The sequence below is a fragment of the Equus quagga genome, chromosome 5, assembly GCF_021613505.1.
Source record: "Equus quagga isolate Etosha38 chromosome 5, UCLA_HA_Equagga_1.0, whole genome shotgun sequence".
NCBI lineage: Eukaryota > Metazoa > Chordata > Mammalia > Perissodactyla > Equidae > Equus > Equus quagga.
In genome coordinates, this window is record NC_060271.1 from 4381375 (window position 1) to 4525553 (window position 144179).

Genomic DNA, 144179 nt, shown 5'->3' on the forward strand with positions numbered 1-144179 from the left:
TGGCAAAAGAATTTCATCTCTGGGACCCAAGATGGAAATGGATTTTCCCCAGTGGGTAGAACCCAGAGGCGCTGACTGTCGCTACCCGACCGCCAGCGGATCTCTCACCACCCCGTCGTCCTCGCACCAGCCGAGCAGCTCGCGGGTTCCTGATTAACCATTTGACTCCCACTGTAGGATCTCCTCATACATTTTCTTGGGTGCACACAGGTTTCCTGTACTACACTGTGGACTTTTTCAGGGCAAGGATCGTGTCTGATGGACCTTTGGATCCCCAGCAACAGACTTAAATCCTGTCTCGTAAAAGGTGTTGCAACAACATAGCAAATTATATATTTGCTATGATATACATATAATATGTAATGATGAGTGGTCCATTTCTATTCTATTATCTCATTCGTATTTTTTTCACAACACTTGTCATTATCTAAAATTACCAAATTTATTTATTGATATATTCATTTATTGCCCCCACCCCGACACACATTAGAATGTAAACCTTCTGCAAGTGTTGTAAGCTGAATGGTGTGCCCCCAAAAGTCGTATGTTGAAGTCCTAACCCTCCATACTTCTGAATATGACTGTATTTGGAGACAAGAGTCAAAAGAGATCATTGAGTTAAAATGAGGCCATTGGGGGGCCCCTGATCAAATATGGCCGGCATCCTTACAAAGAGAGAAGACTAGGACACAGACACACACAGGGGCACGAGCGTGTGAGGACATGGAGTCAAGACGGCCATCTACGAGCCAAGAAGAGAGGACTCAGAAGAAACCAGTCCTGCCAGCACCTTCATCCAGGACTTCTCATCTCCAGCACCCTGAGAAAACAGTGCTCATTGTCCAGCCAGCCCGTCCTTGGCACTCTGTCACGGCAGCCCTGGGAAACTAACATGGCAAGAAAGAAGCATGTCTGCCCTGGTGACTCCCGTGTCCCCGGCACCTGGAACAGTTCCTGCCACTAGCAGGTGCTGAATAAGTAATTGCTGAATGAACACTCTGCAAATACAACTCCTTATAGTTGCTCCCAAATGTACATGCTGTTTCACACATCTCAGCCTTTGCATATGCTGTACCTCAGCCTAAAACCCCCTTCCCCATCCAGCCAAAGAAATCCCATTTTCCCTTCAAAACTCAGTTCAGATTCGTATTCTCGTGGGATGTCCTTGACCCCACTGGACAGAAATCAATCACTCTCTTCTCTGTGCTATCCTGAACTTTATACACACACTTCTACATCATTGTAACTGCTGGCTATGAGCTTGACTTCAAAAGCCATTTTCTTTTTTCTTCTTTTGCAGGGGAAGATTTGCCCTATGCTAGCATCTGTTGCCAATCTTCCTCCCTTTTTTTCTTTCGTTTTCTTCCTCCCCTCCCCCACCCCTAAAGCCCCACTACACAGTTGCATATAGCTGTAATTTCTTCTAGTTCTTCTATCTGAGCCACCACCACAGCATGGCTATTAACAGACAGGTGGTGTAGTTCTGTGCCTGGGAACCGAAACCGGGCTGCCAAAGTGGAGCATGCCACTAGGCCGTCAAGGCTGGCTCCAGAAGCCATTTTCAACTCAGATTCCTGCTGTCTGGCACGGGGCCTGGTGCAGCAGACGTGACCAGCCATTAAACCACCGAGTTCTATGAATATTTATTATCTAGTTGCAAAGCAGACAGTCCCTGTCTGCAGGCGACTTACTTCCTGAGGGGAACAGCTCCATAAACACAATGTCTGGTATATACTAATGAACAGCGCATAAAACATTCACCAGCTTACACTAATTTTGCTTCCTTTAAAACAGGTTGTTGATTAATCAAAGCTTGCTCAGTAACAAAGACAGCACTGCGCATGTGCCAGGCAGAAACCCACAGCCCCAGGATGACCCCGGAACCAAGAATCCCTAGAAATGTTGCCCTTTGAGCCCTTTATGAAGAAAGAAGTCCTCCAATAAGGAAAATCCGACTTCCAGCAGCCCAAGTGGCTTGATTACCAGATATTCCCACATACGGACTGATTCGAGACTAGCCAGTCAGCTTACACGGGCCCAGCTGTAGCTTAGGAGCTCCTCACTCCTTCAGTTTCACCCCACACTCTGGATTGGAGATCCAGATTTGAGAGCCTTGCCTCCTGTCTCCTTGCCAGTCAATCTTGCAGTAAAGCCTTTTCTTCTCTCAAAACCTGATGCTGTAAACATTGGCTTTTTATGCACATTGGGCATCAGGCCCTCTTGTTCAGTAACACTAGGCCCAAGATGGAGCCGCTCCTGCCCGCGGCACCACGTCAGCAAACCGAAACTCATTAACTTCCATGTCTCTGTAAATGCTCCCCTTGACCAGAAATGGAGCATATCCAGTCAGTCAATACCCAAACACCAGCCGACTCTGGGCTGTATGTTTATCTCCTTGTTCCTTCTCACACCTAACAAGGTTGCCTGTGTGGTCCCAGCCAATCAGATAGTTTCTGTTTTTCTCTTTGCTTGTCTTTATTCTTTATCCTCTAAAAGCTCCCTACCTTCTGCCCCATTTTGCAGTTCAAATGGAGACTGTCGGCTTCATGAAGTGTTAAAGTTTGTTTGTACCGCCTGAATTGTCTTCTGTAATCATTTTTTAACACTTCATACTAGACAAATATTTATTGGATTGAAATTAATTTACCAAATTGTTGCCACCATATTCACATTATTTTGCTTGCTTAAAATGCCCACCTCTGTCTTCTCTTTCCTAACAAACCTCCCCATTTTTCAAAGCAAAACTTAAGTCCTACCTCTTCTAGAATTCCCTACCTGGCTATTCCAGAATTCACTGAGCTCCTAGAGCTATTTCAGAATATGATTCACTGCAAGAAACGTGCGCTCGGCTCAGACCCGAGGCCGGGCGCACCTCTTCTGTCCTGGACCCTGGAGCCAGCAAGAGCCAGGTCTCTCCTGCCACGCACTGACCCAACCCCTGGGAGGGGTTGAGGCAAAGCGGGCCTGGTCTTCACTGCCTGCATTTTGCCCTAAGGAGCAAAATCTGCATGTAAAGAAACCCCTGACAGGAACCATCTGCACTCCCCCAAAGCTTGAAAGCAGCTGCCTATGGACTCCATAATCCCTCCCTTCTCCCCTCAGCCAGGGATGAATTTCATTTGGAGGGAAAATTAGGGGGCTGCGAGGGAGAGGGAGCAGAGAGAGGTAAGCCAGACACATCTGGACAGCTTTTCTTTGTAAATTCAGAACACTGCAGGGAATCACTTTCTCCCCTTGACAAAGGAAATGGCCCATGGTCAGGAATTGATGACTTGCAAATCTCATGCAGGCGAAGAGGTTATTGCGCCTCGAGGTCTCTTGGATTTAGAAAAAAATAAAGAGCAAGTAATTTAAATGGGGCAGCTGTTTATGGGACTAGAAACCCCACCACCAGCACCAGTCAGCAGAGAGAGCCGTCCTGGAAGCTTGGCGTCCAATACAGTCCAGGCTCCCGATGGTGCGTTCCCTCGTCCATTCTTTCGGTCATTCAGCAAAAATATCTTTAGCTGTGCTTAAGATTCTTTGCCAGGCAGTCTGCTTGGTGCAGGGGAAATATCCATGGGCTTAGATCCATCTTCATCTCTAACAGCCTCACAGAGAAACAGTCCCATAAACAAGAAAATGCAGACCAAGACTCATAAGCAATCTTCTGGAAACAAGGACAGATCGGGTGTTAAGTACTATTAATGAGGTTTTTGAAGAAACTATTCACTTGACCAGTACCTTGACTTTGCGGGAGAGGGTGGTACGAGACCAAAGCTTTAGGGAACAGGGCACAAAGCTGGATCCTGAGGATGGTCCATTCTGCCTAAAAAACAACCTTCTAAGAGAAAGTGCAAAAGCCAAGCAGTGTGAGAAGCAGTGGCACATTTGGGCAAGGGAGCAGGTCGGCGGTTGGGCGTGACCTAAGCTTAGGAAACATGGCAAGCAGGAGGACAGACGCCTCTAGCAGAAGGCGAGGGCCAAATCTTAGAAGAGCGGGCACGCGTCAGGGCCGCAGGTAACACTGCAATCTTTTCCACAAAAGTGTTCCAAACTTACAGATAGGCTGCGGGGAAACCAAAGGAAGAGCTGGAGTCCAAAGCAGCCTCTTATAAACATAAAATTGATCTGGAATTTCATCTTGTCTCCTTTTAAAAAAATCACGTGTATTTTGCATTCTGCTTCATAACATAATTTTGGCTTTACTATTAAAAGAAATGTTACTTTTCCCAACTCGTCAAGTAGAATGAATCCCTAGCAGATGGCCTTATGTCTCCCAACATATGGCCATGTAGCCTGAGCAGTATATAACCCAGTCTGAAGAGCAGAGCTTGCCGCAGGTGGAGATCCAATCGAAGTTTCAATCAGAAGAAGATGAAGGAACCAAATGATGAAGCCCCCACTCCCAGCTCCACCCTACACAGCCCCAGGCCCCCCTCCCCCAACAAGCAAGAAAATGCAGGAAAAGGACACAGTTCTCTCTTCTGCAAGTGGACACAGATCCAGAGCTAACATGATGAGGTCACCCATCCATCATGCAATACACATTTCCCCTGTCTTCTGCCTGTACCACAACTTACCAGGGGTCTTCTCCAGTGAGGTGACCCAGCACTTCACTCTCACAGCATCTCAGTCCTTGGTGGTCCTGTTCTTGTAAAGGTCTAACAGTCTTTTGTAACCTTCACACTGGGACTTAGTAACATGACGAGACCAGGAGAAACAGTTCCATATTCCTCTCTTTCTCCATTCTGTAGCCCAAACACTGTTTCTCCTCAAGGTCAAGGTCAGCCACACAAGCCAAAGGTTTTTCCTTTGTTTATTTCATGGCTCTAGGAGTCCAAAATGACCAGGGAGCCCCCATAACTTCCAATTTAGTAGAAGAATGTCTGCTTCCCCAGTGAGAGCATTCCTTCCTTCAGTACTTTCCAGGGTTCAGTAAATCACAGAACCACATGTCAAGAAACAACAGTCTGAACATGGATCATTTAGGTTCAATCATAAGAGGCACTACCCCACCTCCACCTCTGGGTTCCTAAATCTGAGGTTGCCAATTCAGGATACATATCACATCCTGGAAAACCACACCTCAAATTTGCCATCGGTTACCTCCCTCCTGTTGCCTTGTCGAAATCTTCAATACAACATTTCACTCCCTTTTCAGGTCAGCTGGAGAATGGAGATCACGATAAAACCAATAATTGTCGTAACAAACAGTCCACTGCCTTATCTCTTTCACTGTACATATCAGGGACTCAGGATTTGGTGGTGGGGCTGGACAAGCAGGCATTAGCAGTAACAAAAACCTTGGAGTGGCGAAGTCCATGAACCACGCACAGTGTATCCATCACCTCCTCTGCTTGCCTCACGTCTTCTCAGTTCATCTTCAATTCCACCTGTTGCTGCAGCAATGAGCCGGAAGGTTTACCTGACAGCTGATTGCCTCGGCTGCACCATCTGTCTTGGGCTTTTTGCCCTGGGATTTCTCTGATACTGTGATGTGAGATACCTACAGGAGCCCATTCAGTTGTCAGTCATAGGCAAACCTAGAAATAAGAGGGAAGCAGCACTCCATGGAGCAACGCATGGAGGCAAGAGAAATGCTTCCCTTTTCCTTCACTTGGGTGGATAATTCTGAAGTTCTCGGAGGCTCCCAGTGGGAGAGCCCCAACGACCCACAGCGGTAATCAGCTCAATAATGCAACCTTATATTGGCTTTCCCTCCTTCTTTATTTGCCTCTTCTCAGACCCCCACCCATCTTCCCTGGAATCACATCCCAAAATCAACAACCCAACCACAAGCTCTTGTCTCTGGATCTACCTTTTGGGGTAACCTAGTCTAAGAGAGTTGCTGTAAGAAGTGTTCTGGAAAGCAAATCTTCCAAAAAGGATTCTGGAACTGTAATACTCACAGGTCATATGGTGATAAGGAACCCATTGCTGGTGGTGAGTGGGGTGGTGCCAACCCCTAGAAGTACCAAGTACTAAGACTGAGGTGGATTGGAAGCAGGTGAAGCATGGGGACATTGAACAATATGAGGGTGATGGTAATTACAAGGATTATAGGCTTGGCTAGCTGTGGTTAACAGTTTTAGGAGCCATGACAGAAAGAAAATGACAGCTCAGTTAGCCAACAATCTACTCAAGATTTGCTGTGAAAGTCGAGAGGCCTCCATGGCAGTCAGAATGGCCCTTTGAAGCTTGGACACAAATTTGGCCTATAGTAAATGAGAAAGAGGCACCAAAACCACCGAGGCGGAGTCCGGAGGAAAGGGTCAGAAGTCTCAGGAAGGAGAGACTATTCAGACACTGTTCTCGTGTGAGACCATAAGCATCTTAGTTTACTGCGGACACATCAAGCCCTGTTGTGTCTGGAGGTCAAGAGGCGAGTGAAGAGGCCCCCAGACTGCATTCCGGAAGAGCTAGAGAGGCTTCTTTTAATCCAGGCCTCTCTTAAAGCTGCCAGTTTTTCAGGTCACCTGGCAAATGGGTGAGAGCGGTGCACCCAAACACCACATCAACTGACTTCAAATTTCTAAGAGACCCACTTAGCATCACACCTCCTTCATAGTGGACGGAGAAGAGGAGAGACCATTTTGTCCTTGGAGAAGATTTCTGACATGCTCCAGATCAGAGGTCTGCACACTGAGGCCTGCAGGCCAAGGGGAGCAGTCCATTACTGCTGTCCCTACCAGATGAGAGCCGATTGCCTCCGACGTTCCCTGGGATGCAGAATGGAGAAGATGCATGTGCCTGCTCAATGCTGCAGATCCAGTGTCAGGGGCTGTAGTGGTTGTTCCAGAAGGAGAACACATCTGAAATAGCAGCTGCAATTGCAGTCTCCATCTAATTACATCTACAATAAGCCATTATCATCTCAAGGATCCTTGTAACCTGGCAAATGAGAAAATCACGTGACCCTCAGCTAGGTAGCCCTGACTTTATTGGCCACATCTTTGATAATTGTGATAGTGTCTTCAGCTCTGCACAGAAATGTAATACTGTTTTTGATTTTTTTCTTTTTGTGTAACTGGTGAATGTTGATGGCTTCCATGTGATCCTTTCTCCATAGAAGGCCTTACCAAGGATCAGGAAGCTGTGTGGGAACTCAGTTGCTGAAGATATCCATTCCAGCCACACATCCAGACTGGGGTAGCAATGACAAGGAGATTTAGTACCGTGTTGTCCTTCTATGAAGAGGACTAAGTGAGATCTCCATTGATCTCCTGGCCTATGAAAGTCCTCCCCCACCGCCCACTGTAAGTGGTGAACCACAGGGCTTCAGTTTGGAGCCAGTATCAAACAGAATTCCAAAATGTTAGCCACTCCTCTTTCCTTGGGGTACAATCACTGGGTTTAAGTGGCAGCAGGTTCCTTTGGGGAAGACTGAGAAGATATTGACAGGGATACTGAGGTGCATATGGAGCAAGGTCCATTGCCAAGGGCTCCAGGCCTCCCCTGCACCCCAGGGGCTCACAGACTGTGGGCTGAGTCAGGCGCAGGATTGGAGGGAAGTGATGGGTAGCGTTGTGGCTCAGGTCAGTTACTCTTCCATCTTTACCCAAGTTACAGTCCACCAGGAGAGACAAAAATTATATGAGGAAATGTTTAACGTCTAATTGCATTACGATATATCATGGTACAAATCCAGGCTTCTGTGAGGGCATGTAGCAGGGGAATCTGCCCTGGTCCAGTCAAGAAAGCTTCCAAGGAAATAACACTTAAGATAAAATCTGAAGGATAAACAGCTGAAGAATCAGGGTACAAAGAGCATGACATTATACTTCCAATTTTACTTTAAAAATTAGATGTTTATATGTATAATTGGAATATCCCTCTACACAGTTCGGGGCACATCACTTATTCTGGAAACTGACCAGGGTACCATGTGATTGTTTATATGCAATATGTACGTACACATACATAGGGAAAACATCTAGAAGGACATCTATTAAAGTGTTACTGTTTTTGTAATAAGAAAAAAAATTGACTCCTTTGTGTTCTTAAAGAGAGAGAAGGCTGTGCATCCAGTTTTGAGCCTTTTGACCTCTGACTCTCACCTCCAGGAGGGTCTAGCTGCACAGCGGTCTCTGCACACACCTGTCGTCATGGACTTCCAGAACTGAAATGGGAAGCCCTAGGAGCGATGAGTGATGTCAGACTGGCCCAGCACTGCAGCACTTAGGACCCCAGTCCTGAGCCAAGGGCGGCAGCTCTGACACTAGGCAGACTCTCAGTGCTCTTTCTGGAAGATCTGGGACTGGCTGCTGCCCGAGCAGTGTGAGTCCTGGGGCAAGTATCCCCGGGAGAGACCGGCCATCAGAGTCCCCGTCTGCATCTCCCATCTTCACCTGGAAGACCGATGCAGGCTGCCACTTCCCACACTTCACTGGCCTCAGAGAGAACAAATGGTCGGGCCAGCAACTTAATCACCTTTGTGCTGAGGATCATGGAAACATCTTGAACTCTTTCCCCGATATTTTGTGTTTGTCAAAACTCTGTCATGCTTCGCTGATTAATTCTAAATGCACATGGCTTAAAGAGAAGCAGAGGGGAAGCAAATGGGATCCGCATGTTTTTCATTCATTCACACCTAATTCTGCCAGATGTGGGGAAAGGGTGGGGGAGGGGGACCAGATGCTGTGCATTTGATCAGGGGGTATTCCATCAAGGCTGGAGGCTGACAGGGACCTGGGTGCCAGCAGGGAGCCAGAAAACCTGGATTGGATTCTTGTCCAGTCTTCACTAAGCGCCTGCCCTCTCTGTGCCAGGCCCTGTCTAGGGACTGCACACAAGATGGGCCACACAGGCTCCCTGGCCTCGCAGGGTTCAAAGTGCAATATCAGAGATGAATGGACAAGCAAATCATCCCCCAGCGAGTGTCAGGGATGCATAGCGAGCAGTGGGACACCCAGGAGGAGGGGCGGTTGTGCCCGGAGTGGAAGGAAGGGCTCCAGAGATGATGACAATGCTAATGCTGGCCATTTATTGAGTACTCGCCACGTATATTAGTTTCCTAGGGCTGTCTTAACAAATTGACACAAACTGGCTTAAAACAACAGAAATGTGTTCTCTCACAGTCCGGGATGTCAGAAATCAAGGCGTCAGCAGCTTGGTTCCACCTGAAGGCCTGGTTCCTTCTCACGGAGAATCTGTTCCATGCCTCTCTCCCAGCTTCTGTGGCTCCCAGCACCTTTGGCATTCCTGGACTTGTAGCTGCGACCCTCCAGTCTCTGTCTCCTTCATCACAGGAGCACTTTCTCTGCCTCTGTACGTCTCTTCTTCCTATAAGGATACCAGTCATTGGACACAGCCCACATCCAGTATGATTTCACTTCAAGGTCCTATTTCCAAATACGTTTACATTTACAGTACAGGGAGGTTAGGACTTGAACGTATCTTCTTGGAGGACACAATTAACACAGTATGCCATATTTCAGCCCCTGACATACATTATATGATTTAATTCTCACAACAACCTTATAAGGCAGGTACTATCATCAGCCCTATTTTACAAATGAGAAAACAGAGACTTAAAAAGGTAAACAGCTTACCAGAGGTCACACAGCCAGTAAGGTGAAAAGTATGGTTTGGACCCTGGTCAGACAGGCGCCCTGTTCTTAGCCGGCGTGTCGCTCCCATGGGCTGAGTCTTAAATGGCAGGTAGTTGTTTGCCAGGCAGAGGACAAAGCACCAGGGAGTTACTCACTTCAAGAAGGAGCTGCAAGGACAAAGCCTTGGAGGAGAGAGTTCTTGGCTTAAAATGTGGCAAATGAGACTTGGGGAAAGCCACTTCTCCTCTCTGACTGACACACTCTGCCTGCTCCCCATCCTGTCACACGCTGCTGGAGCCACATGACTCACCTTTGAAGATTCAGCTGCATCCCAAACTAGAACCTGTCTTGTCCCTCCCAGAGGACCTTACCCAGGACACTGCACGTGAAATCGGCCTGCCTCCTAATCTCCCCAGCACGTGCCCTGCGTGGTGCGCCTCCTCCTCACAACGACGGAACTAAACATAATGAGACGTTCTATGCACCAGGGCTATGCTCAGTGCTCCACAGGCACTGTCTTATTTAACACTCACAACGACATTAGGAGGAAAGGACTGTTACTATCCCCAGTCCACAGATGGAGAATGTGAGGCTTGGAGAATCTGCCACTTGCCCATGGTCAATGGGCTATGAAGTGACGGAACTGAAATTCAAGCTCATGAGATCCGACCCCCTAATGTACGCTCTTGTTTACTAAACAACGTCGCCTAATGCACTTGTCTAATTCATCTCTTCCCCCAGCACTCTCTCAGCACAGGCCCTGGCGCGCAGCCCGTAAAACATGGCCAGACCTCCCTGCCCTAGGGTCAATCGTTCTACATCACTAATCACTAATCGCCCGTCACCATGCTCTCCAGAGACCACTCCTCCTGCGGGCGACGACTGCATGCATCCCTGCATTTGAACCCACTTCTGAAAGCTTGCGACTCCCACGTTTGTTCTGTCTCCAATTCCAGACCCTACTTCTCAGGCCCTTTCTTCTACAGACCCAAGAACAGTGCCTCATTCCAAAATGCAGCCTCGGATTCTTCACCTGGGAAAAGAGAGTGTTGAATCAGGTGGACTTACAGTTTAAATTCTATTCAAAGCTGTGGTTTATCCATGCCAATCAAAGGGGACCCCTTCTCCAGTCAGTTGGATGAATTTCATAGATGTCTTTGAACTAAAAGATTTTCCTTGTGTCTGAGTTACACGGGGCAGGGATGGGGCGGCATTATCGCATGCTGTCTTGCTTGTGTGTTTAATGCTCAGTGGAGCCTGAAGTGGTAAAAACCAGAGCGGTGAATTTGGAATCAGGCCCATTTGGGTGCAAATGAAGGTGCAGTCACTCAGCTGTGAGACTTTAGGCAAGTCATTTCTCCTCAGTGGTTTTTAATCTTCTCACATAGGAAATGAAGACACAAATACCTGGTGAGGGGTGCTGAGCAGACAGCAGATACCCCACCTAGAGCACTGGAGGCCAGAGTGAAAAGAAGAGGAACACCACCACGCACCTATTAGAATGGCTGATATTCAAACACTGACAATGCCAAATGCCGCCGAGGACGTGGAGCAACAGGCACCCTCTGCCATTGCTGGGAGAATGCAGACTGGAACAGCAAGTTTGGAAGACGGTTTGGCTGTTTCTTAGAAAGTTAAACACAGTCTTACCATACGATCTAGCCATCGTGCTCCTAGGTATTTACCCAAATGAGTTAAAAACTGATGAACACCCAAAAACCTGCACAAGAACGTTTGTAGCAGTTCTATTCATAATTGCTAAAACATGGAAGCAATCAAGATATCCTTCAATAGGTGAACGGGTAAGCAAACTGTGGTACATCCATATAATGGAATATTATTCAGCAATGAAAAGAAATAAGCTATTAAGCCGCGAAAAGACACGGGGGAATCCTAACTGCATACTGCTAAATGAAAGAGGCCAGTCTGAAAAGGATACATACTGTCTGATCCCAACTGTAAGACACTCTAGAAAAGGCAACAAAAAGATCAGTGGTTGCCAAAGGTTCAGGGGGAGGGCGGGAGGGGTGAGCTGGAGGAGCACGGGAGATTTTTAAGTCAGTGAAACTATTCTGTATGATATCGTAATGCTGAATACATGACACTTGTCCAAAGTTATGAAAGTCACGGAGCTGTACAGCATGAAGTGTGAACCCTAGTGTAAGCTAGGGTATCAGTTAAGTCTGACGTATCACTGTTGGTGTCTCAGTGGTAACAAACGTACTCACCAATGCAAGATGTGAACAATGGGGGAAAGTGTATGTGTGGTGAGGGGCGTATATGGAAACTCTCTGTACCCCTTGCTCGAGTGTTCTGCAAACCTAAAACTGCTCGAACAAAGTCTATAGTAAGTAAATAAGTAAATTGAGTGCTACCCAATTTGAATCAATTTTTGCTTAAATCAACTTAAAAAGTTAAATATGCCTTATGCCTCAGTTTACCCTTTAATAGGAGAGAATCAGCAGTGACAGTGACTCTTGTCACCCTGAAGGCAAAGCAGACCAAGGGCCTCTTTTTCTGAACCCAAAGAGACCCTTTCTCCACATTTCCAAAGGTCAGAAAAGTCCTGTGTGATCCTCTCCCCGACACCACCTCATGTCCCCAGGAGGTGCTTGAAGGGAGCAGTACTGCACAGCTGTGCTAGGCCTGATGCCGTGACACGGAGGCCGCCTGGTTCAGGCAGGGCTGCTGCAGACCCGCACACCCCTGCCCTGACCAGAGCAGAAAGCAGAGCAGGGGTCGCGGCCAACGGCCTGGTGCAGACTCATCATTTCGAATCCTCATTCTTGACATATGTTTTCGATCTCACACAAAACATGGCTTTCTGGTTCCCATTACCTTTGTTTCATTTTAGAATATAATGTTTTTTATAGCCTGGGGAAGGGAGGGGATGCAGGCAAACCAGTGAGAGTGCGAGCTGGTGTGCTTTTTATGTTCCTATCAGAAGAAAGAGGAATGAAAAAGCCAAGCCACCAGCGACAGCAGGCTTGCCTCGGACTGCTTCAGGCCCATCACCGGTTCCCGTGAGCGCCTCCTCTGCGCCTGCAGACGGACAGGGTGAAAAGACGGCCCGCACGTGGTCCCCGCAGTGGAGTAATCTGCAACTGAACGAAGCAGATACACTGGCTCACAGCATTATAACACAAGACAGATTTTCCTTCTGGAAGGGAAGAGGAGGAAGCAGGAAGGGACTAAAGGGAAGGGAAAGAAGAAAGAAAAGGCTAAAGAAAGAAGGAAGGGAAGGAAGAAGGAAGCCATGGTAGGAACAAGGGAAGGAAGCTAACACTCCTGGGACCTCCTGTGCGCCAGGCCCCGTGCCGAGTCCCTAACCCCTTGTGTTTTATTTAAGCCTCATGACAGCCCTTTAAGGAAAGCCCACTTGCCATTCCACAGGTGAGACGACAGGGCCTCAGGTGACACCTCAGGTCTCACAGCTGGTAGAGCAATCTGGAGGTTTTGCACAGGCCCCCGAGCTGGTGGTGCCAGCTTGGCACTGCTGTTCAGACAGGACCCTCCTTCTCATCCCCAGGAGGGGCCCAGAGCCCAGTTATCCTCGGTCTCCTTGAAGGCCTCCCAGAACCACAGCAGGTTAAAACCCATGCACCTTAGAGATCGTTAATCCAACCCACACGAGGAGAAACTGAGATCCAGAAACAGGTGCAGACTCGCCTGGGGTCCCATGGAGGGTTCCCAAGAGAGCTGGGGGCCAGCTCTTCCCACCCTGGCCCTCGGAGAAGTCAGCAATGCCACCAGCCGTGGCATTTAATTGTTTCCAGACCCTGAAATGCTGCAGTCGCCCCTCCTCACTCGGTCCCATGCTGGCTGAAGCCTTCCCAGGTCGACGGAGCAGAAAGGTTTGTTTTGGCAGAAAGCTGGGTGCTGTCCAGCTCGATAATCGCCCGTGTTAACACACCATTATGTGTGTCGTTAACAGACTTGGCAACTGGGACTTTGCCTTTTTTTCTTTACATTTTCTTTTTATTTTCAAAAAATAGAAAAATAAAATGCAACCCCTATGTGTGAATCAGAAAGAGCAGCCACACAGGTGCATGCTGACTCTGCCTGAAAAGGGGTCTCCGCAAGAAGCACGTTGTTCCCACCCAGGACGGACCTCCCGACTGCCTGTCATCTCGGGTGAGGCTTACCGCTCACGACCAGGGCACGCCCAGCCTTTCCTTCCATGGCTCCCTGAACCCCCTCTACACCCGCCCAGCTTTTGGAGCGGAAAAGCTAAGGGCTATGGGGTCGAACAGACTTGAGATTAGAGACTGGCTTCATCACTCTGCGGCTGGTGAGAATTGATCAAGAGATTTAATCTCTTGGAACCTCAGTTTCGTCATCTGGAAAATGGGGTAACAATGAGATACCATCTATCATCCTTCCCTCCACATATGTCATTCTCAAAACTCATCTATTTAACAAAAAGAAAGAAAAAGATTAAAAAATAATATTGCACTTCTGTTATTTAGCAGGCCCTGTTCTAAGCATTCAGAATATAAAGATAAATCTTACCTTCTAAGATATATGCTAGATATAAAGCAATGTAATCCAGTCATCATTCCACAGACACACTGAGCCAATGTTACCCCAATTCCAATGTTAACTCCCAGGTCCAAGCCACGCGTCCTCGTGCCTGATGACTGCAGCTACCCCCTGATGGGTCTCCTGCTTCCCTCCCTGGCGTCTCTATAGTCTGTTCTCAACAGAGTAGCCAGTATGAGCCTCACAAAACACCAGCCTGATCATGTCACCCTCCTGTTCGAAACCTCCCAACAGCTTCCCTACACGTAGCGGGAACAATCTCAAGTTCCTCCATGGCCCAGAAGGTCCTATGATCTGGGACTCATCTGTCCACACCCCTCCACGCTCACTGCTCCAGCCGCACCGGTCAGCTCGCTCTTCCTTCAGCACACCTAGAAAGCCCCACTTCAGACTCCTTGTTCGCTCTCCCAGGGGGTGTTCCCTGGATGTCTGCCTAGCCCCTTCTCTCGCTTCACTCAGGTCTCTGCTCACACATCACCTCCTCAGAGAGACACTCTATCCAAAATAGTGTTCCCATTGCTTGCTTCGCCCTTACTTTGCTTTATTTTTCCCCACAGACTTATCACTTCCTAAATTCTACTATCTATCTGTTTGTTTTCAGCCTTTCCCACCAGAATACAAGCTCCCAAAGGGCAGAGATTTTGGAACAGTGCCCTACATATACTGTGTACTAAATAAACATTTACTGGGTAGATAAATGAATGCACAGACTAGCACACACTCTGTGCCAGGTGCTACGCTGAGCATTGGCGAGACCAAATGGACAGAGTCCTACTCTCCTAGTCTGTGAGGAGGTCAACAGAAGGGAGCCCAGGAGGAGCCCTGAGGAGGCCGCTGATTCAGCTAGGGAAGGTCAGGCCAGGGAACCCTTTCAGAAGGAAAATATTTCTAAACCCAATCTTAAAGAATGAGTTCGAACAGCCAGATAAAAATGGGAAAGTTGGGGATGAGGGGAGGGTATTCCAGATAGAGGAAACAGCATGAGAAAAGGGATGGAAGAAAGAAACATCTTGGGGTGTTTTGAGACCCACAAAGATTCCAGTCTCGCAGGAGCTACACATTTGTGTGTGTTGGGGTGGGCGCAGAAGAACAAGAGATGAAGCTGGAGACAGAAAGGAACAGTTCGTGGAAGGCTCCTATGTCAGTTGAGGATATGGGATCATACCTTACATGCTAGGGAAAGCCATTAAAGAAGAGTGATATGGTCAGATGGGTGTTTTAGAAAGACCCTCGGACACATGAGCAGAGTATAGACTCAAGGGAGGTCAGGGCGAGCGGTCCAGAGATGAATTAGCTAATAATACAGTGACAACAATAAACATTAAACAGAAAAAATTCGTTTTGCTTTCTACAACTATGACCATCTTCTAAAGAGGGCAGATCCTGTTAAATGGAAGAGGGGCCTTTTTTTTGCTAAGAATTTCTATGACTTTGGCTATATAGTTTTGAGGATAGGAAGTATGGAGTACTCATTCTCTACACGTAGAAGGAAAGAATTGGAGGTTCCCAGAGAATATCACTGAAAAAAAAAAAGAGCAAAGGAAAGAGGGACCAGCAAGACAGTGTGATGCTAGCTACTGAGCAAAATGAATTTCCAACGAGAGAAACCCAGCAGCAAAGGAGCTCCTAAAAAACAGAAGTATGTAATTTAGGATTTAAGTTGTTTGCTAATTAATGAGGGTTCCACTTCAGACTATGATGGAATCACTGGTATGAACTAGTTCTCCCCCAATTAAAACACAGCAAACATAGAGCCAGCCCTGATGGCCTAGTGGTTAAAGTTCCGCAGGCTTTGCTTGGGCAGCCTGGGTTCAATTGCTGGGTGTGGAACCACACCACTTGTCTGTCAGTAGCCATGCTGTGGTGGCAGCTCACACAGAAGAACTAGAAGGACTTAAAACTAAAATATACAACTATGTACCAGGGCTGGGGCTTTGGGGAGGAAAAAGAGGAGAGGAAGATTGGCAACAGATGTTGGCTCAGGGCAAATCTTTCCCAGCAAAAAAAACCAAAACCCAACAAATATAAAACTGGACAAAATACAGAAGGTAACAGTTTTCTGGCATTGGACAACAGGAAGCACAAAGTGTGGATCCCTGAGAAGGTGAGTTCACAAGGTGAGCCCAAAAATTGCCCCAGCTCTGTCTGGGAATAATTGCCACCACTGCAGAGCAGAGAGCTAGGGTCTGTGCAGAGCATGGCAGTTCTGATGAGCTCAGGAGGTAGAAGTCAGAGTTCAGAGCAGCTGAAATGGCTGGAATTGTGAAGCAGAGCACCAGAGAGGGGTGAACTGCACAGACAGGGGTCCCCAGCAGCTTGTGTAGGGGTGCCCTATAGAGTCCTTGGCTGCAAGCTAGTCTATGCATGCTCAGGGAGAGAACACACAGGCTTGCCAGAGAGCAGCTACAACGGGGTAGAGAAAAGAACAGAAATACTAGAAGTTAAGCAGTGCTAGAGTACAGAAGAGATACAGCTCAGCCACAGAGGAGAAATCTTGTTCAAATCCCAGGCCTCCAGCTGAGACACCAAAATAATGTCAACATAACAGTAGGGACCATGCCCTAGAGTAAGGCATGCTCTTAATAACCACTGACCACTAGGACTTTCTGAAATAATGCTAATGTTACTGCCCAAATGTAATGTTAATGAGCTGCCCAAAATGATAACCACTAGCTACATACAGGTATCAAGCACTCAAAATATGACTTGTACATGCAAGGAAATTATTTTTTAGTGTATTTCATTTTATTTAATATAAAGTTAAATTTGAATAGCTACACGTGGCTACCATATTGTACAGCACAGCTTTAGTTCCACTGTAAGAAAGCCCAGAGCCGAGCCCTCACAAGAGCCACAAGGGACACAGATCTGGAGGCTGGGACCATCAAGTTACAGTTGCTTGAGAAAGACACCGACCTTTCCACAGCTCCTCCATATCAAAGCAGAAAAATAAGCCTACAAAAATTCAAGCTGATAAGCCAGTAATTGGACTCATTACCGTGTGCTAAAACAAAAATCACACTTTTTCAGAGGCAGATAATAGAATCCAAGTTCTCATCAACAACGTCCAGTACACAATCAAAAACTGCCGGGTATGCAAAGAACAGAAAAATGTGACCCCTAGTCAAGAAACCAACCCCAAGATAACTCAGATGTTGGATTTAGCAATTGCTTTAAAGTAACAATTTTAAATATTTTCAAAGAAGTAAAGGAAGATGTTCTCAATGAGTGAACAAATAGGAAGTCTCAGCAGAGATACTGAAAATATTTTAAAAAGCTAGAACTGAAATGTACAATAGCTAAAATAAAAAAGTTGACTGGATCCATAGAGTTAACAGATTGTGGAAGCAGAAGTGTAGTTAATTTGAACAGAAATCAATAGAAATTATCCAATCTGAAGGAAAGAAAAAGATTGAAGAAAAACAAACAAAATCTCAGGCATCTTCAGAACAATATCAAATGGTCAAATACATGTAGTAGGAGTCCCAGAAGGAGAAGACAGTGAAAAGGAGGAAGAAAAATATTTGAATAATGGCTGAAACTTTTCCATATTCACTAAAGGCATAAATTTATAGATTCAAAAACTTAGTGAACACCAAGTAGGATGAACACAAAGAAAGCCACACCTGGAAATGCTAGTATGAAACTACAAAAAAAACAGAAAAGGGGAAAAATCTCAAAAGCAATCAGAAAACGAAGACACCTTGTAGACAGGCGTACCTCATGTTATTGCACTTTGCTTTATTGCACTTTGCAGATACTGCTTCTTTTACAAGACTTTCCACCAGCAAAAAGATTACAACTTGCTGAAGGCTCAGATGATGGTTAGCATTTTTTAGCAATAAAGTATTTTTTAATTAAGGTATGTACATTGTTTTTTTAGACCTAATGCTATCACACACTTAATAGACTACAGGATAGTGTAAACATAACTTTTATATGCACTGGGAAACCAAAAAATTTGCGTGACTCATCTTATTGTGATATTCACTTTACTGCAGTGGTCTGGAACTGAACCTGCAATATCCCTGAGGTGCGCCTGTGTAGGAAAAGGACGGTAACCGTTATTGCTGACTTCTTATCAGAAACAGCGGAGGTGAGAAGACAATGGAATAACATCTAAAAGTATTGAAAGAAAAAACTTATCAACTCATAGTTCTATATTCATCAACAATATTCTTCAAAAATGAGGATAAAATAAAGACAGTTTTGATAAGTGCAAGCTGAGTGCATCTGATTTCAGCAGACCTGTACTACAAAAACACTGAAGGATGTTCTTTAGGCTGAAAGGCCTTCATAGCAGGTAGAAACTCAGATCTACAAACAGGAAAAAACAGCACCCAAAAAAAGTTTTTAAAAATGTTAAATATAAAAGATTATTTTTTTCTTATAATTTCCTTAAAAGACAACTGACCAGTTAAAGCAAAAATAGTAACATTGTATAAGGCAGAGTTTGTAACTTATTTAGAAATAAAAGATATGACAACAAAGCACAAAGCACAAGACGTGGGTAAACTGCTATTCCGTCTGCGAAGCGGGAAATAAGTGGCAGGTGTGAAGTGAGAAATGCAAAGGAGGAGTGTGAAGAGTCAGGCGTGCAGTGAGAAGTAGTATAATATTGAGTCTAGATAGACTTCTTTTGATATGTTAAGGATACATATTCTTTGCTCTAGAGTAACCAATAAAAAGTAATTAATGAGAAACCAAAATAGAGGGAACAAAACGGAACTCCAAAAACATATATAATTAGGAAAGGAAAGAATCATTAAAGGAACAACAAAAAAGAGCAAGAAAGTGGACTTAAACCCAAATGCATTGGTAATCTTATTAAACGTAGAGGGGTTAAAACTCCCCCACTAAAAAAACAGAGACAGACAGACTGGATAGAAAAGCAGGATTCAAGAATATTCTCTCTACAAGAGATGCACTTTAAATTTCAAAACACACATATGTTCAAAGGATAAGGACGGAAAAAGACATATTATGTGTTATGGACTGAATTGTGCCCCTCTCCCCTACACATGTGTTGAAGCCCTGATGCCCAGTGTGACTCTACTTGGAGACAGGGCCTTTAGAGAGGTAATTAAGGTTAAATGAGGTCATAAGGGTGGGGCCCTAATCCAACAGGACTAGTGTCCTTATAAGAAGAGGGAGGGACACCAGAAGTCTCTCTCTCTCTCCCCACGTGTGCACAGAGAAGAGGCCCTGTGAGGACACAGCAAGAAGACAGCTGTCTACAAGCCACGAAGACAGGCCCCATCAGCAACCAACCTTGATGGCACCTTGATCTTACACTTCCAGCCTCCAGACAGGGAGATAATACATTATGTTGTCCCAGACGCTCAGTCTGTGGTGTCTTGTTACAGCAGCCCAAGCAGGCTAATACACTATGCAAAGAATAACCATAAGAAAGGTGGCGTGGTTATATTAATATAAAGTTGTTTGCTCTTTAAGCTGTGCGATCCTACTGAGTGATAACCAAGTCTTTAGCGAAATCTATATTCATGAAAGGTTTGTGCAAGTGGGTTTCTTTTATGGACATCAAGCAAGAGCTTGAGGGGCCGATCCCGTGGCCGAGTGGTTACGTTCACACACTGTGCTTCGGCGGCCCAGGGTTTCACTGGTTCAGATCCTGGGCGCGGACATGGCACCGCTCATCAGGCCACGCTGAGGCAGCATCCCACATGCCACAACTAGAAGGACCCACAACTGAAAATACACAACTCTGTGCTGGGGGGGATTTGGGGAGAAAAAAGGAGAAAAAAAAACGAAGAAGATTGGCAACAGTTGTTAGCTCAGGTGCCTATCTTAAAAAAAAAAAAAAAAAAACAGCTTGAGTTTCCTGCCCAGGTCCAGACTTTGCAGACTAGAGAGAGCAGTGCTAACATAGAAACCTAAAGCGGAGATGCTCATGACAGCCTCAGGCCCCTTGAACGTTACAGAACCTTAAGGAGGATATTAGATGTCCACAGGCCATGAAATAATGGTTTGATCTATCTTAGGATGTTGGAGCCCAGTTATATCTGGGTTTAATGATTTTTAAAAGCATCATAATAATATTGATGATGATGATGATAGAAATTTAAAAAGCCTAGTTCTCTTATTTCCGAGTCCAGGACACTTTCCACTTATTCACAGCACTTTCCCTTTACTACTAGCAAACTGCATAATGGATATTCAGATGAAACAACGCTAGAGTTCAGGCTACCAGAGGGGTCAGGAAAGGCTTCTCACACGACGGAACTTTTACACTGGAGCTTAAAGGAAGGGCACAGCGGGGAAATCTGGGGGCGCACTGGCGTGTCTCTGAAGAGCTGTCACGGACAGTAATGACCGATGTCTTGTGTGGCCCAAAGGACAGAGCTATTCCATGAACGAGCAGCACGGCACATACTGGGCCTCCTGGCCTGGGAAAAACTGCCAGCTCTATTTTTACCTTTTTTATCCTTTTCTTTTATAGAAAGAAAAAAATCACTTAATCAGGGATTATAACCCCCCACTTCATAGAGTGGTTGGGAAGGTTGAATGACATAATAGAGTGATTCTTTTAAAACGTAAGAATGGAAAGCTGAACAGGGAGACCAAGGGAGGAGGAGAGAGTGTTGGGGCGAGGGGTGGAGTCAAGGGCAAGGTTTCAGTCAGTGCCTAGGAGGGAACAGGAATGCTTCTGGAGCAAGGGAAAGATAAAATTTTTGTGAAATAATAATCTCATTAATGCATAAAATGAACAAAACAAAAAATCCACTTCACCAGCATATTCCCATCTCACAGAAAAAGCCCACATTCTTGAATTGGCCAACCAGGCGCCCAAGATGCGAGCCTGCGCTCCAATTCCGTCCGGCCCTCCTCCCCTCTGCTCACCTGCCGCACATGCGCACACACACACACGCGCACACACGCACACACACACACACGCGCGCGCACACACGCACACACACGCACACACACGCATGTACACACGCACACACACACACGCACACACACACGCACACACACGCACACGCACACGCACGCACGCACACACACACGCACGCACGCACACACACGCGCACACACGCACGCACACACGCACGCACACACGCACGCACACACACGCACACACACACATATGCACGCACACACACGCTCACACGCGTGCGGACTCCAGTTGGGCCTTGCCGCCCTCAGGCTTGTTCCCACGTCGGGCCTTTGCACTCACTCTTCTCCCACCTGCCACGCTGCTCCCCACACAAGTCACTTGGTCCCTGCCCCTTCACACCTGTGCCCAGTGTCCCCCTCTCCTGGGGCCTGACCAGACCCCCTGTGGAAAATCGCACACGCAGGCCCTATCCACTTCCACCCTTTGTTTTTATCCATGGAACTTAACATCTTCTAACGTACTCTGCAAATTACTTATTTACTTTGTTTATTTCCTGGCTCCGCTGCTAGAATGTGAGTTCAGGGGCATCGGACTTTGTCCATTCTGTTCCCTGCCACACCTGTGCCTGGAACAGTGCCTAGCACGTGGTGGGTGCCTGGTAAATATTTGTTGGAAGGAAGGGAGAATTGGAGGGAGAAATGGAGGTAGGGAGGGAGACAGAAAGCGTTTTTCACAGTTCCTGGCACATAGTACGCCTTCTGTAAATGGTCATTTTTATTACAAGATGTGAGAAATAAAGCCTAGAAAGAAAAAATGACTTATCAAGAGACACAGGAAGTTTTTGATGGCATCAGTGCTAGGCCTCAGGTCCCCAGACTGGTAGTATATTGTTAGAGAAATTTTTTAATTTTAAAAAAGCTTTGACTTACTATTATGTGCCTGGCACTTTCACATTTGATCTGCATATGTTACTAGAGGTGAGGGTGTTACTTTAATTGTACTCCTGAGAATGTCAATGCTCAGAGAGGTCAAGTGACTTCCCAAGGTCACACAGCTGGTAAGTGGTTGAATCAGGATCCATACCTAGACCAGTGATTTCAAGTCCAGTGGACTTTACCTAACAACGAAGGAGAGGGGTGGCAAAAGGGGCCAACAGCTTGGAATGAAATCCATCACACACACAGGCCCAAATTCAAACCTTGCCTCATTTAGCCCCGGGCGAGTTTTCATCTCTGCCCTGACCTTCAGAGAAACCTGCTGACACTTCGGCGTCTGCCTTTGAAAGTCGGCTGCCTGGTGTTCAGACTCATAAATTGCTTGTAAGAAGTGTTTCATTATTCTATCCAGGCGACATCAAATATCTGGGCCGTATTTCATGAAAGTTCCCCATTTGGGCCCAGGCCACAGGGCAGGTAACGTTTCTGTCTCCAGGAAACCCCTGAAATTCACCTTCTGGATTATTCCACTGGAGACAAATTAGAAGTGAAAGCGCAGCCCGCACTCTTTCATGTTCCCAGGGAGTCGGGTGCTGTGGGCTGCCAGGCACCAAAGAATTCTTGACTCTTCCGCCACAGGGATACTGAGGAGAGAAGTGAGCATGGCGCCTCCCACCCACACATCAGTCACAGGCTCTGAGGGACAGAGCCCAAAAGGGGCACGCTGCAGGCAGAAAGCCACCCAAAGGGCTGGGACTCGCACCCCGAGCCTGGTCAGAAATACCCACGTGAGAGATAAGTGGTGCCCTGCAGTGATCTGAGCGTTGGGAGGCCTCGTTCAAAATCCAACCTGGCAAATCAAATACGACAATACATTAAAAAGATCATACATCAAGATCAAGTGGGTTTCATTCCTGGGATGCAGGAATGGCTCAACATCCGCAAATCTATCAACATGATACACCACGTTAACAAAATGAAGAATAAAAATCACACGATCATCTCAATAGATGCAGAGACAGCATTTGACAAGATACGGCATCCATTTATGATAAAACCTCTAAATGAGATGGGTGTAGAAGAAAAATACCTCAACATAATAAAGGCCACATATGACAAACCCACAGCTAATATTCTCAATGGAGAAAAACTGAAAGCTATCCCTCTAAGAACAGGAACCAGACAAGGATGCTCACTCTCACCTCTCTTACCATAGTATTGGGAGTCCTAGCCAGAGCAATCAGGCAAGAAAAAGAAATAAAAGGGATCCAAATTGGAAGGGAAGAAGTGAAACTGTCACTATTTGCAGACAACATGACTTTATATATAGAAAACCCTAAAGACTCCACTAAAAAACTTTTAGAAATAATAAGTGAATACAGTCGAGTTGCAGGATACCAAATCAATATACAAAAATCAGCTGCATTCCCATACACTAACAATGAAGTAGCAGAAAGAGAAATTAAGAATACAATCCCATTTACAATTGCAACAAAAAGAATAAAATACCTAGGAATAAACTTAACCAAAGAGGTGAAAGATCTGTACACTGAAGACTATAAGACATTGTTGAAAGAAATTGAAGAAGACACAAGGAAATGAAAAGATATTCCATGCTCTTGGATTGGAAGAATTAACATAGTTAAAATGTCCATACTTCCTAAAGTGATCCACAGATTCAATGCAATCCCTATCAAAGTGCCAAGAACATTTCTCACAGAAATAGAACAAAGAATCCTAAAATTTATATGGCACAACAAAAGACCCCAAATAGCCAAAAGGATGCTGAGGAAAAAGAACAGAGCTGGAGGTATCACACTCCCTGATTTCAAACTATACTACAAAGCTATAGTAACCAAAACAGCATGGTACTCGCACAAAAACAGACGCAAAGATCGATGGAACAGAATCAAGAGCCCAGAAACAAACCCACACATATATGGACAGCTAATTTTTGACAAGGGAGCCAAGAGCATACAATAGAGAAAGGAGAGTCTCTTCAATAAAGCTGTTGGGAAAACTGGACAGCCACATGCAAAAGATTGAAAGTAGACCATTATCGTACACCATGCACAAAAATTTACTCAAAATGGATTAAAGACTTGAATGTAAGACCTGAAACCAAGAAACTTCTAGAAGAAAACATAGGCAGTACGTTCTTTGACATTGGTCTTAGCAGCATATTTTCAAGTACCATGTCTGACCGGGCAAGGGAAACAAAAGAAAAAATGAACAAATGGGACTACATCAAACTAAAAAGCTTCTGCACAGCAAAGGAAACCATCAACAAAATGAAAAGACAACCTAACAATTGGGAGAAGATATTTGCAAACCACATATCGGATAAGGGGTTAATATCCAAAATATACATGGAACTCATATGTCTCAACAACAACAAAAAAACAACAACCCAATTAAAAAATGGGCAAAAGATCTGAACAGACATTTCTCCAAAGAAGATATACGGATGACCAACAGGCACGTGAAAACATCTTCAACATCATTAACTATCAGGGAAGTGCAAATAAAAACTACAATAAGATATCACCTCACTCAGGGCAGAATGGCTATAATTAACAAGACAGAAAACAAGTGTTGGAGAGGATGTGGAGAGAAGGGAACCCTCGTACACTGCTGGTGGGAGTGCAAACTGGTGCAGCCACTATAGAAAGCAGTATGGAGCATCCTCAGAAACTGCCATATGATCCATCTATTCCACAGCTGGGTGTTTATCCAAGGAACTTGAAAACAGAGATGCGTAACGATACATGCACCCCTATGTTCATTGCAGCATTATTCACAATAGCCAAGACTTGGAAGCAACCTAGGTGCCCATCAGGGATGAATGGATGAAGAAGATGTGGTATATACACACAATGGAATACTACTCAGCCATAAGAAATGATGAAATCCAGCCACTTGTGACAACATGGATGGACCTTGAGGAGATTATGCTAAGTGAAATAAGTCAGAGGGAGAAAGTCAAATACCGTATGATCTCATTGATAAGTAGAGGATAAAAACAATGACAAACAAACACATAGAGACAGAGATCGGATTGGTGGTTATCATGGGGGGGAGCGGGGAGGGCGAAAGGGGTGATTAGGCACAAATGTGTGGTGATGGGTTGTAATTACTCTTTGGGTGGTGAACACGATGTAATCTACCCAGAATTTGAAATGTATTACGAGGTACACCTGAAAGTTATATAATATTATAATCCAATGTTACTGCAGTAAAAAAATAATATAAATAAATAAATAAAATGAGAAGAAAGAAGTCCAACCAGATCTTCACACAGCGATGTCCTTAAACAAGTCACTAGCCTTCTCTGCACAGCGACAAGGTGATCTGAGAATCTTACTAGTTCCCTCACTGTGATGTTTGTGTTGACAACACAGCCAAGTCACCGGAACCAGTAACGCGTTCACTATATAATGAAAGTGAATGAATACAAGCAAGTTTATCAAATCTATCTGCTGATTTTTCATCATGGCACCGAATCTTTCTTGATCCCGACTTTGTGTCCAGCGTACACCATCTCCCCAGGGTTTCTATGCTCACGTCCCCTTCCCTGAGGAGGTGCTGAGGCCGACGCAGCCAGAGGAGATGGAGAGGACCTGGGCGCTACCCTCACGGAGCTGGCAACAGCAAGGCGGGAGAGAAACGTCCACTGAGGGCCTTCTCTCTGCAGGGCACGCGTGTTACTCCATGACGCCCCGGGGATAGCCTAGCAGGTGCACACTGCTGTTCCTATCCTAAAGTGAGGAAGCCGGGCTCAGCAGGCAAGTACGCTGCCTGAGATCATCAGCTCTTCCATAAGGATGCTGAGGCTCAAATTCAGTTCTGTTTCTCCAGTCTGTGCTTGTTTCACACTTTGTAAGGCCTCCTAGAGTACTGGGTGGAAAGCCATAAGAACCCAAAGAGTGTCATTATTTCCAGCTGAGGGGCTCTGGGAAGGCTTCCTGGAGGAGGAGGTATTTTTTGACTTGGGCCTGAGGCCAGTTGGGGTTTGGGCATTTCATCCCATCTCACATACACACACACACACTTCTGCATGGACCTAGGCCAGCCCTCAGCCATTGACCAGGCTGGAAGAATGCGTGTGTGAACACACTCAAAAGTGAGCTGTTGATTGAGTGTTGGCGGCCCTCCAGCTATGGAAGTGGGGGGTCCCAGCACAGTTATTATTTTGTTTTCCACCGGCAGAAAACATCTGCTGTGTGAAAATTATATTCGCTAAGAGAGCACGGCGTACCTGCCAGAGCCCCACAGCTCTAGCCTCCAGGCCTTCCTGTCAGCAGAGGCCACGGCTTGTGCTCTGTCAGGACTGACCGTGGAGCCCCAAAGGCTCTCGGCACCTGAGCTGACCGGAAGGTGAGAGAATGACAGGAACCGTTAAACCAGAACTCGGGACTCTCATGAACAGAACTTCCGCGCCACCTAAACTGCCTCTGGATGGCACTTCACTGGCACTCATGAGTCACTAAACAGAATCCACTTCACAGATTCCAAAACGTGTAGGAGGAAAGAGGGCAAAGAGGGAGACATTTTGAGAGACCCTAATGAGTCCCAGCATGTGCAAGGTTTCCCCCACTCCCCTCAACAGACCCAGCCCTCCCCCTCATGCCTCTACCCCTGGGGCTCCAGGAGGTCAGAGAGGCAGCATGCCGTCCTGCAAACAGCTTAGGTTTGGAGTGAGGCAGCCGAGGTCACCCAGGTACGCAGGTAAGACTGACACGCTATGCAGGTGCGGGCCTGCCAGCTCTGTGTCCCTTATACGTCATCCTTCTGCTTCCTCCAGCAAGTGCTCCCCGGTGACTGTGACGTCACGGATATTTATGGGTGCAGCACAACATAAGCAGTGCCCAGATTGGGAAAGGTCTTGAAAGCCGTGAGTGATGAGGAGCTTGAGCTTAATTCAGGAGGCTCTAGCGAGCCACCGAAGGTTCCTGAGAGGGAGGGAGCTGCACTTTGGAGACTCAGGTATGCCCCATCAGACAGGATACACACATGGAGTCCATGGGGCAGAAATCACTTTCGACTCTGGGGACCTCAGGGTGCTGACTTAGAGAGAGCTCCCCACAGACTGACCTGATCAGCGGCACTGTCGCTCACCTTTGTGAGGACTGTGAAGAGGCAGCATCCAGCCGACGGGTGCCACCAATGAAAGGACTGAGTGCGCACAAATTTGGGGAACTGCCAATCTCATGCCCCTGTCCCAGAAGCAGGGTCCACTCCTAGCCCTGGGACAGATTCCTCTGAGACAAGAATGGTCACCTGCACCCAGCATGAGCATGCTGCGTGCCCTGCAGCAACTCATTCCCCTCTGCTGCGCTCCTGCGTGCACCAGGCGGTGGAGACCCAGTCGTGTCTGCTCCTTTGTTCTTCCTGAGAGCGAGGTGGCGCCCACGCAGCAGGCAGCGGGCTGTGGTTGTGATGACCTCGCGGTGTCCCCGTCACATCGCAGGGGCCCAGGCAGGACAGGCACGGCCCCTGTGAGCACCCTCCACTAAAGTCGGGCTCCACTGATCCCTAGCCATGTGGCCCAGCAAGCTACTCACATCGCAGCCCTCCCTTTCTCTATCCACAAAGCAAGCAGGGGTGGTTGTGAGCCGCTGGGTGAAGACTTAAGCCCCGGCACAGGGCGGAGCTGGCCCATGGCTACCAAGGGTGGCATGTCCACTGTTTAATTGTTTTATTGAGGTCACACTGACTTATGACACTGTGTAATTTCAGGTGTACCTTATTATATATCAGTTTCTGTATAGACTGCATGGTGCTCACCACCAACAGTTTACTTTCATCCATCACCATATATATGTGCCTCGTTACCCCTTAGCCACCCCCTTCCCCGCTGATAACCACTAATCTGTTCTCTTTATCCATGTGTTTATCTTCCACATATGAGTGAAATCATGCAGTGTTTGTCTTTCTCTGTCTAGATTATTTCACTTAACATAATACCCTCAAGGTCCATCCATGTTGTTGCAAATGGGACAATTTTGTCTTTTTTATGGCTGAGTAGTATTCCATTGTATATATATACACCACATCTTCTCTATCCATTCATCTCTTGACGGCCATTTGGGTTGCTTCCACGTCCTGGCTGCTGTGAAGAACACTGCAATGAACACAGGGCTGCATTAGGTCTCTTTGAATTATTGATTTCTGGTTCTTTGGATAGATGCCCAGTAGTAGGATAGCTGGGTCATATGGTATTTCTGTTTTTAGTTTTTTGAGGAATCTCCACACTGTTTTCCTCGGTGGCTGCACCAGTTTGCACTCCCACCAGCAGTGGATGAGGGTTCTCTTTTCTCCACATCCTCTCCAACACTCGTTGTTTCCTGTCTTGTTGGTTATAGCCATTCTGACGGATGTGAGGTGATACCTCATTGTGGGTTTGATTTGCATTTCCCTGATGCAAATGATGTTAAACACCTTTTCATGTGCCTGTTGGCCATCTGTGTGTCTTCTTTGGAGAAACATCTGTTCAGACCCTCACGTGTCAGCTTTTAGTGACAGGAGGTAGAGCCACGTGTCCACAGAGCTTCTCTAGAGGCCTGCTGAGAGGGCCATGCGGTGCTGGAGCAGGGGACGGGGACGGTCAAGGACGGTCTTACAGGAGAGGTGGCATTTGATCCAGCCCACGTGAAGCTGTGACAGGGCGGAGCCCAGGGAGGAGTGGTGGGACAGTGGAGGGAGGTGAGTGACCGGTGGTGGGGAAAGGCTCATGGGTCCCAGACTACAGATGGCATCACAGAATGGACATCGGATTTAGACTTCGTCCAGAGGCAATGGGGGTCCATCAAGGGGTAGGGCCTTCAAAGCAAGGACTGGTCTGCTCAGGCTTAGAGAGGACTCTGGCAGCAGAAAGAGAATGGACTAGAGGGACCATTACAGCTGCTGAGAGGCCAGACCCACCAGGAGAGAGTGGACAAGGCTGGAGGGGGCAACAGTGGAGAGAAAGGGAAGGAGAGGCCAATGGAGGGCTTCACAAGGGTTCTCACAGCTCCCTTCTGCTCTGACATTCCAGGATTATGGGATTCCTCCAAGACCCTCCACGTGGCCACTGCTGGGCAGTACACACATTTCAGGGATCTTGTTCCAGTTCCTTGGCGCTCAAAGGCAAGAAGCTCTGCTGGGGGGAGACGGGAGGCTCTGCATTGGCTGTGCCGTCTCCTCCCATCCTTCTCCTGAGAATCAGGGGAATTACAGAGCCAGAGTCAGGCCTGGCCAGGATCGCAGAGGGGTGGGGGCCGTCCTCTAAATCCAACGGGATCTGCACACCCACGGGGACAGTTTCCATCAGTTCCCATCTCTCAGTTTCCATCAATCACCCCAGTGGCCTTCATCCCAGCTTCGTGCAGTTCTCTCTGCTGTAAACACTCTGTTAGCTGTTCCAAGAGGTTTGTCATACTTGGAGAGGCTCTGCCACGAAGCACGCTGGGACCTTGATGAGGGTGGACCAAGGGAAAGCTGAGGGAGGGGGCTGTGCAGGCTGGGGACTGGGCAATAAAATGAGTTGGAGATGCTGTCCCTTAAGTCCTGCCAAAGGACTTAAGCAGAGGGGCGCTAATGTTCACTGAGAGCTTTCTCCCAGCTGGGTCCTCTCAATTCATCACCCAACAAAGCAGGCAGTGAGCTTTGTCACTGGCCTTTTAACTCGATAAAACTGAGACTTAGAACTAAATGGTCTGCCTAAGTTTACACGCTACCCAAAAGCAGACATGGATTCAAACCCAAATTCATTGGCCTCTGAAATCTATTATTCACTTATTCATCCATTCATTTATTAATCCAACAAAAATGTATTGAGGGCCTACTAAGTGCCAGGCACTGCGCCAGACGCCAGAGATGTGAGTCAGGCACACCTCCCACCCTCTAGTGGGAGGGACCAACAACATCAAGTTCATAAACACAAGGATAATTCCAGATGGTGATAAAATGTGAAGCAAATGAATCAGGATGATGCTCTGGAGCAGAGGTTATGAAAATACAGCCCAGAGTCCAAACCCCGCCACCGTCTGTCTTTGCATACAACTGCAAGCTAAGAATGATTTTTACATTCGTAAAGGGTTATAAAGAACAGAGATGGCATGTGTCCCACAGAATCTAAGATGTTCACTATCCAGCTCTGTGCAGACACAGTTGCCACCTCTGGTGGAGAGAGAGCCTGGAGGGGCATCCTTGGCAGTGGACAGGGAAGGCCTCCCTGGGATGGTGACTTTGAACCCTATAGTGGAAAAGAACCACCAAGGGAAGGGACCCAGGGAGACGGAAGAGCAAGGGAAGGCAAAGGCCCTGGGGTAGAAACAAGCTTAGCAGATTAAAGAAACCAAAAGAAGACCGGTATGGCTCAAGCGTAGACGATCGAGGAAAGGTGGTACTGGGTGAGCTCAGGGAGGCAAGCAGGGAGAGACCACAAGGGCTTTCTGGGCCGAGGCTAGGAGAGTCCTTTCCACTAGACCCTACCTATAGCATGGCAAAACCAAATGAGAATCCAGCAGGTCAGGATGGGCAGGGTCCAATTCCATGGTCCAAACACAGTACTGACGATCCCATACAAGGGACACTTGAGTCAGACACCCAACATCATCAACTCCCAGGCGATGTGGTTATTTATCTCAGGACTGTACTCATGGTCAGAGGGTACTAGGAAGATGATCTGGGAGGGACAGGGCTGCAAGAGCTTGGCAGGCTGTCCGGACCCTTGCCAAAAAACCTGGGACCCCAAGAAGGCCTTGAGCTCCAACAAGAAGTGGAGGGACAAATGCGAAGAGCCTAGATGAGTGCTGATGGGCTGAGGCACTGGTAAAAACAGTGACTTCTCAAGCATTTGGCTACGCAGGCCTCACCACAGCACATCAAACATTGGGACCATGACCACGTGACTTACATTGGCCCCCATCCACCCTTGTACTCCCAATTCTGGTGGGCAAGGTTCAGGAAACAGGCAGGCCAACCCAGGAGAGGAGAGGCACAGTGCCTCCTGGGAGGAGCTAGTGAGGTGGCTGCTGGCAGGGCTGTGCAGAAAGTGGGTGTATGCAGTGAGCGGCTGCTGCATCCACGCAGGCACGCTGTGGGGGACTTAGCACCCCTGGGAAATCCTCCTGGCCATGGGCGTGGAGGAGGGAAGCATGAGCGAGGATCGCTGTAACAGTCTCTACATTGGCCACCGTTTCGTGTAAAATGGCTGTGCTCCCAGTGTGTCCCCAAGCAATGTGTGTTCTGTAATTTGATTTTTTTTAAACAACTTTTATTGGGGCTTTTTTTCTTACTACAAGAGTAACACATGTTCCTTTCAGGAAAATCAGAAAAGACAGAGATACCAAAAAGAAGAAAAGGGGTCGGCCCGGTGGTGTGGTGGTGAAGTTCACGGGCTGCGCTTCAGCAGCCTGGGTTCACAGGTTTGGATCCCGGGCGTGGACAAAAATGAAAAACACTCATCCATCCACCCAGAGACAACTGTTGTTAATATCCTGATGTCTATTTTCCAGGCTTTTCTTTGTGAGTATGTAATTTACGAAGCAAATGTAACGCCCATATCCTGCAGGGCTCCCCAGATGGCGGGCTCCCCTGTGGTGTGATGAATTGTCACACCTTGACTTGATGGCTTCTCCCTGCCTGTCATCAGGCCCCAGACCCTTTTCCAAGGTTCCTCCTCTGATATCCCTGGACATCTTTAGAGGGGTCCCACCTATGCTCCAAAGCCAGTCCAAGTCTTTGCCCCTGTGTCTGTCACCTCTCGCCCCCAAATCACTGTGTTGCTGCCATGTGGCTCCTCTCAGGCCACTGCCCCATGTGGCCCCATCCCAGCACCATTGGCTTCCAGCTCATCTGCGTGGACTGCCCGGGCCCCCTGGGGCAGTTCTGCTTTGTCGCTCCTGACTTCCAACACTGCCACTTCCCTGGGCCACATGGACAGTCCTGCCTCCTTGTAGGAGAAATGCCTTCCTCTTTGCTGCTCTTCCCATGGGCCTCCCAGGGTTTAAATACACAGGTCTTCCCATCCCTGGGGTGAGGGAATCCTCCAGCGGCAGATCAGGTGCCAACAGGAGACCTATCCTATACCTGGAACCATTACTCTGCTCCCAACCTTCTGAGAATGCCCCTAAAGTCCCTTCCGCTATGGCAGGGCATCTCCCAGGAACTTCGCGGCCTCCTCTGTCACCTCCCTTTCCTCCCACTCCCAGCCCTGCTCGGGGCTGTTACCTGAAGGGGAGGAAGGGACGGAGGCAGCTACGTTCCCCTGCCGCCAGACTCCCCCAACAGCGTGCCATGCGTTAAAAGGGATACAACACACATCTGATCTTACAACCTTCTCTTTTTACTTGTCAATATACTGAGGACATCTTCCGTTAGCAATAAGGGTGTTTCTACCTCATAGTTCATGGTTGTGTAGTATCCCATTATATATGCTTAGCTTAATTTATGCAAACAAATCCCTCTTACAGACATCTAGGTTGTGGCCAACATTTTCTATTACATATAAATAAAATCAAGTAATCTTACGTTTAAACGAAAAACCTCCCTCGGCAGAAATTCCTTATCAACCCCAGAACTCCCGAGGAAATTCTCCTAGTCACCTATTGAATTCGGCGGGGATGAAGCGTTTACTTGCCGCGTGCTCTGCGCTGCACTAAGTCTTAAGTCGATGCAGTCTGCATCCTGAAGGAGCTCCCAGTCCTTTGAGAGACGGGCACAGACAGAAATGACCCTGATGTGAGCAGAGCCTATGCTGGTTGTGATAGATGGTCACAGAGAGTGTGAGTGGGGAACACGCTGAGCTGACCAGGCAGTCACCCCGCCCAGGCTTCCAGGAGGACCCAGCGTTTCCCCAGGGCCTGGCGGAGGCTGGGGGTCAATTCAGGAGAGAGGAGAAAGACAAGTGAGCTGAGAGAGCGTCAGAGCCAAGGTGTGGCGCAGGAGGAGCAGGGCTTGGGGGCAACAGGGAGAGCCTGACTGTGTAAAACAGACAGCAGTGAGAGAAAGGAGTGGAACCAAGTCTAGAAAACGCACTGGGACCAGGTCACGAAGCGACACAGGGCCATTGGCGATGTCAAGGTCAGGAGGGGCAGAGTGGACAATTAAAGAGGAAAACAGTTTTGAGGGGGTGGTCCTTAAATAATTGTTCCTGAAAATAAGGTTTTTTCACTATCTCATTACCCTTATGCCAAATATTATCATCATATGAGAACGTAAAATTACACCAAATACATTTTTATCATCCTGAAGCTGACTGTGTTGACTTTGATGTACGATGAGTATCAGAAAGTAAAATCCTAGACCTTCAATCTACCCAATACTTCAGTGATTGTTTTTCCTCATAGATAGAAAAGTCATGAATATTCTATGTCTATGTACATTGACCTTCCTTGTTACTCTCAAACCTCGGGGCCTTTGCACCTGCTATTCTCAATGCCTGGAATTGTTTTTCCTCTTCCATTTCACCTACCTAACCCCCACACCTCTTTCAGATTTCATTTCAAACATCACTTTCTAACCCTCCAAACATATGGGTTAGGTCTCCCTATCCTGTATTCTTGGGGTGGTCAGTCCTACTTTTTAGCACTCATCATAATTAAACTCAAATAATTTAACCATGCATATGTGCTTAAATTCAAGCAGTCACAGCCTCTATCCCCCACTTCACCATAAGCTCGGCAAGGCCAGGAATTGTGTCAAAGTGTCCTTGCACATGGAAAGTAATCATTAGGTATTTCTCAAGTGAATGAATATCACTCACGATCCAACTGTGGTTCCAATTGAGAGTTGCAAGTTGAAAAAAATGTGTTTTCTCAGAACAGCTGTCAGATAATATTTTATAACAATCACCTCTTTTATTTGTATTGGCTTTCTCATAGCTCATCCACTTCTAGAGAAGATTTAAAGGAAATTTTCATGAAAGACGATAGACTTGGGAAGACGTTAAACTCAAGCGGGCCCAGGCTTGATTGACAAAACTATTTAAATCCACGATCTTATTATCATCTCAAAAACCACGTGAGGCATTTGTGTGGGGTGGGGATTACCGTCCCTAATTAGATAAAGAAACTAAGGCCCAGAGAAGCGAATGAACTCGCCCAAATCACAGAGCCAGGAAGTGGAATAAAAGTGGGCTTTTCTGGGGAATAAAGACTAGACATTCATTGCTGTCTGCTGCCTCCTGTTGGTGTGAAGAGGAAAGAGCAAGCCCCTCTGCGTTTCCTGAAGAAACCAGCCCTTCCTTCCTGCAGTGGGCCAGGGGCACGGAGCAGCATGGCCAACTCCCCTCCCGGTTCCCCTGGCCTTCCACCTCGCCTCCCTCCCACCCAGCCAGATCCTCTGGATGCCTAATTGCTCCAGTTTACAGACTAATAACCAGAATCCAAGAAATGGAGTGATGGCCTTCAGAGACGCAGTGGCTGGATGGTCTGTGTGGCCTCCTCATTTCGGGCCCGTGCCTCCTACCCTGCCCTCTGGGTTTTAGGGGCAGCCCTGGGCGATGGCCAGAGACCTGCCAGCTGTGTGTCTTCCCTCCCCTGGCCTCGGTTTCCTTTTCTTCAACAGAATCAGGATATTTGTGACTTTACTAGGACATCGTGAAACTGAAACAAGGTTCAGAGTCACGCACTCAGAAAATATCTGCTTCCCTCGCTTCCCTTTCTGGTTTTGCTGGCAGTGTCAGCAAAGACTGAAACATCAGTTGCTCTCCAGCCCGTGCTTCGGCCGGGGCCGAGGGCCGATTTCCCCGCAGTGAAGTCACTGTGCGCTGAGCCAGGATGAGTAACCGCCTTTCTCTCCAGTTGAACTTCATCTTATACAGGTGTCGGGGGCGGAGGCTGCTCAAGCAATGCTTCCTAATCCCGAATCAAGCCATTACGCCCGGCACACATGCTGTGAGCCAACAAAGCCTGAGCAGCCAATCTCGGCTCTGAATCCAGGGTGTTTATAAAGTCTTTGTGCGCCTCTAAACTCAAATAACCCCGTGTCCCCCAGGACTGAAGAAGACAAGCTGCAATTGTTGTGTGCTCATCCAAACCACGTTCTTCAGAGGAGTGAGGAGCCAGAACCCAGATGTCACCCAGGAAATCACACAGAGCAACTGGGGAATACCTGCAATGGGTGAAAAAGTCTGATCAAATAACGGGATGAAGAAGAGAGCAGGGCTTGGAACAAAGAAATCAGCCTGGACAGGGTTGGAGCCCAGAAGATTCCTTCTCCCTATGCTGTTTGCAAATGTGTTTCTTCGGGGTGGACATTCAGAGTGATTGACCTTAAAGTTTCATGGAGAGGGCCCCAGGGCTTCAACAGCTCCAGCTCGGCAGGTTATGAAAAGCACGTTCTCCCTTCAAAGCTGTGGGATAAACTGTTCTTTTGGTGAAGACAGAAAAACAAGGAAGACATCCCACTAATATGCAGGGCCAACACGGCAAAGACAGGAGCAGGCTGGGGTTTGGAGAGCTCCCCCAGACACCTGCTGGCCCAGGGCAGCAAGCGCGCCCAGCCTCAGAGGCAGCCTGCTGGGAACAGGCAGAGGGTGCTGAGTCCTGCAGCCCTGCCCAGGCTGCGCTCAGGGCCTGGGGGCAGGGGAGTGGAATTCCAGGGGGCTCTTGCTGGAAGGGATGGGGATGTCAGAGGGGAATGGCACTTTGAGAGGACATCTGGTTACAAGATCAACCCCTTCACTTTAGAAGAAAAGTAAACTAAGACCAAGAATGGAGAAGAACATTGGCCAGTCTTGCCGCTCATTTCATTGGTACCACTCATGCTGAAAGCACAAGGCAAACCTCTTGAATTCAGTGCAGAGCCACTTATTCTGAGCTATTTACTCATGAGAATAGAATTTAAGAGTTGTCAGGGCCTTACCTAATTCTGTGATGGAAAACGTGTGGCCTGTGTGACACAATCCGTCTCCCACACATATAGCTGGTGTTAGTACCCAGCTACAGCATTTCCCTGCCCAGTGGCTTTCCCAAACGCTTTCTGCCAAGAATGGATCCTGGGTTTTCTTTTAAAAGAAAGGATGCATCTCCCCATTCTGGGAGGTCTAGGTGGGGCTGTCAATCACAGTGCTCCACCCCACCAGCCACAGGGAATGTGACCCAGATCTAGCAATCAAAAGACTCTCTCTCCTGGCCACCTGATTGGTTTGGATATGAACAAATTACCCAAACCTAGCCAATCAGAAATCACCCCAGGACAGTCCATCCAAGTTAACTGGAAAGATTGTCTTTCCCTGGAGGTTACTAAGATGGAAGTCTATGATTGTCTAGGACTGCCAGCAGCCATACTGCCCACCCAATAAAAAGGCAGGACAGGAAATGCAGCCAACCAGTCAGACAGACCCAGGGACCGAGAGAGAAGAGCCCTTGCAACATCAGGTGCACCCTTGGCTCTGGCTGTGCCCGAAGGCAGCTCCTCCTGCAGTCACGCCTGTTAATGAGCCAGTCCATTTTCTCTTAGTTTATTGTAGTTCGGTTTGGATTTCTGTCCTTTGCCGTTCTGATGAGTATCCCTAATCACTCACAGAGCTCTTTATCATTGAGGCCAGACGTGGTCTCATACTTCTCAACACGATGCTTCATGTGGTTGACGTGCTTATGTGATGAAGCCAGTTGGCTTCCCAGATTCTAATCAAACGCTTTCCTTTGGCAGATGAGGAAACAGAGGTCCAGAGAAGGAAAAGACTCTGCTCAAGGTCAGGCCTAGCTCAAGGTCATGCCTAGCTAATAATGGAAACTGGCTCGTGCCCAGCGTCGTTCAATATTCTTCGATCAACCGTTTTCCAGCTGAAAGACCCGCTGCGAGATGCTGATGAGAGCTCATGGAAAGCTCTGCGTCTTGGTCGGGATGCAGACCCTCCCTACCACGTGTTTCCCACCCCCTCAGCTGTATCCCTCTGGAGCCTGGAAGTGTCCAGGATTTCAGTGTAAGATTTTATGTGCCCGCTCGGAGTATAGGTTTAAGGGGATTCTGGAGAAAGCTTCCAGTGTTGGCACGAAAGGGATAAAGAGAGGTCCACTTTCCTTCTACTTACCTTTGCCAACAGGAAAAGTTCTAAAGAAGCTCCTTTTTAATACACAATCATTCATCTGCTTCCCTCACACCTCATGGTTGCAGCTGAATCTTTGATTCCAGAGGCGCTGTGACCAGAAGAAAATTTTCCCCCTCTTTAATCCCGGCACTATACTTCTTTTAATGCAACCTGAAATATCTTTAGCAGTGGGGGCAACTACACAATTGACTGCAAAGAACCAAAAAGCAAGGGGAAAATAAGCAATTGAAAAAAGAATTTTTAGCCTGAAAATGAGAATATTCAGGGAATGCGCACTACTGTCACGTTTTTGAAGGATTGTCAGGGATCAGGAAAATTAGATTTCTGTAAGAATTCAAAGGGAAGTATAGAAGCAAAAGGGATCCAGAAACTGATGCTCAGAGAGGGTAAGTGACTCCCCTGCATCCACACAGCACATGGTTTACCAAATAAGAACGTCGACTAAGACCTGCTCAAGAGTCTAAGAGCCGGAGACAGTCCTGGTTCGAATCCAGTTGCCACCTCTTCCTCCCTTGGGGAGAAAGCCCCTTAACTTATCTGAACCTCCTCATCTACAAATAGGGGTTCAAACTGCCCAGGTTCTGAGATCAAAGGGATAATGTGTCTACACAGGGCTCAGCTCATCCCGGTGCTCACAAATCTGACTGCTCTCACTTTCCCCCGTTCGCCACATCACATCACCTCTTCTTTTCCTGTACTTTGAACAGCATAGGATCCACTGCACCCAGGGGCCAGAGTGGGATTTTCTTGCTTTAGTCAAAGGGCAGTTCCATCGGGCTCAGCCATTTCCTGGTCCCACGAGAGAACCGGCACACGTCCACGTCAGTGGGAGGGGAGGCGCCCAGAAGGTGTCTGGCAGAACTGAGGGGCGTGGGAAATGATGCTTCCGCAACACCCTGCACCTTGGCGGCCCCCTCCTGAGCACCTCATCCATCACCTCCCCAGCAGAAGCAACTGTCTGCTCTCTCTTCTCAACAAAGCTGGTGCCCCATTCTGCCTCAGCTGTGCCAGACTGAGTTCCCAGATCCACTTTACCAGGTCCAACTTCCAAACATTTGCCTAAGCTGTTCCCTCTGCCAGGAATGTTTTTATCTCTTTTTCTCATCTATTCTTCCAAATTTACGTGATTACACATCATCTTCTGCAGACAACTTTCCCTGGGGTCTTCAGGTCTGTTAGTCTTAGTTTTATTTGTTTAACATGAATTGAGTTGCCAAGCACAAAAGACTCAATGAAACCTACCTTTCATCATCATTGCCAGCATGGCTGTCACTGGTTGGAGTAGAGCCTATCTTTTGGCAAAGCTGGGAAAAGTCTAGAAGATTGAAGAGCAACTGAAGGAGTGAGTGCAGTCTAGTTCTCTCACTTTTTAAAAGAAGTCAGGACACTAACAGGGAAAGAAGACTGACCAGCCCCGAAGGCCTCCCACAGTGGCTTCCATTTCCTTGGGGAACGTGCCTATATGTGGGGGAAGACCTAGGCTGACCAAGCCCATGAGACTGATGTATAAACCCTAATACCCTGGAACTTATTGATAATCGAAATGGAACTTCTGGGGAGCTACCAGCCTGTCTCCCGCTCTGGCCCACCTCTAGACTGAAGCTGGATGAGCAGAGGGTCAGCGGCACAGAGAGCAGCAGTTGTATGATGGGAGGTTCCCTGTCATCAGTCTTCACCCTAGAGAAAGAGCCCCTCAAAGACCAGGCAGGCCATGCCCTTGAGCATTTGATTCCATCTGTCTTAGTCTGCTGGGCTGCCATAACAAAACCCCAGAGACCAGCAGGCTTAGACAACAGAAACTTATTCCTCCCAGTTCTGGAAGCTGGGAAGTCCAAGACTAAGGTGCCTGCTGATCCGGTGCCCGGATGAGGCTCTCTAACTGGCTTGCAGGTGGCCACCTTCTTGTGTCCTCACCTGGTGGAGGGAAACAGCACACGCTCTCCTATGCCTCTTCTGAGGGCGCTAATCCCACCATGGGGCCCCACCCTCATCACCTCCCAAAGGCACCCCCTCCACACACCATCACACTGGGGGTAGGGCTTCAGCATAGGAATTTAAGGGGACACAATTCAGTCCAGAGCACCCATGATTCACCAAGAAGCCATCTGGTTCTGTCTCCTTTGGAGACTGGCCCCAGAAGAGCACGGGCAGCCCTGTGGCTGGTCCAGCAGCGTCACAGCCGTCAGGAGCAAAGCCTTGGCAGCCGCACAGCCTGCATGTGATTTGGGCTGCAGCCCTCACCCATTCGGTGACCTTAAGTGAGCTGAGCATCCTTTCTGATCCCTGGTTCAGCTTCCTTATCTGTAAAATGGCAAGAGTGATACCTACCTCCTAGGGCTGTGGAATGTTAACTGAGATGCTGTATGAAAGGCACTTAACACTGTTCCCCTCAGAGAATACACGCTCAGTAAACAGGAGCCGTGGCATCATGGAGTCATTCAGCACAAGGGCCTTTGGTTTCACAGATCTAGGAGCTACCTCAGTGACTCGTTTCTATTCCAGCTCTCTGACTCGCCCACCCCCTTGCAGCTGGTACATTCTGCTTTAACTGGATCAATGGTCTTCTGGTCTCAGAGTTAGTCTACTTCCAAAGGTGGCTTCTGCATGTTTCTGTCCACAGTGTCTTGATCTACAGTCAGACTCTCAGAAAACAGCCCTCCTTCTCTTATTTTCAAAGTCTTTGTGTGCACCTCTTTAGCAGAACCTTTGGGCTGTCCTGCAGTTCTCAGGAGAGGAAGTTGTACCATTCCTGCATCCGCTGCCAGAGAAACTGTTTCCTGATGGTTTAGATGTAACTGGCGTGGGGTTACAAGCTCGGTTTGGAGGTTGTAAGGCCAGCCCTCCGAGGGCATTTATTGGTGGCACACTGCCCTCCCTGGGGCACGGCTGCCCTCTCGGGCTGAGCGGCTTGGTTTCACTCGGGCATGCAGTTCTGCGGTGGTGCTGGTGGTCACAGCAGTAGTAGCAGCAGCAGCAGCGTGACACTAACATGTTTTCAATTCAATCACATATTTTTAATAGAAGAACCAATGGGCTCTTTGTCCTGGTAGAACGCTGCAGGTTGTCCCATGCAATCCGTCATATTTGCAGGTGAGGAGGTAAGGCGTCTCTAGCCCAGCCAGCCAAATTAGGGAAATAACTCTGGTGAGCAAGGAGATGATGGAGGTGGATGTCCAACCCTCAGCCATCACTTCACTGATGAAAAACAGAGCTAAAGAGGTCATTACACAGTTAGGAAGCCACATAGCTAATCAGTGCCAATCTGGGGACCCTTTAGCCCCAGGCCCGGTATACAGCCAAAGAAATACGTTGACGTGAGAAAGTTGCTTACCATAGTTCTTAAATTTGTGTCGCATTACCAGTCCATATCACCTGTAGTATACACGAAATAGCATTTTTTTAATAAATGTACTGATTATCTTTAAATGCTTCCATGGTGGGACCATGGCTATGCATCACTCATAATCTATTTAATTTTTGTAACTGGTATAATATGTCTCTCTCAAAATTCGAAATGACAGTATTTTGCACAAAAAAATATCTAAGATTTCAGATCAGCCAAAAGTATTTCAATTGTTATATTTTTTGCATGCTGAGAAACAAAACAAAGAAATGTGGTTTGGGTGTTAAAGCGGCTAATTTGTTAAATACAACCATTTAAAATAGACAATATTTTTGTCACTCTGTTCTGGTATTTCTTCACTTTTAGTGCAGCACGAATCTCGGAACGCGATTCCCACCGTCTCCTGTGCTCCTGAAGACCCTGGTGCGGTGCCGCGTTCACACGCAAAGGCTTTCACGGCCCGGCTCTTGCCGCGCTTGTGCTGGGTGACGTCATCATTGTCTTGGGTCAGGCTGCTATTACAAAAGACCATAGACTAAGGGGCTTAAACAACAAACTTCTATCTCTCAGTGCTCTGGAGGCTGCAAGGCCAAGATCAAGGTGCCAGCAGGGTTCGGTTCTGGGGAACGCCCTCTTCCTGGCTTGCAGATGGCTCCTCCTTGCTGTGTCCTCACGTGGTGGACAGAGACGGGGAGAGCTCTAGTCTCTTCCTCTTCATATAAGGGCACTAACCCCATCATGGGGCCCAACCCTCAGGACCTCATCTGAACCTAATCACCTCCCAAAGGCTCCACCTCCAAGATGTCACACTGGAGGTTAGGGCTTCAGCATGGGGATCTGGAGGGGACACAGTTCAGTTCAGAACGACCATGTTACTGACACCCTGAAGCCTCAGTTCCCTCATTTGCAGAGCAGAGATCCTAACAGTCCCGATCTGCACAGGGGGGCTGAGAGGAATGGTGGTATGGAGTCAGAGGAGAGGGAACAAGTGCTCCATAAAGGTGACTTTGTTCGTGGTAGAAAGGGTGGCAAAGGTGGGGTGAGGGGTTGAAATAATCTCTGGAGTTATTCTTCAAATTCTAGAGGGCCATGAAGACGTTCCGCTATCGGTATTATCAGATACCCGTCTCCCTTTGCTCTGTAGTCAGATATAAACATTCAATAATAGCGCCTGCAGTAGTAAGTGAAAATAACTCAAACAGAAAAATTTGAAAACATTTAACTGTCTGATCCCACTTAAGCCTTTTTCCCCGGAGTGCGATGTCCCTAAAGCCATTCCTCCTGTGCCCTTCCCACCGCCAACGTGGCTTCCCGGGATGGCGCGTGATCAGGAGTCACCGTTACCGAACAGATGGAGACAGAGCGCCACGGCGGACAGTGGGAAGAGTGGGAAGTGAGCCTGCCTGCTTCAGAAGGCTGTTCCCAAGGAAAGAGAGGCCAGACCTTCTGGTACACAGGTGGGGGTTCCAGGCTAGCGCTGTGGTTCTATTTTTTAGATCAAAGTGAGTTATTTCTCAACTTCCTCCCATCAATGCTGTGGTCAGAGAAAAATCCGTCCCAGAGGGCTGCGAATTATTCATGGAAATCATTCCTTTAGACCATTGCAACCTGTGTCTTACTATGTTCGTATTTCTGGGGGGAGGGTGGGGGTTAAATCAGGCATCACTGGAAAGCCACCATCACAACCCAAACCTCTAATTGTTAATCCTTAAAACGCTGCCGAGCCTTTCCTTGGTTTCGATCCCGCTGGTCCTATGGATCTGGCATGTTTCTGGTCAGCTGGATGTCAAAAGCTCTTGCAGGAAATCTTGTTTCTTATTTTACCAACAGCATTCTTCCAAACCAGATATATGAGACATGGCTGGTGAGGCTTTTTCCAGTCATGAGATTTCTCCAGAGCTCATCCGTTCATTTAGCAAAGCTTGCCGAAAACCTGCCATGTTCCAGGCCTTGAGTTGGCCCTGAAATTCACAGATAATTAAACACAACAATCCGTATTTCTTCTGATGCCATGGAAGCCCTGTCTTGTTTACAGCCTGTGTCTTATTCTGTCTTCTAACGATGAACACCTGGCCAGCATCATCTATATGATAATTCGTTATTCTTTCATTTTTTGCACAAAAGTCTGTCTCTAGATGATCCTCAAGGATGTATCTACTGGGCTTCCGTCCAATATCCAGATGTGTGAGTATGTTCAGAAGGGTCACCAGACCTTTGGAGCCAAACTTGCTTTAATTTGATCCAACTACAGAACGCTTTAGACCCTGCTCAAGTTCCCTGCGGCCTCCCTGAGGCTTGTCCATCCTCCAGTGCCTCCTAGGTTCTTCCAGGCCACCTGCTGCGGCTGACCCAGCTTCTCTACCCCAGAGCTAGAGAGTCATTTCCTGTTTCAAGTATTGGAGGAGAGTTTAATAAGATGACACAGAGCAGCTGTTTTCTCAACCTGCAGAGAGTGGAACAAAAGGAAGACAGCGGCTGGAGCGAGGAGACGGGAGTTCTTGTCCACCCAGTCTCCAACTTGCTGAGCGGCGATGGGAAGTGACTTCGACCTGGACCGTCGCTGTGATCTCCTTCTGAACCTCACTCCCCCTCCCCCCCGTGCTGCCCCTTTCTCAGAGTCTCTTTTCCAAGTCTTACAAAGGCTCATGGGGCAGATTCACACTGGAATCTTACTTAATGACCATGTGAGCCATTATTGGAAATCAGTAGAGCGGGGAGGGTCTTGAGAAAACACCAATTCACACCTTCTTGCTCCAACAGCACTTCCTTCTCCTAAACATTTATTGTGACTAGGCACTTTGCTGAGGGGCCGGCAAGATAGAGAGTAAGTAAGGTTATGACACAAATATCAAAAGGAGCTCAGAGTTCAGAGGCGAACCTGACTCATCCTGAAGGAACAGGGAAAGCTTCCTAAGAGACAGCATTGCCTTAGCTGGCTCTGGAAGGGAGCGTAGGGCTTAGCCAGAAAGAAAGTGGGGAGAAAGATGTCCTAAGCATAGGAAACCAGGAGCAATAGCACTGAGGTGTGACATAGCAGCATGTCACTAGGAAGAAGTGTGAAGTTACCAGGAGAAAAACTGAAGCTGGGACAGGCATACGAGGATGGGAAAGGGAGAAGGGGGACGTCCCCAAAGTCCTGCAAGCCAAGAACGAGACCAGTTTACAACCTCTCAGTGGCTTCCTCTGCCCCCAAATTAAGATCCAAATTCCAAGGAATAATGCATACACTGGACCAACTCTCCAAAAGGGCCGACTGCTGGCATCTGGTTTTTTATTGGGTTTTTTAGAGGATCTTTAGAGAAGTGCAACATTTCCAACTGTGGAAGGAAAGGCTTTATTTTCTCTATTTTAAAGCATAGGGAAATGGTACACAAACACATGATTATTATTAGTATTGTTAGTTATTACTATTATTTCAGGCATATGAAAAGTATCAAAACAGTATAACAAACATTTGCATATCCCCAATTTTTATTAAAAATTAAGACATTACAGATACAGTTGCTGTCGCCCTCCGTAATCTCATTCCCTTCCCCGCATCCCAAAGGAAGCCGCTGTCCTGGAGTTTGTATGTGTCACTCCCTTCTTATTTTTTACACTTAGCCGCACATGTACTTGTAAAACGGTAATACTGTTTTTGCATGTTTTAAAGCTTTAACAATTGCACTGATCATTCTACAACTTGCTTCTTTCACTCAACATAGTTTTTGAGATTTATCCATATTGACACATCTAACTCAACTTCATTCATTTTAATGCTGTAGAGTATTCCATGATATGAGTACAGAAATACAGCACAACTTATGTTCTGCGTTCTCCTGATGACGGACATTTAGGTTCTTCCCAATGATCTGCTCTTACAAATCAGGCTGTTGTGATGGTCTCCACATGTGTCTCTCTGTGCACGTGTACAAGAGTTTCTCTGGAAAACGTACCTATGAGGAGATTCTCTAGTCCCAGGGTGAACATCTTCAACTTTACTAGCTATTGCCAAATTTCTCTCCAAAGTGATCTTACCAGTTGAAACTCCTACCACCAGTGCACGAGAATTCCTGGGACTCCATATTCCTGCTAATGCCTGACTTCTAAATTTTTACCAATTTTATCTAGAGGGCATGAAACGATATCTCATTGTAGTTTTAGTTTGCATTTCTTTGATTACTAATGAAGTTGAGCATCTTTTCATTTTTACTGCCTATTTGGGAAGTGTGTGTTTAATATCCTTTGCCCACTTTTCCTTTGGGTCAGTTGTCACTTTTTTAGTAATTTACAGGAGTTCTAAATATCTAATGGATAAAAAGCCTTTTGCATTACACACAGTAAAAAGAGTATCAGGAAATTTTTGTCAAAGACTGGAAAGAGAAGACTGAGTGTTGTTTCAGTTGAATTCTGAACATTGTCTAGCAGGCCAAGGGTCATCAGATTCTGTATCCCTTTGATTGTTTTTGATTGACTTAGCCATTTTACAACTTTGTACGAGATAAAACTTAACAGGTAAAAACTAATAGCAGTGCAATTGTCCGTGGCAATCCCAATAATTCCTGCTCAGAGCAATCAAACTGGGTTTTATCTGAAAGAGAATATCAATCTCTGTAAGTCAAATTCTCACTTAATCTCTTATTAGTTCCCGTATTAATTAATAAGTTGAAATAAAATCTTTCACATATGCTCATGTTATATTCGTATGAGAGTTGTATTTACCATGTTAAAAATTTTATTTTAGCAAGGGAGAGATTTTCAAAGAATAAAAAAAAAAGTTGAGGAAAGCTGACACTCCAGACAGAGCCTGTGGGTGGCCAGACAGTACACCTGAATCAGGAGACAGAGGCCTGCGGCCGTCCTGCAGTGAGGGGCTGACTCTGAGGCCTGGAAAGCTGAGTCTGAATGGAGGCGGCCGGACAGGAGCCCTGAGACGCAACAGGAGGCTGCATGGCTGGTTTGCCACCTGAGGCCACTATTTCCCACCTGGGTGTTTGGACAGTGTATTTAACCTCTCTGTGCCTCAGCCTTGTCTGCAAAACTGGAATAGTAACATTTACCTCAAGGGCTACCATGAGAATTAAATGAAACAATATATGTGACCCACTTAAAGTGTGATACAAGAACATGATAATAATAGTGACAATAGCAATGGCACCGACATTTATGGAACGAGGCCAAAAGCTACAAGTGGGGAAACTGAGGCCGAGAGACTCCAAAGCCCAGGCTCGTCAGCAGGGCGCTAAGTGGTAAATCTTGTGATTGTCCTGGTGGAGCAAACAGTGGACCAGACCCCAGAGAGAGGCTTGAGAGCAGACTCCGCCTCCAACTAGCCCCAGACCCTGTGCCATCCGCACCCCTTCTCCGAGCTGCCAGCCGTTCATTCGCTCGTTCCTTCGATGGACGCATGACCTTTGCCAAGTCCTACACCAAACTGTTTGTTCTGGAGAAATGAGGAAGTTTGGGGGCTATGGTTTCCGAACTTTAAGATGGAGATGAAATATCCACTCATTGAACCCTAGTTTCCGAGGGCTGCCATAAGAAAGTGCCACAAACTGGGCAGCTGCAAAACAACGGCAGCCTATTGTCTCACATCTCTAGAGGTCAGCAGTCCAAAATCAAGGTGTCTGCAGTGCCAGGCTCCCGCTGAAGCCTGCAGGAGAATCCTTCCTTGCCTCTTCCTAGGTTCTGGCGGTGGCCCTCAGGGCCTGGCGTCCCTTGGCTTATAGCCGCAGCACTCCAGTCCTGCCTCTGTCATCACATGGCATTCTCTTCATGTGGTCTTCTTGTAAGGACATTATACTAAGGGCCCAGCATACTCCAGTATGACCTCATCTTAACTAATTACATCTGCACAAACCCTAATTCCAACAAGGTCACATCCTGAGGCACTTGGGGTTAAGACTTCAACATATCTTCTTGAGGGGCACAATCCAACCCAAACGCTACCCAGATGGGAACCCTGAGTAGGGCAGGCCTTCGGGGCCCAAGGCTGACCTGGCACGATCTTCTATGGCAGGCCTGGGGCTTTGGCCTTCCAGCTCCAGAGAAAACAGAAGCCCAAGTCCCAAGAGAAAGCAGTCACACTCGCCAGTGCAGAGTGTTCTTTGATGCGGCCTTATGAATTAAGTCCAGCCAGCAATGGGATGTCTTTGATAAAACGGAGGGGAAAGAGGCCATCCTACCCTTTCATCCTGAAAGATGAGGTAAGGACAGTGTCAAGAGTGCTGTACTATATTAGTGCTCCCTTTTCGTAGAATACAGCCCAATTCTAGAAGTCACGATAGGCAATAATTTGTCTCAAAAAAAGTTCTCTAGGGTACAGGAAGGGAAGAGAGCCAGCATTTTTATTTAGAGCTTCCTCTGTGCCAAGCCATATGTGGAATGGTTACAGACATCATCTCTTTCAATCCTCATGATGACTTTTTGATTATTAACCCCAGCTGACAAATAAGGAAGCAGGTTAAGAGAAGATAACTGAGTTTTCCCCACAGCTAAAAAGGTAGAGGTTCTAGGGTTTAAACCCAGGTTTGTGTGACAATCAAGTTTATGATCTTGGCACTATTTTACATTGCCTTTATTATTTTACATCAGATAATGAATGTGAAAACCAGAAGCATTATGCCTGGTAGACAGAGTAGTCAATATGCATGTGTATCCTTCCTTCCTCCAGAGAAGGTCTCTGGAATGGATAAATGAATGAATGAATGAATGAATGAATGAATGACACCGGATGAACACACAGCACCCTCTCATTCTCCTGTCCTCGTGTGAACTCTCCCTCCTCTGAACTCCCAGGACTTGGTTCTCTCCTCTCTGGTAGAACCAATTCCCCTCCCCACCCCAACCCTCGCCCCACGGCCTGTCCCCCAGAAGGGTGAGGCCTAACGGATCTTTGTAGCTCCTGCACTGGCCTCATACACAGCAGATACTCAACAGCAGTCTGCAGTGAAGGAATAAGTAAGAACTCCCGGAAAGCACCCAGCTCAGGGTTCATTAAAGCGGTAGGTTTAACCTGACAGCATCCCTAGGCAGTTTAGAGAAACACCTGAGCTGGACTCGCACCTGGGCTCCAGGCCCAGCATTGTCACTGCTCTGTCATGCAAACTCGGGCTCTTCTTGGCCCTCTCTACCCTGCCCATCAGACAACGGGCTTGGACTAATGGCCTTGAGAGCTCGACTGATGCATTGTGTAGGTCTTAGTGTCTCCAAGGAAAGAAGGGGTTACAGGCTACAAGGCATCCAGATGCCAATGGGGCCTGGGCTGTCCAGGGATGGACAATCCTTCCCAGGTTCCAGGTTTCCTGAACCAGGAAAATCAGCATTTGGGCGCCTTGCCAACCTCCCCTTGCTAGTTCCCGAGAGAGAACTTCCCAAAGACAGCTGGAGCAAAGGCCCGAGCTCTGGGCCGGAGGTTCCTTCAACCTTGCTGAAAGCCCTCCCAGGGCCAAAGAGAATGCCAGGACCTTGATCGGGGCTGTTCCTCGAGACAAACAGAACATCTACTCCCTGTCCCTTCCAGGAAGGAACTACACGAAGATCGTTAATGCTCACTGCACACGAACGATTTGTCCTGCAGAGTGGAAGCCCTTTATGGGCATCACTGCACTTGACTCTCGTGTGAGGCAGACCTGCACTAAGATTTTTACTCCCCATTTCACAAATCAGGAAACTGAAGCTCCGCAGAGGTTGAGGGACATTCCCAGGGTCATCTAGCTATCTCCATATCACAAGGCCTAGTTTTTATCTTTATTTTTACTTTTTTTAAAAATAGGAAATATATTCACGTGGTACCAAATTCAAAAGGTACAAAGATGTCTACAGTATGAATAAGTGTTCCTGCTACTCCTGGTCTCCCAGCATCTTGTTCTCTGGGAGGGGATCACTGTTCTCAGTTGTTGTACATCCTACGAGACATCTCCTCCACCAGCAAAGCAAATGCGTTAGGCTTGCCCACCAGTAGCACACTGCAGACAGTGTTCTGCCCCTTTCTTTTTCCACTTTCCACTTACCAATATTACTAGGCAGTCCTAACATATCAGCATAGAAATATCTGCCTCATTCTTTGTAATGGCTGGATCTACCATCTGAAAGGGCTATGATTTATTTTGAAGGATGTACGTGGACCCCAAGCTCTTAAGCATTGGGCTGTCTGGGGAAGAACTGAGAGGGTGGAATGCCACGTCTGTGTGCCCAGGGTCCCTGAGCATTTCAGATCAATTGACCCTTTATGAGATCTCTACACAAAGACTTTCAGTCTGATTGAAGACTAAATGAAACAATGTGTGAAAAGCACTCTGTGTTTGGCACAGAGAAAATGCTCAATTATCCTGCTAATGTCGGCGGGTGTCTGACTCTATGCACCAAGGTGGTCAGAATACAAGAGAGGAGCAGAAGTCAGGGAAGGAATCTGCCCTCTTCACTAAGATCTGTGCAGCGATGGAGCAGACAGACTAGTGTTCAAAACCCAGCTCTGCCCCTCACTGTGTGTAGCAGAGATGGTTAGAAATGTATTGATAGAACACCTCCCCTCTCTGAGTTTGGGATGGGCAAGGAGTCACCCAGCTGGTGACTACGTGTCCCAGGCTCCTTTGCATCTAGGTATGGCTATGTTCTCCCCAGTAAACTGTAAGTGGAAATGGCTTGCCCTCCACTTCCTCCCTTTCCCCCTTCCCATGGACTGGAACACATATTTGGAGGGGGCAAAACAGCTTCAACCAAGTGGACGAGGCAACACTCTAATGACAAAATGAGAAGGACCCCGGATACCTGAGTGACCTCCTGGGACCAAGCTGTGGGCCTCCGGAGTACTGTTACACGAGGAGGCAGTCCACCCAGATCTTGTTTCAGCGATGGCATTGTGAGGTCCCTGTTAGAGCATCTTAACTTTTTCCCTAACTGATACATGGTGTGACCCTGAACGAAACACTTGACCTCCCTGAGCCTCAGTTTGTACATCTCCAAATCCCCTCTAAGGACCAAAGAGAAGGCAAACAGAACACCTTGTACAATATTTGACACATAACAAAAGCTCAATAAATGGCTCTCTGGGCCTCATTTCCCCCTCTGTAAAATGGGTATATTAATCATTCTTTTGCAACCCCAAATGACACAGAGGACCATACAATGTGTACCATCGGTACCTAGCTGCCCACAACCTGAGATATAGTGCACTCTGCACAGATATCGAGCAGAGGTTTAACCTTCCTCTGTCCAGTGAGTTTGGGCAAGTCCCTTCCTTTGGATCCAGAGTGGGAGCTCTTCTGGATCAGAGAGACCTCCATCTCCACAGGCCAAGGTAGCGGAGGCCGTGGAGGAGGAAGCCCCTCGAGGCCCCTGACCACACAAGGCCTGTCACTTAAGTGGGAATGAATCAAAGGCACATGGTCCCACCCTGGTTTTGCACACACGGGTTTTAAAAATAAATGTGTGCCAGAGAGAGGGCTAGGGAGCTACGAAAGAGAAGTGAGTTCTCAGGATCACCCTCCGTTCTTTACACTCAAACCAAAAGGTTTAAAGGCCAGTTTTTACAGCTTCTGTTAACTGGAGAGCCCTCCTGATCCGTGCCAGGTGTAGTGCTCAAGGCGTTACGTGTTCTCCCCACGGACACTCACGACAGCCCCAGGCAGGACGCACCCTCACACTGTACAGATGTGAAGACTGAGAATCGGAGCCCCTGCCAAGGTCACACAGCTCATGAGTGGCTGAGCAGGATTTGAACCCAGATCTGCCTGATTCCAAAGCCACATTCTTCGATTCTGTGATTCTAGTATTTGCTGAATACCTATCATGTCCTCAGCTAGGGCTAAGTTCCATGGAGACTAGCAAAATAAACCAGACACAGACTTCCTGTTTGCTGAATAACACCAAGATCTTTTTTCTCGTGGAAATTAAAGGGATGGGAAGGGTGTCAGACCTAGAGTCAGAAAGCGTGGGTTGTTCTGCCCTAACTACCTCTATCCTTTTGCACATTTCTGTACTTCTCTGGGCTTCATGTTCCTCGACTAAAACATCGGAACAGTACCTGTTTCCTAGAGTCACTAGGAAGGTTAAATGAATGAGATAACAGGTGTAAAGACGACATTCACAGAGCACTGAAAAAAGTTAACATTGCTCTAGGATGCTCTGGAAGCCTTGCTTGTGTTGTGCGAATGCTTCACTCACGTCCACGGGGACAGTGAGCCAGGCACATTTGCTCCCTGGGGACAAGGGGGGTCAGCTGGTGTCTCCCAATGATGTTCCCAGCATGTGAAGTCCCAGAGTTCACACGCATGAGCACTTGACGCTCTGACCTTCCTCCCAGCCAATGCCAAACAGCAGCTGTCAACAGCTTCGTGGCCTCCACAAGCACACTTTCCAAGTGGATGGCATTTGAGGGTTTGCAGAGTAGTTTCACAGCCGCAAATTCTTTGGGTCACCTTGGAACCCAGCAAGGCAGGCAGGACAATTTGCCTATGAGATAACTGGAGTGTTGAGGTTCCGGGAGGGGCCTGGCTTGCACAAGGACTTAACAGTTATTAATAGGCAGGATGCGTGCTATGCAACCCATATCTCAGGCCCGTATCTGGCTCGAAAGTTCCTGCAACAGAGGAAAATATGCTCGTTTGAGGCCCAGGTTACAAAGCATAGCACTGAAAGCTACTCGTTCGTTTAATAAGCATTTACTGAGTGTCTGCTCCTGCTGGTCCTGTGCGGGCCCTGCAGGGCAATGGGCCAGACGCAGAGCCTGCCTTCCAGGGCCTTGGTCTGCTGCGTCGCGGGACCGTGTAGTCAGGGTCTACCATGCCAGGCACGTCACCTACACAATTTCCAGTTCTTACAACAGCACTGCAAAGTATATGTTTTTCCCCAAATTTTATGATGGGCAATGGAGCCTCAAAGACACTGAATGATTTGCTCGAAGTCACTCAGCCAGTAAGTGGCAGAAGTGGGATCAGACTCCAAGTGTGTTGGATGCCAAAGCTCTGGCCCTTTCCCCAGGAATCCACAGGACTCCTCAAAACGCCTGCAATCCGGAACGCCCAGGACAGAGTTACAAGTGCCGCAGCGCCCATTTGGCTTAATTACATGACACCAAGTGACCAACTGATTTATTTCTCCTTTTGATTTCGAGGCTGGTATCTGTATACAATCATAGGACGTCAGGGGGAGAGATCATCCAGAAACCTCCTCACTGTGCCGCTGAGGGAGCTGAGGACCGGAAAGCACAGCTCGCCCGAGATCACACAGCAACAATAACAGAGCTGGAATTCAGGCCCCCATGTGTCTGAACTTAAAGCCCCAATTATTTCCACTTCGCCAGGTTCTAGATGCCTAGCCATTCTTTTCTATCTAGATAATGTCACCTGTTTGAGGCAGGGAGCACTTGTATTTCATCTTTGTGTCTCCAGTGAGTGGCATGCAGAACAATGCCCTCAAGGAGAGTGAGGTGGTTGAATGACAGGAGAAACACCAATAATTATCCCCATTATACAGATGAAGAAACTGAGGTTCAAAAAGAGTAGAATATCTGTCCAAGCTTCCACGGCTCACTAGTGGCCAATCCAAGATTCCAACCTGGTCTTTCTGCCCCTGGAGACCATACTCAGCTGCCAGCAGGAGACCTGTGTGAGGCACCAGCCGCACGGCAACCTGGAAAACAGGCACAGCATTCAGTCTCAAATTAGGACCTCCCCCTGCTTCTTCTTAGTGTTGGAAAGAGCCCTGGGGTGGGGGCCCTGCAGGAAGACCAGGTACGTGGACTCAGCTGGAAGCCGTGACAAGTGTGCAGGGTAGAGAGAGACCCATCCCAGCCAGGCCCCCCGCACAGAGGGGCCTCAAGCTCAGATGACCAAACCAGTCACACATGTTTGGAAGTCGGCTCAGAGCCTTGCTGGGGGCCAGGAGAAAGATCCGTTCTGGGGGCTCTGCCAGGCCTGGAGCTGAGGCAGCCAGAGGGAGGTCATGGGAGGGGAGGGCAGATGCATCCACGGCCTTGCCAAGGCCGCGCTGGCCCCAGTGAATCAACCCTCTAACCAGAGCCACAGCTCCATTCCAAGCTCGGAGCGTTCCGCTTCCCAGATTAGACCATGGAAAAGTGATTCCATGTGGACGTTTCAGCTCACTCGCTTATTCAACCCCCACCTCCAGCCCAGAATCACGGGGCGGCCATTTCGTGTCAACACAAGGATGTTGCTTTATATTTTCTTCTCTCTTGAACACATAAAAATAACTCTGCCAGACCCAAATATCCGTGTGAGTTCTCAAGAAGCTGGGCTTAAACATGTTTACATGTCAGGACCAAAGCAATCCCACATGTGGCTGCTGAAACAGGACGTCCTCTACGTGGCAAGTGGCTGCCTCCTTCAGTCTCAGGGATGCTGATGGACGGAAGAAGCGAGCACGTGTGTGATGCCTTCTCATGCTCTTTAAATGGGTCTTCTTTTTTGATTTTGCAGATGAAACACTTAAGGTTCAGAGAAATGAGAATAGTGCAAAGTCATTCATTCACTCAACAAACGTTTATCCTTTCCACCAATGTGCTCAGTATGGATTTTCGTAGAGAAAAACCTCTTTTCTGCTATATAAAAGGATTCCCTTGTGTGTTCCATGCAAAGTTTCCCAAAGTGCAAAAGGTAAAGATGAATGCTATGAGAGCTTAACAGGCATTTGGGAGAAATGAATTCTATGCACAGATTAGCCTGGAAATCACTGATTAAACAAGAGTTACTTAGGAAATCACTGATTACAGAAACTAAACAATGCAGGATTTTCTTAAATACAGGATTTTTCAAAGCTTTTAACTGGCTAAAGCATATTTGACTCTCCCAGTAGAATATAGAGTACACAGTATTTTCCCAGAGTTATGAGCTAGAGTTCTAAGAAAAGCTGTTTGGAAGAGCTCCCTCGCTATATTAGATTGAATCATGTGAAATCGCCAACATTCGACTACTTTTTAGCTACAAGACAGCATTTCCATAGGGTTCAATCTAATATGGAGAGGTTTTTTCACGTGTTTTGTACCTCTTTTATCATATTTCATAATGTGACGTGGCTAATCAACCCTGAACTCCTTAATGGATACTTGGTATGTAGCTCCGATGTGCTCACCACTCGGTCTGGAAATAGCCCTGGGCTGAGGTGGCACAGATGGCTCCTCTCTACCAAGATTTGTGCTTGTCCCTCCACAGTGTGGACTTGCCACAGGAAGCAGCTGCCTAACCAGAGACCATGTTGCTGTCCTCCGACATCCAGGTGGGTGTAGGGGGCTAGTGTCCATGGTGGAAGGTCAGCACTAGTGGTACCTGTCACTGCCAGGCAGAGGCAGGAAAGAATCGGGCGTGTCTTCTCCACTGTCTCCTTTGCCTGTCTTCTGACTCCATGCAGAGGACTCCACGGTCCCAGATGTTAGCTAATCCACCAGATGGAAGAGGACTCAGCCCAGGTTCCCCACCTGGTGGAAAGCTGCCCACCAACTAGGCACGCCCACATTGAACTATTAGGTGGGGCAGAAAGAAATCTACTACCTTGAGCCTCTGAAGTTCAGGGGGTTTTGTTGTCACAGGAGAAAGCAGTATCCTAACCAATACAGTAAAGTTGGCAGCAGGCACAAGAGTGGTCCGGGAGCCTAAAGGTGGTAACGGGGTAAAGCAAGAGGCCAACCTCAACTCGGCCCGCACAACGAAGGGATCACTGGGCGTCTGCTCAGGCCGCTGTGAAGAGAGACCATAGACCAAGTGGCTTAGAAACAACAGACATATATTTCTCTCAGTTCCAGAGAAAGGGAAGTCCCAAAGCAAGGCACTTGCAGATTTGATGTATTTTGAGGACCCACTTCTTGGTTCCTAGATGGCCTTTCACTGAGTCCTCACGTGGTGGAAGGGACCAAGGCTCTCTCTGGGGTCTGTTTTATAAGGACATTAATCCCATTCATGAGGGCCCTGCCTTCATGACCTTATCACCTCCCAAAGGCCCCCCCCTCTAAATACCATCACACTGGGGATTAGGGTTCAACACATGCACTTCGGGTGGGAGCATAAACAGTTGGTCCACAGCAGAAGCTAAGCAATCTGTGGGAAGTAGAACACGAACAAAGAGCTTTGTTGATTCTGAGGGATATTAATCAAAACACTCGTCATTTGGTTGAGATCCTCCCAGGCCCAGTGAGCCCTCACCCAGTCTTAGTGCTTCTGCGTCCTCTGTCCCCTGACTCTGTCCCCCACCACGGCCTCTGTCTCAATAGCCGGCTCCTTCGGATTTCCCGAACGCCAGTCTCCCATCAGCCCCTCCAAAGCCACGCCCAGGAGAACATGTTAAGAAAAGGGATTTTCTTAACACTGAAAATCTAACTGTATCTTTCCCCGTGTAAACCCTATAGTGACTCCGCATGCTCAAGATGAGGCCCCACCCCCTGGGCCAGCGCTCAGGGCCCTCCCACAGCACCTGGCCCACTCCCGGGCTTTGGGCCTCATGCGGCCCACCTGCCCAAAGCCGCCGCGTCTCCATAAGGGCCAGCGCACGTCTGCTTCCTGGGCCCCTCCCACCATAGGATATCAATATCAAACATTACCATTGATATAACTTTAAATACTTCAACGTTTCTTTTCTATTTTAGGCAAAATTTAATAGATTTCCATGTCCCCTAAAAATTTCATTTTTTCTGTTGTGAAAAAGAAATTAAAACATGTTCTCTGACCTTAAATGTTTGGGTTTTATTCTTCTGACTTTTGAAAGAAATTAAAACATTTTCTTGGACTCCTAAAGTGTTGTGGGCCCAGGCCCTGTGCCCGCTGTGCCTAGTGGCTATGTCCCCACGGCCTTCTGCCTAGGATTTCTCCTTCCTTTTCAAGTCTGTCCTCTCTGGGCCACCTTCCTTGCCTCAACCTTGAGGAAGAACAACTCGTACTTTTCCTTTGTATCCTCTCCCACCACCGTGGGGTATCGCAGGAAGGTCCTCAGCTTTGCTGGGCATCAGAATCACCTGGGGTCTGGGAAAGTGCACGTCCACAGCCCCGCCCCCTGAAAAAAGCAGCAAACATTTGATCCCCCGCCTTCCTGGGGAAGAGGAAAACCCTGCAGCTTCTCACCCAGAGCATTGGGCAGGCCAGCCCCTGTTTTCTGAGCCGAGGGTATTGAGTAAAGTAGGAGGCGGGTGAATCTTGGAGACAGGCTACCCTGGTTTTGGGCCTTGACTTGCCGCCTCCTGCCTGCATGGCTGGCACATGGACCTGCTCCTTTTGATCCTCCATTTCTTCACCAGGAAAATGGAACAGTGCCACAAGGCCCCACATGCAGAACATGCTCTGTTAATCACCTTTCTTCTTTGCATAGGAATGGAGTCAAGGGCACTAGACGTGGAGGTGGGAAGGCTGACTCCTCCTCCAGGCTGACCACTAGCTCGGTACTTGACACATGGTAGGCGCTCCACTCCTGCCAGATGAACAAACGCTAGAGCCCTGACTCCCAGTCAGGCATCGTTCTGCACTTTTGCCGCTCGGTTCACTTCCAGGTGTGAGGAGGTGATTATTCCCAGAGTGGGCCCATCTTGCTGTCTCTGCCATGCAGCGTGAGAGCCAAGCTCTAGAGGGGCAGAAGAGACGCTGCCCCCACCCCATCAGATCTCCCCAAAAGAACATCTTTGCCCATCAGAGAAGCAGATGGGGCGGCAATGGGCATGCTAGCCCTGGGGCCTACGAGCAGATTGGCCTCTAAATTAGGCCGGCAAGATCTTATAGTCATCTCTGCTGACCTTTGAAAATAAGGCAGAAGGGAAAGCATTTACCTCCCCAAAGCAGACATCTGCTTTGCTGTTTCTCAGGATGAGCCCACGAAGAGAGCTCCCCCTCCGTGAGGGTTCCCAGGAAAGGCCAAAAACGTGTGGGCATTTTCCCATGAAGGAAGGGCCAAGTTCCCAGAGATGTCCCCCAGCCACCCCTCCCTCAAAGATAATCCTAAGACCCTCTTTACACACCTGCTCTTCCTTCCGTGGGCCTGGGACAAAGCCTGTCTCTAAAGCGGCTCATCTCGTTTTATGAAATGAACACAGTCTTACTCATCTCAGTCTCAGGGTTCTGAGGGTGCATCCCAACGGCCCCTATCTTCTACCTATACTCTTCAGCTAAAATAAACTATAGGACAAGGACAAGGGCAAGAAGTGGTACTCAGACATTCAAAAACCTCACAGGCAAGGTGGTTGTTGTACATACAGCCATACGTCGCTTAACAACAGGGATACGTTCTGAGAAATGCGCCGTTAGGCCACTTTGTTGTTGTGCAAACATCATAGAGTGTATTTATACAAACCTAGATGGGATAGCCTACTACACACCTAGGCAATATGGTAATCTTATGGGACCACTGTCGTGGGTCCATCATTGACCGAAATGTCATTATGTGGCACGTGACCAAATAGCGGAAAGCATCCTGATACACCACGCATTGTCAAGTCATGGAATTATGACAGAAAGTTCAAAGTAAGCATGTTTAGCTCTTGAGCTCTCACCATGTCACTCAACAACCTCTCAAGGTTGTTGTAAGAATTAAATAATGAAGTGCCTCAGTTACCCACTGGAGACCACATTAAAAGATATTTATGCTCTAGCAGTTTATCAGGTACGATAGAAACTGTTTGACGGTCCAATAGGTATTTCCTTCCCACTTTTTTCCAGAGTGACGTCTACACACACACGCAAAGGTTCAGTTTTCCCAGCCTTCCTTGCAACTAGGAGCGGCCACGTGACTTCCAACTCGATACACACAGAGAAACGTACTGGAGGGCTCCTGGGGAAAGCTGTTCTCGCCTCGTGGAGAGACGCTGCTCCGGTGTCCCCGGCTATCCCTTGGCTTTCTGCCTTTGAAAATAGCCAAGGCAGCCCTACTTAAATCCTGAGGCAACAAGCCTGAAGACCAAAATCAGTGTTGTGAGGAAAGACAACAGAGGGTGGAAAGAGGTCGATTTTGGTTTTGGGGTTTGGGGTGGGGAGGGGTTTGAGCCATTGAGCCAGCCTGGGACTGCCTGCTTCTTCAGCCCTTGTGTCGGGTGCTCTGTGACTCGTACTCAAAGAACCTTAACCGAGGGCTCACGCGTTATCAAGCCACAGTATAACAACGTCTTGGGACATGAAGGGGCCACATGAGGAGGAGACGATTCCAGGGTTAGAAGTAGAAAATAAACCTTTATGAAAACCAGAAAATATACTAGTGAATGTTTAATATTATCAACATATCCCCAGGTGAATGCCCCTGTTTGTAAAATAGTAATGATAATACCTCCCTTGTGGGATTGTTCTAAAGATTAGATGCGTTAATACATGCAAAGCAAAGGTAAAAGTGCCAGACACATAGCAAGTCCTCTCTAATTAGAGCTATGATGTTAATCAGTAAAACACATCGCTTTCTTCAATAAAGAATCTGAGTCTGGGCGGGCGCATTGGGTTTGGAGTCAGAGAACCTGGCTTCTGGACAGATACTTCTCTTTGATCATATATCAATGTTTGTGGCTGTCTTAGAACAGTGAAATCTCAGTAGAATATAGTCCCTGTGTCAAAGAGTGTTGAAAGTTTGATGGATCCGATAAATTTTTAGATCTTGCATGTTGCTGATTCAGTAAGGAAATAAATATATCACTGGAAATCTAAAAAGGCTTAAAAATACACTTGTAAATAAAATGGAACGTTTGGTTGTGCAACTAAGGAAGAGTCTGGAAGTTTTTAGATAATTTCATATGAAATTTGTTTTCTTTTCCTAAAACTATAGCTGGACAATGACAAGTCTGAGCAGAAAAGTAGAGTCTAAGAAGATGGCCAGGGAATTGGAGGGCTGGGGTCAAGTTTTGCTCCTACCACTAACCTGCTGATGTGTCTTAGGTAAGTCCTTTCCCATCTCTGGGCCTCAGTTTCATCATTTGTAAACTGAGGGAGAGCCTGGAGCTAAAGCAAGACACAACAGTCCTTATTGAAGCTCCGCTCTTCAGCTGTGAGACCTGAAACAAGTGACTGACTTCCTCTGAGTCCCATCTCTAAAATGGGGGTGAAAAAACAGCCACCTCACAGGAAGGCTGTAAAGGTCCAATGTGAGAACAGATGAAAAACCTCCTGGCACTCGGCAGACCCTTAATGAATATTGGGTGGAGCATAAACCCGGCTCCAACTTTCTACAGTTCTGCACAAAGTGTGGCCTGGAAGATGCAAAGGAACAAACAAGAGGACGTGTCCATTGTCCCACAAGACCGTGTCCCAGATAGGATGGTGTGGACCCCGCCAGGAGGCCGGGGCTCCCTTGTGAACACGCAACCATTAGCACAAGGGAAATTTATTAGATTCAGGAGACAAAGGGGGGTCCATAGGGGCCCCTTGGGTTCTGGTGTGAGGAGTGAGGGACAGTAAATATAGGGGAGGAGCAAGCTCTGAGAAACAGACTTGCACAGGACGTCTTCAGTGCCTGAGAAGCCATTACCAGAACCCCCAGCTGTGAGGTCAGGGAGGGAAGAAAGGACTGAACGTGAAAACATTCACTAATGTACTCACCACCTACAAAAGTATCTCTCATTCCAAGACGACCCCCACTCCCTCACCCACCCCCTACACACACTGTTTGACACTAAAGATTATGACCCGTAAAGAGGCGGTTGGGATGGCAACAGGCCTCTCCTCCGTGGTCAGATGCGCCACTCTAGTCACACCAGGACTACACAGTGCAAATGGCCTAAGAGTAACGCTGCAATTTCTGAAAGACGCCACATGTCAGGAAGTCTACGAAAGTCATGCTAGAGCTGCACGGGTCACCAGCGAAGTCAGTGATAAAGGATAACCGGGCAGGTGGACCGGTCAGCCATCGAAGACAAGAAAATCCAAAAAGATAATACACGACCAGTGCTTTGAAGGAGAGCGTTCCTAATATACACAAAGCTCAGGGGAAAATTAGTGAGACTTCTACTATATTTACACGAATTACCCCGCTGTTAATCATGCTGCAAAAGTCAAAGGTTAAGACTGTACTTGGTGCTAGCGTACAATGTTGTCAGGAAAACTAGGCCAAAGAACTAACATTTAGTTCATTCTGCTTCACTGTAAGCCACTCACACGTAATTGCGATGCAATCTAAATTTTGTTAAATATAAGACAAAAACATGATAATTTTTGTCGATTTTCAAAATAATTTCCAACCAAACCTTTGCCCTTTTTTACTACTCACTGTGAAAGCATAGTCCTTGTTTTAGGTGACTAATTTCAAACATGACGACCTCTCTCAGATGGTCAGACAAACAATAGCCAACCCTGCACTGAATCCAGCCCCCGCTGGATCCTGGGCTCTGAGGATGGGGGCATGAGGACATCAGACAGAGGAGACAGCTTGGACAAAGGCCCTGGGGCAGGAAATGCTCTGATGCACTGGAAGATGTGAAGAAATGAGTAAAGGAAGAGTGGGACAAGAGGAGTGAGGGGGTCAGCAGGGACCGGCTCGGTCAGGGCCTGTTGTCCACATCACGGAGTTGGAATAAAAACTCTGAATGCCCCAGGAAGTGACAGCAGGTGTTCTGCCCTGAGTGTGTGGTGACAGAGGCAGCAGTCCAGGGGACCAGGCAGCAGGGGCTGCAGATCTGGAAGGAGATGATGAGTTCACCACAGGAGGGACAGACAGATGTTCCTGGAGGCTCGCATGGGGACGTGCCCAGAAGGCATTAGACAGAGAGCTTCGAAGACAGTCAGAGAGCTATGGCCTGGAGACCAGGGTTTGGGACTTCGTCATTTGGAGGACACAGCTGGAACCATGCTTACAGATGTGATCCCCCAAACAGAACATGTAGAGAAGAGAAACCCACAAACGGAAACTGCTGAAAGAGCCTGCAGCCTACCCAGATGACGCAGGCTGGAATATTGCTACCAGATCCCGAGCAGCAACAGGAGGACTGTGGATGGAAATGAGAAGTCCAAGAGGACGTCTTACGGCACTGGAACATTCGTTCTTTGCCCTCTCTGTGTCAGGAGGTTAACGTTATTAATGAGCTTGACTAGTGACACGATGCCAATTCAGTAATGAAATAAAAGCACTAACTTGATCTTTAAGGAAAAACTTGAGTTGGTCAAAATAACCCTTCTCCTTGTAAACAAAAGAAAATTCTCTGATTGTGCAACTGAGTACAAGGCCAGCCAATGTTAAATAATTTCAGATGGAACTACCTCACCCCACTTTAGCCCTAAATTAAAATATCAAATGTGAGTTGGCAGAGTTGAGTAAGAAGAGAAATAACACAGGGTTCAGGAGGCCCAGGAACTAATTATTTTTCTGCTATTGACAGGTGTTGAAACCTGAGATAAATCGTTTTCATTGTACCTCAGTTTTGTTATCTGGAAATCAGAAAACAGGCCTTGGTGATGCCTTAAGTCTCTTACAGCGTGAAGATCCTGCAGTGCTAGAAGAAAACAGGCTAGTAAGCAACTAACCCTCACTGAACCTCTGTAATGTCCAGACCCATCCGTACTTTGTCTTATTTTATACACACAGCACCCCTGTGAGGCAAGCATTGCTGTGGCCAGTTTAGAGATGGGAAAACTGAGGGTCAAGAAAGGTGGGTGTTATAGTAGATAAACTAGGATAGGCTATAGTACTCACTGTGCTAGTTATCAATTTCCTGCTTCTCAGTTCCGTGCTCACCCTCACTGCCCGGCTTTGGGATGCTGGAGCTGGACCCTGTGAATGTTTCTCCTATGCCGGCCGGCAGAATGTTAAGCTTTGTCAGTAGAGGGCACTACAGGAGGAAAGGTCTTTTCCTCCTGGTTCCACATGCTTTCTTTCTTGCTCCTGTATTAAATAGCGACCAGCATGTCACTATTGGGAACACCAAATCCCAATGGTGCTCGCACCACAGCAAGTTCCACTGGCACCCCAGAAGGCAGCTCCCCAGCAAATGTCAGCAGCACATACAGGAGCAGCTCCCCAGGGGGTCTTAGTCACACCCCAGAAGACAGATCACTAGAGAGTTTTCTTGGCACCCCAGGGGCTGGTTTTCCATTTGGGGCCCTCAGGAAACCTCTCCACCATCCAGCAGATTACAGCCACACCCTCTCCAACGAGGTCTGAGTCTCAGCCTTGGGGACGGGGGTCCTCTTCCAAATCTGCTCCTTCCTTGCATGCTAAAAGAAAAGGCCCTTCCTTTTCTCTACTCACAACACTCTGACATCAAATGTGGGGGGAGGGTTTCCCACACCAACCAATTCTTCAACTCTGGATGCCAAGTGGGTATCCTACAATTCAATTCTGACACTAACTGCCTGGAGTTAGCAAAGACTCACAGGTTAAGGGCTCAGTCCCACAAAGTCTTGTGACTTCAGAGGCCAGTCATAAGTTTCAGGTTGTCATCTATACTTCTGACCAACCAGCTATAAATCGGGGGTTCCCACAACCCCTTCCTCAGGCTCAATAATGTGCTGTAATGGCTCACAGAACGCAGGGACCCACTTACATTGACTGGTTTATTATAAAGGATACAGATGAACAGCCAGATGAAGAGGTCCATAGGGTGAGATCTGGAAGGGTTCTGAGCACGGGAGCTCCTGTCCCCATGGAAGTGGGCTCTGCCACCCTCATGACACGTCAATGTGTTCACCAACCTGGAAGTTCCCAAACCCCATAGTTTAGGGATTTTTAATGCAGGTTCACCATGCAGGCATGATCGATTATTAACTCAATCTCCAAACCCCCTTCCCTCCCCGGAGGATTGGGGGTGGGGCTGAAAGTTCCAAGTTTCTAATTATGCTTGATCTTTCTGATGACCAGCCCCATGCAGAAGCCCACCGAGAGTCACATCATTAAAACAAAGATACTCCCATCACTCAGGAAATTCCAAGGGCTTTAGGAGCTCTGTGTAAGGCACTCCTATCACACAGGAAATTACAGGCTTTAGGAGCTCTGTGTCAGGATTTGGGGTCAGAGAACAGTATACAGTTATGTGTTGCTTAATGACAGGGACGCATTCTAAGAAATGCATCATCAGGTGATTCTGTCGTTGTATGAACATCACAGAGTGTACTTACACAAACCTACATGGGATAGCCTACTACACACCTAGGCTGTATGGTACTCATCTTACAGGACCACGGACATATACGCAGTCTGGCATCGACTGAAACATCATTATGTGGTGCATGACTATATATTTTTTTTATTATTTCAAAGGTACCCTGCCTCAACCCTATGGGCAGAGAATGCTCCTTAAATCTTCTATTCCTGCATACTTTAGTGTTATCTTTACCCCTTAATAGTTAAAATTCCCTATAACTAGTTTACAATTCTTTATATTAAACTTTCTCTATTCAAATTACTTTATGGTTTCTATCTTCTTACAGGAGACTGACTGATATGCTTATAAAAAGTTACTGAACCTCTCTGAGCTTCAATTCCTTCTTCTGTAAAATGGAAATAATAATAACGCCTCTCTTACTGAATTATCAGAAAGGAAAATCTGAGCTGCTGTAAGACACACAGCCGTGGAAGGGCCTTAGTTACAGTGCCCCAAAGTTGAAGCTTTTTTTTTTTTTCCATTAATTCATCCAAGTTCACACAACTAATAAATGGTGGACCTGGAACTGAATCGAAATCTAAATGATTCTAAAGATGACTTTTCTTTCCACAGCTAAATGTTAAAACATCCGTCTCTTAAGAAACATGAGCCCTGAGAAGGTGGTCGGTGTAGTGGGGTTAAGGGCCTGGTTTGGGAGCCAAAACGTCTGAATCTGGTGCCAGCGTTTATCGCTCGTGTGTCCCCAGGGGAGTTCCTTAAGCTCTCTCCGGGCCCCAGCGTCCTGGTCTGTAGTCCTGGTCTGTACAAAGCGGGTAATGGCAGCCCTGCCCTCACAGGGCTGCTCAGTGGGCCGAAGGCTTACCCTGCAGGGGGCCCAGCCCGGCACCTTGTCCAGAGGTAGGAGTTCGATGCTCATTTTTATCACTCTCCCTTCTCTTGTGCTCATCATGGCTCCTCGAATGTAATGAGCACTCAATAGATGTTGGCGTCAGTGCTATCATTGTGCATGTTCAACGAGTTCATTGAAGGAATAAATAAATGCAGGAGGAAGAGCTAACTGATAGAGAAATTTGCTTTAAAAATGTTGGAGGCTAGAAAACATGCCAAAGAACTCTCAGAAAGGCCCCCCTTGCACACAGCCAGGGGGCTAGCAGGCAGCAGCCCAGGCACCTGGAGCTTCTCTCCCAGAGGGCGAGGCCACAGAGGAGGGGGTTGCCAGGCAGCCCAAGCCAGGCCCACAAACTGAGCAAGCTGGCCCGCGGTGCAGCTGGGGGGATCAGGTGCTGCTGAAGGGTGTGAGGTGGAGCCTCTGGCGAGGGCGGGCCAAAGCAGGGCATGGAGCAGGAAGCTTTCAAGCAGCAGCTCCCCACACCCGAGCCGACCCGGACCCAGACCAGTCCACAGACCACTGTCCACTGAGCCGCTGCCCGCGCCAGGGCTCTGCTAGGCCTTACACACTCCACTCATCTCCACACTCCTGAGATTCGAGCATTAAACCTGTGACTTCCATTGCAAACAGCTCTTGGCTGTCGCTGCAGCCAGCTCTGTGACCTTGGACGAGCACTTTACTTCTCTGAGCTGTTTTGTAAAACAGAGGTAATAGCAGTGCCCACCTCACAGAGGAGGAGCAGAGCAGCCCCCTCCATGGAGCCCCCTGGATCCCAGCAAAAGCTGGCGCAGGGAGTGGAAGCTCAGGCGGGACAGCACGGCCTCCAAACAGCAGCTCTGGGTCCAGAGTTCTTGAGGAAAAGGGTTTCGGCCTACACACGGTCAAGAATTATCTCTGCATAGAATTGGCTCTTGACCAAATAGTGGGGAAAAAGAAATAGCAGCTAATTTTTGTGGAGTACTGACTTTGTGCCTGGGTAAGCATGTCACGTGGAATGACATCTACTCATCATAACAACCCCAGCCTGCCCTATTAATGGTATTCATAGCCACCACATACGTGTACGGTTCTTTTCAGTTAGAAGGAAACTTCCACATCCATAATTTTCTTTTATCCTCACAATAAGTCTAGGAGGTGAAAATTCTCATCGCCCACAATCTACACATGTGGAAGTGGGCCCAGAGAGGGGAGATGACTTGCTTTTGGTTGCAAGGAAAGTTCGTGACAGCACCAGAGAACACAGGCCTCCGCTCTTGGGGACCAGCGCTTTCTCAACTACAGGATTTTCTCCCTGTTCTTGACCTCCCACAGCTTCCTGCAGCGCCCACCCCGCTGCCCGTCTCCCGGGCAGTACCCTTCCTTTGTCCCTGCTCCCTGCCGTAAACCCTCCCCACCTCCTCCGCACAGACTCTGTTCTCAGTGACAGGATATTGGCCTAAGGGCGGGCCCTGCCGCCACTTCTGCCCTCTGACTCGCACTAGCCTCATCCGTAAAACAAGGAGAGGGACGATAGTAAATCAATTCTGAGGGCCCCTCTAACAGGAACTGGTCTGAGAAGAAAACTGCCCATGAGCTCATTTACACTAAGATGTGGCTGACTGACAATGGGATGTGCGCAGCATCACGTCATCAAACAGAAGATGCTTAGACAGGGGAGTGCTGCAGGGGATTTCATTTAGCCAGAGGGACGACTCTGTAATTAGAGAAGGAAAGGTCCCGGGACTTCCCAGCTAGAGCATTTTGAAGGATTTAGGGGAGGGGGATTCCTGAAACTTTTTGGGTCTGTCCTGCCCTTGTATTCCCATGTGACTTTGGGGCTCTCTCACACCCAGTGACCACATAAGCGTCCTTCAAGCACAGCAGAAGTTGTGTCTCACCCATGCTTAAGATCCTCTAAAACTCACTACAGCTTACAGCATAAAATCCGTTGTCTGCTCCCACCCCCTTTCCCCTCTACCCACCACCGTGTGCCCTCATGTTTCCTCTCCAGCCAAAGTGAAGCCCCTGTCCTTGTTCAAACATGAGCTGGCTCTTCCCAGCTCTTCATCTTTGCCACATCGCATCCTCCTCCGGAGTAGAATGCCCTTCTCTTCCCTCTACTGTCAAACTCCACCGCCCTACAAAGACCCACTCGAATACCAGCACTTCCCTGAACTCTCTTCCAATCCGCATGCCTAACTGGGCCTTCCTCCCGCTCCTCTGTGCTCCTTGGAGCCCCAGCCTTGACTTTGATGACTCTCTGATCACCTCTCATATCTGGTCACCTCCACTAGGGGCTAAGACCGGTGAGGGCAGGGTCTAGCTTGTCTTTGAGTTTGTACAGAAAATGTAGCTTATAGATCCTCAATATGTGCCAGGCGAATTGGATTAAATAACTCTAAACGCCAATGAGCATTTGGAAGAGGCAATGTGAAGAGCCACGAGTCCCTGCAAGAGGTTTGGAGCAACATCCCCCACTTCTTTAGGCCCTGTAGAGGCCATGGAAATGCACTGCCAAATCTCCTTCAGGACGCCCAGTCAAAGCGAGCACAGGTGACGCCCCTGCTGTGCGCCCTCTGTATCCATCACCATATCTGCACTAAGGCCAAGCTTCCCTAGACAGCTCCCAGCCAATGACTGGGTGTAACATGTGCTAGTGTCCACCCACCCCTGCTAGATGCAGCCAATGACTGGGTGAAGCAGGTACTAGTACCCACCCACTCCCCCCAGATGCAGCCAATGACTGAGTGCAGCAGGTACTAGTACCCACCCACTCCCCCCAGATGCAGCCGATGACTGGGTGAAGCAGATACTAGTACCCGCCCACTCCCCCCAGATGCAGCCAATGACTGGGTGCAGCAGGTGCTAGTGCCCTCCCACCTCTACCAGATGCAGGCTCCTCTAATGGGTGACTTGGCTCCAGAAGCACTACATCAGCCCGAGCAAAGCTCTCTGAGCAGTGAGCTTCGGTCTGAGACCTCCTTGCCCACGCCTCCTTCCTTCCCTTTCTGCTTTCCCAGGTGACAGACCTGCTTCCTGTCTGCAGGCTCTCCCTTACGCTTCACAAGTGTTTTCCCAAGAAATCTCTTGAACATCCAACCTTGTCTTGGCATGGCATCTCCTTCTCAGAGGATCTGGACTAACATTTCCTCTCAGTGGAGGGGTGTTTACGGATGATCAGCAGATAGGACTTGTGTGCATCACTTGCGTCTGCAAAGGAGCAAGCTGGGAAGACCAGCATTTGTATACGGATCCTCAGCTACCCAGCTCTGCCCTCTCAGACCTCACTTGGCTCTCTGGACCTCTGTCACACTGACCCTGGCCTGCTGGCCACTCAGGCCACTCCCTCCCCCTAATCAACCCCCCTAGCCATCTCCCTCCCAGCTTCCAAACCAGTTCCACTTCCTGGCAGTGAACTCATCTTCCTCTCTCAGCTCCTGCAACAGGCTGGGCCACGGCCCCTCAGACCCAGCCCAGGGCATCTCAAATGAACTGCTTGAGGGTCAGCTCCTCCCAACGCTGCACCCCCCAATTTGGGCAGGACCAGACATCTATAACAGCCTCCACTGAGCTTCCTTCCCTCGAGGCACAGCCAGGGTGGCCCCAGCGAGGCACAGCTGAGGGACCTTCACAGCAATCCCTACCCAAGACAACGACAGTGACCAGGGAGGGAGAAGTCCACAGGTCTGAACAAACGCCAAATCCAGGAGCGGCAGAGGTGTATCCCAGCTGCAGTGGGGAATCAGGAGCTGGGGACCAGAGGGAGGGATCCAGAACGAGCAAGCTGGGGTCAAAGGAGAGAGAATGTGTTCCTCAAAGATTGTTTCAGGCACAGCAAGGACTGCTCTTGGGTCTGGTGAGTGTCTCAGAGATGAGGCCAGCCTGACTTAGAGGGCAGCTGGATGGGATAACCTGTCACTGTGCCCTCCCCACCACACACCTGGGATTCTACGGCCCAGTGTCCATCAGGTAAAGCCCGAGATGGACTTCCTGTGCCCAGTTTTCCCATTTGCTCTGCTGGGCCACCACTTCAGTTCTCTGTTTGCCTTCTGTTCCTTGCCACAGTGCCTCTCTGACTCTTCCCAGATGCTGCGGAGGGCTGGACACTGACCCCCACAGCTGCAGCCCCCAGTGGGCAAGTGCTGCTCTGCTCCTCCCACTGATTTAACACCCGCACCCCCATCCCACTAGATGGTGACAGTGGACAGGGCACCGCATCTATGCACTGAACCATTGTCTCCCTGGCCACCTCAGTCCTGCCCACTCACACAGCCACTCAATCCTTTCCAGCCATGGCCTTCTACCTTTTTCTGTCTAAGCCCCTAAGATGCCTGTAGGGCTCAAGGTCAAGTCTCCGTGGCCAAAGGCAAATTACTTTCCCCGTCTGGACCTCAGGCCCCATCTTACACTGAGGAAGTAGGGCCTCTCTACATCACCCCTCAGGGCCTTCCCGATTTGGGAATCTCATAGCCACTTGGTTCCATAATCCCACAACCACTTGGTTCTCCCAGTGTCTCTTGTGCAAACACTGCATCCCTTTTCCCTTCCTCGTTCTCACAGTGGGAAGGGGCCCCAAGGTCAGACCACATCACCCATCTCCTGGCATCCACTGCTACCCAATCTCTCTGTAAAGGGACTTCCTGTCCAGATATAAAGAGGACTTCCCCTTTCCCCCACGCTCTGTTCTACATCCCAGCGGCTGGGACAGTGACGTCTCTACCCAGATCCACAGGGGGAAAAGAAAGAAATCCTACCCAGTCACCCTACTCATACGCAGCATGCACTGACGGCGACACGTCTACCGCACAGCTGCTCGTTCACTCTCACACAACAGACGCACAGACTCCCTCACACCCACACATCCAGTCACTTCCTGTCTTCTGACACATAGAACTCTTACACAAGCTGTCTGGGTCCTCTCACTCACATTCCTTCTCTCTCTGTCTCTCTCTCTCTGTCTCTCTCTCTGTGTCTCTCTCTCTCTCTCTGTCTCTCTGTCTGTATGTCTCTCTCTCTCTCTCTCTTTCTCTCACACACACCCCAGGGACCACTCCTGGCACAGGGAAGAAACACAGACCCTGACTTCCGGTGCTATGCTCCGGGCCTGGCTGCCCAAAACCCCTCTTGTGCTCCTACCCACCCCCAGCCAGCCCCCAAGGGCTCTCCATCTCACACCAAGACCCAGAGTGAGCTGTGGCCCAAATAGTGAAGACAACAAGGTTTTCTGAGCACCGAATACTGTCCTCAGGTGGCAGAGGAAATGGAGAATGTCTGTCAGCTGGCTGGGGGAGGCTCCAGGGAGAAGGAGGGTGCGGGGAGGAGGCCCGGCCGGCAGAGGCAGCACTGTCTTCCTCAGGCACAGCGTTGGGAGCCGGGGAACAGCTCTCAGTGAATCGTTTCTGTAGCCCATTGCAAAACGGATTCACCCCCCATCCTAAGGGAGCATCTCCTTAGTCTCTTTCCTCTCCCTAAAATAGTAGCTAATATTGGTGAGTACTTATTCTGAGCCAGGGACTGTGACAAGCACTGAAATAAGTGAATGAATATCCATTTAAACCTCACAACAACCTGATAAGGTAAATATTGTTATGATCACTGTTTTTGCAGTTTAAAAACTGAGGATTAAAAGAATTTAAAGCAACTTTCCCAAGGTCACCCAACAAGTAAGGAAGGAGCTGGTATACAACCAGTGTGATCCTCAGGCCCAGCCTCCACCCGCTCCCTGTCCCTCACTTTTGGACTCAGACAGAACGAGCTTCAAATCAGGGGCCCGCCGTTGACTGTGTGACCCAAGCAAGTTCCTTAATCGCTCTGGGCCTCCCTTTCCACCTGGCACAGTGAGGGTAACACTGGCTGTTTGGCAGAGTTGTAAAGATTCCAAAGGGTTTATCTAAAGCACTTAGCATGTGGCCTGGCCCTTAGTAGGTCTTCAGTAAATGTCTCGTCCCTTGCCTTTCTGTAAAATTATGACAGGGTCTTCAAAGACCAAAATGAGCCCACAGGTAACAGCCCAAGCCCAGGACACCAGATTGGAAAAGGCCAGGAGTGAAGCTTTTTCAAATGTAGTTTTTAGAATAAATAAAAAATAATGTCCTTCCTACCACAGGGGTTAGCCATATGGAACTCATTTGGCTAGGTGGTACCGACTGAAGTCATGAGCAAGTTCAAGCCAAGCTGAGATGGCTTGATGGATGACAGAGCCAGAAGGGGGCATTCAAATGAACAATAACACCTCCCATTGCCCACCCTTGACCGTTTACTAAAGCTTACGCACCGTTATCCCATTTGATGCTCACAACTGCTCTCAGAGGGGGACGACATGGTCAAGGATGGCTAGGATGATGTCGTCTCCAATTGACAGATGAAAGAATGAGACCCAGAGAGGGAGGATGCTATGTCCACGGTGACAGCGGAGGCTCGAAGAGACCCACACCAGTGGACAGTGGCCCCAAGACCCTTTCCAGAGGGATGGAGGGGATGGGAGGGGCTTGGGACTTCCTGTTACTAGTAGCAGTAGCTAATACTCATTTGCCAGCAGGGCTGGGGCGAGGGTGAAATGAGAGACCCCCTCGAGTGCAAAATTTAAAGAGGCGAGCGAGTGCAGGGTGGGTGCCTCCCTGAATTTTGCACCCTCACCCTAGTCCCTGCTCTGTTTACCGGGCTTTGTTATAAACACTTCTACATATTAACTCATCTCATCCTCACAACAAACCATAAAGTAGGTACCATATCACCACCCTTTGCAGATGTGAAAAATGGAGGTGCTCCTTTATAGACATGGAGAAAAGGGCTGATGCCCAGGGTGTCATAGGAAGAGTCCACACTCATGCGCTTGACTACACTGCCTGCTCTTCCTCGCGCCTCTGACTGTGGCCATGGTCTCCAGGGCTCACTGACATGGCCCCGCCAAGAAAGATTGATGAGTGAGACTAGGAGAGGGAGGGACTGACGTCCAATGTGCCCCTGAAATGCCTATAGCTGATTCTCATCATTTGCAGCAGGTGTGCTCCTTAGAGCCGCTGTGAACACTGAATTAGTGAACTCTGAGCCCTTGCTCCCAGGGGAAACACAGGGTGAGGTTCCTGTGAGCCTCTGGTCACAATATTTTTATGAACAGATCAACACATAACCTTGTTTTATATATATTTCTGTTTAAAGATGTCTTATTTAATATATACTGCTGGTTTATTAACGTTGAACTCACTGCCAACAGGGCCATAACTCATACCTGAATGAAACCAATCAAACACATATTTTCTCCGTTAGGCACATCACAGTCTTCATGTGCTTAGGACACTAGACGGCGCTTCAGCATCACATCTGGGGGCCATTTAAATGGCAAAATCACAAACAAAAAGCACAAAAATGTGGCACCAAATAGATCATAAAAAGGATACTTGTTTACAGAATGAGCTGAAACAAGAAGGCAGAGCATCTCCCTGTCTGACCTCGGCTGAGAACGTGTGCATTGGGCAACTCGAATTTTCCATCACTCTGCACATGTCCACAGATAGCATTGAAAGCACCATGAGCCTTGATTTGGGGGTTACAAATAAATTTTAGCAAGTAGGCAAATTTACAAATATGGAATCTATGAACAACGAGGATGGACTCTGTGTATATGTATACACACACACGCACGCACATACGATTATTACCTTCACTTTATAGAGAAGGACCTGGAGGCTCCGAGAGGTCCAGCGGCCTGCTCACAGCCATGCAGCACTTAAGTGGCAAGACTTGAGCCCAGGTTCATTTCTCCCCAGATTACCCTCCTTCAAAGAGGAGCATGTTTGGATGCTTCCCATCATTGTGGCCTCTCCTTTCGTGAACCCCAAAGAACTCAGTGTGTTACACAGGGTTTGGGAAAATCGGAAGACCCTGGTCTGACAGCCAGCTCCAGCCCTCAGCTTTCCCACCTGTCCTGTGGAGGTGACAGCTCCTGCTGCACTGGAGGACTGTCAAGACGGCTAGGGAACCTGCGAGTGCTCAGAATTGAGTTGTTGCCGTTTCCCCTGAAAACAGGCCTTTCCCATGGAGGTTAGAGCTCCCATTCTAGGGTTATCCCCCGAGCACACATGGAGGGGTCCCAGCCCTCGCCTAGCTGGAGCTGAGAGCTCTTCACTGGAAGGCCTGGGGCCACAAGAGTTGCCGTGAGCACGCCCCACTCCAGGAGAGGCTGCGCGCTCTCCCCAGTGGAGGGTAATCCCTCAGGGCCCCTAGCCTTCCTCCAGAGCCAAAACACGGCCCAAGGTTCATTTTTAGAAAGACGACTAATTTTCTTTCCAGGGTCTAACAGTGCAAAGAGGGCTCCTAAAGGAGCCCCCTTGGCAAGCTGAGTGTGTGGCGCTATGGAAAGACCCCAAACCTTGAAGTTAGACAGCACTGCATCCAGGTGCCACTGCCACCAAGGAGTGCAAGCCCCCTCACCTGGCTGACCCTCAGCTTTCTCATCACAACGTGCAATGAATACCAGGGCCTGCCTCCTGGGGCTGACGGCAGAATCAAAGGAGTTCAAGTCCTCCCAGCGCGTCCCCGTCCTCAGCCAGCAGCATGAGCATCAGCCTTTAGAGATGCAGCAACTCGGGCCCACCCCAGACCGACTGAATCAGATCCTGCCTTTTTTTTTTTTTAAAGATTTTACCTTTTTTCCTTTTTCTCCCCAAAGCCCCCCGGTACATAGTTGCATATTCTTAGTTGTGGGTCCCTCCAGTTGTGGCATGTGGGATGCTGCCTCAGCGTGGTTTGATGAGCAGTGCCATGTCCGCGCCCAGGATTCGAACCAACGAAACCCTGGGCCGCCTGCAGCGGAGCGCGCAAACTTAACCACTCGGCCACGGGGCCAGCCCCCAGAACCTGCCTTTTAACAAGAGCCCCAGGTGCGCATTAGCTTGCCCGCAGCACCACCCTAGTGCCCTCCCAGCACACGGGAGGTGCTCAGTAAATAGTAGCTATTATTCTCAGTATATGGGTCCAATCCTCACAGTTCACAAATAGCTAATCCAAGCACACAGATAACTAACGCGAGGCTGGGGCATTTTGGAAACATAAGCTGAGCATTCTGGGAGTGGAGAGGAGAGAGTGATTGCCACCGTGTGGGGCACTCAGACAAGCATTCGACCTGGGCTCCTTCCTTCGCTTTCTTACTTTAATAATGCCCTCCTTTCCTTAATAAACGCTTCCCTTTGTTCCATGCTGATTGTATTCCAGGCTCTGTCCTGGGCCTGGAGAGAGAAAGCTGCGTATGGACATGGCCCTTCAGTCAAGTCATTTACAGTCCAAGTAGAGACACGTAAACCAAGAGTCACCCGACGTGTGACGGTTCTGAGAGAGAAGCCAACGGGCCACAGAACAGGCGTTGAGGAAGGATGGATGGGGAGTCCAGAGGAAAGAAAAGATTAACACAGACCTTCCCACAGCAGAGAAAACGCTTTGAACATTGTGCTATTTCCTATCCTCGCTCTCTCAGTGTTTCCACACGGTCCATTCATATTATGCATACATCTGTATACGGCCTTCTCAGTTAACTTTATCACCTAAAGAATTGTCCCATGTGTGACTGGGATGGTGAACAAATAGGAGTTAGAGGATATAGCGCCTTTGTTTTGTCTGCTGTAGCCCGCAGGATCTCTTCAGTGAGGAAATCCTCCCCGTCCTCTGGATGAAAACCACGGCAGCTCTCACGAATCCTGCTCACACTGATGGGATTTTTTTTTAATGCCCTACAGTCTTTTTAAATCACAAATTTACTGTCAATTCAATCACTGAAAGTCCTAGAATAATCAAAGCTCCAAACTCAATTCGAAGGTTCAGGTGCGGCCCCTCCCCACGGTGACGGGCGGCTGTGAGCAGGGACTCGCCTGAGCAGGGAGGAGGCAAGGAGGGACCAGGTCTCCTTCCTCCTTCCTCCTTCTGCTGCCACGTGCCCTCGCCCTTCTAGCTAACTGCCTCCTGGCCCCACCGGGTTGAAGAGGAAAAGAAGGCAAGACATGGAAGGCAGGGACGTGCTTAACGGACGGACGCTGCTGGAAGACAGCTTTATCGCTCACAGCTCAGCAGTGTTTGAAGCTCGTTCCTTGAACACAATCGCATGTCTTCTCAGAGACCCCACACCTGCAGTTCCCCTGACAGTACAAATACCTTCTCCTCCAGCTTGCCACCTACCGCTCCTGTAGCCCCTAGGAATCCAGAAATTCACCTCTTGCCTCTTTCTGTTGAGTCTGTTCCCCTGCTAGGCAGCCCCCACACCAGCTCCCTCTCACCCATGGCCCACACTTAGTCCATGGGTAACACTCGTACATGCTGTGCTCCAGCAAACCCCAGGAATGTAGGCAACCTCTCCAAGGCATAAAGTCAGTAGATATCAGATATCAAAGTAAATTGTGACACAGGATGCCCTGGAGGTCTTCATATTCATAATTGTAGTAATTGTGTGTCTGCTGGTGTCCACGCTCCTTTTCTTCCATAGTTACAGTACCCAAATTTTCAGCGGGCACTGTCGCGATGAATTTTACTATTGGCATATAAACAAAGGGCTGTGTGAGGAAGTCTAAGATGTCTCCTTAAAGCCAGAGAGCACACTCATCTTTGCTCCTTCTTCCATTCTGTTCCTTGAAATATGAATGTGATGGCCGGTGCTCCAGCACTTGATTGAACCATGAAGGCGGGGGCCTCACTCTAAGGAGGATAGAGCAGAAACCTGGAAAGGGCTGTGACTACTGAGCCATCAAACCAATTTTGGACTGCCTTTCCCTAGACTTCATTTACTGAGAGAAATCAATAATAGTTTCAATCTGGCTTCAATCACTATTTTAGGTGTTTCTTAACTGAACCTAGTCCTACCACACTGTGTAGTAGCCCATCATATGGCTACACCATAGTTTACTTGATCGTGATTCTAACGTTGTTGTTTAAGATTGTTTCCATTTGTCACTATTAGGAATAACACTGTAATGAACTTCTGCCCATATTCCAGGTTATTTTCGAAGGTAGAAAAGAAAGGGCGTGATATAGACACAGATCCCTCTTCCTTTCCTGTAGCTGCATCATTTATCTTCTCAGCAGCAGCAGCGAGTAGGTCCCATTGTTCACACAGCTAACCTGCACATGGGCTTTAGAACATAGCCCCTGCACTTGTCAGCTCTCGGTACTATAAAGCTGCGTAACAAACACCCCAAAACTCAACAGCTTTCACCAGCAAGCATTTGTTCCCCAATTACAAACCTGCAGACCAACTCTCGTTCAGCTGACCCAGGCTGGACAGGGCTGTGGAGCTCTGCTTCAGCCAGCCGGACAGCTGAGTTTAGACAGATCGTTCTGGGGTCAGGTCTGCTCCACAGGTATTCATTCTGGAGCTCAGGCTGAAAGGGCAGCAGCTACCCAGGAGCACACCCCCTTGTAAGGTGAGATAAATAATCTAGGGCCTGAGAGTGATAGAATTCAGGGAAGTTGCAACAGGAAATGCCACCTTGCAAAGACAGGAAGCAAGGAGTCGGGATTTCTCCAGACATTTTCAAAGAATAGTGTGTGTGAATGAGCTGATTAAGCAAGATTTGGATTCAACGAGCAACGTTGAGCAAGCACCAACTCTGGCTAAGCCTATGCAAGGTATTCTCAGAAATACACCAACCTCACAACAAACAAATCCGTTCATACACATTAAGGTCACAGAGGCTCAATGCTCAGAGCAGAGACAAGAAGGAATGCTTTGGGATTCTCTGCCCACCCCAGTCAGTGCTCAGGATCTGACAGTTGTCACACAGCAGGAGGGTTTGAGCGTCCAAATCTGGTCAGGCAGAGGTCAAGGTTGATGGCCCACTCATCTGACTTCCTGGATTCCAGTCCTGGGGCTACCATTTCTATCTGTGCAACCTTGGCAAGGTATTCAATCTGTCTGTGGCTCAGTTTCCCCAGCTGTAAAGTAGGGCAGTGAGAGTATATATTTCATAGGGTTATTGTGAAGCTTTAGTGAAATAACACCTAAATTTCTTAAAACAGCGCCAGGTACAAAGAAAGTGCTTGACAAATGTCATCATCGGACCAGAGTACAACATTCACCTTCCAGCAGCGCTCAGCTGAGGGGAACATGTGGCACCTTTGTTTCGTCTGTAACTTTTTTCCTCCTAACTAGTAGATTTTTTGGTGTTTTTCCAGTGTTTACTAATTTCAAAGAAGAAAGTGTGGGATAGTTGTTTTAGTTTACATTTGGGCAGATAATTAATGAGGTTAACTTTTTTGTCACATATTTATCAGTTATAATATTTTTAGAAGCCTTTTAATAATGGCTAATCTTTGTCCTCTGAGAGTGGATTTGAGTTTTGAAAATAGCCAAAAGCCATTCAAAAGGACAACACCCTTACTTCAACATCTAATCAGGTTTGAACCTTCATATAACAGTAATTTAAACGGTCCCGTCAAAGAATGTCTACTCTCTAAGGGGAAATAAAGGCTTAGTCTCGTAGACATATCAGTCTCTGGTTCCTTCCTGGCTCCTCTCCAAGATGACATCTGGGTGCAAGGGGGGCGAGGGGAGGTTTAAGTGACGTCACGGAAGGCAAAGAGTCATTCCTCTGGCTGTTCTGCTTCATCTGGCCCGGGTTGGGTCGGGGTTCCTGATGCACTTGCTGGGGTTCACAGCTGAAGTTTGTATCTGAACTAGAGTAACTTGCAGTCCAGGCTTTCCTTGGCTGGTCAGAGCCCAGGGACTGCCCGGCTGGCTCTGCCTCATACCAGCTCTTCCTGGCAATTTAGACTCCCCTGTTGGCTCTAGACGCTCTCCCATTTGCTATGCCTCCAATTTGGCCTGGCCCGGGTGATCCACCATGCAGCCCTTGCTCCAGAGCACCTTGACCCACCCAACCATGGCAACTCCCATTGGCAATGTTCCCCAGCCAAACTCTCACAATGTTCTGGATCCATCTGTGCCTCACTGGAAATAAAGAAGACGCAGGAAAGCTGAACCTGGAGGCCTCCCTCTGCCTGACCACACCACACTGCCACCTGGATGTGATCACACTCCAGGATGACACTCTTTTCAGCAGGCTCAAGTGGTGAGAAGGACAAGAGCCCCCTCTGCCCTTGGTGACAGCCCCACTTATCCAAAATGTGCCTCCCCACTTTCTGGGCCAAAGCTAGGAGAACACACAATCTAAATTAATCTCTCACCTCCTCTTCCTCCTTTCTCTTTCTATCTCTTTCTCACTATCTCACAAGGCCCAAAAGGTCCGATATCCCCCCGATACACCGTGCTCTCCATCTTTCACTCCAGCCTTTTGGAGAGGCCATAATGGAGCACAGGGGTATTTTTCTGTACACGATGGGGCAACTCCATAGCCGGGTCAATCAGGCTACATTGTTGCAAAGCCAAAGGAGAAGATTAAAGGATTTTAGAAATTCTCTTTCAAGATAACACCTGGCTTACAAGGTTATTTTCTGGCTGAATAATTCTATTTTACACGTCAGAAGAAGAGTATTAACCTGTTCTTTCTTTTTGCATTCCTTCTGTTATAAATCGTGATCTTTCCCCAGAATGATGGATGCCTCAAGCCAGCTAGAGCAAAGGTCAAGAAAGGCGGGAAGCAAAATAGGAAAACACGCTAATAGTTTTCAAAACAGTACCTCCATTGAGCCAGTATCACTAGCTATAACTACCATTATCCTTTCCTTCCTTCATCTAACGTGGCTTAGAGCTTCTCAACTCTCTGTTATACACAAAAATCAGTGTGAATGTGGAGGCTTTATTGGAATTCTAAGTCAACAAACCAACTAAAAAGATAATTTTTAGAAAATAAAGGAAACCTGGTATTAAATGATATCAATTAATTATGATTAATTTTGTTGGGTATGATAACAGCATTATGGTTAAGTTAAAAAATTTTTCACTTTTTTTAGTGTAGACAAATATTTAGAGCATAACGACATGACGTCTATGATGTGCTTTAAAATATTGCAGCAAAATGAAAGGTGAGAGGTTAGTTGATATATGAACCAAATATGGCAAAATGTTGATGTTTGTTGAAGCCGAGTGACAGCTACGGAGAAATGTCTCCACATGTAATTTATTTCTGTGTTTGATAGACATTTTCGAAATGAAAAGGTTTTGGAATGAACTAGTATGGGGAATTACAAAACACAAATCACGTGTGCTGCACTTAAAGGTCAGTCCGAGGTGACATTGATTTTATGCAATTTTCACTTTGGAGGATGAGATTTGACTCGACCCTATGGCAGTGCCCATCCCACCACCCCATTGGAAGTGCTCAGTTTTATCAGTTTCCCAATGGTGACTAACTTCAAAAAAGAAAATAGGGTTGAGCTGTTTAATTTACATTTGGGCTTTTTTAATAAGGTTAAATTCTTTTTATATATTTATTACTCAGCTCTTTCAAAATGGCTAATCTTTGTCCTCCAAGAGTAGATTTGATTTTTAGAAATCACCGAAAGCCATTCATAGCCACCTGGTAAATAAAACAAGAATAGTTAGACCTCATTTTTAACCCCCAAATTTTAGAAAGGTCTAATTTACTCCTGGGTCCTACAAGCCAGCCTCTGAAGGACCTGCTCAACCAGAAGATGCAAGTACCTCCCAGTAACAATGTCACTTCATTAAAATAGGTGAACAACCTCTCAAATTTGGCAGATATAATACTCCTTCGGATGATACTAACAATAGTGGACGGTATCAGCTGTAATGTATTGTGCACCAACCACAAGCCAGGCTCTGTATAGACACAGTGCCTCTCAAAATTTTCCAGAAAAATGCCCCTTAGTGCACAGAATGAAATGAGAACCCAGCCTGTTGTAAAAATACAGCCCAAGGTCAATGGCAGCAAATGCAAAAATTCATTGACGTCCCCTGTTTTATCTTCCAAGTGAATGTGATTTTTATATTCCGTTATACATCATAGCGCTAGCTAACACCTACTGAGTACTTAAAAGAGACTGTTTTAAGCTTTTTACACATATTAATTCTTCAGTCTTTATGGTGTTGATATGAAGCTGGCATTATTACTCCTCCATTCTGCAGGTGAGAAAACTGAGGTACAAAGTGGGTAAGTAACTTACGAGAGGTTGCACATCCAGCAAGTGCCAGAGCCAGAATTTGGACCCAGACAGTCTGGCTCCAGAGACAGTGTCCTTAACCGCTATGGTATATTTCCTCCCCAGTGTGTTCATGCTCGCTCTAAGTTAAAAAATCAATTGCATCTTCTAATTTGCTGTGCATCCGTAGTTTAGAATATCACAGCCATCCTGTGCCTTCTCGAGGCCCCAGCGTGCATGAGTGTGTGATCAGAGTTACGACTACCCAGTCAGAGAAGCACAAGCGTGTAGTTGTCTCCAGTCCTCACAAGGACAGAGCAAAGTAAGTATTATTAACCTGTTTCAGAGCTTTACCAAAATCAAGGGGGACTCCTTCTCTGGGACAGGCCCTACTTTAATTCTTCATAAAAATTAATGAAACCAAAAAAGAGTGAGGGGTCAAGCAAAGGTTTATTTGACTGTCCCCTTTGGTCTTTACCAAGGGCAAACCCACAACATCGCTGCTTCTCCGATCTCTCTGACTCAAACGTCACACACACACACACACACACACACATATACATACATACACGCACATGCACACACACATGCAATCACAAACACACTAAGCTTAAGTCAGTTGGACGTAAGAGCAAGCCCCAGCCACATTCCATGGGGACCAACACAACTTCTGCAGGTGACAGTTAATAAATGGACATTGCATACATGAATGAGCCATGAGACCTAATGAATAAATTCTGCCGTAGGTTTTCTCTTGAGTCTCTAATCACAGCTTGCAGCACTGAGAGCCCATTTTAGACCTTCTGAACTGGAATCAGGAAATTCACAGAAAGCATTTTCCCAGGAAGCATTGACGGGGCAGCGTGAAGCAGTGGGCATGCACCCCTCTGAGTCAGTCAGCCCTGATTGGACTCTCAGCTCCTCCAGCCTGTGGGCGGCTGTGCAGCTTCCCTCCCCAAGCCTCCTTTTCCTCATCTGTGTAATAGTCAAAGTAACAGACACCGCACAAGGAAGGGCATTACACGACTAAATGAGAGAGTGCCTGCGAAGGCACCAGCGTTGTGCTTGGTGAATCATAAGACCTCAACAAATATTCGCTAAATAGAATGAATTTGGAATGCATAATAGTATGTATGTTGTACACACACACATGCATTCATACACACTTGTATATCCACAGACTATTTCAGGAAACCATCCTCCTGAGGAGAAGGGCTAGAGAAGGTGTGGGGTCGGATGGAAATGTGGTTTTCACACTACACCTTTTAGACTGTTTGAATGTTTACAATATGCATGGATTCTTTTCTCATTTGGAAATATTTTTAAGGTTTACTGTTGCTATTCATTTCTAGGAGGCTTTCGGAAGACCAGATTTGGTTCTCTGTAGCCTGGTTTCTTGAGCCTCTTTTGCGTCCATCTTCTCACAGGCAGATCCTTCGAAGGCCCAACTGTAAACTAGGCTGTAGCCACCTCAAATGTATAACCACTGGCACTCAAGGTAATAGACACGTAATGAAAGCTGACGCTCATGCTATGCGCGCTCAGCGCATGCCCAGCAGGCTAAGCACTGTGCCTCGGGTTACAGAGTTGAGAAGTGGTAAGGCTGTGGTTTGAACGCTCGTAGTCTGGCTCCCGTCCCTGCCCCTAACCACTAGGCCGCGGTGCCTCCAGTCACGCTGCAACGCTTCTCCCCAAACACTAGCTTCAATGCCTTAGTCTGGCACAGCCCTAAACCCAGCCTCATCTTTGCTTTTAGACCCACACTTTCCCTGAATCTGAACCCATCAGCTGGAGCCCAGGGCTCCCTCTCACTTACCCTCCCAGGGGCCTGGAGGCAGTCTTCATGGCCCTGCCCCCTCCTCCTCCCACCCCAGCCTGGCCAGCCACAAAGTCCAGCCAGCGCTTCCCCTGGCACCTCAGCCCACTGCCAGCTGCTGGTTTGCTCCACGCCCCCTGAAGCTGACTGGGTTGCCTTCCCTACTTCAATAACTTCTGGAATCAAGGCTGATGCTATGACATCCCCTGGGACCCTGAGCAGGCTGTAGGGTCAAAGAGGTCACATTAACAATTCAGATATCACTGGCTCAGAGCCCTCACCTGCTGACAAAGGCATTTGCCCTTCCTTAAAGTCTCCCCTGGGTGTTTCTGAGATGTCTCCCCAACACTGTGCTACCCTCAGTGACACCTGCAGCTTGCCAGCTTCTAGGGGTGGGCCCCTGCCTCTACCATTCCTGCCGGTGAGAACGGCATTTCCTCCCCAGGGCTCCCAGAGCCGCTGCCTTCAGCCTCCACCACAGGCCTCGAGTGGTGCGCAGTCCACCCACCCCTGGGGAAGGGGCCTTCTCCCCCAGACCCGCGTCCCACTCTCCCTGCTGGCCCCAAAGCAGCTCTGCTTGGAACCCAAATCTCACAAAGGGCTTTGTGAAAACCGTATCTGTAGCCTGGGCCTTAGACCCCTCTACTCAGGAACCAGGACCTAAAACTTAGACTGGGCCAGGAAATAGAAACATCAGCGCAGCTTGATCAACTCCTCCCTCCCACACCGTTTTGCCCTCCCCTCCTCAGACTCCAGAGATCTGTGAACACAGCTCCCTCCTCTGCAGTCCAGCTCCCACCAGCACACCCTGGGTAGCAGGGCCAGCCACTCAGCTGGCCCAGGCGCTCTGAGTCTCCACTGGGCTCCTCGAGGTCCACCTATGACAGTAGGTGTCTGATAAGTAACGGTCATCGTTAAGTGCTGGACACTGGGCTGGATAATTTACAGAAAACCTATCATTTAACCCCCATCTGCAAATTAGGTAACACTAGCCAATTACATACAAAGACACAGGCATGGAGAGATTGCGTGATGGACCCCAGGCCACACAGGCAGAAGGGGAAGTTGAGATTCAAGTCCAGTTGCTGCCCCATCCCCATCTAAAACCTGTGCGCCTCACGGCTGACCTCTCCCATCCTCCCTGAGGTCTCTAACTAAGGGTGTCTCCTGGGCAGGCTCCCATTCGTGTCCTGCCAGGATCGGGATGAGGGAGCCGGGGCAGGATCAAGAAACAGGCCAGGCTGGGAGCGTGGTTTCCACCTGTGTGAGGTTCCAGTCTGAGCTGTCACAGGGCCTTGCCCTCGCCCTGTAGGGAGTATGACGGGGGAGGGGCATGCTTCTTGAACTGGTATCTTAAGAAATTTGAAATAACGCCTCTCCCTAGAGACTGAGGAAGCCTTTGGATTTCAAGACTCCAAGGGGTCCCAGAGGAGGCGTTTGCCCCTCTATGGGGTGCTGAATGAGTTTGATGTGCAAGGTTTATTTTAGTGAAGGAGATGAAAAGGAAGAGAGAAATATAGAGCGTCATATGAAACTAATAGGCTTGGATTTCTGTGTCGGGAAGAATATTTGGACCTTGTCACCCGTTACAGTCCAGGAAGCCATCCCTATGGAAGACTTTGCCTGTGCGGGAACGGGAAGGAAGACATGGCTGCCCCAACCCAGGCCTGCGGACCGGAGCGAGGCCCCGCACGTCAGCGGGGTCAGGTTCATGGGAAGCCTAGGTTTGAATTAGTCCTCTCATCAAACGTCCATCACACACATGCTGGGCACCTTGCTAACATCATGAATTGTATGGCCACAATCATATAATTACACAGGTCATGGTTATCCCTATTTTAAAAATGAGAGGGGGCCGGCCCTGTGGCCAAGTGGTTAAAGTTCCACATGCTCCACAAACTCCTGGGCTTGGGCCGCCCAGGGTATGTGGGTTCAAATCCCAGGCACTGAGCTACTCCACTCATCAGCCATGCTATGGATGCATCCCACATACAAAATAGGGGAAGACTGGCACAGATGTTAGCTCAGGGCCACTCTTCCCCAGCAAAAAAGGAGAGAGAGAGAGAAAACTAAGCTTTAGAAAAGTGAAGTGCCGAGGTCACATAGCTCGGACATGTCAATGCTGTGGTTCAAAGCAGTTTTCTGTGGCTCCAAATCCAGTGTCTCCCCACCACCAGGGGCCTGTCCACAGAGAGCTCACATTCTAGTGAGGACACAGACCTGCAAATGGACAAGTGTCATACCATGTGATAAGGGAGCCAGGAAATCAGAGCAGTTCAGAGAATAGACTTTGAACTTGGACAAAGCTAGAGGCACCACCCAGCTCTGTGGCCCACTAGCTGTGTGGTTTGTTATTTTAACCCTCTATATCTGAGTTTTCTCATCTGTAACATGGAGATATCGAGTCCTACTTCACAGGGGTGGATGAGGATTAAACAAGATACGAAAATCACTTAGCCCTGCACCTGGCATACAGTAGCAGCTCAATAAGCAGAACTGCTGTATCCCTGTTGAAATGGGGCACATGGAGAGGGAGCATGTAAGAGAGACCCCAAAGCCAGACCTGGTGGTTGGTCAGTCCTGTGCAGCTGGAGTCCCAGTGGGACGGAGGCCCCCTTGGCAGGGGTCTATAAACACTTGAGATAAAAGATAACTATGCTCTTTCTGGCACCCACCCTCTGGGAAGAGGGGGCTCCAGGAGCCTAAGCCTGCTCAGGGCCCAGAGCTGAGCAGTGGGAAGGATGGAGTGAGGTTTCCCATCAAGGAGGCTCTCACACCCAGGCACACAGCGTTGTGTCATCCTTCACTCCATTCCCAGCTATGCAGCCTTGGGAAGGAACTCAGCCTCTCGGAGACTCAGTTCCTCATCTTTAAATTGTGAAGGGTAATGCCTATCTCATTATCAAAAGAAACAATGCATACAAACGACCCAGGGCAGTGCCTGGCACACAGAAGTGCTGGAGAGATGGCAGGTGTATTCACTGCCCCCTTCACGCGGTCTCGGCACGGTCTGACCTCCTGCCCGGAAGCCCTCGTAGCGCCAGGTGACGGAGGAAGTCCTTCAGCAGCCCCCACACCTCTGTGTGCACGTGCACGCACATACACACACTGAAGGGAGGATCAGGTCTGAAACAATCTCAGCAGCGTTCTAAGCTCTGCAAGCCAGTGGGAAAACCATGGCTCTCAAAGAAACGTTTGCCCGAGACCAGACCAGCTCTACCTTCCACATTGCCACACAGAATCTTCACTCTGTCCCCTCTTCCTCCATCCCATCCCCAACCCGGTCTCCTAAAAGAAAACTCTTCCTCTGGCCCTGGACGCTGTCCAGTTTGGATAGCCCTGAGAAATATTTCCACGTGGGCCACTTAAAGCACTTCCTCCGTATGGTTCCTATCTGATCCGTGGGAGGGGCCGGCGTCCACTCCCCTCGTGTGTTGGTGAGAGCCTGAGCAGGGAAGGAGTCAGGAAGGGCTCAAGGTGTCAGATAAAAGGGGCCACGGGGCAACGTAATCAGCAGCCGGAGTGAAAGCCTTCCCACGCCCTCCTAACGTCAACAGATTGGGTGACTTCCTCTCCCTTCCTTGTGGCCACAGGGCCCGTGAGGGGGGCTCTCGCAGGGTTCCACCTCTTTTTGCCTTTGAGCCAGGCATTATGTTCCCTGTCCACAGGCAGAAGCACTAAGTTCAGAGAAGGGGAACCACTCGCCTCCAACCACATAAACAGTGAGAAATGCAGTCACAGACTCAAATCGCCTGATTCCTGATGCAGGGCTCTTGCACCAGACGTTTCCCTTATGATGTTTCCCTTATAATATTACAATGAAATGATAATAATAATAATATCATAGGGCTGCCACAAACTAAGAGCTCAATAAAAATTAGCTAAGGGCTGTTAACTATCATTTGTACTCCTAGCAACAACCGGGGAGGAAAGAATTGTTACCTCCATTGGTGGATGAGGAGATCGAGACTCAGAGGGTCAGGGATGAGCATACTGGCCCACGGCCTGCTTTTGTAAATAAAGTTTTATTAGAACACAGCCATGCTCATTCGTCTACGTGTTGTCCGTGGCTGTTTTCACGCTACAACAGCAGAGGTGATTGGTTGCGATAGAGAACGTATGACCCAAAATGCCTCAAATATTTAGTATCTGGATCTTTAAAAAGAAAAATGTGCCAACCCCTGGGCTAAGGGATTTGGAAGCGTTCCCACAGTTGTAAGAGGCAGAACCACGACTCCAGAGCCTGCAGTTTTAGTCACCGCGCCTTCCCACACCCCTCATTCAGCTAGCCAACAGCTCTCTGCTCATCACTGTCACGGGCTGCATCGTGCCCCCCCAGATTCTTATGCTGCAGCCCATCACTGGTACCTCGGAATGAGACTGCCTTCCGAGAGACGCTCTTTACCGAGGTGACTAAGTTTGCAGGAAGTCGTTAGGGAGGCCCCACTCCAATGTGACTGGTGTCCTTCCAAGAAGAGGGGATATGGACAGGGACTCATGCAGAGGAGAGACCAAGTGAGGACAGAGAGAAGACAGCCGTCTGATAGCCAAGGAGAGAGGCCTCAGAAGGAACCAAGGCTGCCAACATCTCGAGCTTGGACTCCAGCCTCCAGACCAGTGAGAAAGCGCCTCTCTCTCATTGAAGCCGCTCAGTCTGGGGGCCCGGTTCCGGCAGACCCAGCAAGCCCACTCAGTGCTGGACCTGTTCTGAACACGAGGGAAAGAGACAGGCCGGGGCAGTGGTACTCGATAAATGTTAGTTATCACTATGATTTCCTAAGACCTCTGCTTGCTGGGAGACACTCAGCCCCCACAGAACGCCGGGGAGCTGAGTGCTCTTTGATCCCCATTTTACTGATAAGGCATTTGAAGCCCAGAAAGGTTATGTACTTGCCCAAGATCACACAGCTAAGAGGAGAGGAATAAGATGCAGCCAGCTTCCAGCAGGGTTGGGTGTACTGGACAGTAAATGAACATCCAGCAGGGAAGTATTAGAGGCCACTAGTGATGGCCACTGCCCCTTGACTGGTTCAGTGCAGCCTGGCCATGCAACAGACCAACCAGTGGATGGGACCTGTGGGACGTGGCCCGTGCTCGAGCCCCTGCCATCAGCACCCAGCCACAGCCTCCCTACACTGGTTCCGGTGATGTGAGGCCGGGGCGACTGTGAGTCCCTAGCTCCCCTGGGAAGGCTCCGAGTGCGGCTAAGTGTCAGTCTCACTGGTTGCCCATCCATGGCACTGCCTCCTGGATTCTGGGAAAGAAAGAACTGAATTTATAAACCTGCTTCCTGACTCTGTCTCCCTCTGCCGCCCCGCCAGGCACTCAGGCTGCCACAGAGGCCAGTGAGGTCATCTGTGACAACCACCCCGTGCAGTGCCCGCACAGAGGGGACTCCGAATGGCACCACTTCCTAGTCCCTTGTTCCTCACTTCCAGAGGGGCACTTCTTAGCAACCCTGAGGACGGAGCTGGGAGAGAACCCTGCCCACGCGAAGGACTGCGCTCAGGGCCACACAGCACTCAGTGCGCCACACGATTCCCTGAGTGCCTTCTCTATGGGACAGAGCAGCGGTCATGGTGGTGGCGTGACTCCTGCCCGCAGGGGCTCCCAGTCTAATGGGAGAGAGAAAGAGCATGAACGAGGGATCACAGACGCGACCAGGAAGTGCAGAGCGAGTGAGTTTACAGAAGAGGCCTCACCCAGGTGCATGGGGAGCAAGGAAGAAGGGCTCTTCTCAGGAGATGTCCTTTAGATGGAAGGAGGAGTAGGAATTAGCCACAGGATGGGGATCCGAGATGCGCGCTGTGCTCCTGTCGCAACCCACAAATGGCAGTATGACCTCTGACACTTCCTCCCCAGTCTGGGCCTCTACTTTCCCACTCACACACCACAGGGGTAGCTCGGGACCTAGCTTCCTTCAAGTTCTAAAAGCCTGTGGCATCTCTGGCATCAAATTCAGGGAAGAGAAAAATTGCACCCCCTCTCTTTCATATCCTAGAAAAGTACCCATTATGCTATCCAAAAATAAATTGGGGGAGTCTCTGTCCTTGGTGAGACTCTGCGCCCCCCCAAGGTCAGGGATGGAGTCTATCCAGCATATGGGCCTCCCATGCCCAGGACAGAGCCTAGCCCACACTGGGAACCAAAAGTCCTTCTGGTCTGTGTCTTCAGAGACCTTGAGGTCACCATGCAAAGTCAGAGGCGTTAGAAAGGACCATATGGGAATCCTAAGGAAGTGAAATGATTTTTATGAAGATGCCCCCATTCCCACGTTATCACATGTAGCTGTGAGCACAGCCTATGGGACCTGGATTATCCACCTCCCTTCACAGATGAGGATGAGGAAGTACCATTTATGGAGCAGCAATTATGCACTCAGTGCTACCCTAGGTCATCCATGCTTATCATCTCATTTTGTATTTACTCTTCAACCCAACTGCCAAGTCGAGATTAACCTCATGTTGGAGATAAAGAAACTGAGGCTTGGAGAAGGAAAATGACTTGCCCAAGGTGCTGAGTCATAAGCAATCCTGGTCCCAAAGCTGGAGTTCGGTCCAAAGCCCATGCCCTTCATTCATCCTTTTAAAAAGCCGCGCCTAGCACACAACAGGTGCTGCTGCCCCACCCACCCCATGACGTCCCTGACCCTGAAAGACCCAGAAGCAGAAAAGTGAGGTGTGAAGGAGCAGATCCACCCCTCCAGCTCCCTCAGGCCAAAGCCTGACCTCAACAGGGAGAAAACGAATTCTACACTGGAAATGCGATTGCAGTTTGAGAGGACTACCTGGCCAGGAAACACTCAGATCTTCCATAAAGGGACATTCCATCCAACACATCTGTTGGCAATTATTAGAAGGAAATCAAACTGTGGGGCCAGAGACCTCCCCGAAAAGACGCGCGAGATGAGCAGCCGGTCTCTTCCGGGCAGAGACTGGTGTGGAAGCAGAGACACATCAACAAGGCTGCAGCGACAAGGGAATTGGAGGGGAAGAGGCTGGAGAAGTGGGGTAAGAAGGACTCAGGTCATAAAGGCCCTCGCAGGTCAAAGCAGGGATTCTGAACTTTATTCCAAGGATAAGAGAGAGCCTTCGCTGGAATTTACGCAGGAGAATAACAAGCTGATTTGCATTTACAAAACATAGTCTAGTTGTAGCATGGAGCAGAGATTGGAGAAGAGAAGATGCCAATTCTAGAAGCTGATGAAGAAATCTAAGAGATGACAGCGGCTCAGCCCAATGACAATAGAGACGGGAGAGGAGAGCTGTGGAAAGGATTTCAAGGAGCTCAGCAGTCATCTATGGAGACAGATTTGATCATCGGTAATTTCTCCCGAGGAAACTCAGGACATCAGGACAAATCTGTGTCACTTGCTCCAAAGACTTGCTTAGCTAGGGGGACTCTGGGCAGTCAGCCAGGCCTTGCCCCCCACCAGTGATGCTGGAGGCTTTGGAACATGGAGCTGGAAGGAGGGGAAGTGGCCCAATGACCAGGCCAAGAGCAGCATCTGGCATAGGCAAGATCAAGTGATAGATGTATGAAAGTATAAAGATTCCTCAGGGACCGCCCCGTGGCAGAGTGGTTAAGTTCGTGCACTCTGCTGTGGCGGCCCAGGGTTTCACTGGTTCGGATCGTGGGCGCGGACATGGCACCGCTTTTCGAGCCACGCTGAGGCGGCGTCCCACGTGCCACAACTAGAAGGACCCACAACTAGAATATACAGCTATGTGCTGGGGGATTTGGGGAGAAAAGGCAGGAAGAAAAAAAAAAAAGAAGATTGGCAACAGTTGCTAGCTCAGGTGCCAATCTTTAAAAAAGAAAGAAAGAAAGAAAGACAATTGCTTAACCAAATCCCTCATTTTATAGCTGAGGATCCTAGAACTGAGGTGTAGTGGCTGAAGCACGGTCCCCATTATCCAGCAGACACGGGTTTCATGCTGACCTCGTCACGGACTAGCTGGGGAAGCCACGTGACCACTGTGAACCTAGATTTTTCCATCTGTAAAGTGGGTATAATAAGACCTCTTTCTCATGCGTCTTGCAGGAGACTTGCAAAAGTGAAGTAAATTACTGGCAAGTCACCAAGCAGAGTCCACTTACTTAGGCGTTGGAGATGACGAGAAGCGGACAGACCCGAAGACACTCAGAGGTTAGAAAGCAGAGGAACTGGTGGTTGATTGGACACATGCGGCGGGTAAGAGAAAGGGCAGAGGGCAGGATGCCGCTCAGATCCCGGATGCCGGATCCTCCCACAGGCACCCGGGCTGCCGGCCCGTGGGTAGGGAGCTAAGTAATGCTCCACGCCTCCCTCCCTCACCACCGAGAAATCCCCTAGCAGATTGGGCATCCATAAAAATGAAATAAGAGAAATGCACATTCATCAAGCATTTGATACCTGCCAGCTGAGGACTTGACAGGCATGATGTCACTTAAGCCTCACGATACCTGTGAGGAGGCAAGTGGTAGTACTCCATTTGACAAGTGAGGAAACCGAGGCTCAGAGAGGTGACGCAGCCTGCCCCAGCCCCTTGGTGAAGAAGGAGCAGACCCTGTCTCCCACCTGGGTGGAGGGCCCAGCGGGAACTGGAGGGTGGCGGCCCCCACGCCCTCCCTCACTGGGCGGGCTGAGCCCAGCCCAGCAGGCGACTGACTGAGTGGGCAGGCTGGTCAGAAACAGCCGGGCGGGCACCTGCGTGAATTTGTGACCCCACAGCCAGGCGTTCCTGCTGCCTGTTGACAGCACCTGGATTACGTGCGCGAAAGAGGAACAGGCCCCAGCCTTTCGACACCGAATCCCAGCCTGCCTTGGCCCTCAGGACCATCTGCTCCCGCAAGACGGTGGTCCCCGATGGCCCTGCAGCTCGAAGGGTGGTCCTGGGACCGGCAGCCTCAGCCCACCTGGGAGCTCGTTAGAAATGCAGAGCCTCGGGCCCCACTGGAACTTCTGAGTCAGGATCGGCATCTAAACAAGATGTGCAGCCATTGGTGTCCACGGCCACACAGTAGGAAGAGCCTCGGCCCGCAAATCCAGAGACCCAGGAGAGTCCTGACCAGCCACTGAGGGGCTCTGCGACCCGGGGCAAGTCCCTTCTCCTCTCTGGGCCTCAGTTTCCTCATCTGTAAAATGAGCTGCTTAGACCAGACACCCGCTAAGGGGATGTCAGCCGGTAGCGGGAACAGAGGCCTGGGGAGTCAGGCTCAAAGCTCCGCAAATACTTTAACGAAGTGAGTTGTTAACGCCGCAGACCTTCACCGAGTACCAGTTATGCGGCAGGGTGCTCAGCCCTGTGGATGACAGTGACAAACAAGGCCTGGATCCAATGAGTTTGTGTCAGTTAATTCTCTGGCTGATGAAATGGGGCTAAAGCTCCACCTCTACTCCATACAGGCTGTCTGACTTTGGAAACACGACTGAACCTCCCCAAGATCCAGTTTTCTCACCTGTAAAGTAATAACAATAATAATAAGAGCAGCTAACATTCATTGGGCACTTACTGTTGTCGGGCACTAGTGTAAACACAAGGATTCCCTGGGAGGCAGTGAGCGCGAGTTCCAATCCTGAGTACGGCCCCCAGCCATCCCCACGGCTTTGGGGCAGTTACTTGATCCCTCTGTGCCTGGGTCCCTGTGGTGAAGGCATGGATGTTGCCCCTTCAAGGAATGAAGAACCCAGTGCCCCAGTGGCTGGGAGTGCTGCCTGGGAACAGCCAGCCCACACTGCCCGAGCTCTTCCGGGAGGGCCTCCGTGAAGTAAGCTGCCTCCCCCAAGTTCAGGCTCCGTCCAGGGTCCGACCAACGCAGCAGCACGAAGCCCAGCCCTGCACCCCAACTTGGACCAACCAAAGCACTGTCCACGCTCCAGAGCCCGTGGGGTCAGCTGAGGCCTCTGCTGAGACCCACCACAGCTCAACTTCTCCCTGGGACCACCTGCCTCTTCCCCTCCTGCCGCAGTGCTGGTCCCAGAGCACCCCTCGCACAGCCTGCACGCCCCTCTCCATCTCAGAGTCAGCTTCCTGAGCAGCCCAGCCTGCTGGCTCCCACCTGTGAAGTGGGGACAGGTGCACTGGCTCCTGCGAGGGCTCCCCTGCACAGGAAATGAGTGAAGGTGGCTATGAAGTGCTGAGAGCGGCGGCAGTGTGCAAGAGCGCTCCGTGCGTCTGCTGTCAGTGTCATCGCTGCTACTGTTATTCCATGAGGACCGCTGAGGACGGAACTGTCCCTGGCCCCAGTCTAAAGTGAACAGCAGGTGCTGGGGCACTGAAGCAGCTCAGGGGGGTGTGACCGAGGGAGGGAGAGAAGGGCAGCCCAGTAGCAGGGAGAGGGTGAGGTGAGAAGGGCTGAGGGGGCCATGGGAGGGAGAGGGCCAGACCACCCAGGCTCTCGCAGGTTCTGCTTCTAAAGTCGTGGGAGGCCACCAAAGGGTCTTCAGCAGGAAGGACACACCATCCCTCAAAGTTGCCCAGCCCAGGGTAGTACTGAGCCCGTGTCAGGCGCATCCTTACTCCTGCCTCCCGACAGCTCCCAGGCGTCTGTCTCTGTCCCCTCAGGGCAACTCAGGATGCCCCCGTGCCACCCCCTCTACTTAGGAAACACAGACCTCTGGCCCCCCAAACTCTTCTTGAAGACAATCACCTCGACTTACCCCAAGGATGCATTTACCAGACCTGTTTTTAGGTTCCCTCCGCACTCTGGTTCCCTCCCCTGGATACCCAGCTTGTCTCCATCTGCTCGAAGTGGAACAGACTCAACAAGCCGCCCTGCTTTGTTGAGGCCAGGCCAGTGAAGCCAGAGCAAGCACCCTGCACCCAGCCCCTCCTCCCCTGGCGATGCACCTGAGGTGTGCTGCCTTTCTGTGAACCCTGAATGAATGAATGAATGGTGAGTGGCTCATGTGGCAGGACTGGAGTCTGCACAGGGTGGCAAGGAGTGCATGAAGAACACTGCTCAAGATGTGAACCTAATGATGGTGGTGTCTCCCTCTGGGGGTTTCCAGAACGGCCCTGCGATGGAGAGAAGACGGCTTGCCCAAAGGAAATGGTGCCGGATTGGAGCTGAATCATCTCCAGGCTCTCATCAGCTCATTCACTCAGCAAAGAGCCGTGCCCCACGCAGAGCCATCCTACATCCACAGGAAGTGTTTGTGGAGCAAAGAAAGGTTGGTCAGACTGGCCCAGACTGACATTTGGAACAGGTACGGCAGGGGGTGGAGAAAAGAGGGATCTTGAAGTCTTTTTCCTTCAGGCCTGATTCAGTAATTAAAGATTTGAGCGGGCCGCTTCTTAGAATGCTATAAAGGATGTATTCTTCGTCCCAGCAATTCCACTCCTAAAATTTTTCCTACAGTTAAATCAGACTTATGATGAGGTCATTCATTACTACAGTGTCTGTAACAATAAAAGATAAAAACAATCCAAAAGACAATCGATGAGGAACTGAGAAAATAAGCAGATATATCCCTACAATGAAATGTCATATTACCATAAAAGGAAAAGAATAATTAAGTTTACCACGCGCTGTTATGGAAAAATCTCAAGATAGACTGCAGAGTGAGAAAGTACAGTGCGGAACAACGGTAAACTGCTCTTTACATTAAATGAAAAGCTGTGGGGTGGTTCTCTGTCGTTGTGCCCTCTCTGCTTATGAGCATAAAACATTGCAGGCAGAAAAGCAAGGACCTTGCTTGTTGGGAGTGCTGATGGGCAGGATGAAATAGCAGATGTGAGAAGGGAGTGGATGGGAAATTCTCACCTTGTGTCATGCTATATTCTTTTATCATTATTATCCATTTAAAAGTTTATTTCTGGTGAGTAAAAAACAATAATAATTTATGTCACAACCAGAAGGACCTACAACTACAGTAAACAACAATGTACTGGGGGTCTTTGGGGAGAAGAAGGAAAAAAAAGATGGGCAACAGATGTTAGCTCAGATGCCAATCTTAAATTTAAAAAAAGAAGAATGGCGTCTGAGCTAACATCTGTTGCCCATCTTCCTTTTTCCTTCTTCTTCTTCCTCTCCCCACAGACAAGTAAACCAGTCCAACCCAGCAGGGCCAGAACCATGAGGAAAGGAGGGTCAGGGGACTGTGGGAGATGGAAGAGGCAACGGGCCAGTCCAGAAGCTTCAGAGCAGATTCTCAAGAGAAGGGACACTTGAGTGCGAACTGAAAGAACTGGAGATAGGCTGGTAACGGTCAAGGAGGGCAGTCAAGGCAGAGCAAAGGGCCTGAGCAGAAGCCTGGAGCTGGGAAAGCGAGGAATACAGGTGAGAAACCGTGTGGGTGGGCGCGCGTGGAACAGAAAGTGCTCATGGGGACAGGGCTGAGAAGAAGGCAAGAAGAGGATTCTGATGAGCCTTGTAAATCAAACCCTTAGCCAAGAAAGGAGGAAAGTCAGACAGCCTTAGATAGATGACTGACATCATCGGGTTTATATTTTAGGAAAGAGAAAATGGGAAGAAAAAGGACTAGAAAGAGGGAGAAGAGAAGCAACAATGAATGGAGAAGGATGGATTAATTACAAATAGTGACGGAGTGCCAGACTCTGTCCTTGGCACAGGGAGGCCAGAGTGAACTGGGCAGAAACAACGCTGCCCTCATGGTCCTGGTGGGAAAGTGACATTCACAACGTGCTGGAAACCTGTAAACACTGGTAACCGCGGGTGTCAGGGGAGGCTCCGAGGAGAAAAGGAGCTTTCGGCCGAGATCCAAAGGATGAGAAGGAGTTAGCTAACGAGAAAAGGGATGGAGAACTGTTCCAGGCATGGGAACAGCATCTGCCAAGTCCCTGAAGTGCAAAACTCTTGGCACAATCAAGAATTGAGGCCCCCAGAGTAGCTGGAGCTCAGAGGCCATGGACCACAAAGCCAATGGGGAGAGCTGGGAGGCAGCTTGGAGCCAAAACCCATGGCTGTGCTAAGGAGCTTGCATTTTATCTAGAGAAAGGAAGAGAAGAAACACAAAGAGGAAGAAGGGAAAGAGAGAGCTGGAAGGCAAATTTCCTGAATTCAAGCCATTTGAGATCATATTGGCAGTTGAAAACCCCAGGATGGGATTTCAGAGCATTAAATGGCCTCGAGCCATCCTACCCAGCCAAGGGTGGTGTCACAGCTCCCCCAGCCAGCTCAGGGCCCTCCTCCCCATGGCAGGCTTCAGGCCTCAAGGGAGACCTTCAGAGATGAGTGGTTTGCCCCAAGGACCAGCAGCAAAGGGCTTGCCCCTCCCCCAGGCAGCAGCAGGAGACGCACTGCAGGTGGAAGCCATCAAAGAGAGAGTAGCACAGGGCTCTGAGACACCTGCGGGAGGAGCTGCCGGGGGGGCCCCTTGCTGGGAACTCCTCCAGCTGATGCTAAGGGAAGAAACCCGAGCTCTCTCTGGCAGGAGCCAGACGGGCCCTGGAAATGCTTTTCCCCTTTGGGGGCTTTTGCAAAATGTGTGATGGACTCAAGACTTGCAGAATTTAGAATTTTGTAGCCAAAATGTGTCTTCAGCATCTTTGAATCCCACCCCTAGCTTTAGAGAAGAGAAAACCAAAGCCAAAGAGGGAGAGTGACTTTCCCAAGGTCAGAAGGCAGGTCACAGCAGAGCCAGCACTGCTGAGTAAGTCCCAAGACTGTCTGTTCAGGGCTTTTGCCAATAACAATCGCAGTAACAGCAGCTAACATGTACTGAGCACTGGCTATGGACTAGACTCTGTGCTAAGTGCTTTCAATGTTTTTACACTTAATCTGTGCCACTACCCCAGTCAGACTGGTAATAGTATGATTCTCCTTTTACAGATGAAGGCACAGAGAGTTTAAGTAACTCTCCCAAGGTTGCACAGCTGGCAGAGTTAGACTCGGGCAGCTGCACTTTTAAAGACCACTCAGAATGCAGACAGATGACCCAACCCCTCAGCTCCAACCCACCTCCCACAAAAGGCAGAATCTCTTCACTAATGCGGACCCCCCTTTGTAAAATTTGGGTTGTTTTGGACCTGAGTGGGTTCACCTATCGTCTTCCACCCCTGCCCTCCCTTGATCTGGAACAGCCAGTGGTCTGCAATGATAATACACCAGGGCCGCATACCAGCACTTTCTCCTCTATGCTAAACAAATGCTCCCATCGCCAATGACCTCAAGATAGAAACAACAAGGTCACATGCCATTATGTCAGCGGGGTCCCACGCCCCTTCCACCACTACCCCCTTTCTGTACCAGGCTTTCCATCCCTGCTGGCTGATTTATATGGATTACATCACTGGGCATCCTTGTCCTCTGGCCAATGGGAACAATGGGAAATACGACCAGGAGATTAGAGGAAGGGAGAAAAGCGAGGGTGGGGTGTTTATCCCCCAGCTGCCTCTCTTTGCCGTCACCACAGGCTGGCTGAATCCCTCACCCGCAGGCCCCGCTGCTGTAAGGGGCCCTGCCATGCAGCCCTCCCTTCCTCTGGCTCAGCTACCACCTCACCCCTCACGGCTTCAGGGCTGGGGATGGTAGGGAAGCCTGTCTGTTATTCGCTCCAGGCTTCTGCGCCTCCCTTGTGATTTCCCGGCGTGCCATTCTGCCATGAAGAGTTCTTTGATCAATTTCTCGATGAACTTTGATCAACTTCTAATTTGAGTGTGCCCTCCGTTTCCTGACTGATGCACAGGCTATTCCTGACCTTCTGGATCGTGCACTCTGCCACAACCCAGGTGAGCTGGGACCAACATAGTGCTGCTGGGCGCTCACTGGTGGTGTCCCTCCTAAAAAGCTAACCAGGATCCCCGTGCTAGTCAACTGACTTCAGGGTCATCGTTAGGGCTGATTCTAAAGCCTGCAGCCTAGTCTCCAGAGCTGTTAGCCTCGGTCACTGACAGTTTCCGCAAACACAGCCTGAGTGACCGCTCAGTCACGAAAGCCCGGTGGTGCACAAGTGTTCTCTCATCCTGATGGGGACCCTGCCAGGTTTGCGGCATCCCCCCATTTTCAGAGGAGAACCTGGGGCCCAAAGAGACTGAGATCAGTGCTCTGGTTGGTGAGGCTCTTTTCCCGCCGACCTGCTCCCCTCTGGCATACCCACCCTGACGGCCACCCTTCCTTCCTCCTGGCACTGCTTTCCTGCCCCATCTTTCTCACTGTGGCCTTTCTTTCTTTCTTTTTTTTTAATTCTTCTTCCCAAAGCCCCCATACATAGTTGTATATTGTAGTTGTGGGTCCTTCTGGTTGTGCTATGTGGGATGCCTCCACAGCATGGCCTGATGAGCAGCACCATGTCCACACCCAGAAGCCAAACCAGAAAAAACCTGGGCCGCCGAAGCGGGCACACGAACTTAACCACTCGGCCACAGGGCCAGCCCCTCACTGTGGCCTTTCATCTCCTCATGTCTCTCACTAACCCACAGCTCGTGCCCTTCCTTCCCTTTCCTTTCACGTCCTTTAAGAGTAGGTTCTAAGAACTCATTGATAACGTCAACAAATGACCAACACTTGCATTAGTCCTTTGCAATTTAAAACTAACTTCACGTTGATTGCTTGGTTTATCCTGAGGTTAACAGAAGCCCATAATGGTGTTGTCCTAACCCAAGACTTACCCTTCCCTCTTGTGATTGCTTGTTTCATTGTCTTCCTTGTGAAGCGGAGTCTCTGGGAGTGCGGGGCTGCTTCTGCCTTGCTCAGCACTGTAGCCCCAGTGCTAAAATGCAGTGCCTGTTGTCTGGCAGACCCCCAGTAGATAGGTATTGAGCAAACCAGCCAGGCCTGCAGCTGGTTGAACAGGGAGCCTGAGAAAGCAGGAGGAGTCCAGGGTGGGGGAGGATCCCTCCTCTGGTGAAAGGCACCACTGGCCACCCGGTTGCTTCAGGAAAAGCAGACGTAGAGCTAGGAAGGGAATCATGGTGACGAAAGGACCCAATCAAGCTTCGCTGTGGCTCCTCCAAACTGCTGACAGGAAGAGCAGTGCCCAAGTGATGCTTCCAAGAGGGCTGGGAGAAGTCCTTTGGGTGATTTTTACTGAATCTGGTCATTCTGCAGCCTATAACACTGAATCTGATAGGTCTACAATATTTTATTGCCAGAAAATCATCTGTGACAACTTAGGCAAGTTAGGGGACTATTTGGCCTCAAATCAACCTAAAAAAACAGTTTCATAGAAGTTTCAAGAAGGAAACAAAAAATGAGCCCCATTGAAGCAAATGTTTTTGACCCAGGTCAGACTCTGGAAACAAAACCACATGAATGTTCAGACGTGTTGGAAAATTAGCTTAAAAGAGCATTCACCACACCTTCCAAATGCTTTCTTCTTTGGGGGACTTTAATTAAAAGGTCAGAGGAGCTCTGGCACAAAGGATGACAAATGGGAAGGGATCATCTTAGAGAAGCCATTGGCACAGAAACAGAGAAATCTGGGCTGGCTCGGACGCTCAACATTTATTAAAATTCCCGAAGTGTGAACTCACGCCTGAGTCAGACGGTCAGTGGGCTTCCTGGAGAGAGCAGTGGGGCCCATAATGAATTCTGCAGCCAGAGGCCTTGCCACCAACTCCAAGACTGGGGCTGAGACAGGGAAGGTGGAAAACCAAAGCTTAGATATGGAGCCTTAGGAGAGCAAAGTCCTAATGCAGAATAGAATTTGCCTTGGTGGGCCCATCCTAGCTTAGGTGGGCTCGGAAAGGGGGCTTGTTTGGGCCTCGGTCAACAGCTAGTCTAAGGGGAATGAAGTGGAGGCTGAAGAAACCGTCAAGGCATTGCATGGTTGTGTCCTAAGCAAGAAGGCAGACTTATTATGGGGAGCTGGGGGCACCTGAAAGACCTTCACGGGCCCCGCCCTGTCTGTCCATCCCATAAATGTCAGTGCTCCCCAGGATTCAGTCTTGGCTCCCTTCTCTGTTACTCCTCTTCAGCTCCAACCTCGCTCATGAGACCCAGACTCATATTGCAATCTGCCTACTGGACTTCTCCTACTGGGTGTCTCAGTGGTCCTTCAAAAGCAAGAGTCCCCAAACCAAACTCATCTTCCTGCCTACCCTACAAACTGCTCATCCCCTGAGCCCCGACTATGAGTGAGGACAAAACCACCCACTCAGACACCTAAGCCAAAACCTTGTGATTGGCCTTAACTTTTCCCTTCCCACTAGTCACCAATTCTGGTTCTGTCTCTTAAATGGGTCTCAAAGCCAGCATCCCTTACCGCTCCTTACCGAGAATACTTCAGATGCATGCAGGCGCTGCCGTGCAGATCCTGCGGTAGGTCCAGCCAACTTACAGTAGCTCAGAGCCTCTGGATGGCTCTGTCAGCTTCACCTCCTGCTGAAGTGCAAAGGCCCTTCCCCAACCTTGAATCCTAAAACCAAGCAACGAAGCCAGCGCTTACAGGACCCAAGATCTTGGCTCTTTGCCCTAGTGCTCCTTGTTTCTGCTTCAGCTGAGGCTCCTGACTCGGCCTTGGCTGGGAGCCCCAGCGCCCTTCCACTTACTCTGCCCAGATTCCTCAGACACCTGCTTGCCTCTTACTCGTCATCCTCGCTATCTCCCACCTCCCACTCTGAGTTGCTGTGCAGAGCCTCTCCTGAATGAGCCTCCAAGCCTGCTCTACGTCCTCATAGCCCTCTGGATGTCCCCGTCACCACATTCACCTCACTGTACTGAATTTTCCTGCTCACTTGTATAAGTGGCTCCCTGGGAAGGGCTGCTTAAAATGAGGTCAGTTTCCGTTATATCCAGAAATGGAGGCAGCAAGTCACTTTAGAGCAAATCACATGAGTACTTAAATCAGTAGTTTAACACATTAAAATCTGTTTCTCCCTTACGCCACAACCCAACCGTAGGAGGGAGCTTGCTCTGTGCATTATTCAGTGGCCAGACTCCTTCCACGTGGGTCCTCGGAGTCCTCTCCATACAGCAGGTGGGCGAGGAAAGAGCAAAGATGACACGTGGTCCAGTTCTGGAAGCAGTATACTCACTTCCATCCACATTCTCCTGGCCACGCCTGGCCTCAGGGGAGTCCGGAAACGTAGTTGAGCTCCATGCCCAGGAAGAAGAAAAGAACATGAATGTTGGTGAGCGCCAGCATCTTCTGCCATGCGTGGCAATGTTTCCCAGGCCAGATTCTGTCCGTTTGATTAGTCACCAAGTTTCCTCTCGGGAAGGAGAATCATCCCCGCTTGGAGAAACCTGGGCAGCAGCAGCAAGAAAAATCAAAGGAGAGGCCCCTTCAGACTCCCTCCGCCGCAGCCGCTACACCGGCTCCCCTCTCCAGACACCCGGCAGCCACCAGACTGTCCCAGGGCAAGCCATCGCCCATGGACGGTGGGCGGCTCCTGCCTTAGAGGGTGGGTTTGACTCCGGGTTTTTTGTGATGGCCTAGGAGGCAGCAGGGCCAGGGTCACCCACACAGAGTAGTGAGTATCCGGGGAGTCCGACACAGCTAGTTTAGTGGAGGAGAAGGAACGGGCTTCTTTTTTTTTTTTTTTGAGGAAGATTGGCCCTGAGCTAACATCCACCACCAATCCTCCTCTTTTTTGCTGAGGAAGATTGGCCCTGAGCTAACATCCGTGCCTGTCTTCCTCTATTTTATATGTGGGACGACTGCCACAGCATGGCTTGACAAGCAGCGTGTAGGTCCTCACCTGGGATCTGAACCCGTGAACCCTGGGCCGCCGAAGCAGAGCACGCAAACTCAACTGCTATGCCATAAGTCCGGCCCAGAATGGGCTTCGTTTTACTAAGAGCAGGAAGGAGCTAGAGAGAACACCACGGTGGAGGGTTGTATCTGCAACCGAAACTGCAAAGTCGGACCCTTTAATTTCATTAATTGGTCTTTTCTGCTAAATTCTGAGCTACTCAGAGGCAGAATCTCTGTGTTCTTTATCCCATAGCCCCAGGGCTGGGGGCAGAATCTGGCATGGAGCAGGCGTGACTCCAGCCCCTCCCTGGACCACACCACCCCAGAAGCAGCTCTGAGAAAACTGGCTCCCGTTAGCTAGGACAGCCAGGCCTCGAGGACAGGCCCCGGGCCACCCAGGCAAGACCAGGCCCATCTTCTGGGAGGCACCAAAGGACATCACTCTAGAAGTGTCACTAAATTCGGTCCCTTTGGTTGTTGCCTGCTAAGTATGTACAGAAACCAGACTCATTAGCCAAAATACAGGTTGAAACATGATGAGAGCTTACATATTTCTGCATGAAGGGGAGAGATATTTAGGAAGCCCCAGATTGGGCATGTCTCACTTATTGAGTCACCTAAGGTCGTGAGGACTGCATAAAGTAGGTATTTGGGGGCCCTTTCTGCAAGTTGGAGAACAGAGGACTGCAAACACGGGTAATTTTCATGGATGTTCTCATTTCTCTGCTTTGGCCAGGGTTTACTATGATAATCCACTGGACAAAGTGTCCACTTGTCCAGAATTGAACAGGCTCTAAGTTCAATCTTCTTGCCAACCAGGGACTCTGTTGTGGCAAGAACAATGTGACGCGGGCCCAGCTGCTGCTACTTCTGGACCCTGGAAACCACCACTGGTTCCACCGTGGCCCCCACTGGACACGAGGCACAAAGCAGGCACCACTGGCACCAGAATAAACTCTAACTTGCCCCTGAGTCACTCTCTCCAGATTTAGAGCATTTAAAGTTTCATTATCTGGAAATTTTACTAGGTGGAAAATTCCCGCCTGAGCAGGAACTGGAGGAGAAAAAAGCTAACAGGGGAGATGATTCAAATGCACCAATTAGTGCCAGGAGAGACACGGCCGTCCTTACCCAGCCCACAGATCAATAGCAGACATTTATACTCAATGGCCTCTTTAATGAATGTGACAAACAACCTTTTCAAGCCATGAACTGTACGAGTTCCCAGCAGATGCAGGTAGTACACGAAATCTGTAATGGGGATGGGGAGCGAATGAAGGGGCTCTTCTCAAAGATGCCAGCAGAGTTTAAGGAAACCAACAAGGGACAGTGCAGTGCCCTGGGGTTAGCAGCAGCCAGGCTGCCTAGAACTTAGCCAACTCATGGTCTCCTGTCTGGGAGATGGCCTGCCATGTCACTCTCCTCCTATTGCAATCTCTTGCTGGTGCCAACCATTGGCTGAACACAGCCAGAAGCTGGAGGGCAATGGAAACCATAGAAGCAGTCTGTTAAGGTCGATTTCCCAGGGCACAGAGCAAGGTAGAGAAGAGAATGGAGACGGCAGGACAAATGACAGATAACCAGCCTACAGCCCCCCTGCTAAACAGCACACCATGGGGGGTTCCTAAAGATTGCTCCCTGTCATACCTGACTTGATAGTGGTTCCAATTCAGTTTCACCCCATCTCACTTTTGCAGGGGGAAGAAGGGGGACAGTACGGTGATGTTTGTCCAAGAGACATCCTCTCAGTGTTCCTACCTATAGATTTCGGACAATACCTTTCATTTCCCAGGGCTGCTGTGTGACAATTCAACTAGCTCGTGTACACACCCCATCCTTCTGAAGCGTAAAGCAATACACAGATACGCCCGACAGGATCTGGTGGGGGTAGAAGGGTCACCAATATGAAGCTGCACCTCCAGTGAAGGACCATCCGGGCACATCTCGACCAGGCCACTCAAGTCTCCTCACGTTTACAGCATGTCACATCACATCACTCCTCAACCAAAGGTCCAGGCAAGCTCCAGGACCCCTCACAGCCACCTGCACTCTGACACGTGAAGCCAGCAAGGAGGCCAGGCCAGGCCCCTGGAGCATCAGTGATGACTGCCGGTGTGTGCAGTCGGGAAGTGGGTCCCTTGTCAGCATGACTAATGAGCTGGACATGCGTGAACGTCATCCACGGGGCTGTTTCAGGAACACTCTTCTCTCCAGAGAAGCCCCGTGGGAGCATTTAAATCCACAGCTTTATTTAGGGGCATATGAAGCAAGTTGGTGATGCCAAAGAGTACGTTCCTCAGGAAATAGCCCTATAGAGGCCACTGGCCAGAGAGGGATGCAAGTGTCGAGCCAGCCAAATGCTGTCCCTCTGCATCCTCATAGGACCTACGCCAAAATCGCCACAAGAACAGCTCCAGAATTTACAGGGCCAAAGGAGGCTCTTAAATGATTTTTATTTTCTTTTTAAGAAAAATTGGAAGGCCCTGCCACCACGAACATGGAGACTTTGTACCAAGTCCCGCTTTTAGTGCCCAAATGCCCCAACCTCGGTGCACGTGCCGTCAGCCGTGACAGTGACACGCTAGCAGTGACGTCTTACTTCCTCATCACCAGAGGAATAATTTATGGGGTTGTTATCGAACCTCCAAGTGTTGGCTCTGTGACTGATGAACATGGCATCAGAGACCAGCAGCTTTCTCGGCCTACGGAGTAAATGGACACTGTATTATGGAAGGACTTGCATCCAGCTTCCCGTTTACAAGGGGCGCTTCAGGTTTCATAAGCCCGGACTGGTCCAACGCACCCAACATTCCAAGACTCAGTAGATCGCTTTCTATTTTTTGGATTCACTGGTGTCCTACCGAGTTTTTCATGGATCGAATATTCATGAGCATGAAGCTGCCGGGCTATCTGATGGCTTAGCGCGCTTTTTGAGAAGAAACCAGTAGATACTGGATTTGCTCCAGTTAATGAAGTTTTAAAGGCTGAACCATTCCTCTGATATGAAATGTGGAAAAGGGTGAAAAGCACCAGAAAAAAAAGAAGCATCTAGTGAAAACACAGGAAGCGTGTTAACGCTTTGGCTAGAATGTCTTCTTGGTATCAGAGAGACAAGCTTACCGCATATTTTTTCCTGCGACCTATACTGATGTACTGACAACATTAAGTGGCATTTTCTTCTTAGTTTTTCATTTCTTAAAGGGAATATACTTCATTTCATTTCTACAACTATAATATTGAATGAAGCGATTATTTTTTACAACCCCGTGAACATTTTGGAGCTGACATTTGTGACTTTCAGAAATCAATGTAAAATCAGGAAGCAAGATCCCATAAGCTGAGAACTCTGGACCTCACACCTGCATTACCCATGGTGCTCCGCCTTCAGAGTATGTGGCAGTACACCGTATCAGGTACGTCTGTAAGACTGTTTCCTGGTCAATAAGACGTATGAAAGGAGCAGAAATAAATAACCTTTCTAATTAAAAAAAAAAGAAATTGGAGGGGTGTGGCAGGCCAGCAATACCCTTTCAGAGGGCAAGGCAGCACGGGAGCCCATGGAAATGGCACTGAAGCGTCACCACGCGTGTGCCCACTTAACTTACAAGTAAAATTTCTGTTTTACTCAGGAAGAGGGGTGAGTTTCTGCTCTTCTGCTCTTCTTTCCCATCTGGTGTCTCGCTGCTGCCCACAAGATTATGCGCAAGGCTTCTTATCTGACCTCTGAGAGCCTCTCAACCAGCCCAGCCTACGTTTACAAGTTTATTTTCCAATACTACACCGCAAGGACTCCCAATTCTGACATGTGGTGGTCAGAGGCGCAGTCTTCAGAGCTGACACACCAGATTTCTAATCCGGGCCCCGTCCCTCCCTAAACTGTGTGACTGTGAGCAAGGGGTCAGCCTCCCTGACTCAGGTTCCACATCCTAAAACTAATAGCATTTGCCACAAATTTAATGCGGTTTTGCACATAAAGCCCTTAACACGTTGCCTGACCCAAAGTAAAAACTCACTAAATAGCAGCTGACACCAAACCAACCTCCTGGCTGTGCCATGTCCTTCACCCCAGAATCCTGCCTGCCCAGCCCCCACGGGTGCAAGCCCGCCCCATCTCCAGCTGCTCCAAGCACACACGTGTCTCCCCTGGCCTTGCCCTCCACGCCTCCCCCAGGACGCCAGGCAGCCACTCTCGCCCTGCCCACACCGCCACCACAAGAAGTCCTGCTGGGTTCTGCATCCAGAGACCCCGGTTCAAATCCCAGCGTCTGCAGTGGTTTGCTGCCTGACTGTCCCCGGTTGCTCAACTCTCTGGACTTCCGTTCCTCTTCTCCAAAATAGGGTGAATACTCCCTCCCACTTGTGGAAAGTCAACAGGATGATATATGTGAAAGGACTTTGTAAACTCTGAAATGCCATGGAGTGTTAAAAAAAAAAAAAACTATTAACTTTTAGGGCAATAGTAATACTAAACCATAAAACTCATTTTTTTATGATCTGGTTCTGCATTTATGGTCTATAACGTTTCCGCTGGAAAATCCAGCGTACTGATTCAATTATCCAGACTGCTCCACTCCACTCGCACCGATAAGCAGAATTTCTATGGACTCCCTATTCCTCCCCCAGGCTCCCTGCTGAAAAGTGAAGAAATAATTGATGTTTAATTTATGCTGCAGTTCAGACCACTCCTCACATGCAAGGGGCTTTATGGTTTACAAACCGTTCATACATCCCGGGACCTAAGCACGCCACAGTTGCCCTGAAGAGCCAGCCAGAGTTCCCTGCATCCGCCCGGGTCACTGCTCCCCCTCCAAACCCGGAGGGCCCAGAACTCATGATTACCTGAAAACCTGAGCGCAGCCAGCCTCCACCGCAGAAGGCCGCACGCCCGTGGAAAACGGGCATCTTTGATGCCCCGTCATGTGTAAAAAGTCAAGCCAGCGTTCTGTAACCTGAGACTAAAAGAATTGCTCCTTTTGTTTTAGTTCTTGCAAAGTGCAAATCCAGCCATTGTCCTTTCCTCTCCAGCTTACGGCCTTGAAACACACTCAGATCCCAATTTACCAACTCACGTCGCCAGTCAAGAGCTCTATGTATCCTGGGCCACGGTGTTTCTTTCATTTCAGTCTTCTTGGCTGACATTTCATAGGCAACACCTAGCTCACCATGCTTGAACTATCCACTTTCTTTGAGGTGGGGAGGCTCTTTGGGGGAAGCAGTTTGATCTGTCAGCACAAAAAGATGATCAGCTTGTTGAGTGCCACACAGCAGAACGGCTGGCATTAGAATCCACAGTTGTTAACGTTCTGGGAGGCCTCGATGATTTCTATTTAGACAGCAGGAATCCTGCCAACGTAAGAAAGAGGATATTTAAATAGTTAAGTCTGATTGGCGGTCTTGGGAGCTGGACTGGAAGTGAGAGAAATCGTTAGTCCCACTTCTGTCCCTAGTTCATTGTGTAACCATGAGTAAGTCAGTTCTCTCTCTGAGGTTTGTTCCTTTTTTGGTTAAGTGAGAGGGTGGGATTGGAGAGGTACGGCAAGTCCGTGCCACACACACTCGCCCACCCTGAGCCCCAGCAGACATCACTAATCAATCCCAACCCCCTTTCCCAGTGAGTAGGACACAACGCAGAGCTTCAGGCCAGAGCTGGCAAGTGAAGTAAATACAATCCAGTTGCCGTGCCTGAGCTAGATAATTTCTAAGCATTTTTACCAGTTTCGACGTTGTGTGATCTAGGAGGGAGAAAAGCACCAAAGCAGAAGTGGAGAAACCTGGGGCCTAGTCACCACCCACCATGGGCTTTCAGTGCCACTGAGAAGGTGACGCAGAATCTGGGCCCCTGTCTCCTCATCTGTAAAGGGAGAGTAGCAATTTTATTATTCTTGTTTTTAAGATCTTTGTGAAGATAAAAATTAAAATGAAAAACCTGTGAAAGAGCTTTCTAAACGGCAAGTCCTGTAGTAATTGTGGCCCAGTAACACTCACCAAGCACCCAGCGGTCAACTTGGGTTGATTTCTTGTCTCAGTCAATTCTCACAGCATCCTATAAAGGTAGGTTTCTGGCAGTTTCAACCAAAGAAGATCAGATTAATGCAGACTGTGAACTCCTCCAGAACAACATTTTGGAAGGTGAAGTGTAGCTGTTGGACTGACCTAACCGTGGTTTCCAAATCCTAAGCACAGCTGAGGGTGTGATGCATGGACTTTCACCTCATGGTCCCAAGATGGCTGCTACAGCTCTGGACATCACCTTCTCACAGTGTTCCCAAACTAAGAATTCAAGGGGGTGGAGGAGGCAGTGAGGGAGAGCTCTGGTTGAATCCTTCTCTGCTTTTATCAAGGACAGAGACTCTTTGCCCTGCTGACTTCTTTCTGACTCTTTGGGTCACCTGGTCATCCCTGAGTACAAAGGAGGCTGAGAATATGAGTACCTGGGAAGAAGGCAAGGGAGGAGGGGCTTAGGAATGGCCACGAGGCAGCCAAGCGATCCCATCAGCCATAGAAGCATTTCAGGTCTCCTTCACATATTAGTTTCATATTGCTGCTGTAACAAATTGCTGCAAACTTAGTGGTTGAAACAACATAAATTTATTATCTTACAGATCCAGAGGTCAGAAGTCCAAAATGGGTTTCAGTGGGCTGAAATCAAGGTGTCAGCAGGGCTGCTTCCTTCTGGGAGCTTTAGGGGAAAACGCGTTTGCAGGCTGCCTTCATCCTGTGACTTAAAATTGGCCCCTTCCTCCATCTTCAAAGCCAGCAGCATGGCATCTTCGAATCTCTCTCTGCCTCTGCCTCCTGCCTCCATCCTCACATCTCCTTCTCTCATCTAACTTTCTGCTCCCTCTTCCAGCTTTTAAGGATGCTTGTGATTACATTGGATCCACTAGGATAATCCAGCATAATCTCCTTATCTCAAGATTATTAACTTAATCACATCTGCAAAGTCCCCTTTGCCACATAAGGTAACCTAGTCACAGGTGGACGTGGACGCCTTCGGGGGTCATCACTCAGCCTCCCACACCTCACGTGATTCCTTGCAAAGCTCTTCTTCCTCAACACAGACCTACTGCTCCTGGAGGAAGGCTGAACACAAAACGAAGCTACAGACTCCCCAGAAACGTCATACATCTGCCTGCTTCAACGTCAACCGTTAACAATCGGAAGAGCCGCAGGAAGGCTAGTTCAGGCCACGTCCATCTGGGCAAGCTCTCTACCAAGTTCTTGAGAGAACATACACAAAACAAATTTGAAAACAGAGAGACGTGCCATTCCTGGGTTGAGGGAAATACTCCTCTTTAGACTATCCAACAGCACCCCCCAGAGCCACGACGCAGGAAGAGGGAAGGAGAGCTTGCAGTTGGCCCAAGAATCAGAATACTTGGGCCAACAGTTCTCAGCTTTGTGGGCTCAGATCACGAGGTGCAGCCGCCCAGGCCCAACCTCAGAGACACAAGTGATGCAAGGCTGGACCCAGGCAGGAGAAGCTTTTTTATGTCCCAAGTGACTGTTCCACTAGAACCACTGAGTTCAGCATAGCCACAAATAACAGTCTGAAAGCCTGCTAGGCCCTGGGGGTTCAAACATAAATACGATAAAGCTCCTCCTCTCAAACAGCTTCCAGTCTGGATAGACTACAAGCTGGAAGAGACGTTGGCCACAGCTAACAACTGTGTTACACTGGGCAAATTACTTAACCTCTCTGGGCCAGATTCCTCATCTGTAAAATGAGGATAACAGTAGTCCTTGACGTATGGAGTTGTTAAGAGAGTTAAATGACACAATTTACCTAAAGCGTTTAGTATGGTGTCTGGTACAAAATAAGCACACAACAAGTGTTGGGGGCGTTCCTACCAAGTCCCAGGGATAGAAAATGCATGGCCCACATGCCACCACTCCCCTGTCACTCGAGGTAGACACCTCTGATTGACCTGAACGCTCTTTCCTGCTGAAACTGGACAAAGCTTGTAAATTCTTCTCAATCTAGTCCTCCTGGAGGGGTGGGCGGAAATCCAGTTTGCCTGCAAACTCCCTCTGCATTTTCACTTAAGGAAACAGATCCAGGAAGCCAAGCTCACTGGATGAGCCTATGCAGAGATGGGAGGAAGGTCCCAACCCCCGGGCCAGGCGCTCTGCCCGCGCCGTCTCCGCACTCGTCAGCTAGATCAGCTCTCGTCAGCTAGGTCAGCTCCACCTCAGCCGCCCAGGCTGTGCTCACAGGTTCCTTCCGCTCAGGGTTCCTGGCTATTCTTGTCCTCTCCACCTGCTGCCTCCTGGGTGTTCTGTGGCTGCAGCATGACCCAGAGTCCCTTTGTGGGCCAGACACCCAAGGTGACATTGTAAAAACTCACACCTAGGGATTAAAACCACTCACACTAACAAAGCCCTGCACTTGCCTTTTGCTAATTGCGTGGTCATGTCTGATGGCTCCTACGGTATCTCAGTATCTCAGATAGCTCCATGTCCGTCTGCCAGTGGGGGTTCATCCCCCGTGTGTAGAGAAGGAAACTGAGACTTCAAGAAGTTTAGTATCTCACCCAAAGTAAGACTATTAAGAGGGAAGGGAAGCTTCAAACCCAAGCCTGACACCAACCAGCTTTCCGTCGCGGTGTAGCTTTCAGCTTTACACATCCATAGATTCCTGAAGCAGACCCATTAGACTTTGCCCAGGTTTCCCTCTGTCCTGACCTTTACTAAATTACATTGAACCCGTCCTGCCCCCATAAGACTGAGGTCCTTCAGCCATTGCTCCCTGGAACACACACACAGACATACACCCTTCTCTACCTGCATGTTGCTCATCCTTCCGTTTTATGTTTATTAGTCACTCCTCCTCCAGGCAGCCTACCTAGACTCTCAGGTGTCCCTGCCATATGCACCAGTATCAATCTGTATTTCCCGTGTCTCAGAACTCATCAAACTATGCAGAATATGTTCTCTGATTACAGTACAATTAATCGAGAAGTCACTATAATATGTGAAAATTAAGAAACACTGTAACAAATACTGCATGATCTCACGTATATGTGGAATCTAAAGTAGTCAAACTCACAGTAACAGAGAGTAGGATGGTGGTTACCATGGGCTGGGCAGGGGCGGGGGGATGAGGAAATGCTGGTCAGAGGGTATAAACTTTCAGTTATACGATGAATAAGTTCCGGAGACCTGGTGTACAGCACAGTGACTATAGTTAAAAATACTGAATTCTGTGTTTGAAACTTGCCAAGAGAGTGGATGTCAAGTGTTCTCACCACACACAAAAAAACGGTAACTATGTGAAGTGATGAGTATGTTAATTAGCTGGATGGTAGTAATCATTTCACAACATACACATATACCAAAACATCATGTTGTACACCTTAAATATATGCAACTTTCATTTGTCAATTATACCTCAATAAAGCTGGAGGGGAGGAAGAAACAGTAAATTATACTTACTAACCACAGCTACCATTTATTGAGATTTGTGCCCAGCACTCGCTGTGCTAAGTAAGCACTTGCTGTGTGCACGCGTAAATAGATAGAACCTCCTCGAATGATTGCTCCAAGCCTCCTAGGTGATTATTGTCACTTTCCTCGTTTTATGGGAGGTAGTTGGGGGCTGGCAGAGAAGGAGCCTCAGAAAGGTTAAGTGACCTGCGCAAAGCTACGCAGACAGACATGTGGCAAAACCAGAATTTGGACCCAGCTCTGTCTCCGGAGGCCCCCTGTGGACTACCACGCTGTACTGCCTGATGCAGCGCGACGTACACTCACAGCTTTGCACAAGAGCCAGTGGCCCCATGAGAACTAGCTCAACCTGGAAAGTGGCTTCCCTTTCCTCCTCTTCTTACTGTGACTTCAAATAATAGAAAAGTTACCCGACTGGGCACGGTTAAGCCACCAGAAGTCACCAATAAACAGCAAAGTATTCCCAAAAGTTGATCCAAAAGAGATCACATGTTGGAGATGGGGAAAGAAAGGAGCTTGGGGGCTTGCTCCCAGTTCCAAAACTCCAGAAGGCACTGTTGAGGCAAATAAAGTAATAGCCAGCCCGTCAGACTGTATCTATACACATGCACCTCTCACCAGAACCTGAGCTCTCTGAGAAAGGAGGTGGTCTTGTTCCTCACTGTCCCTCCAGAACCGGGGACAGTGCCTGGCACAGAGTAGATGCTCAGGAAAAACCACTCTTGAGTGAAGGAATGGACTCACGTTAACCCAGAGAGTGGCGAACACGGGTGGCAGTAGAGATCACGGGTAAGCCAAAACAAAGTTCTCCAAATATGGCACAAAAATTTCTTTAATGTAAATTTAAATGGTCAAAATTACATCCACTTTTTAGTAACACATTTATCCTTTTTTCTTATATCTTCCTTAACAAAAATAATAAAAATTCTATAATATAAAATACACTGATAATTAAGGCACGATGCTCTTCCTTTTACATCATCCCTAACAATAATAATAATATATAAAATATGCTAATAATTAATGCACAATATATCACGTAAAGTGATAAAAAACAGTGACAGATTGCTACTATCTTTGTGAACGGGCCAGTGATAGTCCATGGAGCGAAAGGGGACAGAGGAGCGGGTGGTAGGAAGCCGCAGCCAGGAGGATGCTCCGAGGAAGGGACTGAGAGAAGTCTCGGGACACAAGATAAAAGGAGGCTGAAGCCAGAGGGGGCATTTCCAGGAGGGGGCGAGTCAGAGGAGACTGAGGTCGCCTCCGTGTCTCGGCTGTTGTAAATGGTGCCGCAGTGACCATCGGGTGTAGATGCCCTCAGGGATGTGTGTTTTCATATTCTTTGGATAAATGAATTTTTGGTAGAGAGCACACTGTAGTATATACAGGAGTTGAATTATGATGTTGTTTCCTTGAAACTTATATAATGTTATAAGCCAGTGTTACCTCAATTCTTAAAAAAAGGAAAAAAGAAGAGGTTTAGGAGGGTCATCCGGGAGGCGGGCCTGTGGGGCGTTCTCAGCAGGTCAGCTGGACGCACACACTTTGCTCCCTCACCCCCACACCCCGGCCCCTCTGCTCTGCTCTGCTGTCTCTGCCTCCAGGGGTCTAATTTGTGGTCTTTGATTTTTTCCTAAATGCTCTGCCTTATTTTTAATCATGGTTATTCTGCAAAGCAATTAATCCACTCCATCTTCTCATCATGGAGATCTAATTTTAAACAAATTAACAAACTCTTAAAATGAGAACGCGCAGGAACTAGGAGGAGGTCAGAGCAAAGGAGATGGCTATCTTCTGAGGCCGTGAAGCGCAGCCTCTCCTGCGCTGGACTAAACCCGCTCTTGAAGCCCCATTCAGTTCTGACAGTAGGTGACAAGGAAGAACATGCTGCAGGGGCCATAAGGTGATGCTTCGGCTGTGGTCACAGCTGTGCCCACATCCACAAGAGGGCAGTGCTGCATGCGGTCAGAACCAAGCTCTCACGCTGGGTTCAGCAGCAGGGGCAGCAATGTCAGGTCCAGAGGAGAGAGCCGTGGGTCAACACACCCACTCCATACACACACGCAAACACGCGTACACACACGCACACACACGTCACAGGTGGGGCACGAAGGCCCAGGGAGAAGGACTTACCGACGGTCTCGTGGAAACACGTTGCACAGCCAGACCTCTTCCCCACGTCAGCAGCTCCCGTGGAGTTCCCATTCATGGAACGAGGGTCCCACCCAGGCCCAGTGACCAGAATCTCCAGGTGGGGCCCAGGCATCAGTGGCTTTTAAAGCACCCCACAGTGAAGAAGTCCTGCTTGTTCTACCTCTCACACAAGGATGCAAAAGAAAGAAAAATGTGACTCTTCTACACTTTAACAGGTGTCGTGACACTAAATGGAAAAAGGGCAAGAAAATAGGCAATATTATGAGAAAATGTATATGAAACAGCATATAAGTCAAGCTCCCAGCAGAAAACAGATGTCTCACTCAAATTGGGTAACTTGGGAGAGTTAATAAAGGAATTGCAAAAATATAGTCATGTGGAGAAACCACAAGCAACAGTGGGTCGGTATCTACAGGGACATCGATGCCCAGATGAAAGCCGAGGGGGAGAGGTCAACAGACCCTGGAGACAAAGCAGAAGGGCTGCCTGCCAGGGAGCTGCAGCCCTCCCTGGAGGGAGGCGGCGGGGGGAGAAGTACCCCAAACCCACTCTCCTCCACCCTCGGAGCTCCCGCCAGAGCCTCTCTTGGGCCAAACGAACCAGAAGCTGAAAGGCAAGGAAGCCACTGAGAGAGTCCCTGGAAGTTAGTTTCCAGGGTGGAAGGGATGGAGAGCGGATCTGAAGGTAGGAGCAATCACCCGCCATTCAAGCATCGTCCCTTCAACAGAAGCCGAAGGAGCAGGGCTGTGCAGATACCGTGAGACGTAAGACCACTCGACTTTAAACCTCCACGTATGAGGAAGCGACATCCTTTGCTAGTCTGAATGCAATCTAGGCAGTCACTTCTGGGAAAACAATAATCTGGTTCAGTTGGAAAAAAGAGGAATTCTTAAACACTCTAACTTCTGTTTTGTTTTTTTTTTAGTATAGTAATGAGCAACTTTTCTTCGAATTGGACAACAAGAAAAGTTTCCATTAAATTACAAGGCAATAGCATTGGTAACTTCTTGGTTGGAACTATAGGATCTCCTTTCTGAGGCTTAGAGAAAAGTGAAATCCTTATATTTAGTATACAATAACTGGCTTTTCAAAGAAGTGTCATATATTACGTCATTTTTAAGGTAGTATCCTTATTTACCACCTCACAGATGAGAAAGCTCAAATACAGAGAAGTTGAACCATTCTCAAAAGGTCAGCAACAACAGAGCAGGGCACAAAGGACAAGGCCCAGCCCTCTGATGCCACCCCAGAACACCCAGATCCCCTGCACTGGGGGGTCTATCTGACCTGGAGGTGGGCTCGGGGGTTATGGTTAAGAACTCAGCAAAACTGAGTCCCAGCTCTAACATGACCTCGCTGGGTGACCTTGGGCCAGTCACTTCCCTTCTTTGGGCCTCAGTTTCCCCAAACATAACATGAGACAGTTGGACTAGATTTGTAGTTTTCAAACTTCTTTAGCAGGAGAACGTTTTCAAATAAAATCTTACGTGGCAACCACCAACATCGCAGGCTCTGTAGCTCTGTAGCTCTGTTCTTGTCGAAACAGGCCTCCTTTTACCGTGCCACCAAAACCCCTGGGGCATTCAAGTGGCCTTTCAAATTCCTTGCAGGTCTGTGTGCCGTGAAATATTACTTCCACGAGACAGTAGTATAAGCATGTGGGGGGACCCCTTTCCTCCCAGATCCAAGGCCACACACTTGATCAGCAAAGTTCAACAGATTTCTTTGCTGCAGGAATTTTCAGAGCCTTTAATACACTAACATGTTTCGCCCCTCTCCAAGCTGGAGAGTTAATATGTAGTTGGGGAAACAGCCATCTAGACAAGTGTTTCTCAATCTTTTTTCCACGATCCACAGTCAGAAATACAACTTATATAATGACTCAACACACACATGCACACACGCGGAAACAAAAGGTTCACAAAGCAATATTTATCTTTACTGCACTCTAATACTGTCTAGTCTATTTCCTTTTGCAAATGTTTAAATTACGCATAGGAGTGCACATGAATGCGTCTGCAAGTGTCACTGGATCAGGATGCAAAATTTATTTCTCACTATAGGCTATAGTCAAAAATGTTTGAAAACTGCCATCTTGGCAACTCTCGGCTCTACAGCTCCAGCCGTGCAGGCTGCAGGCTGCTCATAGGTCTCAGAGACACAAATTAACTGATTCTTCTTAGGGCTAGAACATGGGAGCCTCTGTGCCTCTCCTCACAGCTGAGTTGGGCCAGAGAATGTGGACAGGATGGAGCGAAGAAAGCTGGCACTGCCCTTGTCTGGGAGGTCCAGGTCAGGAACAAAGACAGAGTTTGTTTCAAGGGCTGCCAATCCCGCCTCATTCACAGGCACTAAATTCATTCAGCCTCCGCCGCCCGCAGGCGTCCCCTCTCGCCCTCGGGGCCTGCCAGCACTGCTACAAGGGGTTAGTGTCAGATCTGGGCAGCTCTCCCTGCCTGATGTGACGGGCATTCAGGTCGCCTGTGAGAATCGGAAACGGAGCCGCTCTTGTCAGTTGAAAACAACATCCTTCCCCCACAGCCCCATGTGCTCCCAGCTCCACCCCCACCTTCAAGGGGACCCAGGAGGCAGACAGATCTTAGACGGGCGTCCGTCGTGGGAAAGGGCGCTGGCTGGCCAGCTGCTGTGTGCACGTCCCAAGGTCATCCCTCTTCCGCTCTCCTTCCCTCGGCCAGTTTCCTCACCTCTTCCTCTGAAAGAGCTGCCTTTCCAGCGTCGGTCACCCTGGGCGACTGGACCGGGAGAGGAGGAAGGAAAGAGATGATATCCTACCTTGTACCAGGCAGCGGCGTGGGTGCCTTACATCGTAATCTTGTGGTGTCCCCTGTTTATACAGATGAGGAAAATGAGGCTTAGAGAGGTCGTCACTTAGGTCCGTCTGGTTCCTAGGTTCAAGACCTGCTAAGCCATGGGAAGACGGAGGGAGCAAATCAAATCTGAGTGAGGCCAGGGCGGCCTCAGGCCTAGGCACAATGGCCAGCAGCTCACAGAATGAAGCCCCGAGGAATCCATGTGTGGGCAGCTGATTATAGGCACTCCGTGAGTCGTGAGCCACACTAGTGATGGGGACAACGGTGTAAGAGCACCCATTTTGCAACCACACAGACTCAGTTTTCTTTTTTCTTAATACTTTTTTTTAGAGCAGTTTTAGGTTCACAGCAAAATTGAGCAGAAAGTACAAAGTTCCCACATACCCCCGCCTCCTCAACACATCCACGCCCAGCACAGCCACAGCACTCTCCACCCCTTTTAGAACACCCTGCGCCAGAGTGGTATATTTGTTACAATGATAAACCTAAATTGACACATGGTTATCACCCAAAGTCCGTAGTTTACATTGTTTTACTCTTTGTGTTGTACAGTCCGTGGGTTTTGACAAACATATAATGACATGTATCCACCGTTATAGTTTCATACAGAGTAGTTTCACTGCCCTAAAAATCCTCTGAGCTCTAACAGTTCATCCCTCCCTTCCTTTTCCTGAACCTCTGACAACCACCAGTCTTTCTACTGTCTCCATAATTGTATTAATGAAACTGAATTCATTTAAACTCTCCAAAAGCAGATATCCAGATGCAGATGTTTTCACTGGACAATTCTACCAAATGTTTAAAGGAGAATTAACACAATTCTACACAATCTCTTCCAGAAAATGGAAGAGGAGGAAACAGCTCCCAGCTCGTTTATGAAGCTAATGTTACCCTGATACCAAAACCAGCAAAGTCATTACGAAAAAGAAAACCACAGACCAATATTTCTTATGACTACACATACAAAAATCCAAAATATTAACAAATAGAAGTCATTAACATATAAAAAGAATTATATATCATAACCAAGTAAGATTTATCCCAGGGATACAAGGCTGGTTCAATATTCAAAAATCTACCATGTTACAGGCTAAAGAAGAAAAGTCTCATGATCATATCAATCAAAGAAAAAAATATTTTGACAAAATTCAACACTCATTCGTGATAAAAACTCTCAGAAAACTAGGAATAAGGGAAACTTCTCAACTTGATAAAGAGCATCTACGAAAAAAACACAGCTAACATGATACTTAATGGTGAAAGAATGAACGCTTTTTCCCTAAGACCAGAATCAAGGCAAGATGTCCAGTCTTACCACTCTTATTCAGCATCACGCTGGACGTTCCAGCCAGTGTAATAAGGCAAGAAAAGGGAATAAAAGGCACATCGATCGAAAAGGAAGAAGTAAAACTGTCCTTATTCACAGATGACACAATTGTCTATGTAGAAAATCGTAAGGAAACTAGAAAACAAAATTTTTTAACTCCTAGAACTAGTGAGTGAGTTCAGAAAGATAAGATATAAGATAAATATGCAAAAAATCAACTGTATTTGTATAAACTAACAAATTATAAATAAAATGCCATTTATAATCACTCAAAAAACGAATAGGTGTAAATCTAATAAAAGATGTGTATGATTTATATGCTGAAAATTACAAACTGATGATAAAAGAAATCAAAGAAACTAAATGAGAGACATACAGTGTTCATGGATTGAAAGACTCAACATAGTAAAGATGTCAGTTCTTCACAAATCAATCAATAGGTTTACTGTGATTCTTGTCTAAATTCCTTCAAGACTTTTTGTAGATACAGATAAACTTATTCTAAAACTTATATGGAAAGGCAAAGTAACTAGAATAGCTGAGACAATTTTGAAAAAGGAGAACATGGGAGGAAACACACTACCCGCATTCGAGACTTGTTCTGTAGCTGCAGTGATGAAGACCGCATGGTACTGGCAGAGGGATAGAGCCAGATATCCATGGAACAGAACAGAGAACCCAGAAATACACCCCACAAGTACACCCAAGTGCAAAAGGCATCCAACGGAGGAAAAGTCGCCTTTTCAACAAATGATGCTGGAGTAATTGAATACCCAAAGGAAAGGAAAAAAATGAACCTCGACTCAAGTCTCACACCTTATACAAAAATTAGCCCAAAATGGATTTCAGACTTTAACGTAAAATGTAAAGCTATAAAACTTGAGGAAAAAAATAGGAGAAAATCTTTCAGATCCATAAAGGAAAAATGGATGACATGTACTTTATCAATATTAAAAACTTTTGCTCTGTGAAAGACCCTGTGAAGAGGATGAAAAGACAACCTACAGACTGGGAGAAAATGTTTGCAAACCACATATCTGACAAAGGGCTGGAATATGTAAACATCACTCAAAATTCAACAGTTAAAACACAAACAATCCAATTAGAAATTGGCAAAAAGATCTGCAGAGACATTTCACTGAAAGGGATACACAGATGGTAAATAAGCATATGAAAAGATGTTTAACACTGTTGACCATTAGGGAAATGCAAATGAAAAACACAGGGAAATACTGCTACAAATCTATCCAAATGGCTAAAATAAAAAAGAGTGACAACACCAAATGCTGGTAAGGATTTGGAGAAACTGGATCACTCCTGGACTGTTGGTGATAATGTGCAATAGCACATCCATTCTGGACAACAGTTTGGCAGCTTCTTTAAAAGTTAAACATGCCGGGCCGGCCCGGTGGCGCAGTGGTTAAGTTTTCACGTTCCACTTTGGCAGCCCGGGGTTTGCCGGTTCAGATCCTGGGTGTGGACATGGCACCACTTGGCAAGCCAGGCTGTGGTAGGCATCCCACATATAAAGTAGAGGAAGATGGGCACGGATGTTAGCTCAGGGCCAGGCTTCCTCAGCAAAAAAGAGGCGGACTGGCAGTAGTTAGCTCAGGGCTAATCTTCCTTAAAAAAACAAAACTAAACTTAAGAAAAACAAATGATTTTAAAAAAAAATTAAAAATGCAACTACCATACAAACCAGCTATAGCATTCCTGGGCATTTATTCCACAAAAATGAAAACATATGTTCATGTAAACACCTGGACACCAATGTTTATAGCAGCTTTATTTGTAATAGACAAAATCTAGAAACAACCCAGATGTCCTTCCAGATTTTTTACAAATACCAACAAAGCCACTGTACTGACCATTCTTGTGACATGTTCTCTTGGCCCACATGGGAGCTGGGCTGACATTGCTGGGTGCCTGCCCATCACCCAGTCTCACCTTCTGAGGTGACTTTAACGAATGAGACAGATGCCATCCCTGCTGGTATAGAGCTCACGGTTTGGAGGAGAGAGGGACAAGTCGACAGGTATATGCAATTGATTGCTTCAGTAACACATTGTTGTTATAAACCTGTCACTTCATTGCCTCCCCAAACCCAAAAGGTGCCACACTCGGGACACTTTTGCACAGAGGAGCCTGGGACTGTTTTATATTTTTATGTAAAACTCATCATGGAAATTTCCAAAGGACTAGGTGATAGCCCCAGGAACTCTAATTAAATCAATCTGACTTAATTAGAAATCTGAACGCTGCTGAGGCTCTCTGATCAGTGAAGCAAGGAAGTGTGCCTGATTTAATTATTTTGCAAAAAGGCTAGCTCTTTGCTCTCTTCTTGGACCCAGTATTAGCGAGTCCAGAGAGTAAGTAAAGTTGTTAAGGGCCCAAACTCGAGTCAGATAATCCCAGCCTCCCCGCTTCTCCACAGTAAGTAAACTTTATTGAACCTCCTTAAGCCTCAATTTCCTCTCTTGTAAAAAAAGATTTCATGAAAGTACTTCCTAATAAGGCAATCATATAAGTGAAATGAGAAGATGCATATGAATGCATCCAGCACAATGCCTAGCATGTAGCAATTTCTCTATTCCATTATGCAATAGTGAAACATTTGGATTCTTTCCTTAGGATGATGCTTAGGAGTACAAGTACAAATCAAAGCGCTCAAATACTTTTAAATTTCCTGAAACGTACTGTAGAATTATTTTCTAAGACTAGCTAGATCTACATTCCCACCAGCTGTGTGGAGAGCACTCATCTCTCCGTGTCTGTGCCAGCTCTCATTTTTTGGTAAATGTCTGTTAGCTATTTATATTTCCTCCTCAGTAGATTGTTAATTAATACCCTCTACCTCTATCATTATCAGGGTCTTAATTTTTATTGATTTGTAGGAGTTCTTTGTTTATTGAGGATACCAGTTCTATGTTGGCCGTGTAGATCGAGTGATGTGTGTGGAAGGCTGAGAGCAGCTCTGCTGCTTTGTCACTGAGATGGTGAGTGACATTTATGAGTCAATATATGTGACCTCAAGTCTTTTAATTCTGCATGGGTGGTGGGGTTCCCATTTCATTTTTTTCTTTTTAACTATGTGTATGTCATTTTCCGTCCTCCACAACCCTGAAGATACAATTTCTGTTTATTTTTCTAAGGTAGCTATAGTTTTCCTACCCGGCAGATGTGAGTACTGCCGACAGAATCCTGCTGCTCTCTTGGGACAGAATTGCCCTGGACCAAACGGGAGCACCCTCGCCAGAGAGGCTACACACCCCCACCCCCACCCCCACCACCCACAGACCTCAGCCAGTAACTAATTGGCATTTGGGTACAAAAGGCCCTCCCTTACTCTGCGGTGAGACCAGCCCTGTGGCACCACCTACACTCTAGAGGTTCCCCACAGGAGGAGACTGAAGCTACCCTCCAGGGGAGCCCACGCTCTTGCTCAGCTTTTCCCCCCTGCCCCGCGCCTCTTCCCTCTCTCCCTTCTCCTGAGAGCGTTCTCCCAGTAAATCTCTTAACAAGAACCCCTGCCTCAGGCTCTGCTGCTAGCGAACCCAACCTCAGGCAGTGGCCTTTCCAAGAGCAAACATTTCTATCTGTACCTTGGTTCCCCCAGCCATTCTGGGTCACACTTCTGCATGGCCACCCTGAGCACGTAACTACTTGCTTTTCCTTAATGGTTGAGTAAACCAAACAGTGAATTGTTTTCAGCAGCTTGCCCAGGTCATCCAGTATATTGGTTAATATTTACTGAGACCCCTGAGGCAAAGTAGCCTGCATGGGAACTTGCAGCCAGTGGCAGCTGGAACTATGGCTTGGCACCGGCCATGAAGAACTGAAATCTCCCCTCCCGTGCCCAGCCCGGGGGCTGGCTCCTTCTGAGCGGAAAGGGCTCAGCAGCTCCAGGAGAGAAGGCACAGAACGTGCCTCAGCCAGAGGCCCGAGAGGCTGGGACACACTCGTGCTTTGCACAGTCATACACGGCCAGGGCTGGAGAGTACCATGGTGATTACGAAATCGCACGGATGGGGAAGCTGAGGCCCAGGAAGGTGGCATTACTTGTCCAAGGCCCAGCAGATCGGCAGCACTGCTGCTGCGGGCCATTCCGGGATGGGGAAATGGGCGTGGCCACAACCTCCCTGCCCTGGGCTCCCTGTCTCCTAATGTGGTGGCCCCTCTGCCCCCTCTTTGTTCCCCAAGCCCAGCCCGTGGTCGGTTTGCCCCAAGGAGACTCTCCTCCACCCCCTCACCAACCTCGTCCTCAGCTGACCCAGCCCATGACCTCCTCTGCTGACCCGTGGTGGGCCCTCCCTCTCACTGCCATCATCAGCCACCCCCTAACACGCACACTCAGAACATCTCAGAGAAAACCCAGGCGACCATGTGTGCACCCCCTGAGCTTTCTCTCTCGCTGCAAGAGAATTTACATCTGCAACAGATACTCCTCTTTCCTTGGCCATTTTCCTTGTTACCCATGAGCCTCTGCTCTCCCGGGCCTCAGCCCCATGGAGTACCCCCGGTGTTCAACCTGCTGTCCCATCTCTATCTCAAATACGCCCACAGATCTGCTCGAGTTCCTCCCGTCCTAAACGCAAACTGACCAACAAAATGCACTCTTGCTTAAAACACTTCACCAAGCGTCAGCGGCCCAGATGCCTGATGGGGCCTGCCCAAGTGGCCCAGCCCTAGTCCCCGTCTCCTCCCCAGCCACATCAGCTCCCACACCCCACGGAGACTTGCTCCTCTGTTCACAATGACTTGCTTGTCATTCCCTGTGCACATTAGGCTACTTCTCGCCTCACTGTCTTTGGCTCTTCAGGTCCCTCCTTCCAGAGCATCTTCTCCTTCCTGCCTTCTCTCTTCCCTCAACACTTGCTCCAGCTGCTCTTTCTTCCAGGAAGCCTTGATTGACGGCCTAAGCCCTTCCACCGCCAAGCTAAGTAGAGCTCCTCCCTGCCTGAGCATCCTGCCATGTAGACCACCAACAACCCACTTGCTGCATTACATCAGAACTCTTTATTTCTGTGGCTGTCTCTTCCACTAAGCTGGAAGGTCCGGGCAGGCCAGGGCTGTATGGCCAACCCCTGTCTGAATGGGGTTCCAGCACCTGGCACGTGGGAAGTTCTCAGTCCCTGGTTATTCCCCTCACCCTTCCCATTCGGTGGCTTCCAGGACCCCTCTGCCTTGCCCCTGTCACCTCTGACATTGTGACAATGCTGTAGCAATACTAGTAAAACCATTACCCAATCCTGTTGCAAAGGGCTGCCACCATCACAGAAACTGCGCTCAGCCACCAGAAAGTGACGTCTGAAGAACTCGAGCCCTTTGCATTTTCTAACACCGTGAAGGAGATTCATGCAATATGAATACGTCTTTAAAATTTTCCCTTTTTCTCTCTTCCATTGCCCTGAGGTGTCACAGCTGCTACTGTACTGGCGTCTTCAACACTCCCCCGCACCTTCGCTCTCACTTCCTTGTCCTTCTGACGTCACAGTGGCCTAAAAGCACAAGTCTGGCCTCTGCAGGGGGCAGAGAACGACAGGAAGGTGGCATGCTTTTCCTGGGGATGGGGCAGGGCACAAACTGAGCACACCCGTTCTGTTTTATGAGTGTACCCTAATTTCCGTATTTGCCTCCTGCTTGGAATGTTTCTGATGTTTTGCTACTATAAAATATGTTTCAAAGAACACCTTTGGCCAGAGATGTTTGCCCACTTACCAGCTTTTTGACTTTCGACCTTGAACAAGTTCCTTATCCTCTCTGTGCCTCAGTTTCCTTAACTGTAAAATGGGGATAATAGTTACCACCTCATAGGGTTACCGAGGATCCAAGGAGACGAAAAATGCAAAGTTCTTAGAACAGGTTTTGCCAGCTGCTGGTTGTGATTGTTGCTCTATTATTATCAAGCCCTTCTCACCGGCTGTGACATTTCTTCTGCCCACCAGGCTGTTATCTTGACTTGGATATCCCACAGCATCTCAAATACGTGATAGTCAAGATTCTATTATCACCACCTCCCTCCCACGTTATCACCCACTAACTGCCTCCTTCTGGGTCCTTCCTCTCAATAAATGCCATGACCAAACTCCTGCTCTCCAGAATAATAAGACGACTAAAAGATGACTGACCGTCTCAAGTTCCTGGGGACTGAGGGAGTTCCTAGGACACAGGACTTTTGGTTTTAAAACTAGTTAAGTTCCAAGCAAACCGGGACAAGTTGGTTACTCTAATTCCTGACTCTCTCCCTCACTTCCCACATCTGTTGGCCACTAACCTCTGTGAGCTCAACCTCCTGAATCCATCCCTCCGTTCCACTGCCACCAACATGCCTTCTTCTGGAGCTTCTTGTCTCCTGCCCGTGGTTTCCTGGCACCCACTTTTGCCTTCCTCCTTTCATTTCCCCTAGGACTACTCGAGGGACCTTCCTACGTCTTCTACTAGGATTCTTCAGTGGCCCCATGTCTCCCCATGTCCTTACTGTTAATCTGACTCCTTGCCACCACTGGGGTTCTGATATATCAAAACTCCACCAATAGACCACAGATTGTAAGCAGCTTAATATTTTTTATAATTATATATTATTTATAATTACTCATTTTGCATAAAAAGTCACAAATGTTGCATTGGCCTAATACTCATAACTGTAATGTGAAGGAGAAAACCTTTTGCTCAGAATTCCTCTCAGGATGGGTAAACTACCTTTGTTGGCAAACTCCAATGATAAGTGCGTGGGTTGGGGTCGGTTTCTCTCCCTCACATGAAACAGCAGAGGAATTTACATGCTGGCCAGAGGGAGGAGAGGGAAAGAGACCAGAAAAACCGAGGAAAACAGGCTGGGAGGAGGCAGAAGGCTATGTGCCTGGGCTGTGACCGACCTGGAATGTCTGCCCCATCCACCTTCAGTAGCGTTGCTAAGCTCTGGCATCGACGAATCAGTGCGTGTGGATTGTTTGCGGAACTCGGTGGAAGGGCTGGGCTTGGCTTCTGCATTGACTTGAGGCAGCACAAAGCAGTGAGTGGAAGAAGGGGTCAGAGCCGGAGAGAAATCACGTGGAGGCCTTGTGATGTCCTAGGCCATGGAATTCGGGTCCAGGTCAAGGTTACCCAGACTTCCCAGGGATGGGGAGCCCCAGCTGCTTCCTAGGTTGCACAGCCCCCTTCTGAAGCACATTTTCACCTCTGCAGGTTTGGCTTCCGATGTTGCAATCCAGCCACAGCCTGGAGAGCAGAGGAGGACAGCTATCTACCTTCAGGGAGGGCCAGGCCTCAACAGTGGGACTCTCTCTGATTCTGGCAAAAGCCTGTGGGGCTGCAGCCGCCCACCTCTGAGCGCTCAGGCCTCCCCTTCACCTCGGCCTTATCGAAGTGTGTCTGTCTTGTGTGTTCACCTTCAGATCTCATCACAAGGATCCCTGTCGCTTCTCTTCCCCTCTCTCCCTTCTCTCTCTCATATTTTGAAATATTTTGTTGACCAAACTGCATTTACTCACAGTTCACCCATTTTCCCATATTTTGGCAACCAAAAGCTTATACAGTTGTCAATCAAGACTTCTGATTTGCTTGAGATAACAAAATTAGTACTGAATTGATATAATTCTAGATCAAAACAAAGAAGCTTTGTAGTTTAATAATAGTTCGTGTTTACGGAAACCTTCCATGTGCTAGGCAGTGACCCTCTGGGGTGGCATTCTTGTTAACCCCAGTTCACAGACAAGGAAACAAAAGAGATTAGCTTGCCCAGCATCACTAGCAAGCGTGTAAGGAAGCTGAGATTCAAACTCAGGTGATCTGAAAACAGAGCCCCAGCTCTTCCATCCTGAGCCAAAGGGATAAAGCACGCACTTAAAACACAGAGTGCCCATCGTGCCTTGTGAAATACAGCAAAAATCTGGAGCCCCTCCACCACGATCTTAGTGCAACTCTGAAAGGCCTCCAGCTCTCGGTGAGGAATACTGCGATAAATAAATCCCTCTCAAGATAGCAATTACTTTCTGTTTCAAGTTTTTGAGAAGCTAGTTTTACCAATTAAATCTAGATAGTTTAAAAAATCCTTTTTTCAAAAATTGGTTCAACATGCTTTCTTTCTTTTTAATTGAATACAATATTTAACCTTCTCTGCCCAAAAATATAACAAAGAAGCTTCATACACTAATCATTTGCATAACTCTAAATACTTCTGACCTTCACTGGTGTGCTGATGTCCATTTTCTCTAACTTTGAGAAGCGTGTGTATACTCTTTGTGGTACTATTTTGAATTCCATCCTTTTCATGAAATACGGTTTCAGATGTTCTCGACTGACATGACTCATGCATTTGTCTTCTGAAGTTCGATACACTATGTTCCTGCGGGGGAGCCCTCCTCTCCACCGTCCAATTTGGGGCTATAAGGCTACGTGACAAACGTGAGCTATAAATATTTTTTGCCTTTTGTTTTAACAATTGACCTTCTTTTCTTTTTAAATTACTTACTTAGGATATTTTCCCAAAAGTGGGGCTGCCAGGTCCGAGAGTAGAGAGGTATAACCAGGAAAGCATGGGTCCTGGAGTCAGGCCTGTACAGATGGCCTTCCCTACCACTGACTCTCAGCTGGCTTTAGACAAGATCCTTAATCTCGTCCTAAGCCTCATAAATCAAATAAGAATACCGTCCCCACAGGGTAGTCACAAGGATTACCAATAAAAGACATCCCCCCCCACAGCAGACCCTCCCTGAGTGGAGGTAGCTGTTGTACGTAGCACCGCTAATTTAGGGCTTTTTGCGAGTTACCGTCCTACTTTCCCGCTTGCACAATAAATGGCTTAATTATTAATTAAGACAATAATTTAGATTGATCATAGTTTAATGTGTTTTCCCTTTAAGGTATTTCTTTTTAATCAGCTCCCCCAGAGACAGCACGCCTCAGCTCAACTGTCAACAGTGGAATTTATCAGCTAAGAGTAAATCATGGGAGGGGAGGCTGACAACAGTATTTGGGGCTTCCCTTCACAGAAGTGCTGTTTTAGTATCTACCATCTATCTGTCCCTGTCTCCACGCCAGACACAAGGAGCTTTATTATTTTTCAAACAGAATCTTCACAGCCCCGTGAGTTATGGTTCACATCGACCATTTTAAAGAGGAGAAAACTGAGTCACGGTGAGGTCATATCAAGTGCACTGGGCTGCACAGGTGGAAGAGGCTGAGTTCAGTTTCAGGCCAGGTCTGTGTGACTCCAGAGTTCATGTTCCCTCTTTGACACCAGGCTGCCTCCCAGGGAACTGGAAGAAGCATCTAAAAAGCGATCATTGTCAGGTGGACACCTGGGGAATACCCTGGGTTGTCCTTGGATCCCTCTAGAAGCTGCCCTTATGATTATCATTCTTGCTGGACCTCTGCGCTGGAAACCATGGTGTAATTTGACATTCTCACCTCCAAGGCAAAAATGTCAGCAAGGGCTCCCCCGTCTTTACCACAAGCCCGCCTCTGCTACTCATTGACCTTAGGCAAGTTTCTTCACCTCCTCAAGCCTCAACTTTCTAATCCATAAAGTGGGAATAATAATAGAAGGTAACTCAAAGCGCTATAATTAAGAAAATTAAATGAGCTGATATATGTACAAATTCCTAGTACAATACCCAGGACATAGTAGACGCCTAATAAATGTTGCCTATTATTATAAAAGTAACATAGTGGGGCCAGCCCCATGGCCGAGTGGTTAAGTTCATGCGCTCCACTTCGGCAGCCTAGGGCTTCACTGGTTCGGATCCTGGGGGCAGACACGGCACCACTCACCAAGCCATGCTGAGGCGGCATCCCACACAGCACAGCCAGAGGCACTCACAACTAGAATATACAACTAGGTACTGGGGGGCTTTGGGGAGAAGAAGAAAAAGAAAAAAAAAAGAAGATTGGCAACAGACGTTAGCTCAGGTGCCAATTTTAAAAAATAACTAAATAACATAGTGTTATTTAATGAGAAACTAACCTATTTCCAACTTAGATGTCCTTGCCCTGATCTCTTTCCCCCCCTGCGTGGTCTCTATCCTATCCCCCATGGTACAAAAGCTGTTTGGAGACTATTTCTGCCTAAGGATAGAAATTTGAGAAAAAAAACAAAATTAAACCAATCAGCCTACAAAAATTCCCCTTCTGCAGATGGCTGTGAGCCAGGCCTGATGGCAGTTGGCATGTCTGAACCAAGGGATGTGAAGGGCACACTTCCCTTCAGAAAAGGCCACTGCCAGGGTCAGTCTCTGGTGTGGAGTCAGAGCCTGCCTCCTCCGTGACACGGCGAGCTGGACTGGACAAGGGGCCTTTGTTACCCCAGAGGCCCCTGCAGAGGTCAGGCCCAAGTCCCCAGTGTCCACCAGCCTGGCTTTCCCACCAGGAGAGTGAGGGCAGAGCCAGGGCTGCCAGATGGGTCCCCTCTCACAGGGCTGGCCAGCCCGGCCGGGATGTAACACGTCCACTCCCGAGCAGAGCAGGGCAGTGCTTCTCCCAGGAACCCAGAGGCAACGTAACAAAGGCAGGTCATCAGAGTGGTCATGACCAGATCCAGCATCAAGGTGGGGAAAGAGAGCCCACCCTCCCAGGTAGAGGGAAAGCAAGGGACAATGTCCTGAGGCAGTAAGAGGGCAGAAGGTGTCCACTGTCAGCTGGACGGCCGTGAGCTAGGGGAGAGCGGTGCCAGGTGAGGCCAGTGGGGTGGGGCACTCACCACTCGGGACCTTCTGGCTGTGTCGAGGATTTTCATTTTTATCCTAAAGTAAATGGAACATTGTAAGCAGAGGACAGACATAACCAGATTTGCATTTTTAAGTAATTCACTCAACAAATATTCTTATGTACCTGTAACAGATTAAGCAGGAGGCTAAGAAGAGTACTATGAAAATAATAATAACACCTACTGAGCACTGAGTGTAGCAGGGCAAGAAGACTCGTTACCAAACAATGATAACATCATGTGAAAAGACGATGTTTCATTAGAAAAGTTTTGTAAATGCAGTATATGGGATTCAAAGGCAGAAAAGGGTGTTTCTAAGTGAGGGACCTGGAAAGCTGCATGGAAAAGGTGGAATTTGAATGTGGAGGCATTTATACACACAGGTATAACATATCCTGACGTTGTAGTGTAGACATTTTAGAATGTAGACACAAGCATCTGATGGCCTGGGCCCTAAGCCTGGCTCTATCACTTACGTAAGAGCTGTGAGACTTTGAGCAAATTGCTTAACCTCTCTGTCCATTAGCACTATTTTTATTCCAGACAGACCTTAAAGGGGAAATGGGATTTGGACAGACAGAGGTGGCAGAATGGGGAGTAAGGATGGAAAGAACGTTAGTAAAGGCACAGAGACAAAGAAAGAACATGGGAGAGCAGCAGCTTCACTTGGCTGGACACAAAGTGTGTCAGAAGATTAGTGGAGCAGAGGAGGGTGATAAGCCTTTGGAGTTTTCACCAGGCGCCAGAACCCTACACACGTTAACGCCTTTAATCTTCACCGCATCCCACAAGGAAGGCGGGATTTCCCGCATTTTACACACAAGGCACCTGATGCTCTGAGCCCCTGAGCAGCCTGACCATGCTTGTAGGTGGGAGAGAGGGTTTGAACCCAAATCATGTCTTACTCCAAAGCCCGGCTCACTGTGACCACACTTCCGCCTCCCCCACACCCAGCGCCAGGGGACGGCACCTTCTCCTGAGGGAGTGTCCCGTGCTCCCCAAGCGCAGAGGGCTGTTGTCACGGAGGAGAACCCCAGAGCCCCATGCACACCTGAGCAGGTAGTTCTGAAAAAGGTATTCCAGAAAGGCTTTGAGCAAAAAGATCACGTCAGACCAAGTACGCTGCCTTCCAAAGGGGGCTCTTCGAGGAGTCCCGCGTTGATTTGGATGTGTAAGATCTCTGTCAGTTTTAAAAGCATCAGTCACATCACTTTATATTCACACCTCTGCGTTACCTTGGAGTAGTAACAAATTAAGCCGGAATCAGCTATTCACACTGAATGGTTTTATAAAGCTTGCTTCGCTCCCACAGCTTGCCTGCTTTAAATGCAAGCTTCTTGCCTAGGGAAGCAGACATGGTGAGAACTGCATTAAAGGAAGGTGCGTAAATCAGCTCCAAGATCCTGGACCCTTTCCCTCCAGAATTCCTTTTTCATCGATTCTCCTAGTTCTCAGTCAAAGAAAAAGAAGAAAATAAATGTTACTTCTGTCCAAAAAGAACCATTAGTGACTGAAGTGTGCCTTTCACATTGCAGAGTAAATTTCTCCAGGAAAAAACCCCAAACAGACAAACCAGAATGTCTTTGAGAACAGAAATTGACAGTTGAGAGAGAATTGACATTTGGCAAGTTTAAAAATAGATACTCCAATAGAAAGAGCATCTGCCCGCTAAAAATATGAGTCATCGCAGAGCCCGCTGCACTCTGAGCTCTGACCAGGTTATTGGGCTATTCAATAATGCCCTATTTTTAGGGCTGTGAAGCCAGGAAAAACAGACGGGCTTCAGTGGCTCAATGAAACACATAACACAAGGACATGCAGAGTATGTCTCCAAGGTACCTAGAAATAAGGACTTGTAAAATGGAATAAGTTTTCTTTGGCAAAGCGATAGTGTCATAGCTTTTATAAGTTGCTGGGGTTAATGGAAAGGGGAGGAGGTGATGAGGTGATGACCACATCTATTCTCATTTTGCTGGTAGGCACACGGATTGTTAGGATTGGAGGGACTTCAGAGACCGCCCAACGCTGGACGTGCCATGTTGATGGGCTGCCCAGGATCTGAGCCCTCTGATTTCTCCGAGGGGGAACTCTCCATTTTAGGAGGGTCAACAGAGCCTGCCTCCCTCTCTAGGAAGCTCTGTTTTCCCAGTTCACCCAGCAGCTAGGAATCTAACATAAGACCAAGCTCAGGAAGTCGGATGCACCTGCTCTGGTTTTTGAGTCAGAAGTCAATGACACAAAGAAGGAAGGAGAGAGGAAAATTCTTTCCCAGGGTAGCAGCAAAGTCAGCAACATCCAGATCCCAAGGGCAGCAAAGCCAATGGTGTCAACAGGGGTGTCCAGTGCCCACTCCTGGGAGGGGGTGAAAGCTGTGACGCTCAGTGTTCAACGGCACAGTCACTGTGGTGGCCTCGCAGGAGTCTGGCCTCTCCTGAGATTCTGGCCTTGGCTCTGCCTGTGCCATCCTCCTTGTTCTTCCCAGCTCTCCAGGTCTGGTTCTTTGGGCTTCCTTGTAATCCTGTCAGCAGGCCAATATCCTTTCAATCAGTTCATTTTCTGCATAAATTGCCCAGAGTATTTGTTCTTTGCGACAAGACCCCTGACTGCTATAACAATCCAATCCTGTTATTTTACAGGTGAAATTAAGAACGAGAGGGAAAAACACACAGCTGGTTAACATCAAATCCAGGTCTGGAAAGCAGGTCTCCTGACACTATTTAGTGAGCTTGCCCGCCCCCCCGACCATGGTGCCACCTTACAGAGGCATAGAGGGTGCCTTGTGGCCTGCTGCTCTGTCCCTGACGTGCCCTTTCGGTTCTCTCTAGCCCGGGGGTTACCACTGTCGTGGCCCGCCCACCAAATTGCCTACATCCTTCTCAAGTCATTCCAAATGTCATTACCTACCTACCCTTGGTCACCCTCCCCTGGGCCCTTACAGGTCGCAAAGTCTCTTCAGGCTTCCGTTCTTCCAAAAAAATATTTACTGGGTACGTACTACGTGCCTGACACCATTCTAAGCACGAGGGGTCCTAGAACGAGGAAAACAGAAATGGACTTGGATATCATGAGTATAAAGGAGAAGACAGATACTAATCAAATAATCATGTAATTACACACTGCCAATAGCTAAGAGAGGAAAGTCCAGGCTGGCAGCGCGTGCTGTATGCGGTCATACATGTCGCACATGTCCCGTGTGACAGCATGTAACAGAGGGGCCTTATCTAGTCTAGAATTCAAGAAAGACTCCCTGAGGAGGTAATATTCGAGCTGAGATCTAAAAGTCGATGAAGTGCATTTGGTGAAAAGAGGGGAGGGGGAATTCTAGGAAGAAGGACCAGCACCGCACAAGTCCTGAGGCAGAAGCACAGAAGGAGGAGCAACTGAAAGAAAGCCGGCATGTCTGGCAAGGGGAAGAAAGAAAAGGCTGGGCTGAAGTGCGCGAGGGCGGAGCTGGGTCATTCAGGGCCAGGAGGCTTTGTGAAGGATCTTGCTCGGGGCGGCAGGCAGCCACTGAAGGATTTTAGGCAGAGGAGAGACAATGTCATGACGCATTTTGAAAAGATGGCTGTGGCTGCCCTTTGGAGCATGAATTGGAGACGAGGCAAGAGTGAGCATATGCAAACGCATTAGCAGCCCATTGCCCTGTTCAAGGGGGAAGTGATGGCAGATTCGAGTCAGGAGAACTCGCTGGAGAAGGGAGATACGATCACACTGGAGAAATACTCCAGCAAAATCAACAGGACTTGGTGTTTAGGGAGATTGGCGAGAACGTGGAAGAATGATGCCACGTTTCTGGATGGATAGCGGAGTTAATCACCAGAACAGACGCTGTAGAAAGGCCGGACTTGAGACGGGACAGCAGGAGTCTGGTTTTAAATAAGTTGAGTTTGAGATGCCTTTTAGATATTCCAGTGGAAATTTCAAAATATGCTGATCTGAGTCTCAGGAGAGAGGATTGGGCTAAAGATACACATTCGAGGGTTATTATTGCATAAATGATCATTGAAGCCCCGAGCGCGGGTGAGTTCACTGGGGAGAGTACAGAGCGACAAGAGAAAGAGGCTTAGGAAAAGGCCTTTAGGAATGACGACATTTAAAGCTCATGTAGAGGAAGGGAATCCAGCAAACAATACTAAGAAGGAGCAGCCAAAGGAGGAGGGAAACCAGGAGAATGTTTCATAGACGCCGAGTTAGCAAGGGGAGCTGGTGTCCACAGCATCAAACGCTGCTGCGAGGTCGAGCAGGCCAAGGATGGAAACGCTGCCAGTTGGCGCAAGCAACCTGGGGGCCATTGTTAATCTCGGTGACGATCATTTCGATTGCATGACGGGAGGGGAAGCCGGAGAAGTGACCAGGAGGTGAGGAAACAATGATGGCAGGAAGAAGAGAGTTCTTGGAGAAGTTTTCCTGGCAGGGAAAGGGGAGACATCAGGGTGGGGGTGGGGGAGGAACTCCAGGGAGAAGGCTTTGGGGTGTACCAGGCTCGAGCATCCTTAACTGCTGAAGAGAAACATACGCAGGAGGAAAGAGGTTGAATATTTTCAGTAAAATTGATCTGAAAATTGTTGGGGCCAGGCCAGTAGCGTAGTGGTTAAGTTCACATGCTCTGCTTCAGCAGCCCGGGGTTTGCAGTTCAGATCCCTGGTGCAGACCTACACACTGCTCATCAAGCCATGCTGTGGCAGCATCCCACTTACAAATAGAGGAAGATCGGCTCAGTGACAATCATCCTCGAGCAAAAAGAGGAAGATTGGCAATAGATGTTAGCTCAGGGCCAATCTTCCTCACCAAAAAGAAACAAAAATAAAATTAATCTGAAAATTGTTAATAGATAAAGTTAACATCACCTACTTCCCAGGAAATATTGACATTTTTATGTGGATGCTTGATGACTTAACCCAAGTTGTGATGATGTGAGACGTTTTGATGTCATTACACTGCCCCAGGCAAAGCTAACTGCTCTATTTTCTGTCACCAACACTTGATTTGTGTCTGTTGCAACACTCCCAATGTTGCAACATGGTTTATCGTCTGTCTCTCCCACTCACTGTATATTCCTAATTTTGTACATTGTGGTACATCCCATATTTTACTCATCCTTCTACCCCTCGTCCAAGGATAGAGTGTAACAGGGCTATGGTGTTGCTCAAGTCGGGGTGTGCTAGAATTGAGCGAAGTGGTGGCCCTGCCTGACCCTTTGCACTCAAAAAATACTTATTGAATGAATGAACAAGAAAACGGTAACAAAAACAAGATAGAAATAGGGTCTCTGAACGAGAACCCTGGAGTTCAGAAAGCACTTTTCACCTTCCATCGAATCTCCCCCACCCGTGTCAACTGTACCTTCACCCATGGAGCCAGCCTGCTGGCAAGATAATCCGTCTTTGCTCTAAGCAGTGCAACTTCTGATCAGCACACCGTGACAGCTATGTGTGCCCAGCAGGCTCTGCCAGGAGCACCCGGGAGGAAGATGCCGCAGGCTTGTCCTTGGGATAGAAGGCCTGGCGAGCTCAGTCAGCTCTTCTTCAGCCATATCTCAGAGAAGTCAGTCCTCCTAAAGCAACCTTTGCCCGAATTCCTTGCAAAATGGAGCGATGTTTTGGTGGGAATGGGCCAGAAATTACCCCAAACATAGGGCAATTGCTTCAGATGTGGGCTGCCTGCTGCCTCTGGAGACCAGCCTAGAGTGTGTCACCCGTTCCTTCCTCACATAGTTCAGGTCTGGGCTATTTCATTGCTTTTTATGAGGAAAAAAACAACTGCGAAGTTTCTCACCGGCTTGCGCCTTCTCTCCCGAATGGTCACGTCCAGAGGGAATCGGCCGCATCAGATTCTTCTCCACCTGGAATACCAAGCGCACTGATGTTAAGTGGCAAACCGCCCTCTTTTTGCCCCCCTCCCCCGGGTTCACTCACCTCCCTCCTGCGCCTGCTCTGTGTCCCAAGGACCTAATGCCATGGGCCGTGTCCCTAGGGCTCCCCCGCCCTCCGGCTTCCGGTTGGGTTTGGCCAGTGGGAGACACTGGAGGGAGACTGAGAGGTAGAGGAGTGTGAGGTCACTGCTCCCCCTCCCGCTCTGTCCCGCCCAGTACTTCTGGTGACGGGGCACCCCTCCCCGACCTCCGACCTCCGGGAGCCCGTGCTTCGTGACCGCAGCTTCCACAAGGCCCACGGAGCGCCAGGCTCCCCGCTGGCCAGGCCCCGGGGCCTCCTCAGTCCTTGTGGTTTCCTTTACTTGCCCTTATCTCTGTACGTCGTCCCTGCGTCCGATTCGCTCCCGACTTCCATCCAGCGCTTATGCTTCCTGCCAGGACCCAGACTGACGCCCGCCCTTCCCCGCTTCCCTTAGGGGAACGGGATGAACAGTCGACAACTTAAACGACAAGTCAATAGTGAGGAGGGTTTAAGCACCCAGCAAGCAGACGCTCTTACAGTTTCCACCTTCCTCCCTTGTGAAAGTGGATTCTCAACATCTGTCTCGAAAACACTTTCTCATGGGTTTCCTACCCATGTTTTTTACCAGTGTGGGTAAATTTCTGACTAAACGCCCTTTGTGAAGGTCAGTGGACTTAGACGTTTTCCTGCCTCGCTGAGCAGCGCAGGTTGACACGGAGAGGTCTGCTGATCATCAGGGAGGTAGTTTCCACAAAGAGGCGCAGGGCAGAAGCGAGCAGCATGCAGCCCCTGGCCCTCCCCGCCTGCCGCTCTGGGGCCTCCCACGGGACAGCAAGCTCTTCAAAATCCCCAAACTACGCCAAAACAGCGCAGCTGCATTTTCCTACAGCAACCCCTCACTCCTCTCTTCTCCTAGTGTCTCACGCTCACGCACTCTCACACTCATACGCCCCTGGAGAATAGTGGGGAAACCGTCCAGAGAAAGCTGGGCGTGTGTGAGAGCAGCAGTGGCGACGTGGGCGTTTGGTGGCGGTGGTGGAGAGCGGAGACATCACTTCAGCTTTATTGAAGGTTTTCTTTTTCACGGTTGCTGGAGTCAAGGGGACTGTTTACATCTCATTCTTCTGCACGTCCCATATTCCACCTTACCCGTCCTCCTTTCCTCTGACTCTGCTGACAACTACCTTTTTTTGGTCTCTTCTTCACAGCTATAGCCGACTGCTCCAGACAATGTATCTATTTGGCTCCCAAAAACTTTGATTTTCCCATTAAAGGAAATGCTGTGGTAGTGGTTTGTAACTCATGATTTATCTTTTTTTTCATTCCACTTCTGATTAATATGGCACCTTATAGTACTGACTAGTAGACATGTTAGGCGTCCTCTTATTATTTTTGAGGCAAGAGAGTTGTGGTAAAGACATAAACTCTATTAAGGCTGATGGGTTGCTTAATACCGTACCTGTGTTGAGTACCGAAGTGAGCTTAGTCACAGAAAAAGACATCCCTCACGCCTCCCCAAACAATGGAAATGGCACCCAGGCAAATGAGCAGATGGAGGCGGACGAAAAGACGTACAGCCACTCGCAACTTCACCTGGAACAGCTTGCCAAGGCCTTGGCCTGGCATTTGAGATATCCTACAGACTGCCTCCTACCTGTGTCTCTCCCTTCCTCACCGTATTCTGCATCTGAGCTCTGTAACCTTAGTCAGCAGGCCTACTTCTGAGTCTTATTCCCAAATCCATCGTGAGAGATGACTCAGGAATTCCTCATAGCCTTTATTTCTTCCCTCTTTCATTCAAAAAAGTATGTAGCATGCACCTATGTTCCAGATGTTGGAAGAGGGGCTAATCCAGCCCAGAGTTAGCTGGGACCCAATGGGCAAGGCTGCCCAATTCCATAACCAGTTAGCATTGCCTAAGCTATGCTTCCAAATTAGCCCCATCAGTAATAAAGCTGATATTTTTGCTCCTGTCTTTACTCTTTTATTATATTTCTTGAAATTGTTTAGAACCTAAAGAGGAAAGGAGGTGCTGCTCATTGTGTGTGTGGAGAGGGGATGGCCCTTGGGGCTGAGCACTAGGCCCTGGCGAAAGCCCTAGAGATAACACTACGAGTAAGCCAGCACAGCCCCAGTTCTAGAAGAGTTTACTACTTCTAATGGAGGAAGATGGCTGATGAACGAAGATACAAGGTAGATTCAGATAAAGGCAGGGGTCAGGGAGAAAAGGAACTGTGCGATGGCGTGGAGAGTGCCCTAGGGGAGGGGACTGCTTTAGACGGGGGTGGGGGGGGGACAGAAGCTTCTCTGATGTGAGGACATGGAGGCGAGGCTGAGTGATGACAAGACCTGCAGATGAAACATGTGAGGAGCTTTCCAGGAAGCAAACAGCAAGTGAAACATCTCAGAGGTGTGAAAGACACAAAGAACACGGCGTGTGCGAGCAAAGATCTGTGTGGCTTCAGCTCCATTAATAAGAGGAAGAGTGAGATGAGGTCAGAGAGATAGGCTGGGACCAGACGACAGAAGGTGAGGAATTGGATTTTCTTCTAATTGCGATGGGAAGCCTTCTAATGATTTTAAGTAAGAGATCTGATGTGATCTGACTTCCATTTTTTTAACTTTTTATTTGGAAATAGTCAGCGATTCACAGGAAGTTGCACAAAAATGCACAGACAGGTCTCATGAACACATCCCCCCTCCTCACCCAAGGTTAGCATCTTATATACCTGTGGTACAGTCACGTGCCATGACGTCGACATTGCTACAATCCACAGGGCTTATCCAGATTTCACCAGTGAGACAGGTAGGTCTGTGTGTGTGTGTCTATAGTTCTAGGCAATTCTATAACATGCCTAGTTTTGCATATCCACCACTGCAATGAAGATGCAGAGCTGTTCCATCATGTCACCCTTTGTAGCCACTCCAACCCCCTCCCCACAAGCCCTGACCCCATGGCAACCACTAATCTATTTTCCATTTCTATAACTACAACGGTTCAAGAATATTATGCAAAGGGAGTCATACACTACATAACCTTTTAAAATTGGCTTTTTCACTCAGCATAATTCACTTGAGGTCCATCTAACGTGTTGCTTGTGTCAACAGTCCCTTCCTTTTTACTGTGGAGCAGTATTCCATGGCAGGGATGGACCACAGCTTGTTTACTATCCATTGTAGGACGTCTGGGTTGTTTCCAGTGTTTAGCTATTATGAATAGCTATAATAATATGAACATACACGTGCAGGCTTTTACACACACGTAAGTTATCATTTCTCTGGAATAAATGCCCAGGAGTACATTGTACTACAGTGTAGTTTTAAAAGAAACTGCTGTTTTCTAGGGTGACTGTACCATTTTACATTCCCACCAGCAACGTATGATCACTGACCCAGTTTTTCTGTATCCTTACCAGCACGTGGAGTTATCACTATTTTTTATTTTAGCCAATATGCTAGGTAGAAAGCAATTTCTTATTCGTGGTTTGAATTTGCATTTACCCAATGGCTAACAATGTTGAACATCTTTTTTTGTGCTTATTTATCAGCTGTATTTCAGTGAAATATCTCTATTTGTCTTTGTCCATTTTCTAATTGGATTGTCCATTTTTACTGTTGAACTTTGAGTGGTCTTATATATTCTAGATAGAAGCCCTTTGCCAGATATGTAATTTACAAATATTTTCTCCCAATCTATAGCTTATCTTTTCACCTTCTTAACAAAGTCTTCACAGAGCCAAGTATTTAATCTTGATGAAGTCCAATCTATCATTTTTTTTCTTTTTTGGAATTATGCTTTTGGTGTCAAGTCTAAGAAGTCTTCGCTTTCTCCTAGGTCCTGAAGATTTTCCATCTTTTATCTACAAGTTTTGTGGTTTTATGTTTACATTTAAATCTTGGACCTCTTTTGAGTTAATTCTGAGAGGATTAGGTCAAGGTTCTTTTTTATTTTTATGTCTATTTCATGATTACGATTACCATTATTGTTACTTTTGCCTTTGGGTGTCCAATTGCCCCAACATCATTTGTTGAAAAGTCTGTCCTTCCCCCAGTAAATTGCTTTTGTAACTTTGTCAAGAATCAGTTGGGCAGGTCTATTTCTGGGTTCTCTATTCTGTGCCACTGATCTGGGTGTCTGTCTGTCTGCCAGCACCACGTTGTCTCGCCTCCTGTAGCTTTATAGCCAACCCAGGATCAAGTCGAGTGATTCTTCCCACTTTACTCTTCCTTTTCACACTTGTCTTAGCTCTTCTAGGGCCTTTAACGTGACATGTAAATTTTAAAATAAAGTTCTCTAATCTATAAAAACTCTTGCTGGGATTTTGATGGGAATTTTCTTCAACCATAGATCAATTTCAGGAGAACTGACGTCTTTACTATGTTGAGTTTCAATACATAAACACTAAATCAACAGTAAATGAAATAGTATATCTCTCATTTGTTTATATCTTCTTTGCTTTCTTTCATGTGCATTTTATAATTTCTAGCATGTAGATCCTGTACACGTTTTGTTAGATTTATATCTACGTATTCCATTTTCTGTGGCGACATTACGTAGAATACTGTTGTGTGTAAATGGCATTGTGTTTTTAACTTCAGTTTCCACATTTCCTTGTTGGTATATAGAATTTTTTGTGTGCTCTTCTTGTGACCTGCTACCTTGCTGAACTTCTTTGTTCTGGGATTTGTATTGTTTTGTTTGGGGAGTTTTTTTATAGGTTCCTTGCAGCTATCTACATAGACAATCACGTCTGCAAATCCAGACGGTTTTATTCCTTCCCATCCAAGCTGTATGTCTTTCTTTCTTTCTCTTGCCTTATTGTGCTGACTGGAATTTCCAGTACTACATTGAATAAGAGTGGTGAGAGCGAGCATCCTTGCCTTGTTCCTGGTCTTAGGGGCAAAGCATTTCGTTTTTCACCAGTAAGTATAATGCTATCTGTAGATTTTTTTTTGTAGGTGCTCTTTTCCAAGTGGAGAAGTTTCCCTCTATTTCTGTTTGTGAGAGTTTTCATGAATTGGTATTGAATTTTGCCAAATGCTCTTTCTGCATCAATTGATATGATCATGTGAATTTTCTTCGTTAGCCTGTACATATGGTGGATCGCATTGGTTGATTTTTAAATATTGAACCAGTCTTGCATCCCTGGAGTAAACCCCACTTGATTGTAGTATATAATTTTTTGTACATTGCTGGACTCAATATGCTAATATTTTGTTGGATATTTTTACATCTAAGTTCAGGAGAGATATTGGTTGATTTACGCTTTTAAAAGATTGCTCTGGTTCCTTTGAGGAGAATGGATAAAACGGCAGGAATGGCAGCCGGGAAACTAGTTAAATATGGTTCTTTTCTCTCAACCTCGAGCTCCCTCCTCAGCCTTAATCTGCATTTGCTTCTCGAATTGCATTTGCCTCCTTTGGGTCCAGGTAACACCACAGTTCAACTGAATATAACCCTGCTGATCATAACTCCCCAGCTCCACTGAGTTGGCTCCAACTCCAGTGGAAAGGAATAAATTTTCCACTCCAGCCATAAAAGTCCTTGTGTTGAATGTGCCATGTACCTTATTTATGTGCTACCCTTCCCTCAAGATCCTACTCGTGTCCTAGAGTCTCCTTAAATCTCTCCCACCCATTCCAGTCATTGGTAAGCGTTCCTTCCTCTCACCTCTTGTTGTCCAAGCTGCTCATTTCATTTCATTCATCCACTTATGCATTCAACAAACATTAATTGAGTGCCTACTATCTTTTAGGCACTGTCTAGATACTGGGACACAGCTGTGAATGAAAGAGATGTAGCTGGCTTCCCTAATGGAATTTATAGTTTAGAGAAGGACTCAGCATTAAACAAAGGTTCATACACGTATATACGTGAGTGTGTTATATTTGTGTGTATATGTATATGAGTGCATGGACTATATATAAAGATATTTATTTTATATAGACAGACAGAGAGGGCTACAAATCAAGGTAAGAGTTGTGAAGAGAAAGTATGGAGTGTTCAGAGTAGACTACTTTCATTTACTTTTTCTGTGCATATTCCAGTTAAATCATAAATTCCTTGAGAATAAAGACCATATTTGACATTGCTTGGTTAAACTCAGAATTTAGCCCGTAGTAGGTATGCAGTGGGTGTTTATTAATGATAATAGTGGCAATTAAGGAGAACGGTATTGTTTGAGAATGACTCTTAAGCACCAGGAGCTGAAGAAATTACACTCCTTTTTGCATGCCTGAAAAAGTCGGCGACCTGTAGGACGCATTCCTCCCGTGTTGGTTTAAAACACAGGGGCTCATCTCTTTGCGTGCTTCATCTACGCAGGGCTCTGGAAATTATTTTGAGATGCCTGCCTACAGACCTCAACTGTGCGTGCATGTCCATCCTCTCTCCAAATTACTGTTTTCTAGGACTGTGCACAATGGTGTGCTGCTAAATGTTTAACAACTGACTCTCTCTCAAAAAAAACCCCAAAACCAGATTTGCAGCATTTTCTGATTTCTGTGGTGTAAGTACTCCCATCATGGCCAATTTAAAGTTGCCAATATGCTGTCACTAAACACAGAGCTGGGAAGAAATGCACAGCAGCACATTTTTTAAATACTATACAGATACAGCAGACGTAAATAACCTCAAGAGCATAGTCAGTGGTAACGTGTAGTAAAATATTAGGAAATGATGAGGGTTTTTTTTTTTTTGAGTATTCATTACCTTTTTCAGTATGATTTATTTAATTATAAGTTCATATAATTCAACTTTAATAATGACTATATTTATCAGCTGGCCTATAACTTTCATAAAAATTTAACAATCGGCTCTCACGAGATGTAGGAGCCAGCCCAGCACCCACCGACTGTGCAGCTTCATAGACCTGCTTATGTCCCCAGATGGGATCCAACTACTCCAAGGTGGGTCTTCAGTAGACGAAGGGGAGAAAGCAAACGTGCGGTTGCTCACTGCCCTCCCCTCTGTCCCCAGCTCTGCAGAACAGTGCGGGCCCTCCTGAGAGCATCAGGTGGCGATGCTTCAAGTGAGCCGACCAGAGACTCATTTCTGACCGCCTCGCCCTTGTCTCTGTTGGTGCCATCAATCGATTCCAACTCCCGGAGACCCCCGGTGCACAGCAGAGCCCCCACCCTCTCCCCTTCCGGCGCTATATCGGACAGTGCTCCGCTGCTGTACATGGGGTTTTCATGGACAATTTGTCCGCAGTGGGTGGCCAGGTCCTTCTTCCTAGTCTGTCTGAGTCTGGAAGCTCCACTGAAACCTGTCCACCATGGGTGACCCTGCTGGTATTTGAAATGCTGGTGGCAGAGCTTTCAGCTTCAAACACACAGCCGCCACAGTATGACAACCGACAGATGGGTGGTGTGGTTCCCTGACTGGGAAATTGCCAGGGCCATGGCCGTGAGAATACCACATCTTAACCACTAGACCACCAGGACTGGCTCTCCCTTGCTAACCTCCACTGAAAAAGCTAAGAACTCATTTTCTCAAGTTCCAGTGAGCCTGAGTGCCTAGTGAGACACGAAACAGCTGAGGGGGTAGAAAGTGATCTGGAAAAACTTTTTGCTTTCCTAATAAAAGGACCAGATGGGTCTCTTACCCTTCTTTCCTGTCTCAAATATGAATATGATGTCTGGAGCTGCAGCAGCCATTTTAGAACCATGAGGCAATATGCATGAGGAAAAGGCCAAGAGAAGTGAAGAGCTACTGGCTATGGATTTGTTGGGCTCCCAAACTAAAACCAAAGCAACAGGTTCCATCAGACTTAGTGTCAGGTGAGTGAAAAAGCTCTTATTTTTAAAACTCTTATATTAAGTTTTCTGTTATTTCTAGCCAAAACCATTCCTCATCCACCCAAATAAGAATTTCATCTATTCTGTCTTCCATTACTCTAAAAGCTGGAAAGGGAATAAGAGGAAAGGCAACTGATATGCCAAGGATGCTGCTGGGTGCTCTTCCCAATTCATCCTCTTTAAGTTTCACAACAACACTGTAAGATATGACGTTTATAAAACTGTATAATTTATCACAGCTAGTCACACTCTATGTTTTAAAGGAAGATTTGACAGAGCTGCAGCTATGTGGACCTTGAAAAACTAACTTCAGCGTAATTTGCAAAGGTTTGAACACTTATCCTTCTCAGTGAATTAAAAGTACATCACACAGACATTTCCTTTGGATAAATTAGGCAAAAACTGCCTACTGACAGACACAGCATAGCATCCATACGTGTCTCTGCCAAGCGACTAAGACAGTTGGTTTGATTAACAAACCCCAGGGAACGCTTTTCCTTTTATCACAGTTGGCCTGGGTTTCAAAGAGATTAAGAAAAGATTTATCTTCCTTGTGGCTAGGTGGCGGCATCCACTACACAGCAGGAGGAAGTGGTGCTTTCTGCGGTGTGGACTGGTCCTCTCTCACGGGTCTGGAGGCCTGTGCTTCCCAGGGGTCTAAAACTCTCGTGGCGTGGTCAGGAGGGCAATGGCAGGGCCACTGCACTTCCGGGCTCGGGCAGCCAGTGAACCAGGGCTCGGAAGCCCGGGGCCTTCCTTACCCGTGGAGAGCGGAGGCTTCCTGGGCGTGGATCAGGACTGGGAAGCTGCAGAACGTGCTGAGGGAAAAAAGCAAGGGTGGAGGACAGAAGCCACATCAGAAATTATACAAATAGCAGAGGGCGCATTCTGTCTTGAGCGGTGGAGTTCCTGCTGTTCGGTCATTCTCCACTCATTCCAAGGAGGCGGTGTTTATTGAGCATGTACTGTGAGCCGGGTCCTGGGGACGTGCAGTGCATCAGTCAGCAGATATGGTCTTGCTCTGGCGGGATTTACAGTCTGGTAGAGCAAACAGACAGTTAAAGCAAGTTATAATAAAGTGGGGTGAGCATTATGATATGTGAATGCTGTTACTCATATTCATGCTCTTCTCTATTTTTGGCGTATTATGTGGTGACATGGAACAAAGAGTGAGCCCTGGACAAGAGCCTTCAGGGAGCCCTGTTTAGCACTGTTACAGAAGTTATGCAGCTGTGTGTCTTTGGGTAAATCTCTTTACCCTTTCCAGGTTTCTTTTTATTTAACAATGAGGTCAAACTAGATGATTATCATTCTATTATTTATACTAAAAATAGTGGTCTAACTTTTAAGAAGAGCTCCCACCCTGCTTGTGATTGCCCCATCTTAACAAGTCCCATTTATTGGTTTATGAGTATGTCCCGAAGTTTGTTGCAAGGAATGGACTAGTTCCTGAGCCTTTCCTCGCACTACGTGGCCCTGACGTGGGCTTCTGGGCCCTCCTTGCTAACACTGAAAGACCCACATTTGAGGTTGATCAGTTTGCTGCTGGCAAGACCAACATTCTACAGCAAGGCTAGATCTTTTGAACTGGTTCTTCTAGGTAAGTACATTTCCAAAGCAGTAATTCTTAACGCAAAGTCTTAAGTACCTTGGAGAACCAAGGATGAGCTTACAGGAGTCCATCAGCATCTTTAAAACGCATGCACAAAAATGCATGCAAAATTGTGTGTGCATGTGTATTCTGGGGAAAAAAGAGTTCCCAAGGTTCACTGGATCTTCAAAGCTGCCCATAATCCCGAAACAATTAGTAGCCCTGGCCTGAAGATTATCATATGATCATGATCTCATCTCTCCGTCCTCCGCATGCCCACGGGGTTTGCATCTTCCATCACTCTTGCCACAGGGTGTGTCTCTTTCCTACACAAGATTCCTTCCTTAGGAGTGGACATTGTATCTTATTGAAATAACAAGCTATAGAGGAAAAGAGAGAGAGGGAGAGAGACTTCGGGGTCAGATCTGGGTTCAAATTCCAGTTCTTCTTACTGGCTGTGTGACTCAAGACAGGTTACCTAACTTTCAGACTGACTGTTGTTTGTCTAAGCACCTTTCTAGTCTTCCTCTGAAAACACATCTTCCTAGTTTACAGGAGAGGGCATGAGACTCAGCTTAAAACAGCCATAGTACGCATGTTCCTAGCTGTAGAGATGGACAGCAGAAGGGCATGTGACCCCTCTCCAGAGTCCCTCTCCAGGATCCTGCTATGTAGCACTGGTGGGGGGAACTTTCCTCTCTGACTTCAGAGTGGTTGGGGTGTGAACCTAAGCTGTGTACACCCATATCTCCATTCTCATGAGGACATCCTTCTGTAAAAGGAACGAATTTGCTGTTAGCGCCATTGAGTTGATTCTGACTCCTAACATCTCTGTGTCCAGCAGAGCGGAACCCTGCCCCGTCTGTTTGTGCCGTCCTCTCCCTTTCCCCTGCTGTATCAGACTGTGCTCCGCTGCTATTCATGGGGTTTTTGTGGCCAATTTTTCAGAAGTGAGTGACCAGGTCCTTCATTCCTACTCTGTCTGAAGTCTGGAAACTCTGCCCAAACCCGTCCACCGTGGGTGACCCTGCTGGTCTTTGAAACATATGGTGGCACAGCTTTCAGCATCACTGTACACGCAGCTGCCTGAGTAGGACAGCCGACAGGCAAGCGGTCTGACTGGGAAACAAACCCGGGCCAAGGCAGTGTAACCACTGGACCACCAGGGCTGGCTAAAAAAGTGAATAGACTTGGGAAACAGAGGGAAACAGAGGTAAGAGAAAGAGAACATTGCTGGTTTCAGTGCTCCAAGCTTCTCGGTTACAGGAACGGACAAACATCCCTTTTCATTTAAGCAAGTTTGAATTTAGTCTGTTCCATGCAACCCGAGTCTGGAACCGTTGCGTAAGGAGAGAGAATAATACCTGCTCCCGAGGTGCTGTGAAGATAAAGCAATCGGCAGTAGAGAACCCAGCAGTAAGCTTTCATCCTGCCTTTGACATTCTGGCAGGTATGTTTTACTGTTCTTCAGTGTGTCCCAAGGAACACTAATTACACAGGCTGTCACTGGGTTTTCTTTGAGTTGAAAAAATGATGAAATACAGTCATGCGTAAATCCCACGCTTAACAACGGGGATACCTTCTGAGAACTGTGTTGTTAGGCAATCTCTTCGTTGTGCAAACATCACAGAGCGCACTTACACAAACCTGGATGGTACAGCCAACTCCACACCAGCTGTATGGTACTAATCTTATGGGGCCACTGTCATATATGTGGTCTGTCATTGACCAAAACATTGTTACGTGGCACATGACTATAATTTGAGAAATGCTTGGCTAAACAAAATTCCTTGGCTGTTTAGAGAGCGACTCCAATCAGCAGAGCACAAGGAAGGCGCCCCTCCGTCCTGCAAGGGCAACGGGCCGCTCTAGTCTTCTGATTTGCCTCGTAAATTTCCAACCGGGCAAAGCAATATGACCACAGCACCCTGTGTCAAGGAGCATCTCCAAACACATTTTGGGAGCTGCTCTCTATGTGGCTAATTCCGTAGACGTGCTGTGGTAAACACTGCTTCAGTGAGAGCTTGACTGTCATCATCCAGGTCCTTTTCTACGTGGACGAAAGTCCCACAGGCTTTCACCCCAGTTCTGACAACTGCTAGCTTTGGGACTTGGAAAAGTCACTTTAATTGCCTGAGTCTCAGCGTCTTCATCTGCAAGGTGACGATGTCAGACTCCATGACCTTTGAGAACCCGTCCGATGGTACAGTTCTCTGCCTGTGGGATTACGAAAGGTTCTGGAAAGATCGAATGCAGAGTGTATGGAGACTCTGGGCCTACAAAGGCCAGGGAAGGCCCAGGCTGCGGCACGGGGAGAGCGAGGGAAGTGGTGTGCTGCCATGGAGGCCCACAGAGCAGCTCCGCTCTCCGGAGATTCGATCCGAGCGTTCTAGCATAAGCACTCTCTGGATTATCTCAGCTTTCTTAAACGGAAGTTTCTGATGCCACAAGGTTCTGGGAGTTCCTCCATTTTAGATGGGACAAAACTGGAGCCTTATAAAACAAGAGATTAATGTGACCGAATACTTGCCCTAAGGATCTTCAGAGGCCAAGAAAACCCAACAGAAAGAGGTGGAGAGCAGAGATTGTACAATTCAGACTCTGACTCCTGAAAACTTGGTTCCTTACTTTCTTATTCAGTTCAAATTTACCCCAGACAGCTGAGAGCCGAAGCCCCTTCTCTTCTGCTATCCTCAGAAAACCAACAGGAGATCTTCCTATGGATGCTCAGCAAGCGTAAACGAAATGACAAAGGAGAAAGCCCTTTGACAGCTGCAAAGCACTTCACAAATGTATTATTTTTATTATTATTCACAACATTTAAAGTGTAATTTTGGTTTTACCACAGACATGACTTCAGGCAACTAAGTCATCAGTAATGCAGTAATGGATGGGGAAGATTGACTGGAAAATGATGGTGGATGCCTTTGAAAATGGCGGGTCACCATAATTAATTGCTTATTTAATAACTAATTAATTAATAGGAAACATACAATTGTGAAGTTGTAAAGAGCCCTGCATCCCAGCAGAACCCACAGTGTTCTGGTACTTTTCACTGGTTCCATGTTTATTTAGTCCATTAGCTCCACTAGCCTATAATTAGCACAACACCCTGGAAAATTAATCCAACCTGGTGAGTCAACATCCAGGAAATGAAAGAGACTTCTAAATCATGTTGGAATTAAGTTAAAGCCTGAGAGCCAGGTCCCCCTGATTGCATAGGGAACTAAAAACCTCAAATCCTGATTTTTCAGCTAAAGAAAGGGGAGTCCATCCTTTTATTTTCGACAACTGAGTTTCAACATTGCCATCAAGGGAAACAGATTCCTTATTAGAATTTTCAGTCAGAGAATTGCAAGCTGTTACATCATGACTATACATTCCTTGTAAAATGTGGCTTTGGAGAAACTAAGCCTGCTAATATAATTAAGATAAACTGCCCAAATCTCTACCTCCTGGCAGAAATGCTGAGGTCAGCCTGAGCAGGAGGCTTCTGAGGGTCTGGGCTGGTAGAGGAAGCCTTTTACTGGGAACTGTGAGATTGCTAAAATCTGAGCCCATGGAAAGAGGTATCCACATGCAAGGAGGGGCATCGCATGTTACAATGGTAAAGAGACCACAAGGAGACTAACAGCAACATGGAAAGCTTGAATGTGGAACAAGCTACCCAAGAGCAGGGACATGAAAATGAGGAGCAGTGGGGTGAAAATGGAAATGTGTGTTTAGGGCACTTCTCCCAGAATGAGCTTCGTGCCCTTCAGCTGGCATATAGTGTCAAGCGTGGGTGTTCGCTGAGTTAAAGGCCAGGAACTAGGTCGTCAGAGAAATAAAGACGTCCTTTCATCTTTCCCTTTTTGTAAAATCTTTTCACTTTCCAAATTAAATAGCCCCAGTGTCTT